Source organism: Oncorhynchus gorbuscha, linkage group LG11 (genome assembly GCF_021184085.1).
Source record: "Oncorhynchus gorbuscha isolate QuinsamMale2020 ecotype Even-year linkage group LG11, OgorEven_v1.0, whole genome shotgun sequence".
Classification (NCBI taxonomy): Eukaryota; Metazoa; Chordata; class Actinopteri; order Salmoniformes; family Salmonidae; genus Oncorhynchus; species Oncorhynchus gorbuscha.
Genome location: NC_060183.1, coordinates 75,239,507 through 75,383,685, shown reverse-complemented (window position 1 = coordinate 75,383,685; position 144,179 = coordinate 75,239,507). Strand labels below are relative to the sequence as shown.

Below are 144,179 nucleotides of genomic sequence, written 5' to 3'. Positions count from 1 at the left end.
CTACATCAATCTCTACCGACCAATGATTACATCAATCTCCACAACCCAATCTCTATTGACCAATAACCACATTAATCTCTATCTACATACTGTATAATACTAGCATCTTAAGAAAAACCTGAGGTTATGCAATTCAAGTTCTCTTCCCACCCATACCTCCTTCTGTCCGATCCACCATCCTGGACGACGTTAGGTGCCCTCGTCCCCTCATCTTCTTCATCGCTGGTCAGGGTGATGCCCATGCTGGGGACGGTGGCTGCCTTGGGCACAGATTTGGGCACAGACTGGCACAGCTCATCTGGGGCAAAATCGTCCTGGAACCCTGACACCATGGGGTTCCCCCCTCGGCCCTCACCGTCACTGTAAAACATGGACAGAGAGAGACGTGGTAAGTTCTGATGTCCCGATGTAAGAATAACCAACACATGAGCAATATGATGGGCCAAGCACCACAAAAAAATACTTTAAATGATTATAATTTGTGTCTGAGTAATGATACCCCATTAAGCAACACCTGCTGGAAAAGTCACACAGTTTTAAATGCATTTCCAAAAGCAGGACTTTGAAGCTACTCTTGTTTAGTCTGATGTTCTAACCATTTAAAAAAAAGAAAAGTTGTATTAATGTTGTTTGTGACACCTGTAGAATTGTTCTTTAAAAACCTTCTGTTAGAATTATGTTAAGAAATGTAGCACATGAGCTGGATAACATGTAAGCTTATAACATGGTTAACGTCTGTAACGTTGCTAACGTTGCTCAGTATTTCAGCTGCGCTTGGACAAAAGGTTCAACTACAGGTTCCCCACTACTATCGTTTTACTTACAGTTAATGAAATGAACAGTGACTGAATCACAACATTATTGCATTATCTGTTCATATATTATGACATCATCCAGTTATAGCCTACTGGGATGTTATGGAAAAGTCATTACATTAACAATAACTTATTTTGCCATTATCTACACACTTACTTGATAATCTGATGCTCCATTCAAATCTTAACCAGAATGACAGTTCAAAAAGTCAGCCCTGAAGACTGATTCAGTGAAAGAGAGTTGTTTATTATTAGCACTAAGCTATCGTGTGTGTGTGTGTGTGTGTGTGTGTGTGTGTGTGTGTGTGTGTGTGTGTGTGTGTGTGTGTGTGTGTGTGTGTGTGTGTGTGTCTCACATCCACACTCCACTTCTCCTTTTAACTTCATCATTTTAAGTTAATCTTCTAACATCAAAGCACTTCAAGCCTCATTTCTCATTTTCCAAAATAGCAAACGGCCCCCGTAGGACAATTCTCTCCTTCAAATTCAAGCTCAAGTTGATTCCCTTCATTATACAACACAGGAAAAATCATTACTCTCTTCACATTTCTATAACGTAAGACTGTATTAAGGGGATATCCGCAGTTTAGATGTACATTAACAAATCACTTTTCCCGACAAAAGCTAAGGGATGGGGCTAGAGAAATGTAACCACACTCAACTTCACAGAAAGAGCTATGCATGCAAGAACTGACCATCAAAATGATCATTTTAACCATGTATTGAAACTATAGTGTTTGTTTACATTTACTTTGTTTACAACCATTGGAGGAAAACAAGCTTACATTTAGGGTTCTGATGGAAAGTGATGAGGCATTCATAAGGTAATATTCTTCAAGAATGAATAGATACAGATAACAATTTATGTCCAAAAATGGACGTAGCAACTGCAGATCGCCCCTTTAAGTCTTATCCAATAAAATAAAGTGCCTTCTCTCTCACCCCTCCCTCTTTCTCTCTCCAGCAAATGAGTGATGAATGACCTAGATTCTGAGCAGAGGAGACCTGATGGAACCAAAAACCTCACCCCTCACCCCTAATTGGTTAAAAATCACTTGACACAAATATTATCGTCCTCTATCTTTTTTCACATATGTTGATGCTGGGTTGGTGCTAGAGATGATGAACATGTTTGAAATGCCCCTTTAAGATAGAGCTGAAATACATTCACCTCCACTATATTGAAGAACATATTGACTATGGGTGTCTGAACTGCACAGCAACGGTAGATCTTCTTCACTAAACAATGATCATTAGAAACGTGTTCTAGTACACAGGGAGAGTTTGATCTTCTTCCAGTTGCTCTCCAGGTGGAGGGTTGGCCAGCCTATCAAAGTAGTCCAAATATTGAAAAAGTCCTTATTTCCACACTTACTTATATACCTATCCAAAGCCACAAGCCTGGACATGGGTCATAGAAGATCATGGAGATGATTAGGGAGTGAGGACCTACCTGTCACTGTCCATGTTGCCTGCTCTTCCAGCTTTCTCCTTGGCTTTGGCAGCAGGCCCCTCCTCCGGGAAGCCACGGGCCGTGCCCACATCGGGAACAAAGTCATCCACATTCCGCACCTTCTCGTCTGTGCCATCTGAGGAGAGAAGAGTGGGAGAGGAAGGATGAACATTTTTATTTATTTTAGCCTTTATTTAACTAGGCAAGTCAGCTAAGAAAAAAAATCATAATTCATACTGTCTCTAGCTGCCCGTCTCTAGCTGCTGCCTCCTGCTGCTGCTACATTATTTCAAGCATGTAATTTTCAATGAATATACCAAAATGCAAATCAAAAAGATCCTCCTCTATCTCAAAGGATTTCAGGCCAGTTAATGTGTATGACTGTTGATTCAATCACATTATGCCGAAGTGATCACTTCTGAAATGGCTTCCTCTTACCCATGGTAGGCATTACTCATTAGTAGACTGATTGCTATTTTGAGTTTATAGACATTAACCAGGTTACACTCCAACCTTTTTATGTGAGAGAAGTACACGACAGTTTTCAAATGTCGACAAAATAAATTACGCTAGACATGGTGGGATGTTCTTGTGTCAGTGATCTGAACTGTGCCAGAAATGATCAATTCCTCTCCCACTAATATCACTATTTTGTCTATAATAATCTCATCAAGTAGGTCGGCTACTGCCACATTCACATGCTATCGGAGTTATCTGAAGCTCCTAGTACCCAGTTGGAAATGTCACTTTAATGATCCTCCAAGTCGTAATTACAAGTGGGAAACTAAGAGAAAATGTTGTTGCCCGAGTTGTGACGTTTCACCACTGACCTTTTCAACTAAAAGTTTGAAACAAGTAAATGTTTTATAATTACAACCTTAACAATATGGATAATGTAGATATTCAAACAATATTGTCAATGTTAAGCAAGCTAACTAACTTTATTACAAGCAATGTTTGCAAGCTTATCAAGCTAGGTAAAATCTTACTGGTTGAAGAATTGTTCCGACTTCAAAATCACTTGAACACAAATCATGCCAGAATGACCACTTCCTAGGTGCCAGTTCCCCATTTCCCATGCGCACGTGAGGCCAGCATATACCCGCACTGTATCTGTGAAGAGCACATGCCAATACCAGGGAGGGCACATTCGCTATATAACACAACACATTTGTGACAAAACCATCATTAGAGTTGAAAATGCAATGGAAACCACTTTTGACTTAATACAAAAATGTTATTTGTTACATGGGAATTTAAAAGTTATTTTTATGTGCACTACGTCATCACGCACAGCCGCTTATACGCAATAAGAAATATCTCTGGTAGGAAAATGCTCAAATAGTTTTTAAGTGGATTTTAGAATATTCACATTAAAATCTGTAACCAATTGGATGGAAACCTAGCTAGATGATGGAAACCTAGCTAGATGATGGAAACCTAGCTTGATGATGGAAACCTAGCTTGATGATGGAAACCTAGCTTGATGATGGAAACCTAGCTTGATGATGGAAACCTAGCTTGATGATGGAAACCTAGCTTGATGATGGAAACCTAGCTTGATGATGGAAACCTAGCTTGATGATGGAAACCTAGCTAGATGATGGAAACCTAGCTTGATGATGGAAACCTAGCTTGATGATGGAAACTTAGCTAATGATGGAAACTTAGCTAATGATGGAAACCTAGCTTGATGATGGAAACCTAGCTAGATGATGGAAACCTAGCTAGATGATGGAAACCTTGGCCAAAAGTCCTCCCCTTCTCCGTATTCAGCCTATGATATAAACCTTAGCTCTCTCAGCCCCAGCCAACCTTCACAGCCAAACCAAGCTGTAGCACTATTACATGCCACAGACTGACTCCGGCCTCTCAAAGCACATGACAGACGCTCACTACTCACACATTTCGACATGTACCTTGTTGTCCAGCTGTCTTAATTAATAATTGACTGAATTTGAAGCATTTAGATAAGCATTTCAGATCAAATCGCCTGGCCTTGTTTGTTAATATACCTCCACAAACAGTTAAAAGAAAGCTCCACAAATAAAGCTCGATGCATTTGAAGTGAAACATCCATCCAACCTAATTTGACCTACATAATGGAATGTACACTGAACAAAAAATATATAAAACACAACATGTAAAGTGTTGGTCCCATGTTTCATGAGCTGAAATAAAAGATACCAGAAATGTTGTATTGGCACAACAACAATTTTACAAGTTTACATCCCTGTTAGTACGCATTTCTCCTTTGCCAAGATAATCCACCTGACAGGTGTGGCATATCAAGAAGCTGATTAAACAACATTATCATTACACAGGTGCAACTTGTGCTGGGGGCAATAAAAGGCCACTCTAAAATGTGTAGTTTTGTCACACAACACAATACTACAGATGTCTCAAGTTTTTAAGGGATGATTGGCATAATGACTACAGGAATGTCCACCAGAGCTGTTGCCAGAGAATTTAATGTTAATTTCTCTACCATAAGCCAGAATTTGGCAGTACGTCCAACCGGCTTCACAACCTGCAGGATCATCTGAGACCAACCAGGTTTTCACAACCAAAGAATTTCTGTACAAACTGTCAGAAAACGTCTCAGGGAAGCTCATCTGCGTGCTCGTCGTTCTCACCACGGTCTTGACTTGACTACAGTTTGGCATCGTAACCAACTTCAGTGGGGAAATGCTCACCTTTGATGGCTACTGGTACGCTGGACAAGTATGTTCTTCACGGATGAATCCCGTTTTCAACTGTACCAGGTAGATAGCATGTATGGCGTCGTGTGGGTGAGCAGTTTGCTGATGTGAACATTGTGAACAGAGTACAGCATGGTGGTGGTGGGGTTATGGTATGGGCAGGCATAAGCTACAGACAACGAAGACAATTGCATTTTATCAATGGCAATTTGAAAGACCCTGAGGTCCATTGTCGTGCTATTCATTTGCCGCCATCAGCTCATGTTTCGGCATGATAATGCACAGCCCCATGTCACAACGATCTGTACACAATTCCTGGAAGCTGAAAATGTCCCAGTTCTTCCATGGCCTGCATACTCACCAGACATTTCACCCATTGAGCATATTTGGGATGCTCTGGATCGACAGCGGTTTCCAGTTTTAGGATAACACTCCACAGACCACAATCAACAGCCTGATCAGCTCTATGTGAAGATGTCGCACTACATGAGGCAAATGGTGGTCACACCAGACACACCAGATAACCGCCATGACTGGTTTTCTGATTCATACCTTTTTTTTAAAGGTATCTGTGACCATCAGATGCAGATCTGTATTCCCAGTCATGTGAAATCAATAGATTAGGGCCTAATTTATTTATTTTAATTGGCTGATTTCCTTATATGAACTGTAACTCTGGAAAATCTTTGAAATTGTTGCATGTTGCGTTTATATCATTATTCAGAGTGGTTCCAACACTCACCGACGGGAGTCTCAGAGGTGGCTGATCCAAAGAGGCGCGACATGAAGCCTCTCTTCTGGGCAGGGGGCCTGGGTGACACTGGGTGACTGGGGGGTCGGGACAGGTGTGGTTCCCCCATGGTGGAGCCCCTGAGGGGTTGGGGGCAGCGGCTGGGGGCCGGGGGCTGCTGTGGGTAACCTGGACCCCTAGGGAGTGCAGTGTTCTGGAGAGGGGGACAGGGGTTAAGGTTAGGGTTGGTGTAGGAGGGGGGACCCTGAACTGACCTGGGGACAGGGTTGGAGATAGTTAGGGGCTGGGGTGGGAGAGGGGGTTGCTGGGGTGTGCAGGGGCTGGGACAGGCCCCAGGAGTAGAGGGCCCGCTCTGCGGCACGATGGGGGACTGGGAGCCTGAGGAGGGGCTCTGGCCATTGGAAGGGCCCCCCGGGGAGCTGAAGCCAGCTTTGTTTCTGGCTTCCATCATCTCCAGGAAACTGGAGAGGTCAAAACAGCAGATTTGATCATGAATAATAACATATCCTTTCAATCAACATTTTGTTTACAAAGTATTTACAAGGAAATATACAGTGCTTTTAATGATCATAATAACCTTTATAATGCTCTTATACATTTGCAGTTGCTGATCGCGAGAAACAGATGGGTTATTGGCATCTGTGTTTGTCTGTGTGTTCAACGTCTTTCTCTATTCCTCTCTCTCTCTGTGTGTGTGTGCGTGTGTGTGTAAGCCTGCCTGCATGTTAGCAAATACGTACATGCCATAGTTCTGGTCTTCAGTCTCCTGCTGAACATTGAGCTCCTCCAGTGTAGTGTCTATGTCCAGCTGGTTGGTCTCCAGTTGTCTCAGCAGGGTCTCCCTCTGCAGAGAAAGAGAACGAGATAGAGGCAAGTCTATCAGTCAAGGCTAGCTGTGGACAGTTAATCAATAGAAAACAAAATGGCACCAACAATAACCAGCCAATCCAAATTAGCAATGCTCAACCATTTACCACAGACACCACAAAAACAACAGTTTAGCAGAGGTGGCCAACTCTCCTACCTGGTCTGCAGGTTTTTGATCCAGCCCTGCTAGAGCACACCTGAAGAAACTAAATAAATATTGGTTTTAATTGCATGAGGCCTGAAGAAGGTTTATGTGCATGTACTGTTGACTTTATTATCCTACAAAGCACAACATAATGATGCAAATATAATATAATTATAGTCATTAAGTTGGCCCAGGGATTTGATAAAATGCAGCAAGCTGATGTGACACGTCTTCCTCTATTTCTGCTTCTGGACGCATCAACTAGATCTCCTGAGTTTTCCACTAGCACCTACTTTATCCACTTAAATTAAAGGTGCACTATGCAGATATCGCTCCGCCATTTCCCGGTTGCTAAAATTCTACTACTTCACCTAATTTCTGTGTTAGTTCCCTCACTAACTTTAAACATCAGCTATCTGAGCAGCTTACCGATCGCTACAGCTGTACATAGCCCATCTGTAAATAGCCCAACCAATCTACCTACCTCATCCCCATTTTGTTTTTATTTAATTTTCTGCTCTTTTGCACACCAGCATTTCTACTTGCACATAACCATCTGCCCATCCATCACTCCAGTGTTAATTTGCTATGTTGTAATTACTTCGCTACTATGGCCTATTTATTGCCTTACCTCCTCATGCCGTTTGCACACACTGTATATACACTTTATTTTTTTCCCTATTGTGTTATTGACTGTACGCTTGCTTATTCCACGTGTAACTCTGTGTTGTTGTTTGTGCCACATTGCTTTGCTTTATCTTGACCAGGTCACAGTTGTAAATGAGAACTTGTTCTCAACTAGCTTAACTGGATAAATAAAAGGTGAAAAAAAAATATTTAAAAAATAAAGAAGTTATATATATATATATATATATCCCACCACACGCGCAGCAACAGTGCCTGGAGTGGTGTGTGCAATGTGAGTGAAGTGCTGAAAGATTCATTTTTAGAAGCACACAAGCATAGAAGTTGGTCTAATTTATCCAAAAGTCTACGAAAGTGTGACTTTGTCCTCATGTTTCTTGGCTATTTACATCGTTCTGTTCACACACACTAGGTTGTTGTTAATTTGAGTTCTCAACTGCTACTAGTAAAGGGATGTCACAGAATCTCATCTCTCAGACAAACATGGGAATCCTACCTCTACCACGGTAAACGCCCGCCCCTTAAAAATGTTTTCTCACCCAAGTGACTGAAATATTTTAGAATACATTGTATTTTATTGAGCATTGAAAACCCCCCCAAAAACATTTAATTCATTAACTTTTAATAATTTCTTATCACAAAAACACTCTTCCTCAAATACTTTCATTATGCGCCTACATTTCTTTGTGCTCCTTCTAAAATCCACTTAGTCATATTTTTGTTTCCCGGGACATTCATCTAATTTCTTTTGCGTGTTTCATATAGCAGCCACATTTCATTGTGGCAAGAACAAACACCATTGTGTCAATTCAATCTTGCAGTAAACATGTAAATAAGACTTTAATCTCAAGACAGGTTAAATGTTCAAACATGTTTAATATTATTTTACTTAGAAAATAATCCTGATCATATAAGCCTAGACATTATGCAAAACCACTAACAATACACTGAATTCATCCATTTTCATACATATTAATTGTAAAGTCATGTCCTTCTACATAATACCACAACTACTTTTTCCAATTTGGAAGGTATATTCATTTAGCTGTGTATTTCTGAGGGAATCAAGGCATCAGAATGTACAAGAAACAACCAAAATGTAGGTCGTTCAGTAAAAGTTTCCGAACCCAAGAGGACAAGCCCAGGGAGGCCTGGCTGGCTACATTTTATATTAAGGCTGGCTACTCCAGGTACTTGTGGAAAACACTAAAAGGCTTCCATGTGAGCAAAACCTCAAACCACTGCCGTGGGACATGGCACGTATCAGGGATGTGTTGTTATGTGGGAAATGAAGCAGAGGCACTCAAGCTCTTAAGAGTTTCCATCCAGAAGGGTTTCACATGCCGACGCCTGAGCTAGGCCTATATCTGTAGTTAGCAGTCAAGGGTTTCACATGCCGACGCCTGAGCTAGGCCTATATCTGTAGTTAGCAGTCAAGGGTTTCACATGCCGACGCCTGAGCTAGGCCTATATCTGTAGTTAGCAGCCAAGGGTTTCACATGCCGACGCCTGAGCTAGGCCTATATCTGTAGTTAGCAGCCAAGGGTTTCACATGCCGACGCCTGAGCTAGGCCTATATCTGTAGTTAGCAGCCAAGGGTTTCACATGCCGACGCCTGAGCTATTTGACCTATTTAACAACTGTGAAATCTCCTCTTCTGATGTATACACGAGATCTGTTGTATGCCAATGTCACATTCTAGGGTCCTCATTTGTCATACATCATCATAAATATTGGAACAACATTTTATTTCCATGCTAAATCTGGTTCTTCCGGTAACGATAAGATGTAGCGTTGTTCTACGTTAGTATAGGCAATTATCTGAGTTTTTCAAAAGTCACGAGGCAACTTTTCCCTTCCACCCTCTTTTCCATTCATCCTCCACTCCTCCCTTTTCTCTCTGATCCCCTCCTCCCTCATCCTCCAATCCTCGCTTCTCTCTCTGATCTCCTCCTCCCTCATCCTCCACTCCAGTCTCTAATTTGCTTCCACCTCCCTCTGAACTTACGGAGAAATAGATCTGTGAAGAAGGGAGGCGAGAAGCCATACAACCCTGCACTGAAACATTCATGAGATTCAGCCCAGGTGTTCAACCATACATTTCAGAAAGAACAAGAAAGGGGAGAAAGCTAAAGACGTCAGGTAATCAGGAAAAGTTGGTCCATATCTATACTAAATTGTACCTTCCTGTACTATACTTATGCTAAACATTTTATTCTATTCTACTGAGCTGTTAACTTCATGATCGTATTCTTATATTATTTCTTGTTGTTGCATTGTCGAGAAGGAACCTGCAAGTGAGCATTTCATTGGACAGTGTATAACGTATGTATCTTGTACATACGACTAATTAAACCTGAATGTTCATTTTCAGCCAAATTTCAAACGACAGAAGAGAAGAGGATACAGGACTCCGTGCCCAGTGTCATTTTCGCCTTGAATAATGTAACACCACTGAATGAACAATGACTCTGTAAATTTTTAACACCAACCGTGGACAGGCCAGTGTTCGTAAGAGTAAAGTTACAGTGTTGAACATTATAGCGAGCCAGGGTGTGCTGCATATTTATACCCTACTCTCAAGACATCGATGCACAACACCGAAGCCATGTCTAAAATAGTCTGATCATCTCTGACACGTACTGGGGTGGTAGTTCATCATTCACTTAAAAAGAGTATTGGCTTCTCTTTCCCTGTGTTACTCATTGATGAAGTAATCATGAATAGAAAGAGGGCTCATGGTTAGAGGGGATGCCATATATAACCAATTGGGCCTTGATGGTGGACATTTTGTTTTGACTAAACTGCATCTGAAGGAAGCTCGAGGTAGAAGTTGCAGGTCTAAGATTAGACAACCCTTCCCTTCACCTATCCGTAAACCATTAAAACCTCTACAGGATTGGTGGGTCCCCCTCGGGACGGTTGAGCTAATGTAGGCTAATGCGATTAGCATGAGGTTGTAAGTAACCCAGGACATAGACATATCTGATATTGGCAGAAAGATTAACAAGAATTTAAGATAACTGCACTGTTCAATTTACAGTAGCTATTACAGTGAATGAATACCATGCTATTGTTTGAGGAGAGTGCACAGTTATGAACTTGAAGTTATTAATAAACCAATTAGGCACATTTGGGCACTCTTGACACAAATTTTTGAACAGAAATGCAATGGTTCATTGGATCAGTCTAAGACTTTGCACATACACTGCTGCCATCTATGGCCAAAATCAAAATTGCACCTAGGCTGGAATAATAGATTATGGCCTTTCTCTTCCATTTAAAAGATGATGGTACAAAAAACACATGTTTTTTTCTTTGTATTATCTTTTACCATGCCCTAACAACTGAGCCAAACGGGACAGTCTGACCCGGTATCAGTAATTAGGGGCAACTCGTATATACGCAGCTCAAAGGACCAATCTAGGAGAAAAAGGGGGCCTTTTCCACATATTCCATAGGAATGTTGAAGAAGCAGCCATTTTATTTGGACTGACCTGCAGCTGTAAGAAGGGGATATTGAAGAAGCAGCCATTTTATTTGGACTGACCTGCCGCTGTAAGAAGGGGATATTGAAGAAGCAGCCATTTTATTTGGACTGACCTGCAGCTGTAAGAAGGGGATATTGAAGAAGCAGCCATTTTATTTGGACTGACCTGCAGCTGTAAGAAGGGGATATTGAAGAAGCAGCCATTTTATTTGGACTGACCTGCAGCTGTAAGAAGGGGATATTGAAGAAGCAGCCATTTTATTTGGACTGACCTGCAGCTGTAAGAAGGGGATATTGAAGAAGCAGCCATTTTATTTGGACTGACCTGCAGCTGTAAGAAGGGGATATTGAAGAAGCAGCCATTTTATTTGGACTGACCTGCAGCTGTAAGAAGGGGATATTGAAGAAGCGATGCAGGTACTTGAGGCCAAAGCCATTCTTCATGGAAGATTCAGCGTAGTGGATGTAAGAAGAACCTGGAGGCCTGAAAACACAAAGCAAGTAGAGGACATATCAGGACCAGTGGTGTAGTGGATGGTAAACAAAAGTAACGCAGTTCACCCACCTTTTGCAGAAAAATGCATTGAAAGTATTGGGAGCCAGTATAGCCACGTATTTTCTCACCACTACATCACTGATCAGGAATGTGTTTCATGAAATCTATTGACAAAGACTAACAAAGCTAGAGATTTCAATGTGATTAGTTCAGGGGTTACAACGCAACACTCCCTTAAATGTGGCCCTTCGAGACAGATATTTCTGCATGTGAAGGACTAGGTGAGTGGTGTAGCACTCTGTAATAGATAGAGGGTAGAGAGTTTTGCACACTTTTACCATTGGAGAAGAAGACACTGAAGTGATACACTCCTGCAAAGCATTGACCATCATAACTCCTTGAGAGTAACAGAATGAGTGCCTGCAGGGTGTGTGTCACCTGAGTGGGTTGATTCACTGTTGTGGTCATCCTGTCTGGGTTGCCCCTTGGGTTGTGCCGTGGCGGAGATCATTGTGGGCTATACTCAGCCTTGTCTCAGGATGGTAAGTTGGTGGTTGAAGATATCCCTCTAGTGGTGTGGGGGCTGTGCTTTGGCAAAGTGGGTGGGGTTATATCCTTCCTGTTTGGCCCTGTCCGGGGGTGTCCTCGGATGGGGCTACAGTGTCTCCTGTCCCCTCCTGTCTCAGCCTCCAGTATTTATGCTGCAGTAGTTTGTGTCGGGGGGCTAGGGTCAGTTTGTTATATCTGGAGTACTTCTCCTGTCCTATTCAGTGTCCTGTGTGAATCTAAGTGTGCGTTCTCTAATTCTCTCCTTCTTTATTTCTCTCTCTCGGAGGACCTGAGCCCTAGGACCATGCCCCAGGACTACCTGACATGATTACTCCTTGTTGTCCCCAGTCCACCTGGCCATGCTGCTGCTACAGTTTCAACTGACCTGAGCCCTAGGACCATGCCCCAGGACTACCTGACATGATGACTCCTTGCTGTCCCCAGTCCACCTGGCCATGCTGCTGCTCCAGTTTCAACTGTTCTGCCTTACTATTATTCGACCATGCTGGTCATTTCTGAACATTTGAACATCTTGACCATGTTCTGTTATAATCTCCACCCGGCACAGCCAGAAGAGGACTGGCCACCCCACATAGCCTGGTTCCTCTCTAGGTTTCTTCCTAGGTTTTGGCCTTTCTAGGGAGTTTTTCCTAGCCACCGTGCTTCTACACCTGCATTGCTTGCTGTTTGGGGTTTTAGGCTGGGTTTCTGTACAGCACTTTGAGATATCAGCTGATGTAAGAAGGACTATATAAATCAATTTGATTTGAATGAGTCAACTGAATGTACGCCGCGCCAGTTGTGACAACCCCTACCTGTTGAGGTGACAGAGGAACTCTCGGGTGTCGTCGGGCAGGATGACCCGGTGTTCGCCCATGTCCCTCTGGTTGCCCAACACACAGACAGGCACGTGGGTAGGCACTTTGGGCAGCTCCCGCACGATGTAGTCAAATGTCCTGTGAAATAGACCCATGACTTGAGCGCAAAATATAAGCTAGAGGGAAGAATGAAAGGGTATTGTAGTAGGTTAATTGTTAATAAATATACAAATTAAAGAGGGATTCAAAAACACTCCCGACTTGAGATTTATAAAAATGCATAGGAAGAGGGTGGTTGTGTCTCAATAATAATGTAATAATGTACTGTACTGTCAATCTTGTGTGGTTCTTCAATATGCAGATTATACTAGTAAAGCTGGGATATCGAGAGATGCAAAGCTGGGAACCTTTTATTTATCTTATCAAGAGCAACAGAAAATAAATTAGTGAACTGAAATACAATATCTTGTCAAACCACTAACTGCACTGTTGGAGCTAGAAACACAAGCATTTTGCTACACCCGCAATAACATCTGCTAAACACGTGTATGTGACAAATAAAATGTGATTTGATTTGATAGCTAGCTGAACAACAATTTCTAAAATAAGCCTTGGTTTAAGTCATTCACAAAGAGTCAACTAGAGGTGGGTTATCAAGTTCTGGCTCTTCAAACAGACATTAATAATCAGAGATTCTTTTTTTTCCAGTTCTGTGCACATCTTTGTGACCTGGGTCAGATAGTCCCAGATATAATTGATTTCTTGACTGTCTAGTTGCCCTATAGCCCAAGTCACTTTACATGATGTGTGTTGGGGACAGGGAAGGAGAAACAGAAAGAAAGCCAGACAGGGAGTGATCTATGAAAAAAGAAAGAGGACAGGAGAGAGATAAAGAGAAAGACAGAGAGGCTCACCATTGTTTGGTGATGTCGAACATCATGATGACTCCATTGCAGTTCTTGTACACGTCCAGGAACTCTGCATCCAGAGCCATCTCAGTCTCATTCTAGTAACGCAACAGAGGAGAAAACCATTCTCCATTAGGCCTTCATTCATTCATATTCAGAGCTATGTACAGCGCATTCGGAAAGTATTCAGACCCCTTGACTTTTTCCACATTTTGTTAAGTTACAGCCATATTCAAAAATGATATCTACACACAATACCTCATAATGAAAAGAAAAAACAGGTTTTCCAAAATGTTGAACATTTATTTAAAAACAAAAATGAAATATCACGTTTACCTAAGTATTCAGACCCTTTACTCAGTACTTTTTTGAAGCACCTTTGCCAGCGACACCAGCCTCAAGTCTTCTTGGGTATGACGCTACAAGCTTGGCACACCTGTACTTGGGGAGTTTCTCCCATTCTTCTCTGCAGATTCTCTCAAACTCTGTCAGGTTGGATGGGGAGCGTCGCTGCACAGTTATTTTCAGGTCTCTCCAGAGATGTTAGATCGGGTTCAAGTTCGGGCTCTGGCTGGGACACTGAAGGACATTCAGAGACTTGTCCCGAAGCCACTCCAGCGTTGTCTTGGCTATGTGCTTAGGGTTGTTGTCCTATTGGAAGGTGAACCTTCGCCCCAGTCTGAGGTCCTGAGCGCTCTGGAGCAGGTTTTCATCAAGGATCTCTCTGTACTTTGCTCTGTTCATCTTTCCCTCGATCCTGACAAGTCTCCCAGTTCCTGCTGCTGAAAACATCCCTACAGCATAATGCTGCCACCACCATGCTTCACTGTATGCCACCACCAGGGCTTCACCGTAGGGATGGTGCCAGGTTTCCTCCAGACATGACACTTGGTATTCAGGCCAAGAGTTCAATCTTGGTTTCATCAGACCAGAGGCTCTTGTTTCTCATGGTCAGAGTCCTTTAGGTGCCTTTTGGCAAACTCCAAGCGGGCTGTCATGTGCCTTTTACTGAGGAGTGGCTTCCGTCTGGCCACTCTACCATAAAGTCCTGATTGGTGGAGTGCTGCAGCAATGGTTGTCCTTCTGGATGGTTCTCCCACCTCCACAGATGAACTCTAGAGCTCTGTCAGTGTGACCATCAGGTTCTTGGTCACCTCCCTGACCAAGGCCCTTCTCCCCCTTTTGCGCAGTTTGGCTGGGCGGCCAGGTCTAGGAGGTCTTGGTGGTTCCAAACTCCTTCCATTTAAGAATGATGGAGGCCACTGTGTTCTTTAGGACCTTCAATGCTGTAGACCTTTGGTACCCTTCCCCATACACGTGCCTTGACACAATCCTGTCTCAGAGCTCTACGGACAATTCACTCAACATCATAGCTTGGTTTTTGCTCTGACATGCACTGTCAACTGTGTGAACTTATATAGACAGGTGTGTGCCTTTCCGAATCATGTCCAATCAATTGAATTTATTACAGGAGGACTCCAATCAAATTGTAGAAACAACTGGAAATAGGTGTATCCTCGAAACAGGATGCACCAGAGCTTAATTTCGAGTCTCATAGGAAAGGGTCTGAATACTTCTGTAAATAAGGTATTACTAAAAACTTGATTGATGAGGAAAAACATTAATTTAATAACTTTTAGAATAAGGCTGTAACATAATAAAATGTGGAAAAAGTTGTGAATACTTTCCAAATGCACTGTGTGTGTGTACATATATATCAATAAATAAAGGCCTATATATTAATTATGAAATATAATTTATATCCAACTCATTTACATGGAAGGTTGATACTAAAATGGTTATATAAAAACCATTCTCCAACCAACAGAATCTTGAAGTCCTTTCTTGTCATTGCAATTACTAAAATATGTCATATAGCTAATTATAAACTGTGTGGTTTGAGCCTTGAATGCTGATTGGCTGACAGCCGTGGTATATCACAAGTATTCATTCATTTCTACTGCTCTACTTACGTTGGTAACAAGTTTATAATAGCAATATGGCACCTTGGGGGTTTGTGATATGTGGCCAATATACCACAGCTAAGGGCTGTATCCAGGCACTCTACATTGCGTCGTGCTTAAGAACAGCCCTTATCCGTGCTATAATTGGACATATTACACAGTTGACATGGCTAAGGAGACTTCAAGCTCTGTTATTTTTTAAATATTTTTATTTTACCTTTATTTAACCAGGCAAGTCAGTTAAGAACCAATTCTTATTTTCAATGACGGCCTAGGAACAGTGGGTTAACTGCCTGTTCAGGGGCAGAACGACAGATTTGTACTTTGTCAGCTCGGGGGTTTGAACTTGCAACTTTCCGGTTACTAGTCCCTCGCTCTAAACACTAGGCTACCCTGACGCCCCAAATGAGCGCTGTTCAAAGCAGAGGGATTCTCTTTTGGTTGTATTTTAAAAGAAATGGTAAGAAATGAAGGTAATTTGTTATTGATGATTAACAATCATATGGCACTTACCTCCAGGGGTTCATTCTCCGTTTTCAGCATTTCTCCTCGCTTCTTGCCTTTCCCTGCAGTTGTTGGGAAAACAGGAGATTACAATTAGCGAGGCAGAAAAGCAATTAAGGAAAGGCACTTACCGTGGTTTCACACAGAGGACGTATAGCATACCAAAATGCATAAGAGGAAAGACAACACACACTTGAAGTAGCAGTGGGTAACTATGCTAAAATATGTAGGCTTATGTGCAAATCAATTCCATGTGTCTAACATATTGATCATTTATCAATATGGGTATTTACTCAACCGCAACACATATAGGCAAGCAAGTTATATTTTTCTCCAGGTTTATTGTGATCCAGAGAAACTTAAAATAGTTTCTTAATGTTTTTCATTCAGCTGACATTCTGTTTGGCAGAAAGAGGCTGTCCCACCCGAATCATAAAGTCTATTTATAGTGTGTTGTGTTTCTGTATTTGTATGATGACTTCACGAAATGAATGTCCATGTAACTGGGCAATAAAGTATATCGTATTGTATCGTATTTATAATCAAGATGATAGAAAAGCAGGTCACGGTTTCAAAATGGCACCTAACATATTCAGTTCTCCACGGTGTTCACTACCTGTCATTTAAGGAGGAGAAATGTCAAAACCAAGGCATTCATCTACCTGCAGCGCTATTTCAATAGAATTATTATGCACGCTATTCCATCAACAGTCTACATTAAAGGTAAACTTAGCAACATGACATCATACACAGCGGGGTGTCTTCCTGATTACATTTATCAACAACCACATCATTTAAATCTGCCAAGTCTTTTCTCTTCAATTGATGCCCTCCGTTGAGACAATAGAGGCAGTAATCTTGGCAGATTTGGTTGTTGTTCATTTCTGTAAGCAGGAAGTTGCCCTGCTATGTACAGTGATATTGTCATATCTCTTGGTCTAACTTTAATGTTACCACAACTATTCTGCCACATAGGCCCGTATAATCCCAACCCTTCAGAGTCCCTTTCATGGTGCAGTCATCTTCATTTAGGCTACTTATCACCAAACCACTCAAGTTTATTTATTTTTTACAATAGAACAAAACCATTGACCATGGCTACAACATGGCCACACAGCACTCCATGTAAAGCCCATAATATGTTTCCAGAAAGCACAGCACACAGGACAAGATGTCAAAGTCAGTGCAAAGGCTGATTCCTACTTGAGATACACAAGTGCAAGTAAATAAATCACACATTGATATCAATAACAGATTGACATAAATGGGAGATTTCCACAGACGTGGAAGTTTTGTTGTAGATCTCAGGTTAGGACTCAGTCCTAGCTGCACAGGCAGTCTAGACTAGTTCACAATACCACAGGCTAGGCTACCTCTCACCTAAGCCCTCAGGAGGAGGTTTTTGGCCTACAGAGGTGACAGGAAGTAGAAAATGCATGAGAAAACACCAACATGAATGGCAAAAATAAAATCAGGAAATGTTTTTTAGTTAGTTGAAATGACTGATTAATCAAGACAGACAGACAGACAGACAGACAGACAGACAGACAGACAGACAGACAGACAGACAGACAGACAGACAGACAGACAGACAGACAGACAGACAGACAGACAGACAGACAGACAGACAGACAGACAGACAGACAGACAGACAGACAGACAGACAGACAGACAGACAGACAGACAGACAGACAGACAGACAGACAGACAGACAGACAGACAGACAGACAGACAGACAGACAGACAGACAGACAGACAGACAGACAGACAGACAGACAGACAGACAGACAGACAGACAGACAGACAGACAGACAGACAGACAGACAGACAGACAGACAGACAGACAGACAGACAGACAGACAGACAGACAGACAGACAGACAGACAGACAGACAGACAGACAGACAGACAGACAGACAGACAGACAGACAGACAGACAGACAGACAGACAGACAGACAGACAGACAGACAGACAGACAGACAGACAGACAGACAGACAGTATTTGACAGACAGATTGACAGACAGACAGACAGACAGACAGACAGACAGACAGACAGACAGACAGACAGACAGACAGACAGACAGACAGACAGACAAAACAGACAGATTGACAGACAGACAGACAGACAGTTTTTTAGAACAAATGCAATACCTACATTATGTCAGTGTATTTGTAACAGATTGACTGTCAACTAACATTCCATGGAATTCATTGGGAACAAAACTACAGATTGTACACAGTCTTTTTAAATGAATACCTCATTTTGTTGAACGTGTGTTTTACATTCAACAGGAACACTGAAGTAAGCTTTCTTTAAAGAATTGGTTGGCCAAACGTAAACACACTTCTGCAGAGACGCAATGCTGGTAGAGGCTTTTGTTTTAACCAAACAATGCAGTAACACCAGATTGAATTAATCTTAAATGAAAATACTCTTTGGCTGGAACAAAAGCCTGCACCCATTCCTATCTACCGCAGATGATATTGGTCACTTTTGCTTTACAGCAAATCACATTGAGCAACACTGTAGGCTCACCTTTGTCCACCACGTCCCAAACTTCCACCTTGACAACGTCGTCTGTCGCTAAGAGGGAAAAAACACAATCTGCAATCACTAAAATGCCTTTGATAATAAGAAAACTGTAACAAGTCAGACAATTCTGAATCAACAGTTTGGGAACATTTGACTACAGCTTTCAACATTCCTATGGTTAAAAACTGAAGGTTTGTTTAATCCTTCGATGTTGTTTAAAAGTCACATCTCAGTACATAGGTCTATACTACGATGCTATTCTCTCTGTGGAAGCGCTTTTGAAAGGCTTGGGCAGTTGTTTTCTCCATACAATACACACGATAGCTAATAGACTTGACGCCATGTACAAATAACATTATAGTATATGCCATTTAGCAGGCGCTTTTATTCAAAGCAACTTACAGTCATGTGTGCATACATTTGTCATATGGGTGATGCCAGGAGTCGAACTCACTGTCCTGACGTGGCAAGAGCCACGCTCCACCAACTGAGCTACAGAGGACCACTAGTGTGTGGCTCTCACACAAACACACGGCATCTTACTTTTATAGTTCCAGTGGATGCTGGAGACCTGGATTTCTTGTGTGGGGATGTACTCTTCCAGAAACTTCTTCCCCTGTAGTCGGTGCCATAGGGCACTCTTTCCCGTGTTCCGATCTCCACGGATGATGATCTTCACTAAACGACACAGAGAAAGAGGGGGAAAGCAGGGAGACATTTTTGTGATATTATTTAAGACCCTCATGGAGAGAATGCAACAATAACAGAAATGAAGGAAGTGCTTGAACTCTTCCTGAGGAAATGAGGCTTAGGTACGCAAACTGGAGTATGCTAACTGGAACTCTATCACTCCTATTGATTTGAGCAGACAATGCTAATGCTGTAGCTAAATAAACAAACCCAAATGTTGGGTGGCTAACTCTCCAGGTCCAAACACTACATTCTAGGTAGGCCTCTTCATAAAATTTTGTTGATTTGTATTTTGGGTGAACTAATCTTTTAATGTGAAACAGCCTGTGTGCCAGTATGTTTCTGCTTTAGTAGTCAGATAAGACAACATTGTTGAGTGCAGAAACAGTCAACTTACGTAAAACATAATATTATTTCCAAATGAATAGCTGCAGGCATCCTGCTGCAGGTATGGAACATGTCAATGTTACTGACATTCAAAAGATAAGGCCTAAACAAACAATACGTGTTTCGACCCCATAGAAAAATAGACCATTGGGTAAGGTGATCAGATAGCCATGATTCATTTTTAATTATCTTCTCTAATGTAGTCCTACAACACTGTACTAACAGAGCTCTGTGTGAGCACAGAGTATGAAAAAGTCAAACGGTTTATAAAATTAGCTAACATGAAGTCATATGAGGACATAGCAAGCTTCTTTTTTTTTTTTTTTCAAGTGTTTTCTTTTTCTCCTATTTATGCATTGGCCATAAAGACGAGTGTAGAACAAGTCAACAACATTATTTGGTTATGAATTAACAGAATATGAACAGAATATGAAAGTGAGATTTCCACTGGACAATTACTTTAAGACAACATCCCGGGCTTCAGGTGTTCTTGATATCACTTTCAAGAGCTGAATTACTTACTGTTATACTGTACTCCCTTGGCAAACCTTCTCTGTAGGCTCTGGTTCATTGACTGCAAACCAGCTGGAATGCTTTTGTTTCCTAGCTGGCCAGGCTCGGTGCCCACCAGCTTCTTAAGAGCCGAAAACATTTTGTCGGTCCTCTTTGGGAACTCTGGATTGATACAAGAAGTTGTCCTTTAGTGTGTTTGTGTGTGTGAGAGAGAGAAAGAGTCAGTATCCTGCAGACACACACCGAAACATCAAGTGATTATTTTATACGTCCGTCAAAAATTGACAGGTAAACCAGAGTCATGATTTATGGTCTGGGATGTCTTCATTTTGCTTTCCAGTTCAGTAAATCGAGGACAGTTTGGAGGCCTCCTTGACAAGAAGCACCTGTTCTGTCAAGCAATGTGATACTTTGTCAAACAGTCTTCAGTGATTGAGGCAGTTGGTTGCATTCTAATAATAATGTTCAATGGAATCCATCAAGTAGATATCTGCAAAAGAGAGACAGAAAATTGAATAACATTCATGGATTTTTTAAACTTCACCCACATGTTCATACAGGGAGAAATAAAGCAGTACCTGGTACCTGCCATATCAGATGGTTTAATGAATCAAATCCATGTTGTTTACAGAGTACCACAGTATGAGTCACAATACCCATAGAACCTGGAGGTCAAACAGGGAAATGGTTCCAATTGTTTTTCCACCATTCATTTTTCCCATAAGAGATTATAGAAACACTTGAAATAAGGGCTGTGTTTTGTGTAGGCTACTCAGGTGTGACATTTTGATAACTGTGTCAATGTCTCTAGGACAAGGAGACTTATCAATATGTACGCCTGTATTTACCCCCCAAAAACGAAATGCTAAATGTGGCTATCTTAAAGAATTACAAATGCCATGATCTGAAAGAGACTGATGAATTGAGGCAAAGGTAAGAATCTCTGGATTAACTATCTAATGTTAGCTAAATGTAGTAATTAATAAATTGGCTAACTGTATTTAAAATGGACAATTCTGTGAACTGTCTTGTGCAAGTTTTAAAATGAAACAATACCTTTTAGCAAAGATGTCAGCTAGAAATGACTTGCAGTGATTTGTAGTTTTGCATGAGGTCTACTTTGATGCTAATTAACATTTTCGAATCTGAGAGTGAATAGGGCAGAATATATTGATACGTCACCTTGTCCGAGAGAGATTCGCATGGTTATCAAAATATCACGCCAGTGTAAACCTACATGAAACACAGCCCTTTTTTTTAAAGTGTTTCTAAAATACCCTGTGGGAAATATTTATGGTGGAAAAACAATTGGGACCCTTTCCCCGTTTGACAGTTAGATGTTATGGGTATTATGAGAACTCCACTGTGGAGCTCTTATACACGTCTTAGCCCATCTGAAGTTGTCAGGTAGCTAGAAGTGTTATGAATTCAGTAGAGCAGAATTAACTAATACTTTTAGAGGAATAACGACGTTTCTATTAATTCTTGCATTCGCTGACTCGTTTCATCCACGGGCTATACAGCGCTTATCATTCTGTGCAGCCTTTCTCACACGTGTCACATCAGAGCCTGAGCTGACATCTAGCCAGCTGTATAACGTTGTAAGCTAGTTAACTAGTTACCTAAACATGCAATAAAACATTCCACAAACAACCTGCCGAGTGCATACTACGACAGCCCGATTGACATTAGTGCATATCCTGGATTTTATCCACTGTCTTCTGCCCGTGTTAACTGCTACGTGTCAAGACTGCCCACGTTCATTGGTATTCAATTCTGCCGAGGCTAACATAGCTAACTAGCCCTAGCTATCCGTCACAACATAGCTGTCACATCCTCGTCTTCTCGACCTGTTTTATCATGAATTCGTTAAATTACCTGACAGTCAGCCACCGAACAAACCATCCCAGCCCAATGGTTTATGCAAGAAATCTGGGAATCATTCATTTGAAAGCAATAAGAACCATTTCCCTAGCTGGCTGCTATCCTTCATCATCCCGACGAGAACTGCAGAACATCGAGAAAAGGAGTTTTGGATAAACCTTTATTTCAGGCTCAATGGTGCCCCTAGTGGAGCCAATATATGGCGAGTACACACTGTACAGTACTAACACTTGTTGGCAGGCATGTCGTTTGTTTTGCATTATGTAACAAATGGACCATAATAGGCTACATGCACCTTTACACCCCTTAATGAATCATGTGAAATGGGAAGTGATGCGATTCAACATTTGCACACATGTGCCACACACCAATATAGTGCTTGTCAAATCAGATAAAATAAATAAACATCTTCCCAAAACAAAGGCATGATTTATTTGTACAAAGCACCCGGTACAGTATTAGAAAGCAGAGTTAAGTACTACAGTTAAGTGCCACAAACAAATTGCACACAACTAGGGTGGTTAGTTCTATGACCGCTTCAGCCAAATATAACATCTTTACAATAGAAAAATGGGAATATTAATTTTCCATTTCCAACCAACCCCTAAAGTCATAAAAAAAGATATATACTTGAACCGCATTCCACCACCATGACCCAAAACGCACCCGGTTGCCCCACTTGGCCAAGTCCAATTATTCTTCTGATTGTAAAAGTTGCTAGGACAGAAGTATAGCATTTTGGAGAATAAACTATGCAAAGTCCAAATGGTTAGTTAGTGTTTTAGTTTCCCTTGTAGATTCATCAAGGTTGACTGGGTCCGGGTTCCTTGTGTGCCCGCTTCACTCAAACTTGATTCCTTGAGCTAGAGGAAGATCCTTGCTGTAGTTGATAGTGCTGAAGGGGGAGAAGAACAGTTAGAATAGGAAAACTGTGTCAATCAAGTATCCACCAATTACATAGTTGTAATCGTTCCAACCCTTTATAAAAGGAGTATGATAACCCAAATATACTGACGGGAGACCCAGGTAAAACCATGGTTTATAGTGCGGTCAGTTTGGGGCTTATGCTTTAAAGAATTTACATGGCAGTGTTCCAACTGTGATAGAGGGTCTGCCATAAAGATGAGATGTGGAACAAACTGAAATATTCCTGTGGGGTGTGATCTGGCAGAGAGCATTTATTTTATTCACTCACCATGTGGACCTTCTCATGTACTGCTTCCAAGAGTCGCTGCCTGACTCCCGTCCACCTCCTGTGTGTTTCTCCCCACCTGGAAACAAACACACACGTCAGCAGTTAGCCAAACGCACACAGGGAAGCCCACAGACAGAAGGATAGACAGCCAACGTACCGAAGGCTCCTCCAATCTCAGCTCCGCTGGTAGGAATGTTGACGTTCACGATGCCGCAGTCCGATCCTTTAGGTCTAGAGGAAGAAAGCATCTTTCCAATGAATAGGCCTACCTCCACTTTCCAATGTCTACTACACCACTTAGACTAGATGCTATATTGCACTGTACACACAGCGTTGTGTACTGTGGTCCACCTGAGACCGTATTCTTGTTGTCCATCAAGTGGATCAAACCAGTTTTCAAGCTAAGACCCAGTCCTCAGCCACAACCCAAATCTCACTAACATTCAGGAACCACGTTGCCTCAGAAGTTCTTCTTCATACACAACACCCAGCTCTTACCCCAGCCAGCGGAAGACTCTGCCCATGTCCTTGGTGAAGATGCTGCTGGAGAGGCCCTGCTTGACCTCATTGTTCCAGGCAAACGCCTCCTCCTCAGTCTGAGTGGACAACAGATAAGAGTTAGCAGGGATTTGATCCCCCCCCGAATAACCAAGAATCAAAATGAGCCAGTAGCCACCTTCTCTGGTTTTCAACATTGCACAGGGTACAGCTTACCTGGTTGAACCAGACTAAGTGCAGTGTTACGCCTCCTTTAACCAGGCTCCTGAGACAGAAGGTAATGGATGCCCTACCTGGAACTTGAGGACATAGAGGATGGGGACGAATGTCTCTGTGTGAACGATGGGCGCATCGTGAGCCAGCCCTGTGATGATGGTGGGCTCCACGTAGTTTCCAGGACGATCCATCACCTGGCAACCAAAACAAACTCCGATATTCCCACTTTTCAGGTTTTATTTGACAGCTATTGCGTACATTAGCAGATAACGGTTTGTGGTCTTATTTACGGTTTCTACTGGTTTACAAATTGATCCATTGATATTTTGTGCTAGAGCTAAAAGCGTAAAGGATTGTGTAGTGCAAGTGTCATTTTTCAACTTAAGGTGTCCTCTTATAATGGCATATAAACAGGTTATTTAAACAAGTTTTTCTCCTTGAGATAAAGACTACATAACAGACTAGACTACATAACAGCCCACATCACACAGAGGTGCTCTATGTACACAGCAGGAGCACAGTACCTTTCCTCCACACACTACAGTGCCACCCTGTTTCTTAGCCTGTTCGATGGCTGCCAGGTACTGGTCCACAGCCTGCTTGGTGTGGAGCGGGCCGTACATAGTGCTCGCTGTAGGGGGAAAAGGGGGGTCTATATTAAAAACATGCACCATGCTATTCACACTTGTATTGTGGTCACATGTTCAGTCACCTTAGTATGGAAGTTGAACAGAATTTGCTGATCCATTTTACAGAAGCACTTACGGTCCCAGGGGTCTCCAATGCGGACTTGTTTGTAGGCTTTGGCTACCCTCTCCACCACTACGTCATGGATGCTTCCGTGCAGCATCTAAAACAAAGTCAGCAGTAACTTTAAGGACAAAGGGAGTGTAAAATAATTTGAACTGGGCCTTGGATTGTAGCTCAGAGTGTGACTGCTGCATGTGTGCGTTTCATTGGTCAGATATGAGCATAGTGGTCTATATGTTGCCGTCAACTTACCAGCCTCCTGGTGGTGGTGCAGCGCTGTCCAGCAGTTCCCACAGAAGCAAAGACGGCAGAAGGCACCACAAGGTTCAGATCAGCATCCTCAAACACTGAAGACACACATACTGTCAACTGAGAAACATAACCGTATATACACACTTCCCGAGAAATTAAATGGACAGGCTATTATTCTCAGTCGTAATTATCATACCATTCCGTGCTAGCTACTCTGAGGCAATTCATAATATGTCTGCTCATGCATGTATAACATCGCAGTATCATGACAATAATCAACAAGTGTCGTCACGCCCTTACCTATGATAGCGTTGTTCCCGCCAAGCTCCAGCAAATTACGACCTGTACAAAATTAACACTATTAAGTCACCTTTAAAAAATAAATCAAGCAATGCGTCCCAAATGTGGTCAAGTTTGGTTGAGAGGTGAAAAAGGTGCCGACTCACCAAACCTCTCCTGCACCAACATGGCCACCATCTTGCCCACGTGGGTGCTGCCAGTGAATGAGACCAGGTCGACGCGCTCGTCCTTCGACATTGCTGTGCTGTGGGGTCGAAAGGGAAAGACTAGTGTAAGAAATATGTTGGACACTCCCTCTTGCCTACATCCAATAAAATCATTTTGTATTTCTAGGGAGTAGTGTACCAGGAGAAAGGACAGAAGACAGTCACTAGGGGAGGGGACTCACCCGATGTCAGCGCCACCGCATGTCATGGAGCAGATGGCACCTGGCAGGTTGTTTTGCTCCAACACCTCAGCCACGATTCTGTTGGAACACGCACGGACACAACTGAGCACAATCCAACTAAATCCTACACATCTGTGTGTTGCTGAAAAATGGTTTGGTGGTCTAATTGAGCGTCGTCTATTTTGGAGTATGAGCAAATGTAGTCTACATTCTCTCTTCAACGTGACAGTAACTAAAATAAGAGAATTTGCATTAACTCTTCAATCTCTGATAAAATACCCCAAAACACCTACCTGGTTACAGCTACACTGGTTAGAGGGGTGGTGGGAGCTCCTTTCCTAGAGGAAAATCAACAAACATTTCAGAACTGGAATAGGAGCTGTGGACATTGCCATAATGTGAACCTGATTCCCTTCAAACAGGTTTGAGTCCTTATAGCTTAGACTTTGTCCCCTTGCAGAAATTATTTGCGACATGGTGTAAACATTAAAAGACATCACTAAAATGAAACTGGCAGAGAAAGACTGATACACACTATAATTTCAATGACGTAGAACAGTTAACAGTGTGAACCTATAGGCGCTCACCAGAGGCAGACGTTGCCACAGATGAGTGCAATGGCGTTGTTCCAGCCGTAGACGGCCACAGGGAAGTTGAAGGCTGTGATGATGCCCACCAGACCGACAGGGTTCCACATCTCAATCAGCGCGTGGCCCGGTCCTAAAGAGACATCACATTACTTCAAATTGACAAAATTGTATTTATCACCACCATTTCCTACCCCAAGATTCTCTAACATCCAACTACGGTCCTGGAAAAGTATTGGGTGTCCAGGCTTGTCCTTCAGTCTTTTTAAATGTTTTACATTTATTTAACTAGGCAAGTCAGTTAAGAACAAATTCTTAAATTCTTCTTACTGCCTGAAATCCTTCTGAACTGCCTGTTCAGGGGCAGAACGACAGATTTGTACCTTGTCAGCTCCGGGGTTTGAACTTGCAACCTTCCGGTTACTAGTCCAATGCTCTAACCACTAGGCTACCCTGCCACCCGTGGGCCTGTATCCACAAAGCATCTCAGAGTGCAGATCTAGGGTCAGTTTAGCCTTTTTAGATTATAATGAATAAGACTACAGGGACAGATGCTAGATATGTGGCCCTGTTCACAAGTTCGTGGTGAGCAACTGATGAGCAGGATCAGGTGTGTTCGAGCAGAAATGGTGCAAAAAGCCTGCACACTTTTCTTAAACCAACATCCACCCTTCGGTAAATAAGACAATATTTAATGGATTGTTAACTGCAGACTTACTCTCAGAGGGGAGAACTGGACCGCCGATCATGCGAGACAAGCCAACAGCGTAGTCACAGACGTCAACGTATTCCTGCACCTCGCCTACTCCCTCAACATAGATCTTTCCCATCTCCAGGGACACCTACAAACAGAAAACAGTTTCCCTTTTGAGCACTGTTCCATTTTGAGTACTGCATCCCTTATTAGCATGGCTCTGTCCTCTCCCCTGAAACACCAAAAGAGACAAGCTCTAGCGTGGTAGTGTCAAAGTCTACAGAGCTGCTATGAATCTCATCATCGTAGTTATGTTGCCCTTTTACTGTGTGATTGCAGCCAAGACTACAGCGGTCACATTTGTGATAGGTCTTACCAAACTGCCCAGGACTTTGATCTTTTTCCTCAGTGCGTCACCAATCTGACGCACAATCTCTCCTCTTTTAGGGGCCGGAATCTAGATTTTTAACGAGAAAATGTGATTTTTAGTGTTGGCGTGTTCAAAAGGTGAAATGAAATGAGCAATTAAGACACATTCTTGGTTAAGCTACCATACTTACATCTGCCCACACCTTCCAGGCATCCCTCGATTTCTGCACAGTTTCTTCATATTCTGCCATGGTTGCCTAAACAAAGGAAACAGTATCCAGTAACTTCACTACATTAACGTTTTGCATTGGGGTCAGTAAGGCTCCTTTAAGAGAGACTTTAAAAAATTAAGTATATGGAGTAACTTCGAATCCAGGTCAGAGGCGGCAGGGTAGCCTAGTGGTTAGAGCATTGGACTAGTAACCGAAAGGTTGCAAGTTCAAATCCCAGAGCTGACAAGGTACAAAATCTGTCGTTCTGCCCTTGAACAGGCAGTTAACCCACTGTTCCTAGGCCGTCATTGAAAATAAGAATTTGTTCTTAACCGACTTGCCTAGTTAAATAAAGGTAAAATAAATAAAAAGATGATTAATATTGGACTTTTGATCTTTAGGGAAGCATTATGAATATAAACCTGGTTTGGCTCGAACAAGTAACAACTGACGCCTTGAAGACAAGGCCATTCAGAAGCTTTTGGAAAATGAGATGGTCGGCCATTTTAAACAAACAATGTTGACATTTGGGTGACCAGAATTGAACAGAAAACCACAATTGGGGCCATGCACAATTTCTATGTTAAATTGCAAAAATGGTAGCAGTGGTTTATATTTTTAGAAATGGTGACAGTGGTATACTCTGATAGAACTGTAAGACCTTATTGACATTACCTGGCGTACTCTGGCGATGGGCTCATTGTTGGCAGGGCAATATGAGGTTATGACCTTGAAGAAAGAACACCGATTAGAACACCCCACCACAGGAGCAGGGAAATTATTACTGTATACAGTTCACAGCCTTTGAATTGGATACTTCATTGCTATCTAAAGCCACTGAGATAGCAGTGCACTTTTCAACACACACTGTCCCCTACTTATACTTGACATTATGTAGCTTACTCTTTATATGTTAGTCTATAAAGAATACAGTAAAAGGGAATGTGTCGATGGGTTATACCATGATACTGCCTGACAATTGCATTGGGGTTTAGTGAGTAAATTACTAAGTTTTCAGTACAATTGAATAAAATTCAACCTTTATCATATCTGGCCGATAGGTATCATATCTGGCCGATAGGTATCATATCTGGCCGATAGGTATCATATCTGGCCGATAGGTATCATATCTGGCCGATAGGTATCATATCTGGCCGATAGGTGTCACTGTAGGGTAAGACATGTGCAGTGCGCAAAAATATATATAAACGATAAAAGAAAACTGTAGGAAGTTCAGTTTACATTTACAGTGACTTCATAACTGCCTCGTTAAGTAATGTATGTCTGTAAGTGTCATGTAATAGTTTGACAGCTGTAAATCTGTCGCACGGCTTTTTGTTACCCGTAGAGACCATGTGCTAGCTAGATAACGTTATGCTAGCCAGCTAGACCGTGTCAAGTAGGTTCCTGTTGTCTCAAGAAACTCGACGACGTGTTTAGGTAGCAAAGTAAACCAGCTACTTAGCTTATTGCTAACCAAGTACAGTGGAGCCATTCGCTGAAACATAGCTACTGAAATTGGTTGAATTTGATTACTAACGCTACATTGTATAACCTATCAAATTTGTCAATGAATTAAGAAACTCAAAAGTCAAAGCAACAAACTATTCGGACAAGTTTGCGTAACATTTTGATCAGTCTCAATTGTCAAACTTGGGCTTTTAGCTTAACGTACTAAGCAAAGTCCACTATGTGGCCTCGTTAGCTTGCCGATAATGTCTGGATTTATATTTAGAATTCAGGACCCACATAACGTGTAGCTAGCAAATCCCCTTGCATGTTTTACCTCTCCTTTGCCTCCCCAGTTCCCGTTGTAAACACCGTCATTATCCTCACTCAGGCCTAATTCTTTCAACCAGGCATATTTTGGCTGGTTTATCAGAAGTGTAGACATGGCTGCTGATTGTTGGTAGCTGATAGTGAAAAGTTTCTTTCGAAGGGCCCAGTGCCGTACAATGGTTAATGTGAAGCAGCGCTGCATGGTTGGATATCCGGTGCAATAAACGGCCTGCTCCACCAGTTCCACTTGGGCCTCGTGACATTCGCCAGTGATTGGTCCACGCGCGGCACCTCCTTCAGACATATTCTGTTAGTACTATCCGGGATCCTTGGGGCGTTCCTACTCTAAACCTCTAATCTTACCCTAACCCAGTAGTGTAAAGTACTTAAGTAAAACATACTTCAAAGTACTACGTTTTTGAGAGGTTTTACTATCGTACTTCACTTTACTATTTATATGTTTGACAACGTTTAGTTTTACTTCACTACATTCCTAAAGAAAATAATGACATTGTCACACTATACATTTTCCCTGACACCCAAAAGTAGTCATGACATTTTGAATGCTTAGCAGGACAGGAAAATGGTCCAATTCATGCACTTATCAAGAGGTCATCCCTACCGCCTCTGATTTGACTGACTCACTAAACACAAATGCTTCATTTGTAAATGATGTCTGAGTGTTGGAGCATGACCCTAGCTATCCGTGAATAAATAACAAACAAGAAAATATTTGCATCTGGTTTGCTTAGTACAAGACATTTTAAATGATTACTACTTGTACTTTTAATACTTAAGTATATTTAAATCCAAATACTTTTAGACTTTTACTCAAGTATTATTTTACTGGGTGACTTTCACTTTCAGTTGAGTAAGTTTTCTATTAAGGGATCTATACTTTAATTTGACTAAAGTATGACAATTGGGTACTTTTTCCACCACCCCCCTTACCTTAACCATTTCAACTTCAATGGGGGGAAGGATGTCCCTAGGACTCTAGACTGCAAGGACCCCCCTCCCTCCCTATTCATGACACAAACTGTTCACACCCCCCTTCTTGGTGGAGAGAATTTAGCTTACATGCTGCAATTCTACATATTTTGTCATGGGTTGCAAAGAAAATGTTGACCTTTTGAAGCAAATTGTCTTGCAATTCTAAACATGTTCCTATGTCTAATGGCCGTGACTCATATCTCTCTCACTAACTTTAAGCATCAGCTGTCAGAGCAGCTTACCAACCACTGTACCTGCACACAGCCAATCTGTAAATAGCCCACCCTACTACCTCATCCCCATATTGTTATTTATCCTGTTGCACTTTTGCACCCCAGTATCTCTACTTGCACATCATCTGCACATCTATCACTCCAGTGTTAATGCTAAATTGTAATTATTTCACCTCTAGGGCCTATTTATTACCTTACCTCCCTACTCTTCTACATGTGCACACACTGTACATAGATCTTTCTATTGTGTTATTGACTGTACGTTTGTTTATGTGTAACTCTGTGTTGTTTTTGTCTCACTGTTTTGCTTTATCTTGGCCAGGTCGCAGTTGTAAATGAGAACTTGTCGCAGTTGTAAATGAGAACCTGTCCCAGACCTATTATTTGACCATGCTGGTCATTTATGAACATTTGAACATCTTGGCCATGTGCTGTTATAATCTCCACCCGGCACAGCCAGAAGAGGACTGGCCACCCCTCATAGGGCAGCAGGGGAACCTAGTGGTTAGAGCGTTGGACTAGTAACTGGAAGGTTGCAAGTTCAAATCCCCGAGCTGACAAGGTACAAATCTGTTGTTCTGCCCCTGAACAGGCAGTTAAAACACTGTTCCTAGGCCGTCATAGAAAATAAGGATTTGTTCTTTAACTGACTTGTCTAGTTAAATAAAGGTTAAAAAATAGCCTGGTATCTTCCTAGGTTTGGGAGTTTTTCCAAGCCAAAGTGCTTCATCACCTGTTTGGGGTTTTAGGCTAGGTTTCTGTACAGCACTTTGAGATATCAGCTGATGTATGAAGGGCTATATAAAATACATTTTATTTGAATTTGATTTGATTTACAAACTAAGCACGTGTGTTTAGTGAGTCCGCCAGGCAGTAGGGATGACCAGGGATATTCTCAAGATAAGTGCGTGAATTTGACCATTTTCCTGTCATGCTAAGCATTCAATTGTAATGACTACTTTTGGGTGTCAGGGAAAATGTATGGAGTAAGAAGTACATTTTCTTTCGGAATGTAGTGAAGTAAAAGTAAAAGTAGTCAAAAATATAAATAGTAAAGTACAGATACCCCCCCAAAACTACTTAAATAGTACTTTAAAGTATTTTTACATAAGTACTTTACACCACTGCAAACACTGATCCCAATGATTTAGGTAGCCTAGAAAACAATGGTCCCCTCTGGTATGTTCTGTTAAGAACTGTCTGGGACTCGTTGTTGTTTTCCTGTTTACTACTCAAAGATATTTGACTTATTAAATCAAAGATGAATTTAACTGCAATACACTAGTCTCAAATATATTAGCATAACTAGGCTACATAGAACCATGGCGGACCAATTGTAAAATAAGATACTTTTCTTCACGTCCCAGTGCAACATGCCTAGATCTACCCACAGGGGTGTGGTTTACGGTAGCGGTCTTTGAAATAATCGCTCGTATCACCATATTCCAACGCGGGATCAAGTTATCTCACCATACCAAGACAAGGAGCATTTTAGTTATCAGTTTATTCCAAGTAATAATTTAACACTGCAACAATTGATAGGACAAGTAGTGTAAATCTAATACAGTCATCAATGCAGGACCCACTCATTTCATTCATACTGACAAACTAGAAATGCCATATTATCCCTGTCAATAGTTGGAGTAGGATGATTGCAGAGCACCCTGCCTCAGACTCAGGATGTTTATTTTCTAGCCCACAAACTACATTCCTTTTCTCTGATGATTTATTTGATTCATTCATGTCTCTCACTTTTGTCTCACATGATCTATTCAGCTCTCCTGTGTCCCACTCCCTGAGATCAACCAAGTGCTATTCACCAGGCATGGGCTGATTCACTAAACTGTGAGGAGAATTATCCTACTGCAATTTGAACTAGCCCTGCCATCCCTCATTAGACATTGGGACCACATATGCATTTGCCTGTTCTCTTTTCTTTGTGGATTCTGTCTTGCATTTTACATTTGAAGAACACCAACTACAGATACACACATGCTTGAGCATCTCAAAGACTACATTAAATATAGAATCAGTTTGACGAGGTGAAAAACATATTATTTTACTGTTGTAACATGCAGTGGGGAGAATTCTATTGTCCCTGTCTGGAACCCAGGCTTTTGCCAAAGATGGTAGTTCTCATCTTTGGACCACACATGCTTTAGATTGCATTTCGCTGAGGCACTTGTCTCTCTCTACATCGTTCAGCTACATTGGTTACCAGAGTGGGATCCTTTTGACACGCCTATGGGGCCTGGGCACACAAATGTTCCTAGAGAGAATACTGGGGCATGCGTTGATGACACTTCTACAGTCTCTATCGGAGGCCCAGGCTTTTGGCATATAGATGGTAAATATTTAGCTAGTACTGTGAAAATGCGTGCACCATGAATTCTTGAATTAATCTGCAATTAATTGGAATTTAATTTACTGAAACAATCTCATCTGAATACATTCAAATCTGTTTCTTTGAAGTTAGTGACAAAGTAACTAATGATGACACGACTGTGTGATCACGATCTCTGCAGCCGATCTGAGAAAAACCTTTAAACAGGTCAACATTCACAAGGCAGCAGGGCCAGACGGATTACCAGGAAGTGTACTCCGAGCATGCGCTGACCAATGGGCAAGTGTCTTTACTGACATTTTCAACCTCTCCCTGTCTGAGTCTGTAATACCAACATGTTTCAAGCAGACCACCATAGTCCCTGTGCCCAAGAACACTAAGGTAACCTGCCTAAATGACTACCGACCTGCAGCACTCACGTCTGTAGCCATGAAATGCTTTGAAAAGCTGGTCATGGCCCACATCAACACCATCATCCCAGATACCCTAGACCCACTCCAATTTGCATATCGCACCAACAGATCCACAGATGGCGCAATCTCTATTGCACTCCACACTGACCTTTCACACCTGGACAAAAGGAACACCTATGTGAGAATGCTATTCATTGACTACAGCTCAGTGTTCAACACCATAGTGCCCTCAAAGCTCATCACGAAGCTAAAGACCCTAGGACTAAGCACCTCCCTCTGCAACTGGATTCTGGACTTTCTTATGGACCACCCCCAGGTGGTAAGGGTAGGTAACAACACATCCGCCACTCTGATCCTCAACACGGGGGCCCCTCAGGGGTGTGTGCTCAGTCCCTTCCTGTACTCCCTGTTCACTCATGACTGCACGGCCAGGCACGACTCCAACACCATCATAAAGTTTGCTGATGACACAACAGTGGTAGGCCTGATCACCGACAACGATGAGGCAGCCTATAGAGAGGAGGTCAGAGACCTGACCGTGTGGTGCAAGGACAATAATCTCTCCCTCAACGTGATCAAGACAAAGGAGATGATTGTGGACTAAAGGAGAAGGAGGACCAAGCACGCCCCCATTCTCATCGACAGGGCTGTAGTGGAGCAGGTTGAGAGCTTCAAGTTCCTTGGCGTCCACATCACCAACAAATTAACATGGTCCAAGCACACCAAGACAGTCGTGAAGAGGGCACGACAAAACCTATTCCCCCACAGGAGACTGAAAATATTTATCATGGGTCCTCAGATCCTCAAAAGGTTTAACAGCTGCACCATCGAAAACATCCTGACGGGTTGCATCTCTGCCTGGTATGGCAACTGCTCGGCCTCCAACCGCAAGGCACTACAGGGGGTAGTGCATACAGCCCAGTACATCACTGGGGCCAAGCTTCCTGCCATCCAGGAAGCTTGGCCCCAGGGGCGGTGTCAAAGGAAGGCTGTAAAAATTGTCAAAGACTCCAGCAACCCTAGTCATAGACTGTTCTCTCTGCTCCCGCAAGTCTTGGTCCAAGAGGCTCCTAAATAGCTTCTACCCCCAAGCCGTAAGACTCCTGAACAGCTAATCAAATGGGTACCCAGACTATTTGCATTGCCCCCTCAATGGAACGCTGCTGCTACTCTCAGTTATTATCTATGCATAGTCACTTTAATAACTCTACCTACATGTACATATTACCTCAACATGTTGTCCCCGCACACTGTACCGGAGCCCCGCTATTGTTATTTACTGCTGCTCTTTAATCATTTGTTATTCTTATCTTATCTTATTTTTTCCTTAAAACTGCATTGTTAGTTACGGGCTTGTAAGTAAGTATTTCACTGTAAGGTCTACACCTGTTGTATTCTGCGCATGTGACAAATAACATTTGACCTGAAGCGTGCTGGGCCCATAACCCAGAGGTCGACGGATCGAAACCGTTCGAAGGATAACTATTTTTCAATTTTCATTTGTATAGTAACATACCAGCAGACTGTAGTTAAATAAATACCTACAATCTATATTTACACGGGCATTGTTCATGTCTTGCTTTTGAATCACAAACTATAACAATTTAAATATAATTTATCAAGAGGGAAAAAGTTGTGACGTAGATGTGGGTACTTTTATTTACTTCCAAGTCAGACTGGAGAAATGGCGGGTGTTAACAGAGATACAATGGATGATTTGGAGGATGGAGAGATTTCTGGATCAAACTCTGATTCGGAAATGGGAACCACAGTTGACGTTAAACCCCAGGTAAGAAAACAATGAAATTAGACGTTCTTAAACATTAACAATATGGATTGTTTGATTCTGCAAACGTGGGAATGGAAGCAAACGTTAGCTAAAGCTAACTAGCTACGTTCGCGACGCTAGCTTTGCAACGTAGCTACAGCACAAATTGAAGAACAGTCTTTAGTTACAGTTTGCTAGAGGAGCACGTTGTCCACAAAGATTGCTATATATTTTTTGCAAGTTTCAGTGGTCCCAGTGCATCGAAAGCGTGTGCTACATTTAGCTAGCTAGCTTGCGTTGCTATGGTGTGGCCACTCAAGCTAATTTATGCTGCTGCATTTCATCTAAAGACTCCTTTTTTTAAATTTAACTAGGCAATGACTAAACTAATGACTAATCTCGGTTATCTAGAAGTACAATTATTGCGAAAGTGTCACTTCACATGAATCTGTCCACGATAGATTAACGGTTACATGTCAACTACTGGTAATGAGAGGAGCCTACTACTTTGGTATTAAAACCTGTACAATTTTATGTAAAAATGTAAATACCCAAAAGTAAACAGGGCCATAAACAATACCTAGTTATACTGCCAGAAATATTAAAAGCGCACCTTTCTGGTATGAATAGCTATAAATTCCCCCCCAAAGTGGGGGGAATAAGGTTTGAAATGCTTTCTAAATATAGTTTAGACATCTATTTAGAAAGGACTTACTATAATATTTCACCTTTCTTATAACTGTAAAATACAAATTTAGCACTATTTCATATACCTTACAACAGCGCATTTTCTGCCCAGTGTCCTCTGAGCGAAGCAGAGACGCCATTCAAATGCCTGCTGACTCATTATACCATCGGCTTTAAGCACCGATTCATCCCTGTTTGACGAAGGGAAAGTGGTCTTGTGTCAATTCTACAAAATTATTTGGTATTTTTCATGTTGAGAGCTCTAAATCCATCTGAGAATATCACAGTAAGATTAAACTGATTTTGCTGCAATCTCTTTTTTAAATGTTTTTTTTTTTTTTTCACCTTTATTTAACCAGGTAGGCTAGTTGAGAACAAGTTCTCATTTGCAACTGCGACCTGGCCAAGATAAAGCATAGCAGTGTGAACAGACAACACAGAGTTACACATGGAGTAAACAATTAACAAGTCAATAACACAGTAGAAAAAAGGGGGAGTCTATATACAATGTGTGCAAAAGGCATGAGGTAGGCGAATAATTACAATTTTGCAGATTAGCACTGGAGTGATAAATGATCAGATGGTCATGTACAGGTAGAGATATTGGTGTGCAAAAGAGCAGAAAAGTAAATAAATAAAAACAGTATGGGAATGAGGTAGGTGAAAATGGGTGGGCTATTTACCAATAGACTATGTACAGCTGCAGCGATCGGTTAGCTGCTCAGATAGCTAATGTTTGAAGTTGGTGAGGGAGATAAAAGTCTCCAACTTCAGCAATTTTTTTTTTTTTTTGCAGTTCGTTCCAGTCACAGGCAGCAGAGTACTGGAACCAAAGGCTGCCAAATGAGGTGTTGGCTTTAGGGATGATCAGTGAGATATACCTGCTGGAGCGCGTGCTACGGATGGGTGTTGCCATCGTGACCAGTGAACTGAGATAAGGCAGAGCTTTACTTAGCATGGACTTGTAGATGACCTGGAGCCAGTGGGTCTGGCGACGAATATGTAGCGAGGGCCAGCCGACTAGAGCATACAAGTCGCAGTGGTGGGTGGTATAAGGTGTTTTAGTAACAAAACGGATGGCACTGTGATAGACTGCATCCAGTTTGCTGAGTAGAGTGTTGGAAGCCATTTTGTAGATGACATCGCCGAAGTCGAGGATCGGTAGGATAGTCAGTTTTACTAGGGTAAGCTTGGCGGCGTGAGTGAAGGAGGCTTTTTGCGGAATAGAAAGCCGACTCTTGATTTGATTTTCGATTGGAGATGTTTGATATGAGTCTGGAAGGAGAGTTTGCAGTCCAGGGTCTCCTGTTTCATATCCAATATTGTAAGCGGAGCTGCGAGTATCACAGGCGAAGGAAATCGATCCTTTGTCTGGATAGGCCAGAAAATGTGACATGTCACTCCTTATGCAAGTGAAGTGTCAGATTTTACATACTGCATGTGAAGTGGGACCAAGAGAGCATCCACGGAGTGCACAACAATTTATTTTGCGCCATTCACAGAGCGCCCTGTATACACACACACACACACACACACACACACACACACACACACACACACACACACACACACACACACACACACACACACACACACACACACACACACACACACACACACACACACACACACACACACACGTAGGTGGGAATCAGTCCAGAACCGCTCAAAGTCAGGCGTACCAGACTTTTTAAATGGCCTTGAATAATTACATCTGAAAATGATCTGACAGTCTTCTCTTCTCTTACCAACTAGATGCCTGCAGCAGCTCCTGTTTTCAGTGGCCAGTCTTTCCAGAGTAGGGCCCTTCCACAGACAGCCACGTCAGCCACAAGCTACCGTAGCACCATGAGAACTGCGGACTCCAGCGATAGCGAACCAGACTCGGATGAGGACGCAGCGGTGTGGAGGCGGAAGCGGCAGAAGTGCTCCAACGCTCCCCAACCTGCCCCGGTCCCCACTCCCCACTTCGGAGCCCCCCAGGCTAACCAAGGCGGCCGCAAAGTCAACAACATCTGGGGCTCTGTGGTTCAGGAGCAGACCCAGCAGGCAGTGGAAGCTGAGCTGGATTTCCTTGGTGTGGATGGTGCCATTAGCATGGCCAGCAGGCAGGTGGAGACCTACAACTACGTCCTGGCCCGCAAGCTCATGGAGAAGGAGAGGGAGGAACAGGAGCCGGGTGAGGTAGCCATGTTGGACACTCAGCTGGACGAGTACATGAAGCGTGGCGGGCCGGCCGCCGAAGAGAATGGAGGTGGCCATTTTAAGAGGAAGCGATCGGCCAAAGAGCGGCTGGGCCCCAGGGCTGAGATGGACATCGAGGGTCGGTATGAGATCACAGAGGAAGACCCAGACGACAGGGTGATTGAAGAGATAGCCTACAGGTGAGCTGGTTGGTTGGAATGTCTTGGCTATTTCATATTTGGCCATATGAAATGTTTGGCTTGCCATGCGGGCTAAATAAAATGTCATTATTTTCTTCTTTCCACAGTGTCAACAATATCACACAGTCGTACAATAACCTCATACTAACTTGCGGATCCATTTTCTCCCCTCAAGGCTACAAGAGCCCAAAAAGGAATTGATTGAGCGAATTGTGAGAGTCATTGGGAAGAAGAAAGCAATAGAACTGCTTGGAGAGACCGCCACACTTGAGGAAACTGGTGGTGTGTACATTATGGTATGCATCTGTTCTTGTTTCAGTTTATGTGAGATAGATACAGCTGAGTTAATTGACAACTCCTGTTATATGATATCCATAATGTCCCAATTCTCATCGCAATGAATCATCACTTGTGTAACCGCATGGCTTTCTAAAACATATTTGAATTGGTACCCCTATGCTAGATTGTTCTGTAACCATTTGTTAAGTCTGTGTGAAATGATTTGATATGTTCACCTCACTGTAGGATGGCAGCAGGCGACGGACTCCTGGAGGGGTGTATCTCAACTTGCTGAAGAACACTCCCAGTATCTCTAGTGAGCACCTTAAGGTACGACACTTTTGACACTGTAAAATCAAGTGGCTTTTCGTGCACTTCTCTAATCCTGTCCACTGAATCAGTGTTGGCCTATCTTTTTTTTTCTAGGAAATATTTTACGACGAAACCCAGAAGGAGTATAAGGGCAAGAAGTCAGCGCAGAAGCGAAGGCGACACGTGGTTGCCAAGAAGATGAAGCAGGCCATCAACACACTGAACCTGCAGGAACACGACGAAGTCTCCAGAGAAACGTTCGCAAGCGACACCAACGAGGCCTTGGAGTCTCTCGGGGTGGTTGCCGAAGAGGAGTGCCAACAGGAACCGGAACCAGAACCTGCCATGGGCACTGAGGACACACCCGTAGTCTACAATGCTGCCGACCTGGAGGTCTTTTGATCCAAAATGGCTGCCCAGTGTCTGAACTTATGCACGTCCCAATGAGGATGTCCCATGAGGCTGTGGCATCCACTGTGACAGGTGGACGCTGCTCAGATACAAAATGGTGAATGCACTGTAAGTTACTGTCCACTACAGCGCTATGTAATACTAGACCTTCATCCTCATGTTTGTCTAACAGATTAAGTTGTCTTCTTTATCAATCAGTTGAAGACCAACACTTGCATCAGGATTTGTTAGCATTAGTAACGTGCTTACAGAGCAACTAGTTAGTAACCACAGATACCACCTGACTGATAATTTCAACAGAATGTTTTTCTCCATAAATGGATACCAACCCCTCATATATTTGCATCCTGGAAAGCATAAGATTTAGTATGGCTTTTTTTTTTACTAATGCTCTTTGTCCACAATGTCAAATGTAAAGTAAAAATATGGCATGTAAGGCAAGAAATGTGGCACCACTCCAAAGGAATGGCACAATCAGTATGCCAGCTACAGTACTTGCTATCTACTGTATATGTTTATAGGGAGTATTTGTTTGTGAGCTAGTTGGATTGAACAGGATCTGAGTGTTTGTCATGTACAGGGGAACTGCACTAAGACCAATCCTTAGAAGTAAGATCAAATCCGTTTTGAGATTTTTCTTTATATAAAATTTGTTTGTTCGACCCTTTTAAAAGAAAACATTTGATCACATGCCAGTGATTTTGAGTGTTGTGAAAAATGCATGCATCTTCAGAGGACCCATGGTCTGTTTTTAATTTGTTTATGTTGAGATGGGTTCGGATTATTTTGCGTTGTGAGATAAAGCACTAAATTGTTCCAGTTTCCTAACCCATTGCTGCCCCCCTCCGTCTCTGGACAAGACATCTCGGAAAAATACATTTCCTGTGTTTTAACACATTCCTTACATAAAATATTATTAAACTCATTCATTGTCCACCCTTTGCTTTAATACAATATGATGTAATCAATTGTATTTTGATTTGTCTTATTTCTTCACATCTGAATGGGTAGTGTACACGATTCAGGCTGATGTGTGTTTTCTTGCCCTGTGGTGGTCATTGATTGGCCAGTAACATATGTGGGATGGGAAATTATGCTTTCTTTTCTTTTTTTTTGTCCCCTACTTTTCATACTAATGTGAATTTATCATGATTGCGGGGGGGGGGGGTTCACAGTAATCATGTAAACACTCCTCAGCCATTCAAGAGACTTCGTCATACATTTTAATTGACACGCCGAAATTGGTAACAAGAGTTCTTATGAGGCATCATTTTCGTCATTGTCAAACGCCTTTGTCAGCTTTTTGAATCAGAATAAAAGCCCTTTGCTGTGGTGCAGGGACTCTCTACACAGTACTAGAGGGCTCAGATTCCCATGTTGTCATGGCGACAAGCATGTTGGCAGTTTCTCATTCAAATTGACATACTAAAGTTTATTTTCGGGCAATATTATAACTGGGCTATACAAATAGCTTTTCTTCATGAGAGCACAGTGCAATGTTGACCTGCACTCAGTCAAAACAGCAGCTGTTTCAAATAATTTCTGGGTAACAATTACCTTACTATGATTGTTTTTTAATTAAACATTGTCAAAAAGAAACAAAGCTTCTAAGCAAAGAGCAATTTTTCAAGCAAGAATTTTGCTAGGAATGTCTGGGAGTGGTCTGAGTGGGGAGGGGAAAACTAGCTGTTATTGGCAGAGAGGTTTGGAACTCTCTTATTGGTCTATTAACTAGTATACAGCCTGGTGATGTCACCAAAATTCCCACCAAAACAGGCAGAACTTTCCGGTGGCTTTTTCAAACAGCTCTTACACTAACAGGCCATTAGCACATTATTATTCCAACCTCATAGTGTCGAAATATATATAAAACACAAGAACGTTTTTGACTGCACTGGGCCTTTTAAGAATATTAATAACTGCAGCTGAGTCATAGAATGAGGAAAGATAGGAAGTTAAGATATAGTCACTGTGTGGGTAGATGTTGAGATGTTAGCCACAGGATTTAACAGCATAACAAGTCCTAGTCCTTATAGCAAGTTAATGGAGATACTCCATTGTAAGTGCATCTTAGTCCAGAACTACGCATTTTCGGGATACCGTCCCTAAATGTTATTTCTAGAATTCACCTTCAGGATGCTTGTTACCATTTTTCCTGCACACAGGTCTATACGAGACTATAAAATAAAATCTGTACAATTCAGTAGATTACTTCCTAAAACATAACAAACAACATGAACAGCATTGGTCTGAAGTCATGTCTTGAGGGTATACTGAAGTGTTCTTCCTACGAAGGAGCTGGGAAATCCTCTTGTCCCATCTGGCCCGTAGGGGAACCGGATGACCCCGGGGGGCAGGGAATCACCCATTAGGACCCTCTTAATACCCAGACGACCCTGCTTACTGCTGCTGCTGTCATCCAGGGAGGAGGTTTGCACCGCAGCCAGTTTACGCCTCTGGAACCAGAGACTGCTGCTATCGGCCGGGTTCTCGTAGTTACGTCGACTGAGATCCGGGCTGGTGTCGGGGCTCCTCCACATCTCGGAGGCCAGGAGCGGAGAGACCCGCGGAAGGGTGGGCAGAGGTGCCCGGAGGACCCTGGGGCTGTGGTAGGGGCTAGAGCGAGGGCTGTCCCAGGGGCTCCTGCATAACTGGCCTGAGGAGAACCTAGGCATGTGCATCGGAGAGGCCATCTCGGATTCGCTGGACGAACTCCACGCAGAAGAGTCTTCCCCTTGGAACTGGAGCTGCTCCAAGCAGCGGTTGGTGATTGATACACCTTTACCGGCACCTCTGTTCTCAACGCAGCCTCCCAACTTATGCCCTGCTTTCTTTTTCGATGTCATCCCGATCAGGACGACTCTCACAAAGTCCTCGGACTGGGACAGCTGGTGGTAGGCTCTACCTGCGCCTTCCAAGTCCTCATACTCTACCAGAACACTTTCCTGGGAGCACAGCTCAGGGTACCTGTTGGCGAACCTCTGGACTTCCTGTGGGAGCTCCTTCCCCGGCCGGAACACCCTCACTGTGCAGATGCTTCCAAAGGGCTCCAGGAGAGTGATGGCCATTTCCATAGTGCTCCTCTGGGGTGCAGGGACGTCTTCATCACCACCATTACCACTCGACGTCAGCTCAGCAGAGATGTTCCACATAAACAGAAGTCTGCTGGGCACCTGAACCAAGAGGGACTCTGGTATTGGGTCTTTGCGACGGACCTTGTTGCCCTCCTTGTTGACTTCTAGTTTGGAGGAGTAATTTAGGGCGTAGGCTGTGACTCGCCAATCTTTGGTCAGGGGCTTCATCTAATAGAACATGGATGTAAATGTCAAGTTAATATCTCAATGCCTTGATATAAAAATGTGTTATAACAAAATTGAAGTCAACATATTTAAAACATGATTTTTTTTTTCAATTGCATTAGTTTGAATATTAGGGAAAATAAAAGTATCTCACCTTTTTAAAAGATGTCAGCAGCTTTATGTTCACATAACCCATTTTGTTTTTTTTCACATGTTTTAAAAGGAATGCATCTTTTGCTAGATTTTCATCGGAAAGATAGTGTTCAATTTGGGTCACCATCTTCTGTGTAAGATCAGCAGCTGGAGGTGACCAATCATCCAACTCCATGTCTTTATCATTTTCCTTGTAAAATCTAAGAGAAATCATGTAAAAAACAATATTTAAAAAATTATCTTTCAGACCACAATTACCATATTGTATGATAACAGTATTTAAATGCATAATTTCCTATATTTTGTTAAATTAAAACCACATTCTGGAATCTGTTTACCAAGACTCAAATAACCATAACACCATGGAGTATTGGTTATTCTGGGCATATGACAGCTATACAACGAATAGGATCATAAGGCATAGGCCTATATTCTTTAAGAGTCAATGTCATTCATTGATATCCCAGATTGTGCATTCAATTTAAGCCATTCAATGACCAGACATCCCTTTTAATTTCTCAACTTGTAGGCAAATTAAAACAACATAAATTCATAGATAATATGACTTGCCTGTCTTCAATTATGGGGCTCTCCATTTCTGCTCTTCGTCCCTGGTCCTCCTGAACATTAGACTTTTCTTCTTGCTTTCGAAAAGCTTCTCTGACGAGATAAGTTCAATTTCCCCAACTACAATCTACTTGCAGATACAGGTGTTCATGTCCTCCCCATGACCATTGCGAGCCAATTTATAGTCTCGAGCCGCACCGGTCAAGTGGAGACTGCGGGGGCTGTCATCACGAAGCAGCTCTCGAGTTTGTGTGGTCTCATAATAGGCTACACTTTTCAATTGTCTGACGAGCCATTCAAAATAACTCTTAACAGGATATCACCAAAAAAGGATATTGCTTCCGTCTGACGTTATTGCAACAATTCAAACCTTTCCCAAGGAGGCACAAAGTTATACCAGACAAATGATCTCAGGAACGGCCATAGATGGGTATAATAACAGCCATGAAATGTAACGGTATGTTATCATTTTCAGCAGCTCCATATGTACCAAAATGTATTTGAGGGTTGGTCCACTCTCTTCAGATTTTGAGATCATTGCTTCAATTTGGCAACCGGTATTTATGTTGTTGTTTTTGCTTTCTGGCATCACCTTGATATACACATATAATTAGGCCTATGGTATTATACAGTACTGTAAATATTTGTTTTTTTTTTACATAAAAGCAAAAGAGAGTAAAGAAAAACGTTTCAACTGAATGACAATGCCATAAGCAACATTGTTGTTGTACATGTAGGAATTTTATTATCCTTTCCATACAGACATTATCCCACACCATATATAAATAGTCAGTGCTATCTGGGGTCCTTGGGACATCCATACCCTAAACTCTTACCCTAACTTTAATCCCTACCTTAACCTTAACCATAGCCCTTACCTGAACCTAACCTTAACCCTACACTTTACCATATAAAATGTCAACTTCAATGGGATAGGGATGTCCCAAGGATCCCAGATAGCACAGACCATATATAAATAACTACATAATGTGCTGATACTTATTATATAAAGCTTTATTAATATAAAATACCATACAGCACTATTGGAACAAGAATAACACCCTAAGCCATTTCTAGTATCCTTGTGTTTTTTGCTATCATTGTTATGATTATTTCATAATCACTTTTCACTTATTCATTGTCTTGAGTTAGCCTGTTAACTAAACCTGTTAACTCAACCTTGAGTTAATTCAACTCTTCATTATGCACTTGTCCTTCGTTTACTGTTGACCTGCAGCTGGAAAACATGACAGTATCTGATGTCCAGCAGGGGGACTCAAACCTCTGTCCTTCATATCTCTCTCTCCATCCATGTGTAGCAAAATGAAACACATATGTTTATTAACAGTTTACAACCTGGTTATTTTTACATTTTATTTAACCTTTATTTAACTAGGCAAGTCAGTTAAGAACAAATTCTTATTTACAATGACGGCCTTCCCTGGCCAAACCCTAGCGACGCTGGGCCTATTGTGCTCTTCCCGATGGGACTCCCAATCACGGCCAGATGTGATACAGCCCAAGATCTAACCAGGGTCTGTAGTGACGCCTCTAGCACTGAGATGCAGTGCCTTAGAACGCTGCGCCACTCAGGAGCCCTATAATTTTTTTAAACAAACATGACGCCACAAAAATACATCAGCCTAACATCATTGCAAACAGTTCAATTAAAATTTTCAAAAAGAAACGAAAAGAGCAATTTCTCAAGTAAGAATTTTGCTCGGACTGTCTGGGAGTGGTCTGAGTGGGGAAGGGAAAACTGAAAATTAGCTGTTATTTGCATAGAGCTTTGGAAGTCTCTTTATTGGTCTATTAACTAATTTACCACCTGTTGATGTCACCAGGCAGGCCAAAACTCCAACCCACCAAAACCGACTGAAATTCAGAAGTAATCTGTCCTCCAGCCCCTCTGAAGAGGACAAACAGAAGAATTACAGGTTCTGGGGTCTCCTCCTAACAGTTTGTTCACAGTAAATTACAGCACAGGCGGCACAAGCTTGCTATAATGGTGGGTTTAGTAGAACACACTGGCTTATCTACAAATCACCAACTCTAAACTGCAAGCCGACAGAACAGAGGTCTCTGTCCTGCAGCCAGCAAGGACTTTGTCAGACATGCTTAGTTGGCAAGTTGGAGCTTTGATACCATCGAAGCTATGGTCAGATTTTTAGGAAGTTCAAAATTAATTGTTGTTTCTCAGTAGTTACATACAGTACATGCACTTAAATAAGTTACTTCATAAACTTAAGAGGCATTAAGCTTACAGATGTTTACAGACGCAAACTTTGCAAGTATAAAAGTTTTATAGTTGTTATAAACACTGAACAAAAATATAAAAGCAACATGCAACAATTTCAAAAGATTTTACTGAGTTACAGTTCATATAAGGAAATCAGTCAATTGAAATAAAAAAATTAGGCCCTAATCTATGGATTGATGACTAGGAATACAGATATACAGTGGGGCAAAAAAGTATTTAGTCAGTCACCAATTGTGCAAGTTCTCCCACTTAAAAATATGAGAGAGGCCTGTAATTTTCATCATAGGTACACTTCAACTATGACAGACAAAATGAAAAAGAAAATCCAGAAAATCACATTGTAGGATTTAGGTGTGCTTTGGCAAAGTGGGTGGGGTTATATCCTTCCTGTTTGGCCCTGTCCGGGGGTGTCATCGCATGGGGCTACAGTGTCTCCTGACCCCTCTTGTCTCAGCCTCCAGTATTTATGCTGTGGGCGAGGGTCAGTTTGTTATATCTGGAGTACTTCTCCTGTCCTATCCAGTGTCTTGTGTGAATTTAAGTATGCTCTCTCTAATTCTCTCTTTCTCTCTTTCTTTCTCTCTCTCGGAGGACCTGAGCCCTAGGACCATGCCTCAGGACTACCTGACATGATGACTCCTTGCTGTCCCCAGTCCACCTGGCCATGCTGCTGCTCCAGTTTCAACTGTTCTGCCTGTGATTATTATTATTTGACCATGCTGGTCATTTATGAACATTTGAACATCTTGGCCATGTTCTGTTATAATCTCCACCCGGCACAGTCAGAAGAGGACTGGCCACTGGCCAGATCCTCTTGGATCTGCAAACAAATAGAGGTAGGCCAAATTGTCATTATAGAGGTAGGCCAAATTGTCATTATAGAGTTAGGCCTAATTGTCATTATAGAGGTAGGCCTAATTGTCATTATAGAGGTAGGCCTAATTGTCATTATAGAGGTAGGCCTAATTGTCATTATAGAGGTAGGCTTAATTGTCATTATAGAGGTAGGCCTAATTGTCATTATAGAGGTAGGCCTAATTGTCATTATAGAGGTAGGCCTAATTGTCATTATAGAGGTAGGCCTAATTGTCATTGTAGAGGTAGGCCTAATTGTCATTGTAGAGGTAGGCCTAATTGTCATTATAGAGGTAGGCCTAATTGTCATTATAGATTTAGGCCTAATTGTTATTATAGAGGTAGGCCTAATTGTTATTATAGAGGTAGGCCTAATTGTCATTATAGAGGTAGGCCTAATTGTCATTATAGAGGTAGGCCTAATTGTCATTATAGAGGTAGGCCTAATTGTCATTATAGATTTAGGCCTAATTGTCATTATAGAGGTAGGCCTAATTGTCATTATAGAGGTAGGCCTAATTGTCATTATAGAGGTAGGCCTAATTGTCATTATAGAGGTAGGCCTAATTGTCATTATAGAGGTAGGCCTAATTGTCATTATAGAGGTAGGCCTAATTGTCATTATAGAGGTAGGCCTAATTGTCATTATAGAGGTAGGCCTAATTGTCATTATAGAGGTAGGCCTAATTGTCATTATAGAGGTAGGCCTAATTGTCATTATAGAGGTAGGCCTAATTGTCATTATAGAGGTAGGCCTAATTGTCATTATAGAGGTAGGCCTAATTGTCATTATTAGGCCTAATTGTCATTATAGAGGTAGGCCTAATTGTCATTATAGAGGTAGGCCTAATTGTCATTATAGAGGTAGGCCTAATTGTCATTATAGAGGTAGGCCTAATTGTCATTATAGAGGTAGGCCTAATTGTCAATATAGAGGTAGGCCGAATTGTCAGTCAAATGTAAGATGGCGACTACAGTGGATAGAAGCTGTTTTATGAGCTCCTGACCAATTTGTGTTTCTTTAGTTTTTTTTTACAGTTATCTAAAATAAATATATACATAATGTCTCTGCCATTGATCTAAAATGGTTTCTGGACATCAGAACAGCGATCACTAACCTCGATTTAGAAGAAAATGTCTACTTCAACGAGTAGGCAGCTCAGGACGTTCTGCTTACTCCGGACTAGGCCCGAATCCAGGGACTTGAAAGAGGAAGTGGGGGTGAAAGAGAGACAGGTGAGGCAGCAACCTGACAAGACTACGTCCTCGAGCAAATAGACCGTCATTGCCCTCAGTTCTATTGGTCAACGTTCAGTCACTGGAGAACAAACTGGATGAGCTCAGACTATCCTATCAAAAGGACCTGAAAAACTGTAATATCCTATATTTATCAGAGTCGAGACTGAACGAGGACATGGATATATAACTCGTTGTTTTTTTATGCACTGTCAAGACCGGACAGCACACTCGGGTAAGATAAAGGGAGGAGGGGTGTGTCTCTTTGTTAACTGGTGTGTGATCTTTAGTTTTTGCACGTCTGAGTTAGAATAACTCATGATAAGCTGCAGACCAAACTATTTACCAAAATAGTTTTAATCTATATTTTTTGTAGATATCTATTTGCCACCACAAACCGATGATGGCACTAAGACCGCACTCAACCAGCTGCATAGGACCGTAAGCAAACAAGAAAATTCACATTCAAATCAAATTGTAATTGTCAAATATGATGAATACAACAGGTGTAGAAATTCTTACTCACAAGCCCTTAAACCAATAATGCAGCTTTAAGAAAAATAAGAGTTAAGAAAATATTTACTAAATAAACTTAAGTATAAAAAGTAACACAATAAAATAAAAATAACTAGGCTATATACAGGGGGTATCAGAACCAAGTTAATGTGCAGGGATACAGGTCAGTTGAGGTAATTGAGGTAATATGTACATGTAGGTAGGAGTAAGGTGACTATGGATAGATAATAAACAATGAGTAGCAGCAGCTTAAAAAGAGGGAGGGGGGGAGGGGTTGATGCAAATAATCCGTGGAGCCATTTGATGAACTGTTCAGCAGTCTTAAGGTTTGGGGGTAGAAGCTGTTAAGGAGCCTCTTGGACCTACAGTCAAATCAGATCAAATTTGATTTGTCACAATCACATGGTTAGCAGATGTTAATGCAAGTGTAGCGAAATGCTTATGCTTCTAGTTCCGACAGTGCAGTCATATCTAACAAGTAATCTAACAATTCCCCAACAACTACCTAATACACACAGATCTAAAGGGGGAATGAGAATATGTACATGTAAGTATATGGATGAGCGATGGCTGAGCGGCATAGGCAAGGTGCAATAGATGGTATAAATGTCATGCCCTGACCTGAGATATCTCTGTTTTCTTTATATTTTGGTTAGGTCAGGGTGTGACTAGGGTGGGTACGCTAGTTTTGTATTGTCTAGGGTTTTTGTATTGTCTAGGGTTTTTGTATTGTCTAGGGTTTTTGTATGTCTAGAGTTTTGTAGGTCTAGGGTTTTTTGTAATTCTATGTTGGCCTGATATGGTTCCCAATCAGAGACAGCTGTTTATCGTTGTCTCTGATTGGGGATCATATTTAGGTAGCCATTTCCCTTTGGTGTTTGTGGGATCTTGTCTATGTGTAGTTGCCTGACAGCACTCGTTTGTAAAGAGCCATGTTTCGTTTTGTTATTTTGTTAGGTGTTCATTCCTTAAGTAAATAAGAATGTACGGATACCACGCTGTGCCTTGGTCTCATCTTTATTACAAATGTGAGAATAAAATACAATATATACATGTAATATGAGTAATGTAAGATATGTAAACATTGTTAAAGTGGCATTATTGAGTGGCATTTATAAAGTGACTAGTGATCCATTTATTATAGTGGCCAGTGACTGGGTCTCAATGTAGGCAGCAGCCTCTCTGAGTTAGTGATGGCTGTTTAGCAGTCAACCTGTTTTTCAGTCTCTCATCCCAGCTTTGATGCATCTGTACTGACCTCGCCTTCTGGATGGTAGCGATGTGAACGGGCAGTGGCTCGGGTGGTTGATGTCCATGATGATCTTTTTGGCCGTCCTCTGACATTGGGTGCTGTAGGTGTCATGGAGAGTGAACAGGAAGTACAGGAGCACGCACCCTTGTGTGGCCCCAGTCTTGAGGGCCAGTGAAGTGGAGATGTTGTTTTCTACTGTCACCACCTGGGGGCGGTCCATCAGAAAGTCCAGGACCCAACTGCACAGGGTGGGGTTGAGACCCAGGGCCTCCAGCTTGATGATGAGCTTGGAGGGTACTATGGTGTTGAATGCTGAGCTGTAGTCAATGAACAGCATTCTTTCATAGGTAATCCTTTTGTCCAGGTGGGATAGGGCAGTGTGCAGTGTGATGGTTATTGTCACGAATCCCGCTTCCTGAGTCTGTGTTTGCCTGTGTTTTTGTCCTGGAGTGTGTTTCTGGTGTCCTGGAACGCACCCTGTCTGGTTGCCGGGCGAATTAGCTTGTTGGGAGATCGATGTTCACCCGCACCTGTATCCCATCAGTAATCTGCACACCTGTCCTGATCATCACCTCTCCCCTTCAAAAGCTCTGACCTGACATCCATTCCCTGCTGGCTCGTTAGCCATGAACAGTATGTTGTGCCATAGTATCAGCCTCAAGTTGGATAGAATTTGTTTTGTTGTTTTTTACGTATTGCTTGCCTTAAACTTACCTCCGTTTGTTCTGTCTTCAGTTACTCACCTGGATCATTTACCCCATTCCCGCCTGGTCGTCGGAGGATTCCGCTACCCCATTGGATCCACCTATTTACTCCCATCAACTCACCACCGCTGCCCGCTACGCCACCTGGATATATCTACCCATTCACATTCACTTGTAAATAAATACTCACCTTCTTCCTACTCTCCTTGTCCTGGTCTGCTTCTGGGTTCGATTTTGAAAGAACGTGACAGTTATTGTGTCGTCTGTGGACCTGTTGGGGCGGTATGCAAACTGAAGTAAGGTGGAGGTGATAGGATCTTTGTCTAGCCTCTCAAAGCACTTCATGATGACCGAAGTGAGTGCTACAGAGTGTTAATAATTTAGTCCAGTTATCTTTGCCTTCTTGGGTACATGAACAATGGTAGCCATCTTGAAGCATGTGGTGACAACAGACTAGGATAGAAAGCGAATGAATATGTCCGTAAACACACCAGCCAGCTGGTCTGTGCATGCTCTGAGGACGCGGTTAGGGATTCCGTTTGGGCCAGCAGCCTTGCGAGGGTTAACACGTTTAAATGTTTTACTTACATCAGTCAAGGAGAAGGAGAGTGGCTGGTTTTCTTTTTGTTGTCTGTGATTTCCTGTAGACCCTGCCGCATATGTCTCGTGTCTGAGCCGTTGAATTGCGATTCCACCTTGTCCCTGTACTGGCATTTCGCTTGTTTGATTTCCTTGCGGAGTAAATAACCACTGTGTATATTAGTCATATTCCCAGACCTCTTTCCATGGTTAAATGGGGTGGGTTGTGTTAAATGCGGTGGATGCGCGAATGCCGCCATCCATCCACGGTTTCTGGTTAGTGTAGGTTTTAATAGTCACAGTGAGTACAACATCTCCAATGCACGTCTTTATAAATATACTCCTCAAGTCAGCGTATAGGTAGATGTTGTTCTCTGAGGCTGCCCGGAAAATATTCCAGTCAGTGTGATCAAAACAATCTTGAAGCATGGCTTCTGATTGGTCGAACCAGCGTTGAATGGTTCTCGTCACTGGTACATCCTGTTTGAGTTTCTGCTGATAAGATGGTAGAAGCAAGATGGTGTCGTGGTCAGATTTGCCTAGGGGAGGGCTTTGTGTGCATTGCGGAAGTTAGAGTAGCAGTGGTCGAGGGTATTGCCCATGTGCGTAGCGCAATCAATATGCTGGTAGAATTTAGCCTTGTTCACAGATTTGCTTTGTTAAAATTCCCAGCTACAATAAATGCAGCCTCAGGATGGTTTCCAGTTTGCATATAGTCCAGTGAAGTTCTTTGATGGCCGTCTTAGTGTCTGCTTGAGGGGGAATGTACACAGCTGTGACTATAACTGACGAGAATACTCTTGGTACTGTAGGTAAAATGGCTGGCATTTGATTGAAAGGAATTCTAGGTCAGGTGAGCAGAAGGACTTGAGTTCCTGTATGTTATTATTATGATTACACCATGAGTCGTTAATCATGAAGCATACACCCGCGATGCATGGAGAAACCCAGTGGCTGAACCGATTCCAACAACATATCCCGAGAGAGCCATGTTTCCATGAAACAGACCCTTGCTCAAATTTAATTGACCTTCTTGTCAAGAGACTGGACATTGGCTAGTAGTGTACTCGGGAGTGGTGGGCGATGTGCACGTCTACGGAGCCTGACCAGGTGGCCGCTTCGTCTGCCCCTTCTGCGGCGCCGTTGTTTTGGGTCGACTACTGGAATTAGATCCATTGTCCTGGGTGGTGGTCTGAACAGAGGATCCTCTTCGGGAAAGTTGTATTCCTGGTCATAATGTTGGTAAGTTGATGTTGCTCTTACATCCAATAGTTCTTCCCGGCAGTATGTAATAAGACTTAAGATTTCCTGGGGTAACAAAGTCAGAAATAATACATTAAAAAACTAAATACTGCGTAGTTTCCTAAGAACTCGAAGCGAGGTGACCATCTCTGTCGGAGCCATCATCAATGTAGACTTGGTGCTCCAGTACTGCCTGCCATGCAGTACCAGAGAGATCAGTCTAGGAGGCATATTTTTTATTTATTAAAGGGATTACGTTACCAGCAAAAAATATTGCAATCTGATTGCAGATACTTTTGAAAAACTTGATGATTACTTTGATGATTATTTTTAAATTGAGAAAGGATGTATAAGGACCGACGCCGGAGATGAGAAGCAGGTACAGGGAGTCAACATTTAATAAGGAACAGGCGTAAAACAAGACAGGCACAGAGTCGGCACACGGGCAACACAATGACATTCGATAAGCAATTCAGCCGCGGGGAACAGAGATGGGGAACTGACAAATATAGGGGAGGTAATAAACAGCAGATTGATTCCAGGTGAGTCCAATAATACGCTGATGGGCATGACGGGGAAAGGCAGGTGTGCGTACTGATGGTGGCAAGAATGTGTAATGCTGGGGAGCTTGCACCTTCGAGTGCCAGGGAGATGGAGTGGGAGTGACAGTACCCTCCCTCTAGGGGCGCCACCCGGCATTCCCCTGGGCGAGCCTGATGGGCCGGCCGAGGCACGGGTACTGGACAAGCCAGCTGGGCGTGAAATCCCAAAGAACCGGCAGAGGCGTGAGAGCCTGGCAAGCCGGCTGTGGCATAGGTGCCCGACGATCCGGCTGAGGCCTGTCAATCTTGCTGAGGCGTGGGAGTCCCGTTGATCCGGAGGAGGTGTAGCAGCCTGATGAGCCGGCCGGGCGTAAAATCCTGATGATCTAGCTGAAGACTGACATGGGATGGGCTCCTCCGAGCCAACCAGGGCAAAAAACCTCTCAAGCCAGCTAGAGCTTGACAGCCTGACGAGCTGGTTTAGGCACCCCCTGTTCCATCTGTGGCGGCCCCGAACCCGACATGGTGCTTCATTTGGTAGCTGCTGCATTCTGTAAGACCGACTCCGGAGATGAGAAGCAGGTACAGGGAGTCAACATTTAATAAGGAACAGACAGGAAACAAGACACGCACAGCGTCGGCACACAAATATAGGGGAGATAATAAACAGGAGATTGAGTCCAGGTGAGTCCATTAATACTCTGATGCGCGTGACGGGGAAAGGCAGGTGTGCGTACTGATGGTGGCAGGAGTGCGTAATGCTGGGGAGAAGGAGTGAGTCGTGTCTTTGGCTATGCCGGATTAAGTGATATGACATGCTATTCTATAAAATAAATGTAACATCAGTAGGGTAGAGAGAGGAAAAAGGTGGGAAGAGGTATTTATGACTGTCATAAACCTACCCCCAGGCCAACGTCATGACAAGTGGGAGCAGGCGTTGCAGGATGTTTCCTGAAAAAAATCTTTGACACTTTTCTGTTTTCTCAATGACATTCAAATCAGCATTGAAAAAAGGTGCACGTTTAAGTTTGTTCCACCTGAACGAGTCTAACCACAAGCCAAACACCACTATGATGACACACCACGTGTTTGCTAGATCGTGGGCAAAGAGCAGGAATAGGCTTTTGTAGGCTACAGTCCAAGCTATGTCTTCCAATGGTGTGGCTGCTATTGTCATCCAAAGATGATCCAACTTGAATAAACACTTGGAGGTAAGGATGACAGCAGTGGTGTAAACGATGGCGATGCGGATATCACTTATTATTGATATCTACATAGCGCATTGATGTGAATCACACTGCTGCTCAATCATCACGCTGCTGCTCTCTCATTTAGCTATTTGCGCCTTATGGATGTTGGTTGTTGTGGATGGCTGTTAACAAATCTAAAAATGTATTTGAACACAATAATGGTTGAATTCAAGAAGTTTAAACTGCCTGTCAATCAATGTTTTTTAAACTAGTGGAAAGAGAGTGAAAAATGCACTCTTGCAACTGCTGCATAGTGCGGATCCCAGCCTATGGAATAAAAGTGGGGCTTTTATTGCTCAATCAAATTCCTGGTGATAATTATTTTTAATCCATAGGCCTAATGGACACATGCTCAAACTCACACACTTTTGATAGACATAAAGGGGCCATCTGTAGTTGCTACATCAATTTTTGGACCTATAAATTATATATATATATCCATTTATTGGAGAATGTAGTTTATAAATGCCTCATGTGCTTAGTTCAACTGTCACACTCCATGAGCACCCAAAATATGAACTTGTCTTTCTCCAATGTTTGTAAATGTGAACTGACACTGTATAGCCTCAAAGCACAGTTAAAACATACATTTTGACATCATGGATGGTCAGTCCTTGCATCCATAGCCCTGTCTATTAATCTGAGAGTGGTTACATTTTTACAGGCCCATGCCTCAGCTTTGTACCAAAACAGAGGCGGGGTGGCTGTTTTGTTATAGTTTCATCTGTGGATTTTCAATTTAAACATCTGCATATTATCAAGATATCATAGTGTTACCAACAAAATGGTAAACAATAGGCCTATAGCAAATGCAGCATATGGCATTCATTTTTCACATGTAAATAGCACTTTTCAGTAGTGGTCAAAGCATGCCGTTCCATGAGTGCAGCATTTATTTTTCAACTTGAATCAATGAACCCAATCAGTCCTCCATGACAACAAAATAATAAACAACGGAGTAGGGTAGTAGTTTTGGGGTTATGTTCAGGTTATCACGACACAAGTCGAGACCCAGGAGGCTGATGGTTGGAGTCTTATAATATTTATTAATCCAATATGGTAAGGCAAGAGAATGGTTATGGACAGGAAAAAGGGTTAAAAACCAGTTCAGAGTCCAAAAGATACCGAAGGGCAGGCAGAATCAAGGTCAGGGCAGGCAGAATGATCAGACAGGCGAGAAAGTTGTCCAGCGTCAGGCAGGAAGTCAGGAAGACTGTCAGGAAGACTATCAAAAAGAGAATAGCAAAAAGAGAATAGCAAAAGGAGAACAGGGGAAAACCACGCTGGTTGACTTGACTAACATACAAGACGAACTGGCTCAGAGAGACTGGAAACACAGGGATAAATACACTGGGGAAAATAAGCGACACCTGGAGGGGGTGGAGACAATCACAGGAACAGGTGAAACAGATCAGGGTGTGACACAAGTAAAACAATTTGGCTAATCTGTACTTTCATATTTCCAAGTCCTATTCTTGAAGATCAAAGGGTATAACATTTATTGGAATGACTGGAATTCAGATAGACTTTGGATTTTAATGTAAAGATATAATTTAATCTTATTATTATATGTAGTAGAAAGCTGATGGGTTAGAAGAAGCCTACATAACCAACCCATAAAATAAAATGTAACATCCATATATATAACATCCAGATGTCGTTCAATTGGTAACATACATTTTTGTCTTCTTCTAATGCCTCTTAATTAAGGGGAAAGTAATCTAAAAGTAACGGAATGTAATTAGATTACATTACTGAGTTTGGGTAATTCAAAAGTGACATTACAGATTACAGTTTTGGACAGGTAACTTGTAACTGTAACTGATTACATTTAGAAAGTAACCTACCCAACCCTGCCTTTACTCCACACACAGAAATGCACACAAAGCCCTCGCTCATCCTCCTTTTAGCAAATCAAACCACTATCCTTCTGCTTCCTCCTTACAAGCAAAAACTCAAACAGGAAGTACCAGAGACACGCTAAATTCTGAAGTGGTCCAATGAAGTGGATGATAAGATACAGGACTGTTTCGCTAGCACAGACTGCAACATCCGATAGCATTCACTGGTTAAAAAGTTTACATTTCAGGGGATGTCTTTACATGACACATTTTTGATATTCTACAGAATATAGACCATTTCCAATGAATATTTTGAGTTTTGTGGATATGCACCATATCCTGACAAATTCTGAATCTGTATGTGTCTTTTTAACATTTGATATAGGGATGACTCCGAATATCACACGTCGACATTTCCTATGGCCGGATCATTCAATATCTTGAAGTATGTGACATGCTATTTTCATGTTGACAAATACTGACAGTAGGCCTACATAGTATGTTTTCTCAGCATATACAATGCACATGCTCTTGACTGAGGACCATATCAGGATTATTATATGCATTTTGATATGCTTATTAAGGACACATTTTTTTATGCTAATTTGAATTTTGAGGATATGGCTCAATAATTTGACGGATATTTAATGAGTATCATTCTTTCAGACACTAGCTATAATTTTTGTATTCCCTCATGGATAAACACGCTCCAACCATAAGATAAAACCACAGTAACTTGTAGCCTAGCAACAAGAATCACATCTACTGTGGAGTTCAAACTGTAATTTTTACATTTTGGCGCCACAAATGAGTGTGTCAACGACGTGTGCTCGAACTGACGACTGGGGAAACAAAGAAGTGAGAAGCTGTTCAGAAAATACCACAAAGACGTTCACGCTAAAGTGAATAGCTAATTTGAGATGTTTTATTTATCTTAGTAACTAGAATCAAAAACTTTAGCTAATTTGGCCAGCAAACAGTAGGGATTAGCTAACTAATAACAAAATTGCCTTCCCATAAGGAATTTTGTTTCACCCCCTATCAAGGCGACAGCTAACGTTTTAATGCATTTAGGCATATTTTGTATTACTAGTTAATATTAGATAGCCAGTTAACTAACTTAGCTAGATAACTAGCGTTAGCTTGTTCCAGTTAGTTTTCTCATTATGAATGAAGCAGGTAAAGTAGCTCCCTTGTGGTAATATTTGAAATGACATTATTTTTGTGCAATATTGGCACAATTTGTATGAATGTATGTATGCATTTACAGTTTGGAGTGGATCACAGACCAACACTACCACCACATTGGGTCTGGACTGTGAGGGACCGCTGCTGATTTTTTATTTATTTAACCAGGCAAGTCAGTTAAGAACAAATTCTTATTTTTAATGACGGCCTAGGAACAGTGGGTTTAACTGCCTGTTCATGGGCAGAATTTGCACCTTGTCAGCTCGGGGATTTGAACTTGCAACCTTCCGGTTACTAGCCCAACGCTCTAACCACTAGGATACCCTGCCACCCAATCTGCATCCATCGTCCATCACAAATAGGGCAAGCAGGAGGATTTAGGGTGTGAATAAAACACGTTTTTTAGCAATGATTGGCCTACGTTTGCATCTTTACAGAAAACATGTGTTGTGATTGGAGTTCTAGATTTCCTATGCTGCATCTTTTAAACAGAAGTAGCAGAGATGTGCTTTGGAAATAGCAACTTGGATTAAAGATGACGATGTTTGCCTTTCTGTGCCTTGTATAGCCTACTACTGAATGTGGTGAAAATGTATGCTCAGATATATCACCTTCATGTGAAGAAGCACTATGATTTTCGGTGCTTGAAAAGGTAAAATTATTTGGGCAGTGGACATTTCATGAGTCAGATTTAGCCTATTTTCTATCATACATATGAGGATGAATATTACATATCATGTTAGGATATTTATTGAAATTATACATAAAAAATGGATACATAAATGATCAGGTAACTACAGATATGATACATTTCTGAAAATATGTGGATTTGTTCATGCCTAAACATAAACAGGCAAAATGCCAATACAGGACAAATATGGAATCTTACTACCCCGGCTCTGACGCCCGTGGCAAAGCTTGCAAACTATCACGGATTACAAAGGGACACCCAGCCACGAGCTGCCCATCGGTGCAAGCCTGCCAGACGAGATAAATGCCTTCTATGCTTGCTTAGAGGCAAACAACACTGAACCATGCATAAGAGCACAAGCTGTTTGGGGCGACTGTGTGATCTCGCTCTCCAGAGCTAATGCGAATAAGATCTATAAACAGGTTAACATTCACAAGGCCGCAAGGCAAGATGGAATACCAAGACTCGTACTCAGAGCATGCGCTGACCAGCTGACAAGTGCCTTTACTAACATTTTCAACCTATCCCGCCCGGTCTGTAATATAAACTTGTTTCAAGCAGACCACCATAGTCTCCCCTACCCAAGAACGCTGAGGTAACCTGCCCTAAATGACTATCGCCCCATAGCACTCACATCCATAGCCAAGAAATGCTTTGAAAGACTGGTCATGGCTCACATCAACACCATCATCCCAGACACTCTGGATCCACTCTAATTTGCATGCTGCCCCAACAGATCCACAGATGACGCAATCTCTATTGCACTCCACACTGCCCTCACACACCTGGACGAAAGGAATACCTATGTAAGAATGCTGTTCATTGACTACAGCTCACAATTCAACACCCCTCCAAGCTCATCAACAAGCTCAGGACCCTCAGGGGTGTGTAATTAATCCTCTAATGTAATCCCTGTTCATCCTAGACTGTGTGGCCGCGCATGACTCCAACACCATCACCAAGTTTGCTGACAACACAATGGTGGTAGGACTGATCGCCAATGATGATGAGGCAGCCTACAGAAAACGGAGGGGCGAGCACACCCCCATCCACATCGATTGAGCTGTAGTGGAGCAGGTCGAAAGCTTCAAGTTCCTGTGTCCACATCACTAAGGAATTAACATGGTCCACACACACCCACACAGTTGTGAAGAGGGCATGACAGCGTCTCTTCCCCTGAGGAGGCTGATAAAATTTGTCATGGTCCCTCAAATTCTCAAAAAGGTCTACAGCTGCACCATTGAGAGCATCTTGACTGGCTGCATCACCGCTTGGTATAGCAACTGCAAGGCACCCGACCTCAATGCGCTACAGAGGGTGGTGAGTACGGCCCAGTACATCCCTGGAGCTGAGCTCCCTGACATCCAGGAACTCTATACCAAGCGGTGTCAGAGGAAGGTCTTAAAATAATTCTAAGACTCCAGCCACCCAAGTCATAGACTGTTCTCTCTGCTACCACACGGGAAGCGGTAGAGTATACCAAGTCTGGAACCAACAGGGCCTTGAACAGCTTCTTCCCCCAAGCTGTAAGACTGCTAAATAGCTATTCAAATTGCTTACCTGCATTGACCCTTTTTTGTACTAACTCTCTTGCATGGACTCTATGCACACACACTAGACTCTACCCACAAACTCACACATACTTACACTGACACTCCAACACACACACACACACACACAAAATACACATGTCCACACACATATAACATGCGCACACATGCATACGGACCCCGCACACACACTCACAAAAACTTTTACACTCCCCACATGCACTGCTGTTACTGCTATTATATATCTTGTTGCCTAGTCACTTTACCCCTACCTATATGTCTATAGCCCTGCACATCGACTCAGTACTGGAAAACCCCGTATATAGCCATGTTATGTTTTACTCATTCCTTGTTTCACTATTTCTATTTAAAAATATATATATATTACTCTGTATTGTTGGAAAAGGACCCATAAGTAAGCATTTCACTGTTAGTCTAAACCTGTTTTTTACAAAGCATGTGACAAAATAGCATTTGATTGATTGATGACTTGAATCTGTTTAGGAGAGATAGGCATCACAAGGAGAGGTGAAGGTCAGCCTGTAAAAGGAAAGTAAGTTGCATTACATCGTGTCAAATAATGTGCTCACACCTCCAACTGGTGTCCGTCAAAAGAGGGTGTCTGCAAAGTCCATCTTGGCCCCTCTGACCAAAACCTTTTAGAGGCCTGTCAGGATTTGCTTTATAAAATGCTATCATCATCAAATATATTTGTTCATACATTTATCTTTTAATTTTATTTTGTAATCAAGCTTTTGTTTGTTATCGAATGTTATGTCATAACTGTAATCTTATTATTTTAAAATGTTTATCAGGGAGTCATACTGAGACCAATGTGTCTTTTACAGATGAGACCTGAATAACATAAATGACAGAAAATACATCAAAATATAAATACAAGCAGAAAGAATAAAATGAAAAGAAAGTTACAATTATGATAATAAGAAATAAACACCATGCAACTTTAACAAACCCCCCAAAATACAGGCAGCTTCTGTACAAAGGTCATATACTGTGAGATGCATGTATTGATTCATTACCATATTGTCAGAGTACAGTAGACATACAGCAGACGTGCCAGGAAATACAAGCCTGAGGCAGTGAACAGGGTTGACTGTAGACAAAATAAAGTGTCAATGTGTCCCACAACTGTACAGTACTACACCTACAGTACATGTTCTGTACTACCCCATATTAGACACAGATCAATAGATTTATAGATTTTAAAAAATATATTGTGATGTTTTGTGGATTGTATGAATGATCTATTCACTCACTGGCATATTTAAAATAACACCAATGACAGAGTTACTACTTTGATTAGGCTACTTGAGAGCAATGACAAGCCTATAAACTTCTGTGTAATATCTTGGAAACCCAGAGAAAAGATCTCTTGACTAGTATGTTATTTATCACATGCCCTGTTAAGCCTTGTTGTTACAGTAGTTGGTGGCACCTTAATTGGGGAGGGCAGGCTTGTGGTAATGGCTAGTGCGGAATTATTCGAATTGTATCAAATACTGTCATTCCATACGCTCCTTTACAGCCATTATTATGAGCTGTCCTCCCTCAGCAGCCTCCACTGCTTGTTGCTGTCTGTCGGTGCTGTGAAGTTGACCATCTGGCAGGAGCTCTTGTGGTAGCCTAGTGACAGGTGTGATGGGGGGCTTATATACTTTTACATGGGCCTACATGCCTTCACAGTTTACAACACTACACTGAGCTTACCAACTCTGTTAATTAAATATTTCAAATCTTTCATATGAGGCAAGAGGTTATAGCTTAAATGGTCATCATCAAAACATACATTTTGTGTGTGTTATGGTGCCTACACTAAAAGTGTCACAATGGACTACAAATTAAATATTTAATAATATGGATATCTAATTAAACGCAAAGTAAATCCATTAAAAAAATCCATATTAGGCCATATATATATTTAAGAAACCTCTGTATTTTATATATACAGAGGTTATATATATACATATATGTTGCATAAAACACAGAGGTTTCTCATACTGACCACGTGTGGTTATTTTGGCGCAACATTGGATACATTGTGGGAGGCAACCGTCCGCCTAGGGAGTACACGATGCGCAGCATGAAAACGCATTCCATCTATTTTGAATTTTGTCTCGAATGCTAAAGTTGAAAGGACATATTGCGTTGCATGTTACCATTGGTTGGTTGAGGTCACGTTAGTTTTACATATTCATGAGCGGCCATATTCGTCAAGCCTGCTTTCTTTTGGTTGAGACAAAGTAAGATACTTGCATGAGCTTTGCGGCTTTCTTATATTTCTAACCCCATTCCACCGCCTGCCTGCTTTATTTTGCCTTACGTGAGCTACTTTTGGTTTACTTCCTTCTGTTGTAAATTGATGTATTTTGTAACCTTTTTTGTTGTTGCTTAGGTTAGCGGATAAGCGACCTGTATTTCATGTCCTACAGCTTTGCCAAATTTAGTCTGCCGTGGTCAATTTTCCCAACGTTTAAAATATATATTTTGTCGTTTTTAAACCGTATTTAATTGAATGTATATTTCTCTATTTGATTCAGCATTTTTGCTTCATAATGGCAACCGCAACTTCAACTCCGGCCGGCCAAAGAATAAGCACCCGCTCGACCGCCGGTAGCACTCCATTGAGCCCCACGAGGATATCCAGGTTGCAGGAGAAAGAAGACCTCTGCAATTTGAACGACCGTCTAGCCATTTATATCGACAAAGTCCGGAGTCTAGAGTCCGAGAACAGCGTTCTTCACCTGCAGATTTCTGAGAAGGAAGATGTAAGAACCCGGGAGCTTACTGGTTTGAAATCACTGTATGAAACCGAGCTCGCTGACGCTAGAAGATCTCTCGATGACACCGCCAAAGAACGCGCGAGGTTGCAGATTGAATTGGGAAAGATCAAATCCGACCATGAGCAGTTATTGCAGAAGTAAGTAACTTATTTTATTTACGAGAACATTTGTTGAAATTAGGCCTATGTGAAAATTCGCCGATTTGTCGCCGAAGTGTTGCACATTTGAACACTTAAAACAGTGAATTGCAACATTGGAGCCAAGTGGTTGCAACATCAGACCGATAACCTAGGTAAAGTTGTTTCAAATGTATCCAATATCTTTACTGTTCACGAATGGTCTACCCAAGAGAATGTGAACAAGTAGCCTACGTTGAAAACACACAGTTGGTTTGTTCCCTTTTATAACTAGTTTTAGTAGAACACTAATGTATACAAACAGTAACTTTTATTCGTTTTTGTTTTTCTATCGAGTCAGTTTTGTTTTCCGTATAAATTCAAGCATGGGTGTTACTCTGTCTTTTCCAAGTGCCACACCTTTTTGATAGGAATTAAGGTAGGCGCCCCTCCCCCATCCTAACGGTTGAATGGATCTCATAGCGTCATTGTCTCAATCTTGAAATCTGAGCCATTCCAAGCGACCACTGCCCAGTCAAAATACAACTGGAGTGTATACAAACTCATTGTTTGTCATTTGGTTTCTATCGAAAAGTAACACGATACAATATAAACTCTTATGACAGAATTTCTATAGTATCCTACTAAAGTGGACTGTAACTCCAAAATCATGACTTTTCAAATCAAATTTTGTCACATGTGCTGACTACAACAGGTGTAGACCTTACAAGGAAATGCTTAAGTACAAGCCCTTATCTCACTTGGCATTTGAGCCCTTGGTGCTGTAAATGCTTTTGGGCTTGGTCACTTCACTTTCTACTTTTCTCTCTACTAACTTCCTGCCTATAAAGTTGTAAGCTGTAAAAAATGCAGGGAATTTTGTGGTTCTCCCGAGGTATAGATGGCCCAGAGCTATTTGAGTCTGGGAGAGGATTCAGAAGTAGTCATTCCCACAACAATTATTCATAGTCATCGAAGGAAGAGATGAGCCAATGATTATGATGAATGTTGTAGGAATTTACAACATGTGAACTGTACACTATCCTTATCCCCACCCTCTGGCTGCATGTAGATGCTGTAAGTCAATGGTACGAGAGGCAGGTAGAAGTCACTTGACAAGTCTGAATGACTGTTTATGCTTGATTGCCACGGACTTGTTTTGGTGTTTAGGGCTAACAAAGTAGCATGTACATGTGACTTTAAAATCAGTACAACAAATTTCTACCGGCTGGTTACAGTTAGTATATTAGAGGCTTTGACTCGTTTGGGTAATATCCACACATTTACAGTCCTTGAGTTTGTCTAAGAATAAAAACAACCAGTACATTAATATCAATTGAAAGTATAGGGAAATGCTGATTTCGCCCATCTCAGAGTTCACAGTAGACCCTTTCTGTGTTTGCAAACATTGTCGCATGAGGGAGGCAGATCAAGGAGTTCTTAAAACACCAGCAAAATTAGCCTCTCTTTACATGTTGTTTACGAGTGCATTTCACGCTACTTTTGGATTTTAATGCTGTACGGTTTAATGTTTTGTCATCGCAAATTATTATACTTTAAAAAACACTTCAACCAGTAAAATAGCTCTGTCTAACTTTTGCTACAGACTATATATTTATGTGTTAGCATTCGAGCTAACAAATGCTGCATCCAAAATAGTTACTTTGCAAAGATCACAACCAAATATAATCTTAGTGACTGAAGCAAGAATCAAAACATCGTAAGTGTATGAGAATCGCAAAAAGTTATTTTTAGAAGTAATAAAAATGTAAATCTAGGCTATGTTGAATGGGAACAGATGGCGACGGTTATTTTACTGCTATCGAGAGTTTGCGCGCATATCTGCGTGATGTCTGTGTGTCAACTGGAAAGGGGTCTATAATCCGCAAACCAATTCCTGACATGTCTTGCCTCTTATTTCCTCTACTAATGCCTTATCCAATTATTTGCTAATTTGCATACTCTATTGCCATATAAAAATGCCTTTTTTTTGGGCAGAACTAGACTGGGGTCAGTTTGGAAGACTGACCAGATGGGCAATTTGAATATTCAGAAGTAATTAAGCTTTGTGTACTATTCCTGATCATGTGATTATACAGTCACGTGGCAGGTTTTGTTAGCCTATAAGAGGTAATTTGAACAGCAATAAACTTCACACACAATACTATTCCATATAGATTTGTATTGGGGAGTGTTAACACACATTACTTCCTGATCAGCAGTCTACTGTTGACAACATGCATTTACAGTACACATTGTAATGCGATGTCCGCTCTGTGAGACGCCTAAGACTGCACTACAGGGAGACAGGACGGACAGCTGATCGTCCTCGCAGTGGCAGACCACGTGTAACAACACAGGATCGGTACGTCCAAAGATCACACCTGCAGGACAGTGTCACAGCATCATTGGACTGAGCTTGTCATTGCAGGAAATCTCAACACTGCGTTACAGGGAAGACCTTTTCCTCCCTCATGTGGTACCCTTCCTGCAGGCTCATCCTGATGTGACCCTCTATCATGACAATGCCACCAGCCATACTGCTCGTTCTGTGCATGATTTCCTGCAAGTTGGGAATGTCAGAGTTCTGCCATGGCCAGTGAAGAGCCCGGATCTCAATCCCATTGAGCACGCCTGGGAACTGTTGGAACGGAGGGTGAGGGCTAGGGCCATCCATTCCCCCCAGAATTGTCTGGGATCTGCAGGTGCGTTGGTGGAAGATTGGGGTATCATCTCACAGCAAGAACGGGCAAATTTGGTAAAGTCCATGAGGAGGAGATGCACTGCAGCACTTAATGCAGCTGGTGGCCACACCAGATACTGACTTACTTTTTTGATTTTGAACCCCCCTTTGTTCGGCACCTATTATTCCCTTTCTGTTTGTCACATGTCTGTGGAACTTGTTCAGTTTGTATTGGAGGTCAACCGGTTCATCGGAATGGCCGATTTAATTAGGGCTGATTTTCAAGATTTCATAACAATCGGAAATCAGTTTTTTTGAGCACCGATTTGGCCCATTTGATTTATTTTTAATATATATTTAACACCTTTATTTAACTAGGCAAGTAAGTTAACACATTTTTATTTTTAATGACAGCCTAGGAACGGTGGGTTAACTGCGTCGTTCAGGGGCAGAACGACAGATTTTCACCTTGTCAGCTTGGGGGACCCAATCTTGCAGCCTTACAGTTAACTAGTCCAACGCTATAACGACTTGCCTCTCTCTTGTTGCACTCCACAAGGAGACTGTTACGCGAATGCAGTAAGTCAAGGTAAGTTGCTAGCTAGCATTAAACTTATCTTATAAAAAAACAATCAATCATAATCACTAGTTAACTAATTAACTACACATGGTTGATGATATTACTACATATTATCTAGTGTCCTGCGTTGCATATAATCTTACTGAGCATACAAGTATCTAAGTATCTGACTGGGCGGTGGTAGGCAGAAGCAGGCGCGTAAACATTCATTCAAACAGCACTTTCGTGCGTTTTGCCAGCAGGTCTTCGTTGTGTGTCAAGCATCACGCTGTTTATGACTTCAAGCCTATCAACTCCCGAGAGGAGGCTGGTGTAACCGATGTGAAATGGCTAGCTAGTTAGCGCGCGCTAATAGCGTTTCAAACGTCACTCGCTCTGAGCCTTGAAGTGGTTGTTTCCCTTGCTCTGCATGGGTAAACGCTGCTTCGAAGGTGGCTGTGGTTTTTCTTGTTCGAGCCCAGGTAGGGTCGAGGAGAGGGGCGGAAGTTATACTGTTACACTGGCAATACTAAAGTGCCTATAAGAACATCCAATAGTCAAAGGTTAATGAAATACAAATGGTATAGAGAGAAATAGTCCTATAATTCCTATAATAAGTACAACCTAAAACTTCTTACCTCGGAATATTGAAGACTCATGTTAAAAGGAACCACCAGCTTTCATATGTTCTCATGTTCTTAACAAGGAACTGAAACGTTAGCTTTCTTACATGGCACTTTTACTTTCTTCTCCAACACTTTGTTTTTCATTATTTAAACCAAATTGAGAATGTTTCATTGTTTATTTGAGGCTAAATTTATTTTATTGATGTATTATATTAAGTTAAAATAAGTGTTCATTCAGTATTGTTGTAATCGTCATTATTACAAATAAATGTAACAAAAACAAAATTGGTCATATTAATCGGTCTTTTTGGGTCCCCCAATAATCGGTATCGGTGTTGAGAAATCGTAATCGGTCGACCTCTAGCTAAAGCTGTGCTCTGTAAAAATGATGGCGGCCATATGTTGTCATTTTGTAATCTAGACTAACGTTACAACATTACTCCTTCCACTATGAAGATTTTAATGCGTTGTCGCTGAAGATGAAGTAGCAGGCAGTTGCACTGAAGTGTGTGCAAACACATGGTTTACTGGTTCCTCAGAACATCTGCCTCGTGGCTTTGCACAGCTATGCATATTTGCCCTCAAGACTTTGGGACGTAGCGATTTAAGAAATGCATTTCTACTCGTGATTTGCAAAGGGAACATTCCACAACTCCTCCCTTCACACACAACTTGGAAATGTATCACATTTTTCTACAGCCTATGATAATAATTTTGTTTCTCCCTCTTGGCAAAGTATGGCGACAAACACGTGACATCTTTTAATTGAACTAGGAAGTGTTGTTGGAAGCCATTTTGATTGACTGAAGCATCAAGCAGACTCTACACCTGTTGGAAGATTACATTGAACAACAGATGCCCATTTGCCAGTAATCCTGCTGCAGCATGTGCCATTGACTCCAGTCTCCAACGGTCTCTTTCCAGCCCAGTACTCTCTAGATAACCTGAGTGTGGACTTGACCTACCCCTCTCATTTTATGTTAAGTTGACAAACTTCTATCAAATAGTCCACATCTTGGGGAAATCAAGCTAGACTAGTTGAAAGTTAACCTTGCTCGAAATAGTGTTTTACTAAACTTTTGGACTACCCTTAAAAAAAGATTGCACTATGCAGAAAGTACTGTCTAAAATATATATTTTTTTACTGCATTAATTTTGCAGTATAACTGCAGTTCAACTATAGCACACTGCAGTTATTCTGTCATTACTGTGTCCAAAATACCACAGTTAACTGCTGTGCAGTTTCAAAACGGCAATATTTTTTGGGGTACTGTACTCATGTCGTAGTATGGAATGTTAATGGAGACATTTCTGCTCAGCCCAATCAATGCATGCATGAAAGTCCTCTGATACTAGTCATATTCGACCAGTTCTGAAACGGGGCCTGTCGGATGTTTTGCTACTACAATGAATTCTTCTCTCCAGTACTCTGGGTAGTTTCAGTGCATGGCATGTGTGGGTTGGAGGTTGTGTGCTGTGGTGGCAGGACATATTGGATATAAAATGGCTTTTCAACCCTCGGCAAAGAGTGACATGGCAGCTGCAAGATGTCTGTGTTCGGTCTCCCTCATTGAACCAGTTGTTCAGCCCATTTCCTACAGAAAGTAGCCTTTTGTCCGGCTCTGCCAACCAAGCTAGCAGCTACTTTGCTTACATTTAAAACAGTAGTGCTTGGCCACCTTGTGTACTTTTCAATGTGTTGCATTTGTTGGGTTATGCATTTGTTGGTGGAATACTGAACAAAAATATCAATACAACATGTAAAGTGTTGGTTTCATACGCTGAAATAAGAGCCCAGAAATGTTCCGAAAGCAGAAAAAGCTTATTTCTCTCATTGTGTGTGCAAATTTGTTTAAATCCCTGTTTGTGAGCATTTATCCCTTTGCCAAGATAATCCATCCACCTGGCAGGTGTGGCATATTAACACTGATTTAAACTGCATGATCATTACACAGGTGCACCTTGTGCTGAGGACTATAAAGCCCTGTTTCCACTGGCACTTAAAATTCAGACCAAATTCGAGCTGGGTTGAGGGAACCTGGGCCAGTGCAGCCCAGTTTCACGACTAGTGCCAACTCTATTTAGAATTAGGTCTGGTGACACCATTACTATGCAACCACCAAGCTGATTACTGCTGGATGCTGACACAACGTTTATACAGCTCGTCTGAGCTTGTTGCCGTTGGCTACCACATGGACAAGCCATACTGCAGTAGTCAGACATGACACAAATTACCACCATAGTTGGATCCTTCCTTAATTTTTGCACTACACAAACTTATGAGAAGTCAACCCTCAAATGCAATTTATGTTAGCTAACATATCAGTTTAAATATGATAGCTAACGTGAGCTAACAGGAATTTTAATGGCCAGGTCATTGAAAGCTAGCTGTCATCTGGTTTCCTTGGTTAGCTCGCTAGCTAATGCCATGGCAAACAAGGTAGAAATGAAGCTATGTTTAGCTAATGATGACGTCAGAGCGTCCAACCTGCTTCATAACTGCAGACCACGTGTAACCACACCTGCCCAGGACCTCCACATCCGGCTTCTTCACCTGCGGGATCGTCTGAGACCATCCACCTGGACGGCTGACAACTGGATTTGCACAACCAAAGAATTTCTTCAAACTGTCTCAGGGAAGCTCGTTGTCTTGACCTGACTGCAGTTCAGCGTTGTAACTGACTTCAGTGGGAAAATGCTGACCTTTGATGGCCACTGGCATGCTGGAGAATCATGCACGTTGTGGATGAATCACAGTTTCAACTGTACAGGGCAGTTGGCATTGTGTGGTCGAGCGGTTTGCTCATGTCAACGTTGTGAACAGAGTGCCCTATGGTGGCGGTGGGGTTATGGTATGGACAGGCAGAAACTGTGGACCACAAACACAATTGCGTTTTATCGATAGCAATTTGAATGCACAGGGATACCGTGATGAGATCCTGAGGCCCATTGTCGTGCTATTCATTCACCGCCATCTCATGTTTCAGCGTAATGCTCTGCCCCGTGTTGCAAGGATCTGTACACAATTCTTGGAAGCTGAAAATGACCCAGTTCATTCATGGCCTGTATATTCACCAGACATGCCACCCCTTGGGATGCTCTGTATCAATGTGTACGACAGCGTGTTCCAGGTCCCGCCAATATACAGAATTCGCACAACCATTGAATAGGAGTGGGACAACATTACACAGGCTGCAATCAACAGCCTGATTAACTCTATGCAAAGATGTCGAGCTGCATGAGGCAAATGGTCACACCAGATACTGACTGGTTTTCTGATCAACGCACCTACTTTAAAAAAAATCTGTGATCAACAGATGCATATCCATAGATTAGGGCAGAATGGAATTATTTCAAGGGACTGGTTTCCTTATTCAAATTCAATAAATTGTATTTATAAAGCCCTTGTTACATCAGCCGATGTCAAAGTGCTATACAGAAAACCAGCCTAAAACCCCAAACGGCAATCAATGCAGATTTGGAAGCATGGTGGCTAGGAACTAACTTTTTCTTGTGTATTTTATTTTTGTAAAGCAAGATAGAAAATCACGCCCTAGTGCAGGTACTGGGAAAAACAATGAAGCAAGCACTCATTAACTATAGAATAAAGTAAGCCTGTCACTACGTAGTAACATGATATTGTTGGTCTTTGTCTGCAAGAAGCAGCTTTGTTCTTCTGTAATGCATTTCGTCTACCTAGAGAATTCTTCTGTAACATGAAAGCCTGTGTCGGATAAGACATTTTCCCCCCTGCATTCAGCTGTGTGTGAAATACCAGACATTCCCCCTGTATTCCACACAGTGTGCTCTACCTACGCATACCTCATGCCCCAAAGTCGAGTGTGAGACAGGAAATGCCAGCGCTCGGCAGGAATGCTTCCCTCCCACTGACGTATACACACCACGCCTCCCTTTAAAAAAAAAAATCTTAATTTCAAACACACCTGGCATCTGCAAAGCTTTATACCTACATCATGTGATGTTTGTAAAATCCTCAGTGGCTACTGGTGAAATAACTCCACCCCTTTTCCCCATGAACTCTGTTTCTGAAGCACCATTACACGTATTTACTGCATGTTTGAATCATCCTATGATCCTAGTCGGTACTAGGGTTAAATATTTTCCTGTTATTTTACAAATCTTCCGTCCTGAGAGTAACTCACTTTTCTCCCGCTTTTTATTTGGCCTTTATTTAACTAGGCAAGTCAGTTAATTTGTTCTTATTTTTTACAAACCCAGACGACGCTAGGCCAATTGTGTGCCGCCCTATGGGACTCCCAATCATGGCCAGTTGTGATACAACCTGGATTCGAACCAGGGTGTCTGTAGTGACGGCTCTAGCACTGCGACGCAGTGCCTTAGACCACTGTGCCACTCGGGAGCCCCAACTCGGGTAACCCGGTATTTCCTGCCAAAAACCGGCACTGTCGTTCAAAAGCATTATTAAAGTACACTACATAAAGTATGTGGACAAACCTTCAAATGTGTGTTGGCTATTTCAGCCACACTTGTTGCTGTCAGGTGTATAAAATCAATCTCCATTGACATTGGCAGTAGAATGGCCCGTACTGAAGTGCTCAGTGACTTTCAACGTGTCACTGTCATAGGATGTCACCTTTCCAACAAGTCAGTCAAACCCTGAGCTTTGATTCACCGTGCAGAGGCCGTGGAGAAGCCAAATTTAGACATCACGTATCATTTAACAGTTCCATTTCACGCTGTTCATAGAAATGGGAGTGGCTTTGGGCAGTAAATCTCGGTAACCGGGTTCCCGCCATTCAACCCCAGTCAGTACACAGCGTGAACTCCGCAGTATTGTATATGGAGGGCACCGCCCAGAGGACTGCTATGTTGGTCTCATCTGGAGCCTTCATACTTAGCGGTCTAGATATGAGCCTCAACAAATAGCCAATAGAATAACCTCATCCTGTTTCCCTTTCTGCTACTCAGAGCAGTCAGTTGTGTGCACAGGAACTCCAGATTGAATGTGGAGTTTGATATTAATCTCAAACCAAATATGGCCTGTTGCACTTGAATTATGGCATGAGAAATAGCAGATTTTCTTTCAGTGAAATCACAGGATACGTTATGAGATGCTGTTTACGTTTGACTGTTTATGTAGCCTGGGTAAATACGACTAAAATCTACGCTCATTATTACCGTTGTCGGCTTTAACCAGGCTAGTTTAAACGGTTAGTTCACCCAAATGTCCAATTTACTGTGACTTTATGGTTTGCCAGTAAGCTATCCTTAGATCCAATGGACTTTTGCAACCCTACTGTTTATGCTATTTCAAGACAACAGGCCTCTTGTCTTGGTATTTGAATACCAAGAGAAATGGTGATCTGATGACATCACAACACTCGCCATCTTAACTAACCACCCCTGCAAGGCTATGGTATGCAACGTTGCTGATATGTTTCACGTGTTACTCAAAGGCACCTTTATGACTATATGACAATGGACTTCAGTCATTGAAATCCCCTCTTGGTGTTTTAAAACACACACACTACCTTCATGGCTGGGCCGTACTCAATGCTGCTGTGCCTCCACTTTTGCCTGCAGCTTTGCCAAGAAGGAGTCTGATGCGGCTGGCGCCCTGGCCCGGCTCAGGGACATGGAGACCCAGCTGAACTCGAAGGAAGCGATGTTGGCCACCACACTGTCAGAGAAGAGGGCCCTGGAAGCCAGTCTGGCTGACCTGCAGGGAACTGTCCAGGAGGTAAACGACCCAACGATGATGATAACGATACTTTTAATTTGTAACAGGCTTTCCTCAAAGTCATGGCAGTATGGATCAATCAGACAGATAAGTTACTGTTTACGTTGTCTAACCTTTTTCCTATCGTCAAGATTGTGATTTGTCATGGCAGCTGTTGGTCAGCCTATTGATGACTAGCTGCACTGAAATTGCCATGCTTAAATGTAATCATCTTTATACAATTTGTTTTCAAAATGATGACATTGAATAGTTCAATTGTTGCTTGAGTGAAACTTACTGTTGATGAAGCCAACTATCGTGTGTGTTTATTTATATATTTATTTTGTGTGTATATATAAACAGCACTTGTTGTAATAAATTCACCTGGAAGATGAGTTGAAACAGATCTCACAGCTGCTGAGCACATTTAGATAGATAAGGTCTCCATCCAAATGTCTGAGATTTTGCATCACTAACCAGAAGGGGGCAATCTATCTTAATTACATTGTTAAGAGGCTATAGGAGGATGGGATCAGTGTAATGGCTGGAATGGAATTATGGAATGGAGTCAAACACATCGAACATATAGAAACCAAGTTTTATTCCAGCCATGAGCCCATCCTTTTATAGCTCTTGCGCACACACGTACCCAGTCTTGTTCTTTCCTAAACCTTACCAGTATATCGGATTTTAACTTTGCTGAATTGGAGATCTTCTTTGCCATTTACGATCTGCAACATTTTGACAATTTAACTCCACTGTCTTTTCATAGTCCACAACCACTTCAAAACATCCAGTAGATTAGAACTCATTCACGTATTAACCCTCTTGTTCTTCTACAGTTGGATTCTGGCCTGATCTTTGCCAAGAAGCAGCTGGGAGAGGAGACTCTGCTTCGCATCGACCTGGAGAACCGTTACCAGAGCCTGTCTGAGGAGCTGGAGTTCCGCAAGAACATGTTCGAGGAGGTCAGATAATTGTCCAACACCTCCATTAGTTATAGCTGTAGACATGTTCACATTCATTCATTTAGTTATAGCACAGCTCTCTTTTAGTGGGAATGTTTGGTGCAGCAAAGGCAAATCTCACAGTATACACAACAGCAGGTTGATGACGTGGACAGTTTTCAGTATAAAGACTGCTTAACCAGGGTAACTAAGGGGAAAGGGGACCTACACTACCGTTCAAAAGTTTGGTGTCACATAGATTTTTTATTTTTTATTGTCCATTTTTAAAATAACATGAAATTAATCAAAAACAGTATAGACAATGTTGTAAATTACTATTATAGCTGGAAACGGACAATTTTTAATGGAATATCCACATCGGCGTACAGAGGCTTATCAGCAACCATCACTCCTGTGTTCCAATGGCACGTTGTGTTAGCTAATCCAAGTTTATAATTTTAAAAGGCTAATTAATCATTAGGAAACCCTTTTGCAATTATGTTAGCACAGCTGAAAACTGTTCTGATTAAAGAATAAATAAAACTGGCCTTTAGACTAGTTTGAGTATCTGGAGCATCAGCATTTGTGGGTTTGATTACAGGCTCAAAATGGTCAGAAACAAAACTTTCTTCTGTAACTCGAGATATGAAGGCTATTTCACGCGAGTAATTGCCAAGAAAGTGAAGATCTGGTACAACGCTGCGTACTACTCCCTTCACAGAACAGCGCAAACCGTTGCTAACCAGAATAGAAAGTGGGAGAAACAGACAAGTCCTCAACTGGCAGCTTCATTAAATAGTACCCACAACACCAGTCTCAGCGTCAACAGTGAAGAGGTGACTCCGGGGTGCTGGCCTTCTAGGCAGAATTGCAAAGAAAAAGCCATACTTGACTGGCCAATCAAAATACAAGATTAAGATGGGCAAAATAACTGATGCTGGATAGAGCACGATTGGAATTGGCCTTTTAAAATCATAAACTTGGATAAGCTAACACAACGTATCATTGGAACACAGGAGTGATGGTACGCCTATGTAGATATTCCATAAAAAATCAGCCGTTTCCAGCTATAATAGTCATTTACAACATTGTCTATGGACAGATGTATCTAAGTTTTAGGTGTTTGGATCACAAAGAACATTTGTGAGATGCAGAAAAGATGCTGGAGGAGTGCTTGACGCAGTCTGGCAAACATGGTGGAGGCAATGTGATGGTATGGGGGTGCTTTGGTGGTGGTAAAGTGGGAGATTTTTACAGGATCAAAGCAATCTTGAAGGAAGGCGATCACTCTATTTTGCAACGCCATACCATACCCTGTGGATGGCACTTAATTGGAGCCAATTTCCTCCTACAACAGGACAATGACCCAAAGCACAGCTCTAAACTATGCAAGAACTATTTAGGGAAGAAGCAGTCAGCTTGTATTCTGTCTATATTGGAGTGGCCAGCACAGTCACTGCATCTCAACCCTATTGAGCTGTTGTGGGAGCAGCTTGACCGTATGGTACGTAAGAATTGCCCATCAAGCAAATCCAATTTGTGGGAGGTGCTTCAGGAAGCATGGGGTGAAATCTCTTCAGATTATCTCAACAAATTGACAACTAGAATGCCAAAGGTCTGCAAGGCTGTAATTGCTGCAAATGGAGGATTCTTTGATGAAAGCAAAGTTTGAAGGACAATTATTTCAATTAAAAATCATTATTTATAACGTTGTCAAAGTCTTGACTTTCCTATTCATTTTGCAACTAATTTCATCTATGTTTTCATGGAAAACAAGTGACCCCCAGACTTTTGAACGGTAGTGTATCTTATGTGAATCAGGTATAGAAGTATAGTATACAGGGCTTGACAACACTTGTCCTAGACAAGTAAAAATATATATAGACTGACAAGAAGAGTATATATTTGAGTTGTCCAAATGTGATTTGGTTTACTTGTCCAATGTCAAACAATTACTCTGATAAGACTTGGCTCTGTGTCCTCTGGACGCAACAGTTGAGTATGCGATGTTGAGTACGGCACAATGTTATGGTAAAACAAGCCACCCCACACGTGGTCAGTCTCAACATGCCTGTAGCGTTATATTGCTAAGCAGACCCTTCAGAGTGCCATATGGTCATACACCTTTCCCTGAATGTGTGTGTACTACCTTGAACCAGAGCCATGTATTTAGAGTTGGGCTAACTTTTAGAATATGGTTCTAATTATAGACATTGTTACAAACAAAATGATTGTGAAAAGGAGATCCTGACCATGGCTGTGTTTGTTGGCGCATTTCTTGGGCGGCTCCTTTATTTTAACTAGGCAAGTCAGTTAAAAACAAATTCTTACTTACAATGACGGCCAAACCCTCCCCTAACCCGAACGACGCTGGGCCAATTGTGTGCCGCCCTATGGAACTCCCGATCATGGCCGGTTGTGATACAGCCCGGGATCGAACCTGGCTCTGTAGTGACGCCTCTAGCACTGATGGTGCCTTAGAGCGCTGCGCCATTCAGGTTCCCTTTGGATTGTTCCTTGTTGCTTCCTCTGAGATGCAGAGGCTGAGATCTAAAAAATGTTGTCTTCTCCTTTTCATGAATGTGCGTTTGTTAGGTACCGTTCAGGCAACGCTAGCTCATTTTAAAGTCTTATGTCTTCGTCTGAGTCTGTTTTTAGTGTATGGGCTCTTCTGTCCCAATTCCCCTACTAAATAGCTAGTACTTCCTTTGAAAAGGGTCCCTCCTTCTGAGGAATGGAGGAACCCACAGCAGGGCAGACACGTCGCTACAATGACCCCTACCCCCCCCCGTCTGTGTTGTAGGAGATCAAGGAGACAAGGAGTAGACACGAGACTCGTCTGGTGGAGGTGGACTCTGGCCGGGCTGTGGAGTACGAGTTCAAGCTGGCCCAGGCCCTGACTGAGATGAGGGGGCAGCACGACGAGCAGGTCAAACTGTACAAGGACGAGATGGAGAACACTTACGTGGCCAAGGTGAGACAAACACAACATCCAAGATCCTTGATGCAGATTGGAGGGCCCATTGTTTGGTCATATACCAAGGCTTTTAGGAGATTCTGTTCCTGACTTGCTGTGGTATTGACCATAAATTTAACCTCATTTCAGTGGGTCTCGCCATGCTAGGGTGACCTATTGGGAACATTACATGTAAATCTGTGTCAAACTTACTAGTTGTTGGATACCAGTAAAGTCACGTCATCAAGCGCAGCGTTACACAGCAAATCTAAAAAGACCCATTTCTGGTGTTGCACTTCCTCTCTGGCTGGTCAGGAAGCCCTCTCTGTGACGTTCACTTCCTCTTTGTGAGGCGTTGCACTATCCATCCTTCCGTATGTGTGAAATTAACATTGTTTGTACCCACACAACCCATTTTAACTCTGCTCTGTCCTCCTGTGTACCCTGGGGGCAGCTGGAGAACGTGCGCCTGTCGTCGGAGATGAACAGCTCGTCGGCCAGCATGGCCCGTGAGGAGCTCCGGGAGTCGTGCCTGCGTGTGGAGAGCCTAGCCTCCCAGCTGGCCAGCATGCAGAAAGAGGTGAGACCTCATTAATGAAAATGTATTGGAAAGGTGTTTTTACACGATTTGAGGTGATGGTTGTACCATTATTACTATCTACTGACAATGGTTACGATGCTATCCAGTTACTTTTTAAAGAAGTTGATGGTTTGGACTACACATTTAGACTTGAGCCTGATACTTAAACTAGCCAGAATGCAAAAAGGGGTGAGAGATGATATGGAGGATACAGGAGTAATGTTACACAGGAATAACAATGTTGAGGTGAAATGAGGTACTACCTGAACACATAATGTGTCTAACTTGTGTGTCCCACTGAACACAACCCTAACCTGTAAAATATCTCTCTAGACCCGTGGATGGCAGGACCGGATCCACGAGCTGGAGTCAGCCCTGGCCCAGGAGAGGGACACCAGCCGCAGGATGCTGGGGGAGAAGGAGCGGGAGATTGCGGAGATCCGGGCCAAAATGCAGATGCAGCTGGACGAGTATGAGCAGCTGCTGGATGTCAAATTGGCCTTGGACATGGAGATCAATGCCTACAGGAAGCTACTGGAGGGAGAGGAGGAGAGGTGAGGGTGAAGAGACTCATACAGAGATCAATGCCTATAGGAAACTACTGGAGGGAGAGGTGAGGGTGAAGAGAGACGCATACAGAGATCAATGCCTACAGGAAACTACTGGAGGGAGAGGAGGAGAGGTGAGGGTGAAGAGAGACGCATACAGAGATCAATGCCTACAGGAAGCTACTGGAGGGAGAGGTGAGGGTGAAGAGAGATGCAACCGAGATCAATGCCTACAGGAAACTACTGGAGGGAGGAGAGTGACTCATGCAACAGTCACACTTATGCACACAAAATTCTGCATGAATGCGGATGTAAAAATTGACTTTAGGGTGAGCACACTTTAGGGTGGTGGGGAAACCAAAACATAATTCAGATACAATCAGTGTCATCTTCTCTTTGGAGTGGAGCGCTTCAATGTTTGGCTCCTCTCTCCTGTTCTGGGTCAGGTCCCAGGCTGATGTCGTGTTGAGTTTAAAAGTTATGTAGGTAGTGTTCCATCCAACTGGCCAGACATGTACACATCGATGTAGATTCTTCATGCAGGAGAAATGTTAACTTCCCGGCTTGTCGTTGAGCTGTTACCGAGAATATAATGGTGTTAATTTGATGAATCTCTCATACCCAATCTCTCTCTCCCTTCACTAGACTGAAGCTGTCCCCCAGCCCGTCGTCCCGTGTCACCGTCTCCCGTGCCCAGTCCAGCTCTCGCAGCGTACGTACCGCCCGGGGAAAGAGAAAGCGTGTGGATGTGGAAGAGCAGGAGGCCAGCAGCTCCGTCTCCATCGCCCACTCCGCCTCCACCACCGGCCCAGTGTGCATTGATGAGCTCGACACTGACGGGAAGTTCATTCGCCTGCACAACACCGCCAATGAGGTGAGGGTGGCAGAAGAGTGGGACGCGCACTGTGCTATCTAATGTTCTCGCGTACATTTGAATGTGTTTGCATTTGTTCTCAAACATTGGTGTGCGCTCAGACACATGTTTGCTTTTGTTTGACAGCAGAACTTCACCGGTAATGTAACTTTTTAACTAGGCGAGTCAAATTGTTATTTAATAATGAAGGCTGTGTTCCAGATTGTCTATAAACCATTTGTGCGTCTGCTTGCAACATCCTATCACTGATATTTGAAACGCTTGTCCAGGTGTGAGATGGTGCATGACTGCTTTGCAGATTGTCTGTAATGCTGTCTGGAACACAGCCATAGTGTTGAGCATGTGTTGTGCAGACATGACAAGGTGCTCAACTGCATCTGAGCCTAGCAACTCCAACTCGTTGCACGGACCCCATTTCTTTCTCCAGCATTTCTGGTGGCCCCTCCTCCCTCCCCAAATCTAATCTCACAACCTTAAAATTAAGAGAACCAGTATACATTTTACATTTTTTTTTCGAATTATATTTTCTGAAACATAATTTACTTCCACTGCAATTCCCCCAACCCTGACTGCAAATACTACAGCTTAAACCACATCCTGTGGTATTATCACTTAAACTATACGCACAGAGTTAATCAAATTCGTGGCCAGGGCTCCCTTGAAAAAGAGATTAATGTCAGTGGTACTGTAAATAAAGGGTACATATAGTTATTATAATGAACTCGTGTTTACTTGTGTCCTCTTCCCCAGAACCAGGCCATGGTGGGCTATGAGCTGACCAGGACCATCGGAGAAGTTTCTGCCACCTACAAGTTTACTCCCAAATATGTCTTGAAGGCAGGCCAGAAAGTCACGGTAAGACTGCATTTTCTGCTAGTTAATACACAGGAAAGTAGATATTAAATATGTTGCTTCACTGTGGCATGACACTGTAGAGCAGAGTTAGATTTATCAATGGTGAGGAGGAACAACAAGCAGATATTTGATAATGGCTGTATGGGCAGATTTCCTGGACATAGATTAAACCTAGCCCTGGACTAAAGAGCACTTTCTATGGAGAATATCCATTTTAGAATTGTAGCCTGTTTAGTTACTTTACATCACATTCCCATAACCTTGAAACCTGTGTTTTCTCTCTGTCCCAGGTGTGGGCGTCCAATGCGGGTGTGGCCTCCAACCCCCCCACAGACTTGGTGTGGAAGAGCCAGGCGTCCTGGGGAACAGGGGAAGATGTCCAGGTGCTGCTGCTCAACCCTCAGGGAGAGGTACAGAACCTTTAATCCACTTTATGTAGCATTTATACAAGTTTTATAAAGGATTTATGGAGGGCTGATTTATTGTTAAGTTGTCTCTTTAACTTCTTGACGCTACCCATTCCGGGATAATTGTAATCAACAACTGCTGAATTTCATAGTGCCACATTCAAATAATATTACTACAAATATTTATATTCATATAATCAATATAGCAAAAAACACAGTTTAGCCTTTTGTTAATCCACCCGTCGTGTCAGATTTAGAAAATATGCTTTACAGCGAAAGCAATCCAAGCGTTTAAGTTTATCGATCGCCCGACAAAACCTTATGTACACCTAGCATCAAGTAGCTTGGTCACGAATCAGAAAAGCAATCAAATTAATCATTTACCTTTGATTTTCGGATGTTTTCACTCACGAGACTCCCAGTTACACAAATGTTCCTTTTGTGTATTCTATCCTAATCTATCAATTATATGCATATTCTAGCATCTGGTCCTGAGAAATAGGCCATTTACTTTGGAAACGTTATTTTTCCAAACATAAAAATAGTGCCCCCTAGCTTCAAGATGTTAAGGTGGGCCCCATATGATATTTCTGTCTTTGGCCCTGTCTATAAACAACCCCTAGTCTACTGTAATCGTTTTTTTTCCAGCAGGTGGTGCCCTGTTCCACCTTTTTACTGCTGCTGTCAGAGCAATATTCTAATCAGCTTTCCTTAGTCCCCTGGATCCAATGTTATGGAGCGTAACGCACCTACCCTCCGTAGGGTGGCGTTCCGTAGGGTGGCGTTCCGTAGGGTGGTGTTCCGTAGGGCGCACTGTAGATTATTTTTTTATTTTTTATTTACGGAATCAAATATTTTTTGCTGTACAAGTTCCTGTAGTCCCTCGTTTCAGTTCATTTTCTTCTGTTCGGTGCCTAATGAACACAACCTTGGTTTCTTCCTGTTTCCAGGAGGTAGCCAGGAGGAGCACCTCGTACAAGACAGCCATGGAGGAAGATGATGATGAGGATGACGAGGGAGTGGAGGTCATTGAGGAAGATCTCTTCCACCAGCAGGTAAATGGACTTTATGGATAACCATAGTTATTTTCAGCAATTAAATATTTCTTTTGGATTAGAATTGAGTAATTATGGACTGAAAGAAAATCACTGCGAGGAGAAAGCCCATGCAACACTGTCTTGCAAAAATCACCATGTTTGATAGTTGTTTTAGACTGACCGAGAATATACTGTGGTATTGGCATCCAACTTTTTTCAACAAAATATTTTTTTGTTGATATTGTGTAGATCGACTGAAATGTGGTTGTTTTGTGGCTTTCCAGGGAGACCCACGTGCCACCAAGAGGGGTTGCTCCATAATGTGATCTTACCAGTACACCCCCACCCCTTCACACCCCCCTCTCTCAACCAGTCTCAGCTGCCAACCGAACTACCACAGAACTATTTTGTATCTTTTTAGTGTATTATAAGAACCGTGTGAATTTCTATTCTGCTCTTTTTAGTTTGGAATTCCTCATATCTCAAGATTGTAAAACTGTTTTTCTTTTCTTCCCTACATTTTTTTATGTGTAATCCTAAAATGAACCATCACTACTTGCATTTTTCTGAACCAAATAATGTTTTCTAGTCCCAGTAGTTTCTTTTGTAGAGTATTACTTTGGACAGCTCTGTGCAGGAGAGGCAGGCAGAATGAATCTGTACCTCGAGGTGCTGTGACTTTGTTTTGTTTTTAAATCTGATTTTCGATAAATATAACATTTTAATGGCCTCTTTTATAGAAGGTAATTTTATTAGTGTTTTTTTTCTCTCGCTCAGATACTAGTTAGACAGCCAGGTTGTTGCATACTTCAGAATGTAGTTAATGTTTATGTGAAACTAGAAAGAATAAAGCTTTCCAATTTGAAAGAAGCACGCAGCTTTTTGAATTGGTCCTCCATTCGTGTACTTATGGATGACAGCTTTTGGTATTGCAGGTATTGGCAAAGTTTGTCTGAATGTTACACACTACACCACAAGGTGTCAGTGTTCCATTAGCTAAGTTTCCATCCAATAGTTGAGATTTTCACATGAATATTCTGAAGTCAGCATAGAAAAAATGTGGCAATTTTCCCAACAGGCGTGTTTCCATCAAACTGACTTGCTGCGGATAAAAGGCTGTGCGTGACGATGTAGTGTTTCCTGTATCGAACAACAAAAAAACCATGCATTTCCATAGCATTCAACTCTAAAGATTGTTTTATTTCCTTGGTAGTAGGCTACATCGCGTGACTGAAGTTTTCTGCGACGTGATGGTTTTTATACAAATATTTGCTCATAAAAGCATTTCAACCGCAATTATCACAATTTCACTGACAAAATATCTCACCTTGCCTAGTTTATTTTGTTGTTGACATTGGGACGTTTTACTGACACATTTGCTGTTTCCTTAAGGCCTGTCGTAACTTTTTTTTTTCATCCGGTCATTCATCTGCATGGAATGGTTGGATGGAAACCTGGTTACTGAGAAGAATTTCCTGTCTGCTATATTCTTCATATATTTGACTCAATATTCTACAGCCAAGACTTGTTTTACAAGACAATGCTGTATACTACCAGTTGACTCTGTGGGAAAATTGTTTTCATTTTATTTAATTATATCACATCAGCTTTGATGCAGAAATGGCTAACTCGAGCCTGCTGTCTTGGTCAGATTTTCTTCCAGGAGCCCCTTTTGAAAAAAAGAAACCACTAATTGCTGGATCCATGTCTGGTACAGGTTTAATGTCCCTATAATAGCTTGGCGTTAGCTTAATGTGTCAAGGGTTAGTATTTTCTGTATTAACAAACTTAGCCAGCAGCCAAGTAATAGTTAAAGATGGCTGTTTTGGCATTATTCCTCAAACCAATGGGTCTGTGATCATGATTGTACTCTAACAAATGTCAATTGAAGATTTATCAATTTTGAATTTAGCATGACTGTGTATACTCATGTTAACTTATGAATCTGAATGCAAAAATGCGTTTTTATGCTGTACTAGACATACCTTTTCAGAAACTCCGATTACCTTGCCAATATTTCTTAAGTCATTTGGGCGTCGGTCATATGCATACATTTAAAATTTTAGACGACCAATTTTTTATTTTATTTGCTCCATCAGATTTGTGGTCATATGCATGCGTTTGACTTTCTGTAACCTTCACATTTAATGAAAAAATAAACTATTGATTTTGTTGTATTTCCATTAGACAGGAATATTGTATAACTTTTAAAAAATCTTTGCCCATATTCGAAGTGTATCGTATAGGATTACATGTTTAATCAGTCATCTTGAGCCTACATCGGCACTCCTCCTTTGAGATGCTTTGTGAATAAAGGGGCCCTGATCTGTTTGATGGTTATTCTGAAGCAATTGGGTCATGGCTAGAAAGATTCTGCTTTTGTCAAATTAAAGTCCTATTTGACATTTCGTAGCAGGTTAGAACATACGCAGCAAGTTAGGATGATTTAATGTAGTGGGTTAGGAGAATTAGGGAAAGGGTTAGCGTTGGCTCAAATGCAAACAAACATTTGTCAAGCTGGATCCCATCTAGCCAAGATCAAGCAACTGGGGTGCATTTAACTAGGATGCAAACGGTAGACATGGAGGGATCAAACAGAACTTTTCCATTCAAACTAGTTTTTGTTCCAAAACATTGTCAGTTGCAAAATGTTTGTCTAGATTCTGCACTGATGAATACACCCCTATCTAGTGTATCTAGCCTTTTTGTTTTTCACAACCATTCTTTTTTTGACTCCATGTGCTCTTTATTTCTCTTTTGAATAGAGAACAGTATCCTATCCTTATGGCTTGGCACTTGAAATTGTATTCAATAATGCTTTATGAAAGTCAAGTAATACTTGCATGTTCAAATCGGAGTATGCGTTAGGGTTACCAATCTGACACTATCTGGAAGGATGGTTGTGAGCTGATTCAGTTAATCACTTTAAAGGAAATGTAACATTTAGAACAGCTCTGGAGTCCTTTAAGTCCATATTTTTATTGGAAACAGCTGATAAATTAACTGTAGAGAGAATACATTTGATCAAACTGCCACCCCGACACACACAAACATAACGGAAGTTTATTCCACTTCACCAACAAGCTCAAAGTGAAGCCTGAAATTTAATTAAATGAAGATGCTGGAGAGTTAAATAAGTGCACCATGTACTCAATGATTAAAAAAAAAAACAATACTTTGATAGTTTAATACATCTGGTATAACAAGAAGTTCTCTAGACAGAAAATGTAAGTGTTTTTGGCCCTTCTAATCAACCTGAATAGTCTTGGCTAGGCTATACAACCATTTCTAGGAAGAGAACTATCACAAAATACTTTACAAGGCAGTGACTACAAAATCCTTGAACAAAAGAAAATCATTAACACAATGACATGACCACTCATGAGTCAAAGATGGGATGTCTAACAAACACAGCTATTTGTAAGTGAAGTGAATGACTAACATATACCACAGTTAACCAGTTCTCAACTGAGACCAACCAATATTGTATTTTTCACACAACTACTTTGTAGCCGAAATATAAATTAATTCAAAATGTCCCTTTTGTTATGTTAAGGTCAACCTCAATGTACTTCAACTGTTAATGGTGTTCTTATCTAAGGGGAGGACTTGCAAAGAAAGACTGAGCAGCTAGTATAGGCCTACATCAACCTATACCCCGTTTAACACTCCACAAAGCATGTCTTAAGTTGGATCGTGTTCAGCAGGGCACACCGTAGTGAAACGTTTGAAATACTTTTGAAACAGAATGAAAAATGAGTAGTCCCCCGGTGCACAATGAACATGACCTTGGTTTGAGGCACAGAGACCCATACATGTAAAGGTAAGAGTTTAATACTATGTAAAATACTGAAGTAGTTGAAGTACTTATTTACACTCTGGGCTTTGATTTGTTTATTGGTGGAATGTGACTAATATAGTAATGCTATACACAGGTTTATGTTGGTATGTTATATGAACCAGATAATGTTTTCTGCACTTCACAGGAATCACCAATCACAGCATATGGTCACAGTGGCGAACTTTTCCTGGCTGTCCTTCAGTCCAAATGCTTTATGACCAACTACGCACTCCACCACTTCTATATCACCAAATGTACCTGTCCATCCCTGTATGACATTTTGGTGGCAGTGGTGGGATGTAATGCTGCATTTTGAGTCCAGAATGAATGCTTCACCGAAGAGAAGGTCTCTGTTGTACAGTAACTCTACCGCCTTAGTAAATGTGTGTTTAAACCATTCCTAGGTGCCTATTAATGACATTTGGTGGCAATTCCACTCATGTGGGCACTTCAAAGTTCAGCACTGGAGGGCACCAGAAGCAAATACTGTTCTGGCCCCTATGGAACTATCCCCATTCTTCCTCAGTGTTTCTCCTTCGTGGCTATTGAAGAAAGGGCTGCTCAGACAATAGTCTCTTTGGATGGCCATTTTTCACGAGATGGACCTTGTGAAGAGGGCGGAGCAGACTGTTCACCATGTGACCTGGGGAGGAGAAGCACCACCCTCTGATTGGTCTGCCGCCATTCATTGTACAGCCGACAGTGATACCTGAGCGACACCTGTGGTAGAGAGGTAAGTTCAGGTTTAAATACTGTATATACTCTACCCATTACTGTAATGTTTTATGCAAGCCCAAACAAGTGGAAGAGGAAGATGTTGGGGCAGCAGATAGCCTACTGGTTGGTCCAGTAACCGAAAGGTTGTTGAATCTAATCCCCGAGCTGACAAGGTAAAAATCTGTCGCTCTGCCCCTGAACAAGGCAGTTAACCTACTGTTCCCCGGTAGGCTGTCATTGTAAATAATAATTTGTTCTTAACAGACTTACTAGTTAAATAATGGTTAAATGTTTAAAAACATTTTTTTTTAAAGCCCCTAGACCAGAGATGGGTAGCTGGCAGGCTGCATGCGACCGCCCCTTTTGAAGGCCCTCTGATCAATCCATTTAAAAAAAAATGCAGTCTCAATTTACTAAGTTAGAATAGTACAGTACACAAGGTGAAATTTGGTTGTGCATCAGCAGTTTATTTTATGTCAGTCACTGATAGTCACTCAATTAGCCAATGTCAGCTAACTTTCAGATTGGTAAATTAGTCTAGCAGCCAGCTATCTGGGGGGTAGGAAGACCAGCAAGCAACTGAAGCCCCTCATGATAAATTCAGATTTTTTTAATCCTCACCCCCAAAGTTGCCCATCCCTGCACTAGACACTGGTCTGACGTTGGTTTTGTGTTGAGTAATGTCTAGAATTGGGACAGGGTAAACTTATCCTAGATCTGTGTCTAACAGCATCTTTTACCATGAGCAAACCAAGTGGCTGACTAAAAGTGCTAAATTCCCAGGGTTGCATTCCTATTTCCTGCATAACACCCTGAAAAGAGGATCCTACAGTATACACAATAGGAATGGAGAATCCAGAGAGCCAACTAATGTTTATACTTGTTAGATTGTTTTTTACCAGTCAAATGGCTTGTATGTGTACTCCTTATGAGGCGTATGTGTACTCCGTATGAGGCATTTGTGAATAATGCGATGTATCTGTGCAAGGGTTTTGCGTCACAGACACATCCAAGGGAAAACGGGAACGAATTTGCGCAAAAGGCACAAGAAACGCCCAAAATTAGTCTGACCTCTGCTGAGATGTACTGGCTGTCACCCTCCACCACTCACCAGGGTCCAGAAGAGGTAGATGGTGAAGAGGGCCACGGTGAGAGCGATGAGGCCCACGGCCTCCAGGCGGCTGGAAAAGTGCAGGTGGTCCACGGCCCCCCGCAGACACAGCCACCCGGAGATTGTGGCCAGAGGCGTGATGAGCAGGAAGCACACCATGTCGCCGAACAGCGTCCGTTTTTCCTGGCGCAGGCCCGGGTTACGCACCCACTAGAGACGGAGAGAGGAGAGAAAATGTCACGTTTGCTGACAACCGAAACATCAATCAATGGGCGAGTCAATGCCACATTTTCATTTGTGCCGAAATCAAAATTAAATAAAGTTCAACAGGCTATGTTGTGAAATAGGCTTGATGAAGTCTTTATAGACGGGTTGGCTGACAACGTCATGAAAATGATGCGCGTGCATCGACACTAAATGTGTAATGTGATAGGTATTTTAACTTTGATATTTTTTAACACACCAAAAAAGCATTTGATTGATTGATTAATAAAATATTTTGTCACTTGTCTTTCTCAAATGAAGGGGGTGATGACGCAATCTTTGCGAGAGGGAGGGAATCTGATTTCATTGTTCCTCAGCTCGCGACTCAACACTTAATTCAGGATAAATGGAGTTAGCCTACACAGGAGGATTCATTGCCATATAAATGTACCTGGCTAAAATATGAGCCACTTTCTTGGTATTGGTTATCCCGAGTTGAACTCAATTGACCAAAGTTACCTCGCTAATTCCTCAAACCAGGTATGTACTGTAGTATAGGGCTCTGGTAACCACCCTTGGGTTCTCAAGGTTTTGTGACAGTAAATTATATATTTGCTCAGCTAACACCAGTGTATTGTTTTATGGTCTTCCAGCTAACAGGAACAGTGTATTGTTTTATGGTCTTCCAGCTAACAGGAACAGTGTATTGTTTTATGGTCTTCCAGCTAACAGGAACAGTGTATTGTTTTATGGTCTTCCAGCTAACAGGAACAGTGTATTGTTTTATGGTCTTCCAGCTAACAGGAACAGTGTATTGTTTTATGGTCTTCCAGCTAACAGGAACAGTGTATTGTTTTATGGTCTTCCAGCTAACAGGAACAGTGTATTGTTTTATGGTCTTCCAGCTAACAGGAACAGTGTATTGTTTTATGGTCTTCCAGCTAACACCAGTGTATTGTTTTATGGTCTTCCAGCTAACAGGAACAGTGTATTGGTTTATGGTCTTCCAGCTAACAGGAACAGTGTATTGTTTTATGGTCTTCCAGCTAACAGGAACAGTGTATTGTTTTATGGTCTTCCAGCTAACACCAGTGTATTGTTTTATGGTCTTCCAGCTAACAGGAACAGTGTATTGTTTTATGGTCTTCCAGCTAACACCAGTGTATTGTTTTATGGTCTTCCAGCTAACACCAGTGTATTGTTTTATGGTCTTCCAGCTAACAGGAACAGTGTATTGTTTTATGGTCTTCCAGCTAACAGGAACAGTGTATTGTTTTATGGTCTTCCAGCTAACACCAGTGTATTGTTTTATGGTCTTCCAGCTAACAGGAACAGTGTATTGTTTTATGGTCTTCCAGCTAACAGGAACAGTGTATTGTTTTATGGTCTTCCAGCTAACAGGAACAGTGTATTGTTTTATGGTCTTCCAGCTAACAGGAACAGTGTATTGTTTTATGGTCTTCCAGCTAACAGGAACAGTGTATTGCTAGCAGAAAATTGCTAACTGAGTTTGATAGCAATATGTTGAGAGATAGGAGAGTATAACTGGATTTACTCTAAAACAGGATGCCAGTCAGGTCTTCTGGGACTGGGCTAGGTTGGGCTAGAGCCAACCAAATGATGCCTTGCTGATTTAGCGATGCCATTTTCTCCCTCATACAACCTCTATTCCAAAGCAACATGCGCTTTGCTTTGATACACAGCGAGCTTGGATTGCCAACTACCCAACAATATATTTGGTTTCAGTATATTAAAGATGCACTCTAGGATCTTAAGCACAACAAATTGGTAACCTATAGTTCAACATTTGTATGATTTTCAGGGCGTAACATATCATACGAAATAAACATATTGCACAATTTGATGACATAGTACACAAAAACCAGGGAACACTTTTGGCTCGTGAGCATCATTTTCAAAACTACTGGATGAAATTAGACAAAAGTTCCAGAGTTCGTCTTTAACTAAAGCCAATTCTTCAAATATTTGGAAAGTAGACTTCTCCTGAACATAACAAGAAATTCAATCGCAAACCAACCCACAATGTCTGTGGTTTGTCAATATTAAAAGTCTATGGCTCCAAGAATATAAAATAAAAATCCTGGTGCATCCTCAAAACCTCATGGAACAAAGCTCTCTTTATGATCCAGACGATGAGGTACGATATATAGATGATATATTATATTCATGAGGAATCAGACCTGGGTTCAAATACGATTTTAAATATTTTCAGTTACTTCAGCTGTGCTTGATTGAGCTCACCTAGCACAGTCGAACCAAGAGAACTGTCCCAAAATCGCAAATCCCACCAATTCGGCACACCAGACAGGATTAAGAAAACAATCAATGTATTTGAACGTTTTGGAATAGTTGTTGAACCCAGGTCTTATGAGAAACGCTACCATGGTATGCATGGTACGGGTGTAATTGCCACCAAACAACCACTTTGCACCACCGCTATCCAATTATATTTTATATATGGAGGCAGTGTCCTGATGCAGAAAGAATGGAGGAGATGCTAGGGGGTAATAACATGTTAGCTAGAGGTTATTGTGGAGACGAGGACACTATAACACACACACACACACACATTATTATTGTGGTCGGATTCATTCCACAAAAATATGGGGTGAAATCTTCTTCAAATAAAAGGGTAAATGAGGGGTAAAGAAACTCATAAATACAACTGATATTAGCAGTGAGCTTACTTATTACCACGAGAACCAAAACTCATTTGTAGTTGATTTATTCATTCACTTGCAGTATTAATTTACAGAGCACAGATGACTAGGTGTTTTTGCTGTGTTGACAATTATTTTGTGATTTAAGAGCTTTTGGGAAACTCACCCCTGAAAGACTTTTAACTGTTACATTGCTAATAAGACACACAGTAACATCAGTGTGATGATATAACCCACAGTAACATGGAGGATTGGTTGACAACTAGTGTACCTGCTGAGAATGTAGAGGATGTGGTGTGTGTGAAGTGTCATGGAATGTTTACCAGAAGCCCAAAGTGTCTTCAACCCCCTTCACTTCATATTCCACCTGTGCATATAGACCAAACTTCACACCACAGCTTATAACTATAAATGACAGATTTACTAGACTGTGTTCTTCCTAAAAGATAGCAAGAGCCAAGAAAATCCTTTGGCATGTTGTTTTGATGTAACATGAAAATAACATGGAAAAACAGGACAGGTCCTAGGCCTGCTTTTAAGCCCAGCGCGGACAAATATATATGTGTTTGTTGGGATTATGTGGACAGATGGAGACAGAAGGGCCATGCACAGCGAGAAGGGCCATGCACCGTATGGGTAGCATGTGATTATGACAATGGTTTATTTATATGCTGCATTTTGTGTGTGCATGTGTGTATTTATGTGTCTGTATACTGTACCTCCATCAGTGGCCGGTTCTTCCTCTGTACAGTGAACTGGTAGTGGCAGAGCTCACAGGCGCTGGTGCCAGAGGCAGAGAGCCAGTGCTCCAGGCAGCTCCGGTGGATGGTACCCAGGGTCCCTGCACACTCACAGGGGGAGAGCAGCTCCTCCTGACCCCCTCCGTCATGACAGATCCGACACATGGGCCGCTCAGGCAGAGGGCTTCGGCGATATGGAACGAGGTGAGGAAAAGAGGAACAGAAAGAAATTGTCTTTAGATACGCTGATGTTTTCACAGGCTGGTGTTTTCTGTTCCCCTTGAAGCTTGGGACCGCAGGTGGAAAAATGTGCCGTTCCACCCTTGAGCAAGGAAATTAACCCCCAACACAACTGCTCCCCGTGCGCTGATGACGTGGACGTCGATTAAGGCAGCACCCCGCACCTCTCTGATTTAGAGGGGTTGGGTTAAATGCAGAAGACACAGCTGAATGCATTCAGTTGTGCAACTGACTAGGTATTCCCCTTCCCCCTTTCTGAGAACAATAACAGCTGACTAGGGATCCTACTTCCCCCTTTCTGAGAATAATAACAACTGACTAGGGATCCTACTTCCCCCTTTCTGAGAACAATAACATCTGACTAAGTATTTGGGCAGGTAGCCTAGTGGTTAGAGCATTGTGCCAGTAACCGGAAGGTTGCTGGATTGAATCCCCAAGCTGACAAGGTAAAAATCTGTCTTTCTTCCCCTGAGCAAGGCAGTTATCCCACGGTTCCCCGGGCGCTGAAGACATGGATGTCGATTAAGGCAGCCCCCGCACCTCTCTGATTCAGAGATTAGGTTAAATGCGGAAGACACATTTCAGTTGAAGGCATTCAGTTCGACAACTGACTAGGTATCCACCCTTCCCCCTTTCTGAGAACAATAACAACTAAGATTGGACATCACAATTCACTGACTAGAGGTTTTCAAAAATATCAGGTCAATATTTGAGTGGATAGAAAACTAGCTGGTTAAATAACAAAACCCTGGGAGGGAGTTGGTGTAATTTGACGCTGTCACACATTGTTAGAATACCCTGTCTATTCTGTCTCTGTACTATGCATACATACAGTACATCTCTTAGATTACAGACTCAAATCAAACATTTTCTGGATTAAAACAACATATGCAAGGAGGATTATTACTTTCATTTACTATATGGACTGTAATCTATGATTCACCAATCTCCTATATGGCATCTAATCCTCTAATCTGGATGATGATTATGTTGGGTTGTTGATCGCCTTGATTTCATCAGGAAACTAAGCCGATGTCTTTGACGGAATGAATGAGCCCCTCACTCAACAAACCTCCGCTTGAACATAAACACTCGTCGCTGCCAATAACTAACACAACAGAATGAACATCATCTTGTCAGACAAGTGAATTAATAATATGATTTTGCTAGAACACAAAAACTTTGGAGTCGTCGTCAGTTTGAAGCAATAAAAGCCTTTAAACCTAATCTGGAAATTGTTTTTCATGTTGATCATCAACAGAACAAACATGACGACAACGTCACTGGATACGAAAACAACTAATAAACATCTATGGCGATAATGTTTGTTGATTTAGTTTATATTAGACATATATGACAAAAATACACATTTATAACCTGGTCCCAGATCTGTTTGTGTTGTCTTGCCAATGGCCAGACATAGAGTTGGAAAGACGGTACAAGTAGACCTTGGACTCGGATAGCACATACTCTTCAATCAGTATTTATTGTAAAGTGACTGTTCCACTGGATGTCTTAAGGTGAATGCACCAATTTGTAAGTCACTCTGGATAAGAGCGTCTGCTAAATTACTTAAATGTAAATGTAAATGTATTTATTAAATAGTAGATTGTAGCTACCATGGCAATTTATTCTGTAATATTTATTCTGTAATAGGTAGCAAATTAAGTTGATCCCAATTCTATAATGTATGCTACCAGCTCTACTGTATGCCAATCTATGCTAACTGCCGCTTTGCTACTATGCTATCTATCTCTAAGCTAAGCTACCCTATGCTAGCTAGCTCTATGCCACAGGCTGATTATTAAGAGGGCTTTGGGGGGGCTAACAGTTGTGACCCAGTCTGCATGACTGCAGCTGTTGCCGCTAAAGCCCCCCTTTGTCTCCCATAGTGTGTGTGAGTGACAGAGTCCCGTCAGGCGTACATGTTAATCAAGGTGCTAAATTTAGACTCTGCACCATCCGGCCAGAACAGGACATTTGTTGTGTTTCAAATGTACAGACATTTACCCCACAGGGCCAGTTAGTGTGATTGGTATGTAAGTTATGTAGCTGTCTGAAGCCATAGTTACTCATCTATAGGATCTATATAGTCCTCTTTCACAGCACAGAGAACAAGAAGGACATCCCAGACAGATAGAGGGGGGGGGGGGGGGGTCCTTTTGAGAGGCACTTGATTTGTTACCATTCAGAAATCGTGTTTGGTTATATTTGGGTATATATTTAAAACTAGCTTCACTTTACCTCTGACCCCCACCAACCCCTCCCCTCCACACTCGTACAAAACTCTATTCTATCCATGTTTGGCAGGTCCATACCTCTGTTTGGCGTACGCTCCCACGATAGTTGACAGCAGCTGCCCATCCTTGGCAGACACTTGCATGTAGTACTGCGGCTCTCCGTTGGCCGGACTGCTCTGCTCTTCCATTGCTTTTCCTGGGAGGTCAGGCTCTGTCGGGTAGTCCAGGCTACCCATTGGATCAAAGTCCCTGTCGCTCAAGCAACTCCCTGTGTGGGCAGAGTCAGAACGCTCTGGCAGCACCTCCGGCAACAGAGTGCAGCGACTGGTCGTCATGGCAGCAGACGGTTATCTTTCATTGGCGTCTGGCTTGGTTACTGAGCATCATCTGTCTGGAGTAGAGGAAGGGAGAGATACAGGGATATTGACAAGGGTTTCAAGCATTTCGCTACACCTGCAATAACATGTGCTAAATATGTGTGTGACCAATAAAAAATGTGATTTGCTGAATAGGCCTATCTGCCTTTGTTAAAAGCTATATTTTGTGGTGTAGTAATTACAAAGATATGAAATTAGTGAAGTTCACCTGAGAACATTCAGTCAACTATGGTCCATAGTCAAGTAGAATCCTTTCCATTTCCTGTGTTACATCAATATTGTTAGACATGCCAGTCAATGTTTGACCTACTGTAATATGCAGGGCCTCCCTACCATGTTTCTGTTAGAATTATACTAAAGGTCATCTCTCTTGAGGTGCTGGAGATCTATAGGTTATTAGTATAAAACCACTCTCAAATGACGGAGACTTTACTAACCTGTATAGATCTCCTTGCTTCCCTGTGACAGAGGATAGATAAACTATACAGAATAATTAATAGTTGTCTGTACAACCTAAGTTTCTTTACCACTCCAAACAGAGTAACACTAACCTAACATACCACACTCAAAATAAACAAAAGGCAGTGTCTTAATATATTCTACGTTTTTGATTGAATGTATTGAGAGATAGATGTTTGTGATCTGTCAATGTTTTCTCTTAATGCTTACTCGCTTAAAAATGTACAAATCCCTCTGGCTTGTGTTGATATTTACCACAAAAATGAACATGCGAACAGACAGCGATCACATTCCAACTGCCACAGACTAAACACAGATGTCTGACTATTCAGTGCGCCGGCATTAACCGTGTCCTAGTTCAGCTATTCCAGACCGCACCGAACAACTAGGGAAAGTGAAAACAGACAGAGGGTGGCTGCGACAACAACTAAACAATGATGTCAACACAAAACTAATTCGCATCAATGCGGCTGAGGTCATATGTCTGGTGTTCAGGTAAACATTCTGTCAACGCAGCAGATTGAAGGCCACACTGACAACAATACACAGTGTTGCAGGCTAAAGATGTGGTTGGTTGAACAATGATTAAATATAACTCACCATATTTGTAGCTAACTAAGCATACAACGTAACCACACTAAACACATCCATATGATAGCATGTAAATTAACCGACATTAAACAAGACACATTGTAAACATTTGAAGCTACCTATATATGCAACCGAACCCTATTGAAATGCATCCGTATGCCAGCATAGCAATTAATCAACATTAAACAAGACACGTAAATAACACAAGGGTTTTAACTGTAAACTAGCAGCGAACGATAAACAATGGCATCTTTATATCCGTATACAGCTGAGACAGTAGAGCCCTTCAGCTGGTTTTCGCTAAAGAGCTTTAGAGAATACGTAATATTACTAGACACGTTGTTAACACGTCCACAGAGGACGTTCCTTTCAGATAATGATCTTTTGCCCTGGAACCACGCACTATAATTCTGGCACTCCCTATTACAGTACAAAGAAATGTGAATGACATGCTATTGGATACAGATAGAGCTTTCAGTATTGTACATTCAACCATGCCAATGAACTCTTCCTGACTAGGACCAGTGAGACAACAGGATAGTGACTTTTTAAATTCTTCACAATGCCTATCAGATTACACAATGCAACCGTTTGTGAGTGGGTGTAAAAATCTAAATGATGGAGAAGTGGTAGGGACGAGACCTGGGTTCAAATACTATTTGAAATCTTTCAAATACTTTGAGTGTTTGCTGTAGGATGCCTGAAGTGTCAAGTGGGTGGGGTTTTCACTTTCTGGACTTTTCCAATGGTTCCATTGTGCTAGGCAAGTTCAATCAAGAACAGCTAAAGTATTTGAAATGATTTAGAATAGTATTTGGTCCAGACATACGATAGGGAAGGGCAAGAACACAGTTGTTTCACATTGTGCTTGGATACAGAGGAAGCAGAGCCTCCTTGGCACTCTGTGGGTGGTGTTGCGTATTTGTTCAACTGTCAGTGAAAAATGTCAAACCACTTCCTGTTGCGTCATTCATTCAACCTGGTGTGCAGACAACCCATGGAAACATAGGCCTACTGTAGACCCTTATAGATGCTTTAAGTGGGTGTGGAGATAGATAGTGGTTGTGAGATGTACTGTAAATACGCCTAAGTTGCAAACCTGCAACTAAGGTTGCAAATGCAAAAAACAAAACTTCATTGACTGATTTGTTTTGCACACACACACCTTGAATGGTAACTTGCTCCACCCCGGTGTGCCCCTCACTCCACCTTTTTGGGTAGCCATTTTCCTGGTCAGGACCAATGTGCTTTGAAAAGTTGTAGTTTGGCACTGGGTGACCTCACATGTTGTTGTTGACCTCACATGTTGTTGTTGACCTCATCGTCGAGGCATAGGAGCGAGGCAACCCATGCCAGGGTGGACTACAGCAGCTCTCGTTAATGCCATAAACTACATTTCAAAGCCACGGCGCAGCAACAGAATGTTTCCCCTGTGAGAACCTGTGATCTCCAACCATGTCACAAGGTTTGACCAATTGAGGCAAGAGACTAACTATGACCGTAGCAGGAGACAATAGTAATGACTAGTCAGACCTCCAAAACAGGAACATTAATCATTGTTGGTCGACTTTCAGGAACACTTTACACATGGTACTTTCTATAGATTTTTGTCATTCTTTGTAAATCAGTCACTCAATGTAAAACTATTTGACTCAAGTACCCATGGTGGAGAAAAGGATGTAAACATATTCTGAGTCATGCTTTTGGGAAAGACCGTCAAAGTGCATTAGAAAAAGTTTTTTTTTAAATGGACTCTCCTGTCTTAAACCTGTACACCAGAATAAAATTAGACAAGGACAGTGATACACAGTGAACGTTAAGGACATCTGCATGTGAGAATATCCTATAAATTGTGAATGATGACCCATGTCGACATGCTGTATGTTTTGAAATACTGCAAATAACTACTCAGAGAGCTGTTAAGCACTGGGTGTGGACATCACAGTTTAAAATTAACTGACATAGCTAAGCTAACTTCTAAATATTAGACCATGCTAACTCGCTTATTGCGATGACAGCTTTGAATCTGACTGAACTAAGTCTTCAAAAACAAGAGCATGAAATGCAATTCTTGTCAGTGAATAGGACCTAGTCACACAGTGAAAGCACTGTTGTGCCTAGATAAGCCTGAGTGTTGTTGATAAGCGAGGTGGAGATTCCTCTGAAGTTTCATTTATCCCTTACTGCCTCCTAGACCCGCACTCACTCACCTACTCTACTTAATCCTATGGAGACACTGGCTTTGTGCCAGTATCCACACTAACACACAGGCTAGCATTAGAATGCATGGCAAATACATTGGTTCATTCTAAGTAGTGTTCTAGTGTGGGTATGGGAACAGTCATGGGTCTCATACATAGTGTGGATACTGGGAACAGTCATGGGGCTTATACATAGTGTGGATACTTGGAACAGTCATGGGGCTTATACATAGTGTGGATACTGGGAACAGTCATGGGCCTTATACATAGTGTGGATACTGGGAACAGTCATGGGCCTCATACATAGTGTGGATACTGGGAACAATCATGGGCCTTATACATAGTGTGGATACTGGGAACAGTCATGGGGCTTATACATAGTGTGGATACTTGGAACAGTCATGGGGCTTATACATAGTGTGGATACTGGGAACAGTCATGGGCCTCATACATAGTGTAGATACTGGGACATAGTCATAGGCTTATTCAGGAGCATTCAATGTTACAGAATGTTGTAGAAAATGTATTGTGTAGAACATACATGCCCCTCTCAACTAGAATAAAGAGCTATGTTTCTGCTATGTTTTTTACAAGTTGCAGCCCACAGAATAAGCCACTCCAGGTCTGCATATCACCCTGCAAAGAGGCCCAGAGTCTAGTGTGTCGTGGTCTTTCAGTTCATATCGGCTATCCTCCCTATTCACTACAATATTTGGAGGCTCTGGAACGATGAGATAAAGTGATAAACGAGGTTATACTGTAAGCCTTTCCCAGTCAATCCCACTATGACATAGTGTTGCTGTCTCTATCTCCCATTAAATGACTTGTCAGTGTGCTACAGTATGTGTTACAGTGTGTTAAATGAGTTTTGGGCTGGTTCCAGTGGACGAGAGCGGCATCAAATGATAAAGCTGTTCAGTGGACAGGATACCACTCCTGTCCTGCATTCAAGTCACAGCTGTGGCTCTGTGTGTAACAGTTGGCAGCCACTTCTGCTGCCGAAGCCTTCGGAATAGGCACTTAACTCTCATCAGTGATTTACTCACAAGCTGTGGTCAAGCCTAGCCTGGTTAAACTGGACTGAACGCTCACGTCAGTCTGCTTCAACCAGGCTAGATCAAGCCTCGATAGGGTGAAGTATTTAACAATGAAAGAATGTGGCTTATGGTCAAGTGTATAACGTTTTGTTGGGTTGATTCACACTGTTTTGTCTAGGCCTTTGGTCAGTCAAGTCCCTCAGTTGTAAGAAACAGTAGTCGAAGTGTATACGTTGTCACAGAGTTGGTGACAACCAATATCCAACACCTTCAAGTTAAATGTTACTTATTCAATGAAACAGTGTCTTATGTCCATATCAATAGAATAGATCTCTATTGTTAATATTGTTTATAGGTTTGACCAATAACATAGTTAAAGTGCGTCATAACACTGTGGTATGTATTTTATTGAGGAACCATTGTGCAAAGGCCTATTAACTTGGTTCCCATCTTTCAGAGGTCAATCTCTCTGCAGCAACAAAGTATCGGCTAAATTTACCCCGTGTTTGGTCTTTCTAGTCGCCGATCCTTTTAAGATAAAGGACAGAGAGGAAAGACTGTGTTTTTATCCAAATGTGACTCACAGTTATCGGATTGGCTTGAATTCTTCCAGTAAAATGTTGTGTAACTAGGAATTCCCAAATTTTGCCATCACAATGGATAAACAATGGCTTTATTCCATGCAGATTTCCTCAGCCCTCCCCAAAAACAAATCATTCAGTGGGCTACATGTGAATCATCTCTCAACTGAAACAGAGTATAGTGTAGCACGATAGCATTCTAAGATAGCTAGTCCTGACCGTTTATTTATATTTTTTATGTAGCCTTTATTTAACTAGGCAAGTCAGTTAGCCAGAACTGTCAGTAAGAGTGTCCATGATTGAGTCTATGAATGAAGAGATTGAGATAAAACTGTCCAGTTTGAGTGTTTGTTGCAGCTCGTTCCAGTTGCTAGCGGCAGCGAACTGAAAAGAGGAGCTACCCAGGGATGTGTGTGCTTTGGAGACCTTTAACAGAATGTGACTGGCAGGATGGGTGTTGTATGTGGAGGATGAGGGCTGCAGTAGATGTCTCATAGGGGGTGAGTGAGTTACAGTACTTGTGAATCAGTCCTCAACTGAAACAGAGTATAGTGTAGCATGATGGCATTCTAAGCCTGACCCAAATCACACACTTAGAGTACTTGTGAATCAGCCCCCAACTGAAACAGTAAACTGAGTAGAGGATAGGATAGCACGATAGCATTCCACGCTAGCTAGCCATGCTGTTTGGCTTCAACTTGAGGTCTCTCCCCCTCTCGCATTTTCTGAGCTCTAGCACTGTGGGAAAGGGACCAGAGAGACTTAAATATAGCTTGTTTGACAGACTGCTTTCCACCACCCCGCTGACCACAGCCGGTAACCTCTAGCCAGTCTTAATTCCATCCTTAAGGACGCAGAGCCGTAGACCCCCCACCCCCCTCCTCTTCCTTCCCTTCTCAGTGTCCTTTGGGACAAAGTGTGGTTAATTTAAACAGCTAGAGGAAGGGGCACATAGGAAGTGGGCCAGTTTGGTGAGAACTAGCTCTGCAAAATACTGCACTTCTGGGTTCTCCCTAAGCTTGCATGACCGCATACATAACCCCCCCCACACACACACACACACACACACACACACACACACACACACACACACACACACACACACACACACACACACACACACACACACACACACACACACACACACACACACACACACACACACACACACACACACAATAGTTGTGGTGTCTTAAATCTTTCCAAATGTCTCATCTTTAAGACTAATTGGCTAATAATACTGTCTTTGACAACTGCATTTAAACACCTTTCTGGTTTTGGTAGTAAAAGGTTTAAAACAATAACTGATAAAGTGTACTGATGCCAAACACAATGTATTAAGGTGGTTTCCGTAGGTGGTGGTAATTTTTTTAGACCTCAAGAGATGTGTAGGAGGCTCATTTTTTTCAATTTGTTTATTCATTTTCACTCAGCCAAGTGAAACGCACCACAAAGGCTTTTCACATTAGACCAAAAATAATTTTTCAAAGACAGTGGACATGCATTGGCCAGTGCCAAACCACACACATGAGAACTTCCAACTCTTGTTTAGCCTGTTTGTTTTTAAACACAATTTAGCTTTTTAGTTTTACTCACACCTTTCAACAGTGTGCCAGTAGACAAATTCATTTTCCAAACATCTCTACACACATGGTTAACATTTTTTGTGTTTGAGCATTTAACTCATTTTTTTGAGAATATCACATTTCAAATGCCTGTGAGCATCCACTGACTCTAGCCCAGCACAATTATCTAGACTGTTCCCACACAACTACACTACAGCATTCCTCTTCAACTAGTGTTTGACCATAACATAGCTGCATACTTTTCTGAGATAAAACCCCATAGCGACTCGTTTATGGTTAATCTACCGCAATAAGGAAGTTAATGGATATAAATAGCCAATGTGGGACTGAGTACAAAGGGGCTTTGACTGTGTGTGCCAGGGTCAGTGCCCACCCAGCTCTGCGAGTGCTGCCAACTGACCATTGTGGCATGGCAGGAAAAGGACTCCATGCTGCCTTTTGCATGGCATGCTGCCCCGGGGCACAAATTAGAGCAAAAAATCTGCTCTTTTGTTTTTCAGATGCCCTTTTAACTCCCAACTTCTCAACAGAAATCCCACATGTATAAATAGGCTACAGTATATCTCTTCGGTTATAGTGGGAAAGGGCTAGACGGGGCTAGCGTTTAATACAGAACTGCTCAAAGTATGGCTTAAACTGTGGCCTAGCTAACCTCCTAAAACAAGAATTGGCATCCTATATTTTACCACAACTTGAGCAAAACCACTGTATCTAGAGAGGCATGGCTGCTGTGTAGTATCTGTATTTGCATTTGTATTTATTATGGATCCCCATTAGTTCCTACCAAGGCAGCAGCTATTCTTCCCGGGGTCCAGCTAAATCAACTGCCTTATACAATTTTAAAAACATTACAATACAGTCACAACATATTTCACCACAGACTACTCCACTACCACATCTCTTCAAATACAAAATCCATGTGTACATGTGTGTATAGTGTGGGCTTCCGAGTGGCGCAGCTGTCTAAGACACTGCATCTCAGTGATAGAGGGATCAAGACAGACCCTGGTTCGACAACCAGCCTTGATTGGGAACCCCATAAGCTGGCGCACAATTGGCCCATTGTTGTCTGGGTTTGGCCGGGGTAGGCCATCATTGTAAATAATAATTTGTTCTTAACTGACTTGCCTAGTTAAATAAAACATGTAATTGTGTGGATGCCAGTTTTTGTTGTTTCGCAGTTTCCCCTGTTCCATAAGGTGTATTACTCTCTGTTTTTTAAAATCTAATTTTACTGCTTACATCAGTTACTTGATGTGGAATATAATATTTGTTAGTGCTGTTAGAGTCGCACTTTATTATGGACATACTTCTCCCCAATATGTTTTGACCATGACAGTTTACAATCCAGGGTTACTTGCTCAATCTCCACATTATTTATTACAAGATTTAGTTGAGGTTTAGTGAATGATTTGTCCCAAATACAACGTATTTAGTTTTAGAAATATTGAGGACCAATTTATTCCTTGCCACCCATTCTAATATAATAATAATATAATAATATATGCCATTTAGCAGACGCTTTTATCCAAAGCGACTTACAGTCATGTGTGCATACATTCTACGTATGGGTGGTCCCAGGAATCGAACCCACTACCCTGGCGTTACAAGCGCCATGCTCTACCAACTGAGCTACAGAAGGACATCACTGAGCTACAGAAGGACATCTGAAACAAACTGCAGCTCTTTGTTAAGTGTTGCAGTCGGTGTAGTAGCTGACGTGTATAGTGTTGAGTCCTCCGCATACATAGACACAATGGCTTTACGCAAAGCCAATGGCATGTCGTTTTCATAAAGATTGAAAAGAGTAAGGGGCCTAGATTGCTGCCCTGTGGAATTCCTAATTCGACCTGGATTATGTTGGAGAGGCTTCCATTAAAGAACACCCTCTGTGTTCTGTTAGACAGGTAACTCTATCTACAATATAGCAGGGGGTGTAAAGCCATAACACATGTTTTTCCAGCAGCAGACTATGATCGATAATGTCAAAAGCCGCACTGAAGTCTAACAAAATAAGATTATGGGGGCTGTTATCATCAATTTCTCTCAGCCAATCATCAGTCATTTGTGTAAGTGCTGTGCTTGTTGAATGTCCTTCCCTATAAGAGTGCTGAAAGTCTGTTGTCAATTTGTTTACTGTAAAATAGCATTGTATCTGGTCAAACACCAGGCTGATTGGTCTGCTATTTGAGCCAGTAAAGGGGGCATTAATATTCTTAGGTGGTGGAATTAATTTTGCTTCTCTCCAGGCTTAAATTAGTAGGCTTAAATTGAAAATATGTCAAATAGGAGTGGCAATATTGTCCGCTGTTATCCTAATTTTCCATCCAAGATGTCAGACCCCAGTGGCTTGTCAGACAATAATAATTGCTTCACCTCTTCCATACTCCCTTCACATAACTCAAAATTACAATGCTTGTCTTTCATAATTTGGTCAGATATACTTGGATGTGTAGTGTCAGTGTTTGTTGCTGGCATGTCATGCCTAAGTTTGCTAATGAATGATCATTAAAGTAGTTGGCAATATCAGTCAATTTTGTGATGAATGAGCCATATGATTCAAAGTTTGCATTTTTCCCCAAAATGTCATTGAAGGTGCTCCAAAGCTTTACTATCATTCTTTATGTCATTTATCTTTGTTACATAGTGTAGTTTATTTTGATTTAGTTTAGTCACATGACTTCTCAATTTGCAATATGTTTGCCAATCGGTTGTGCAGCCAGACTTATTTACCATTCCTCATCACTCTCAACCATACACTTTTTTAATTCCTCACCAATCCACAGGGATTTAACCGTTTTTTATAGTCATGTTCTTAATGGGTGCATGCTTATCAGTAACTGGAATAAGGAATTGAATAAATGTGTCTAGTGCAGCTTCTTTTTGCTCCTCATTACACACCACGGACCGACAAATATTATTTACATCAACATAGGAATCACCACAAAACTTATTGTATGACCTCTTATACATTATATTAGACCCAGCCTCTGGAGCTTTGGTTTTCCTAGATATGGCTACTATATTGTGATCACTACATCCGATGGATCTGGATATTGCTTTCAAGCATATTTCTGCAGCCTTAGTAAAGATGTGATCAATACGTGTTGATGATTTTATTCCTGTGCTGTTTGTAACTACCCTGGTGGGTTGATTGACAACCTGAACCAGGTTGCAGGCACTGGTTACAGTTTGAAACTATTTTTTTTTTGATTGGGCAGCTTGATGAAAGCCTGTCAATATTTAAATCACCCAGAAAATATACCTCTCTGTTGATATCAAATACATATACTGACTGTTATCACTTGGTCTATAGCAGCTTCCCACCAGAATGGTCTTTAGGTGAGGCAGATGAACCTGTAGTCATATTACTTCAACAGTATTTAACATGAGATCCTCTCTAATCTTTACAGGAATGTGGTTCTGAATATAAAACAGCTACACCTCCACCACTGGCATTTCTGTATTTTCTGTAAATGTTATAACCATGTATTGCTACCACTGTATCATCTAAGGTATTATCTAAATGGGTTTCAGAGATAGTCAGAATATGAATGTCATCTGTTACTAGAACATTATCTGTGTTTAGGCCCTGGCTGACACATATAATCTATGAGTTGACATACATACCATTGGCATGAAGGCCTGATTGTCTGTGATGGCTTTTCTAACTGCCAGTGATGTCACTGTGCTTTGTGCAATTAATAGAAGGCGTCGAACTGTCGTGGCTCTGAACAGACAAGGGGAGGGGAAACCAATGCGGATATGGATTCAGCCCATAGGGGTAGTGCCTTTAACTCGGAGGGATTACCCCTGTCAATCAGAGGATATTACTGTATCACCACAGAATTACTTAATGTAATAATAACTTGTATTTCGCATCATTGTCAGTTTAATGTGAAACTGCAGGGGATTAGTTTGGCAGTGTGCCAGCTGTCAAGTAGTAGATCAAGTCTGAGATAAACAACATCAACATGTCATGATTTGTTTACTCTTCTGGGCCAATCAGAGGAGTGACGAGGAGTGACAAGCTATCCCATTGCATAGCAACAAGCTCTTTGGCAAAATAGGGATTTTGAATGATCAGTTAAATCTAATGGAAACCTAGAGATACTACTTGACCAAAACCGCTGTACAGATGTTTTCAGGGGTAAAAAACAACATTGGCCTTGTGCTGGAAGGGTGCCCATTTAGATGGATTCAAATAACTACTACTACTACTACTGACTATCTATTTGAACACACCCACCACACACACACGTAAATTCAAACACACACTGAGAATACTATTTTGGTTCATCTGGGAAATAGAGCCATATCCAATTCTCCACTATTCTTCACCATTTTATCCCTCCACCTTACCAAGGCACGTACAGATGTACAATAGCTATAACACACTAAGGAAACTGACACTTCAGAGAAACCTTGGGAGTGATTGTCCTCTGCACAGTCTCCACTTCAGATGGGTACTTTTCCCTTTTCATGATGGCTGACAGCCATTGAGAATTGGCACAATGCCTGCTACAACAGTGGATTGTGAGACCTGGTAGCCACAGCACTGACCAATCGATATTTTCACAGTACACACATTGTAGGACACTATAACACTATGCCGTCCTCCCACATACTGCACTGTAAATCTACTTTGTTGCTCCCTGGGGCTGTGTTCTGTGAGCATGGTTGGTGTCAATGCCATTGCTAGTCGGTCAATTCAGGAAGTTAATTGAAATTCATTTTTTCCATGAAGGAAAATTATAATTTTTGTTGACTAAATGAATTTGATTACAATTGACCTCCGCACTGTCTGTGAGTGACCCCTTGCCTCAATCTAACATTCTATTTGACATCTTATTTCCTTGTTGTTACTATATAGTTTTCCAAACATAGGAAAGGCATCTAATATCAGCCTTTATTTTACACCCCAGCCTATTAGAACCTGACTGTTCTCTGTTACATGACAACTTCTGTTGTTGTGATCCCCCAGGATGCTTTGCATCATTGTTGTCTATGAGGCTCAGGCAGACAACAGAATAGTATTAATCCATCTAACATATTTATAGCCACAACGATATCCGTTCACCATGTGTTTCACACAAATTCTAGTCTAACCTTTAGTGTAATTCACATTTGAATCCAAATGATACACCACAGAGATCATTAGTAATGCTAAACTCTCCACATACAGCACAGTGCAATGTGAATATTGGTATTACACAGCCAAATGAGCATTTCACCAAAACCGTTCAAGCTATTTTTTAGTCTATACTTTCCAGCAAGAGATTAAATTGGCCTCTACAATCAGACGTTCATAACCACAAATTCATATTTAGTTAGAAATGCTGTATAAATGAACATATTTTCTGTGTGTTGTATGTTTGGGAGTATTTTGATGACATGATAAGCTGAACAACTAAACAAAGCAATGCCAAACAATACTTTTTTTTTTAAAGGGCCAAAGTACACTCATGACACACTGCAGGGACTGGATTCCTTAAAGCAGTACCATGCTGCATACGTTTTCTGTGAAACATAATGAATCTTTCAGTCTAGTGCCCTTATGGCACGGACCAATGACTATATTGTTTGACCCTCTCGACAAAATATCACCTATCTATTGCGTTATGAATAACCAGATAGACACAGACATATGTGCTTCTCCTAATAACTCCAGTAGAAACTTCAGTATTAGTTATGATATATAGGTAGCTGCCAAAACAATGGAAACTTTTGAGTAAATGAGGGATAGATACAAAGTATATTGAAAGCAGGTGCTTCCACACAGGTGTGGTTCTTGAGTTAATTAAGCAATAACATACCATAATGCTTAGGGTCATGTATAAAAATGCTGGGCAGACTATTACTTTGGCTACCATGGCTAAGCCCCCCGCAGGATGACAATGCCCCCATCCACAGGGCACGAGTGGTCACTGAATGGTTTTATGAGCATGAAAACCATATGCCGATGTCCCAGTTAAAAGATCTCAGCCCAATTGAACACTTATGGGAGATTCTAGAGTGGCGGCTCTGAGACAGCACTTTCCACCACCATCAACAACAAAACACCAAATTATGGAATTTATTGTGGAACAATGGTGTCGCGTCCCTCCAATAGAATTCCAGACAGCTGTTCTAGCTTGTTTTGGCACCACCGCCGTATTAACACCAAGTTGGTGTTTCCGTTATTTTGGCAGTTACTTGTAGCTAACTATCCATAGTGTGTGTGCGGTCTGTGCACTCAACGTGAAATTGAAAAGGGTAATTTGACCGTTTTGCTGTAATAGACACACTTTTTAAAAGAGTGTGTTAAAGTTTAAAATAAAATGTATTTTTAATTAAAAATATAATATTGTCATGTTTTTCAGTCTGTATGTCATCATTGGCTTGGCTGTCCAATTGAAGAAGCCTACACGAGTCAACAATAATGCAACAGCTGAACGCAATGACAACTGTACGAGAAATGCTCTGACTAATTAACTAACGTTCTGGAGCAAATGTGCCCTCGGTCTCATGACAGCATTTTTGGGATTATCACAGGCAAGTCCCAAAGAGAGAGCTGCCAAGAAGACTCAAAGAACAGATACCGTTTTCAGAAAATTGAATGCACTGTACATGTTAGATAAATGAAAGTAGCCTCGCAATTTATCAGACCATTTACAAAAATCACACGCTTTCACGGTGACTATTGACATTGTTCATAAAGACAAGTAATAACATACACAGTACACGTATCCAAAACGCTCTGTTGTCAAAACACTGTTAGATTGTAACACTGTAACTAACATTAGCTTTATGCATTGTGAACCCCATTGCATTGTTTTGACAGCAGGGTGTGTGGGTGTATTGAGCCAGACACAAAACGAAATGTTAATTTTGTTAACTCATGTGCCACACCTTACATTTTACCATTTGTACTTACTAATATCTAAACTATACATACCTTCATTGTGAGATCCCAAGTCTTCAAATTATGATTATACACACTGCGACGCAGGATGATCAAATAATCGTTTGGTTTAATGTCAGTGATCCACGCCAACTTCCCCCCCGTCAGCTGGTAAATCAAGCCGTCTAGCCAGTCAGACATACAATAACGGTCTCCCCCATCCAATCAGATTATTGCAGTAACAAAACTTGCCACCAATGGGAGGGTCCTTGGCGGAATGATGATCTCGGATACCGTGGCGCATCCTGGTGGTCTATCCAGGAACTTTCACTTTCTAATCAATTACCGGTACATGGTTATTATTCATCCAATGTAAGACGGCTGTCTTTTTGATATTTAAAATGTATTGACAAAAGATAATCATCACCATAAGCATGCATTTCACGTAAGAAAATTATAGGCCTATATTTATTTCAGTCAAATAAAAAATTGCCGACAGCTGAAGTCGGAAGTTTACATACACTTAGGTTGGAGTCATTAAAACTCGTTTTTCAGCCACCACACATTTCTAGTTAAAAACAAACTATAGATTTGGCAAGTCGGTTAGGATATCTACCTTGTGCATGACACAAGTAATTTTTCCAACAATTGTTTACAGACAGATTATTTAACTTATAAATTCCCTGTATGACAATTCCAGTGGGTCAGAAGTTTACATACACTAAGTTGACTGTGCATTTAAACAGTTTGGAAAATATTAAAAAATGTCATGGCTTTAGAAGCTTCTGATATGCTAATTGACATAATTTGAGTCAATTGGAGGTGTGCCTGTGGATGTATGTCAAGGCCTACCTTCAAACTCAATGCCTCTTTGCTTGACATGGGAAAATCAAAAGAAATCAGCCAAAACCTCAGAGAGAAAAATTGTAGACCTCCAAAAGTCTAGTTCATCCTTGGGAGCTATTTCCAAAAGTCTGAAGGTACCACGTTCATCTGTACAAACAATAGTATGCAAGTATAAACACCATGGGACCATGCAGCCGTCATACTGCCCAGGAAGGAGATGCATTCTGTCTCCTAGAGATGAACGTAATTTGGTGTGAAGATGCTGGAGGAAACAGGTACAGAAATATCTATATCCACACTAAAACAAGTCCTATATCGACATAACCTGAAAGGCCACTCAGCAAGGAAGAAGCCACTGCTCCAAAACCGCCATAAAAAAAGTCAGACTACGGTTTGCAACTGCACATGGGGACAAAGATCATACTTTTTGGAGAAATGTCCTCTGGTCTTATGAAACAAAATAGAACTGTTTGGCCATAATGACCATTGTTATGTTTGGAGGAAAAAGGTGGAGGCTTGCAAGCTGAGGAACACCATCCCAACTGTGAAGCACGGGGTGGCAGCATCATGTTGTGGGGCTGCTTTACTGCAGGAGGGACTGGTGCACGTCACAAAATAGATAGCATCATGAAGGAGGAAAATTATGTGGATATATTGAGCAACATCTCAAGACATCAGTCAGGAAGTTAAAGCTTGGTCGCAAATGGGTTTTTCAAATGGACAATGACCCCAAGCATACTTCCAAAGTTGTGGCAAAATGGCTTAAGGACAACAAAGTCAACGTATTGGAGTGACCATCACAAAGCCCTGACCTCAATCCCATAGAAAATGTGTGGACAGAATTGAAAAAGCGTGTGCGAGCAAGGAGGCCCTACAAACCTGATTCAGTTTCACCAGCTCTGTCAGGAGGAATGGGCCAAAATGTACCCAACTTATTGTGGGACGCTTGTGGAAGGCTACCCGAAACGTTTGACCCAAGTTAAACAATTTAAAGGCAATGCTACAAAATACTAATTGAGTGTATGTAAACTTCTGACCCACTGAGAATGTGATGAAAGAAATAAAAGCTGAAATAAATCATTCTCTCAACTATTATTCTGACATTTCACATTCTTTAAATAAAGTGGTGATCCTAACTGACTTAAAATAGGGAATTCTTACTAGGATTAAATGTCAGGAATTGTGAAAAACTGAGTTTAAATGTATTTGGCTAAGGTGTATGTAAACTTCCGACTTCAACTGTACATATAATTGTTATTTAACTAGGCAAGTCAGTTAGGAACAAATTCTTATTTTAAATGACGGCCTACCCCAGCCAAACCAGGATGATGCTGGGCCACTCGGGAGCAAGTAGGCCTTAACTGTATATTTAAAGATGGAATGCTTAGTTCCTACTTTCATTTTTGGACCTATAAAATAATGATATATATATACATTAATTTTTGAAGAATATAACTTATAAATGCCTCATGAGCTTTGTTCAACAGTCACACTCCATGAGAACCCAAAATAGAAGCTTAGTTTACTCCCAATAATTGTAAACAATGTAAATGCAAACAAACACTGAATAGCCCAAAAAAAATGGTTAAAACTATCATTTTAATATCATGCATGGTTTGACCTTGCATCCATATCTCTGTCCATGAATTTGAGCGTGGTTATAGTGCCCATCCCTCAGCTCTTTACCAAAACACAGGTGGGGTGACCTGGATTCTAGCTTTAAGAAGGCTACTCTATTGCAAAGTCATTTTATTGTTGTTCTTCATCCACTTCAGCCAACCGTTTCTCCAGGAGTGAAGTGCTAACTCTGTGCATCATTAGAAACTGTCCATTCAGATGGAAGACTGGGATGTCGTATTTGTATCTGTCCCACCAAATTTTGTTCTCCGGCAGTGTGATATCTACCTGCAGAAAAATATACTGTAAATAACAGAAATAAGAGAAGACATTCATTAGTAAATTGACCTTTTCATAATACACTGTGTATACCAAACATTAGACACATCTTCCGAATATGGAGTTGCACCGCCCCCTTTTTGCCCTCAGAACAGCCTCAATTCGTCGGGGCCTGGACTCTCCAATGTGTCCAGCGTTCCACAGAGAAGCTGGCACATGGTAACTACTATGCTTCCCACAGTTGCGTCAAGTTGGCTGGATGTCCTTTGGGTGGTGGACCATTCTCGCTATACACAGGAAACTGTTGAGCGTAAAAAGCCCAGCAGTGTTGCCGTTCTTGACACAAACCAGGGCACATGGTACATACTACCATACCCCGTTCAAAGGAACTTCAATCTTTTGTCTTGCCCATTCACACATACACAATCCATGTCTCAAAGCGTACAAATCCTTCTTTAACCTGTCTACTGCCTTTCATGTACACTGATTTAAGTGGATTTAACAAGTGACATCAATAAGGGATCATTGCTTTCACCTGGAATAACCTGGTCAGTCTATGTCATGGAAAGAGCAGGTGTTCTTAATGTTTTGTACACTCAGTGCATTCGGAAAGTATTCAGACCACTTTACTTTTTACACATTTTGGTACGTTACAGCCTTACTCTAAAATTGATTAAATTGTTTTCTTTCCTTTTCAATCTACACACAATACCCCATAATGACAAAGCAAAAAAAGGTATTTTGAAATGTTTGAAAATGTTTGTTTTTTTTAATTCCCAAAATATCACATTTAAATAGGTATTCAGACCCTATACTCAGTACTTTGTTGAAGTACCTTTGGCAGCAATTACAGCATCGAGTCTTCTTGGGTATGACGCTACAAGCTTGGCACACCTGTATTTGGGGAGTTTCTCCCATTCTTCTCTGCAGATCCTCTCAAGCTCTGTCAGGTTGGATTGGGAGCATCGCTGCACAGCTATTTTCAGGTCTCTCCAGAGAAGTTCGATCGGGTTCAAGTCCGGGCTCTGGCTGGGCCACTCAAGGACATTCAGATACTTGTCCCAAAGCCACTCCTGCATTGTCTTGGCTGTTTGCTTAGGGTCATTGCCCTGTTGGAAGGTGAACCTTCACCCCAGTCTGAGGTCCTTAGCGCTCTGGAGCAGGTTTTCATCAAGGATCTCTCTGTACTTTGATCCATTTATCTTTCCCTCGATCCTGACTAATGTCCCAGTTCCTTGCTGCTGAAAAACATCCCTCACCATAGGGATGGTGCCAGGTTTCCTCCAGACGTTCCGCTTGGCATTTAGGCCAAAGAGTTCAATCTTGGTTTCATCAGACCCGATAATCTTGTTTCTTATGGTCTGGGAGTCCTTCTTCAGATGACCTTTGGCAAACTCCAAGCAGGCTGTCATGTGCCTTTTACTGAGGCGTGGCTTCCGTCTGGCCACTCTACCATAAAGGCCTGAATGGTGGAGTGCTGCAGAGATGGTTGTCCTTCTGTAAGGTTCTCACATTTCCACAGAGGAACTCTTGAGTTCTGTCAAAGTGACCATTGGGTTCTTGGTCACCTCCCTGACCAAGGCCCTTCTCCCCCGATTGATTGGTTGGGCAGGGCAGCCAGCTCTAGGAAGAGTCTTGGTGGTTCCAAACTTCTTCCATTTAAGAATGATGTCGGCCACTGTGTTCTTGGGGACCTTCAATGCTGCAGCAATGTGCCTCGACACAATCCTGTCTCGACTCTCTAAGGACAATTCCCTCGACCTCATAGCTTGGTTTTTGCATTGACATGCACTGTCAACTGTGGGACCTTATATAGACAGGTGTATGCCTTTCGAAATCATGTCCAATCAATTTAATTTACCACAGGTGGAATCCAACCAAGTTGTAGAAACATCTCAAGGATGATCAATGGAAACAGGATGCACCTGAGCTTAATTTCAAGTCTCATAGCAAAGGATTTGAATACTTATGGATATGTACTTTGTCATTATGGGGTATTGTGTATAGATTGATGAGGGGGGAAAAACAATTTAATCCATTTTTGAAACAGGCTGTAATGTAATAAAATGTGGAAAAAGTCAAGGTGCCATTTAGCAGACACTTATCCAATTGTTCAGCAAACATTTAAGGTGCATTTTTCTGAGAAACATAACCTCACCCTGTGTTTGTATGGTTCAAGGACTTCTTTTGCTTCATCACACAATGGGCATGGATCCTGGAAAATTGTTAAATACATATATCAGTAGTGCTAACTAATGCATTCGTCACTTTGCCTATAAAAAGCACACAGAAAAATGTGTCAAGCAAAACCACTAATATGAACATTATTAATTAAAAATATGAATATTATCTGATTTAATTTACATTACTCGACAATTCACATTACCTTGGTAAAAAGCGTTAAAGTAGGTAAGTACTTTTGGGAGAAGAGTCTTCTAAGCAGATGAGCAGAACTCTTTGTCCTGTGGAGAGTCCTCGGCAAGACCAAATGCATTGTCTGTCTGCAAAGTAGACAATTACTGCATCAGACATGTAGGCTTGGCACTACTTTATATGCTCTCTGTTACCTGGAGTTGCATGACAAATGGTCCAGGTACACAAGTACAATGCCCACTACAGTAAATGGTGACCCCAACGTGATAGAGCATGGCGCTTGTAACGCCAGGGTAGTGGGTTCGATCCCCGGGACCACCCATACGTAGAATGTATGCACACATGACTGTAAGTCGCTTTGGATAAAAGCGTCTGCTAAATGGCATATATTATTATTATTATTATATATCATTAGGAAATTGTGGATTATTTTGATAACTTTGGAAGTTCGGTAAACGGCGATTGGATACTTAGGAGTATTCTTGATTACTCGGAATGTCCGGTTCAGGTGGTATCCTTCATATTTGCATCCGTGGGTCCGTAGGAAGTTTAGATGATTTATTCCATTAGATTCCCTGATATATAATGAATACACATCCTATGTAATGAATAAGGTGCCAGCTACAGACCTTTTTAAGTTGAGGGAATCTCGTATTCTTGAGTTAGCTCAAATGCGGATCAAGAAAAATAATAATGGTCTTAACATTAATTAGACAAGTGATGAAATACTTGTCTTAGGCTGCTAATGAAAGGTCTCTTTGACCGGAATGTTACATGTTTATTAATGTTCTCTCTGCACTGTGTGCTGGAGCACCCATTCTAGTTTTCACTTTTCCCAACCTGTGACCTGTGCGTCTTTTTTTTCTACTCACTTATTTCTGAGTGAAAGTGTGTTGTCTGTCCAGAGCTGAAGGTTGGTGAGCTGCATCTTAACCTGATGGAAGAAAATTAGCTATGGTCCAGCATTGAATGCCTTGTAATGCTTGTTAATGCTTTATAACTTAAGCTTGATGTCTTGTATGTAATCCCTTCATTTTCCAAAGTAATTAAATACACTTGTATTTAGGATTCCATTCTCAGACATTTATTGATTGCTTATTAGTGTAACTCAAATATATTGTTCTTCCATATTGCTAAATCATCTTTATGGAGTCAGATAAACATTTTAATTGGCTAATTGCTTAGTCTTATTACTAGTCACATGTGAGGTATTTATACTATCATATATACTGTATATACACATGTCAAAAATATTAGGGCTACAGACATTCAGATAATTCTTGTATTTCAAAAGCATATCGATTGCTATAATGACCTCTCTTTGCATTGTGAAGGGTGACCAGAGTATTAAGGCAGCTATATTTCCTCTCAAATTTCTCCACATAAAACACTGGGTAAATCTGTCAGAAATCAACTAATTTTTAAAAACTGTAGCGCCGATTGCGTAGGATGTCGCTCTCCTGTTTGGCTGCAAAGTGTATTTTTAGCGTAGACCCGTGCCTTGAGGTAGTAAATAAACCTACCGCTGTATCTATGTTTATGTTTCTCTATGAAATGTTTTTATCCAGTATAAAAATGTACGCACGTCAAAAGCCTGGCAGTATTTGAGTTATTTGTGTAAAAGAGTAGAGTTATGAAATATCTCACCTATGAGAGGACAACCAGGCGTGACAAAGAGGAAAAAGGAACGCAAATGTAGGTGATACCTATTGGTTGACTGTGATTTTACTTCCTGTTCAAGGGAGTGCCACTATTGGACAATTTTCTGTCCATCAAATAAAGTTAAACCTACACGCGGCATTATTGTGGAAACGTGTACAATCAGCGGTTACAAAGTATCCATTCATAAAATGACAAATGACAGTCAGATAGATGGGTGCCCATTTGTTAAATAGTAGCAAGTGTTTAGCCTTTTGTATATGACAAAACTTAATTTGCAGTGCATTTCTTTTCCAATCAATATTGATAATGGACATAATTTGGAAATGGGTATTACTTGCATTATATAGTATTAACAAATAATACTATTTTACAGTGATGACCTATATCCTAGATATTCATATGGTATGTAAACCCCCTCAAAACAATCCTGGTATTGAAAATATGTCAGCTGAAGGCTCACTGTCTGCACTGAAATATATAATAATAATAACAAAGACCTTTTGAATGTTGACAACTAAGCGAAGTCAAGCCCCATCATTTGACACTCACACAAACACGCTTTTACCTTACTACACATGTACTACATTTAGTAAAAATGTCAAAGAGTCAGTAGCTTAATAACACCTCATTTATTTATTTATATTTTTTATTTCACTTTATTTAACAAGGTAGGCTAGTTGAGAACAAGTTCTCATTTGCAACTGCGACCTGGCCAAGATAAAGCATAGCATAATGTAAGTTATTATGTAACCAGACCAGTCTTTATGCAGTTATTTTGGGATTGGATGATCAAGGTGTGCCACACTGAATCCAACCTCAGCGTAAATACAACAATCTGAAACAAATAACCAATGATTTGGTGCGGCTAATCCACTAGTATGGAAAACCTGACTCTAGGCAACAGTGACCAGTCAGGTTGGGTTTTCGAGACTACTAATGCACAGCATGGAGTTTGTTTGGCTGCTGAGAGCATGCAGCCACTGCCAGTGTCATGGAGGACAAGACAGCGCGGCTCTCAAACTGTGTGAGCGAGGGATTTAGCTCTCCAAAGCCTGCTGCTTTTAAAGGAGTAGAGTAATATAACACAATGTATATTGATCTGATGAAACATTTTAAACCTTTCCACCTTCATCATCACCTGTATCCATTATGTTACTAGGACAACAGACTAGGACAGTTGTCATTTGATTGTGCCTTTACAGATTACACATGTAGCCATAGACTATTCATTCGTGCAATATGGAATAATTCTCATCAATGACTAATTTACACCCAGGTGTGCATGGACAGTCATTTCAAATGTTATGAACATGTATCGTGAGGCGAGAGGCAGACATATTTTTTTTTTTACTTAAAGTTGACATAATATATGTCCACAACTGCAGAACTTATGTCCGTCTTTTAGCAGTATGAGGTTTGGTTGTGTCTCCTGTAGGCCTCTTTGCCAAACATAATATTTAGGCTGCTAATGAATGTCTTAGGCTGCTAATGAATGTCTTAGGCTGCTAATGAATGTCTTAGGCTGCTAATGCATGTCTTAGGATGCTAATGCATGTCTTAGGCTGCTAATGAATGTCTTAGGCTGCTAATGCATGTCTTAGGATGCTAATGCATGTCTTAGGCTGCTAATGCATGTCTTAGGATGCTAATGCATGTCTTAGGCTGCTAATGAATGTCTTAGGCTGCTAATGAATGTCTTAGGCTGCTAATGCATGTCTTAGGCTGCTAATGAATGTCTTAGGCTGCTAATGCATGTCTTAGGATGCTAATGCATGTCTTAGGCTGCTAATGCATGTCTTAGGATGCTAATGCATGTCTTAGGCTGCTAATGCATGTCTTAGGCTGCTAATGAATGTCTTAGGCTGCTAATGCATGTCTTAGGCTGCTAATGAATGTCTTAGGCTGCTAATGCATGTCTTAGGATGCTAATGCATGTCTTAGGCTGCTAATGCATGTCTTAGGATGCTAATGCATGTCTTAGGCTGCTAATGAATGTCTTAGGCTGCTAATGAATGTCTTAGGCTGCTAATGCATGTCTTAGGATGCTAATGCATGTCTTAGGCTGCTAATGAATGTCTTAGGCTGCTAATGAATGTCTTAGGCTGCTAATGAATGTCTTAGGCTGCTAATGAATGTCTTAGGCTGCTAATGAATGTCTTAGGCTGCTAATGAATGTCTTAGGCTGCTAATGAATGTCTTAGGCTGCTAATGAATGTCTTAGGCTGCTAATGCATGTCTTAGGCTGCTAATGAAAGGTCTCTTTGACCGGAACATTACATGTTTATTAATGTTCTCTCTGCACTGTGTGCAGGAGCACCCATTCTAGTTTTCACTTTTCCCAACCTGACACTTCAGGTGTGCACATTTTTTATTTTGATTCTCTTATTTGAGAGTGAAAGTGTGTTGTCTATCCAGAGCTGAAGGTTTGAGAGCAGCTTCTTAACCAGATGGAAGAATAAGATGAGCTATGGTCCAGCAGAGAGAAAATGCCACTACACAGGATGTGAAAATTCAGTGCTGTCTATTCTGTAAGGCTCTGTGCTAAACTGTACTACCATCTATAGGATTTTAAAAGCAACAGCACATGAAACTCAATATCATGAATGCAAGATTATAAATGTGACATATTTTCAATTTATGTTTCATGGCAGGCTTTAAATCGGAAAGGACTCAATGCATTTCTCAAGGACATGAGGTAGCTTAACGGTTCAGGGTTCACACAAGTCCCTCTATATTTCACACTGTAGGTGGAAGACCTACACACATTCTTGGATGCCGTCTGACACTGGGCAAGCAACCTATACTGTGAGGATGCCTTCAAGGACCTAGTCATACACTTTGAGGAGATGGGCAACCACTCTGTCCTCTGCTCTCTCTTGTAGATCATAATTAGACAAATATAATATAGGAGCCTACTTGTTATGGGAGAACACTGGAAAAACATTGAAATAAAATTCTCTGAAGTATAGTGTCACAATTTATATTTCTCACATTCTCACAAATGCACATGGTTTGTAATGTTGATTTCAGTGTATCTGGTTGAAGATGTTGGTAATGGAGATAACTGTTCTCTGTCTTGTCCTCTCTGTCCATGTCACGTGGCATTAGAACTGCTTGAGGCCAATACAGCAGATTGTCATGTTGCCTCGTGAGCCACCCGTATCGGTTGACAGTGAAGACACGTCATGTAAGTTACTGCTTCAGTGAAACAGACAGACACAGAGAGAGAATGGTCCAAATACACTACTTTGGACCATGCTACTATTGAATGTCTTGGCAAAGGTCTCTTTGAATGTACTAATGTGCTGGAGTATTACAAAATGAATTATCCTGGGTCGTGTTCAGTAAGACACACCGTAGACAAACTGTAAACGAACAAAACATATTTCTTCATTGGACAAGCCCCCCAAAATATAATTTGATGCATAGTGAACATGACCCTCCTTAAACAGTATCCAGAAACAGCCTACCTCACTGAATGTGGCCACAATTCACTATAGATGGGGTCTGCGCATCAACACTGTTACATTATGGGAAATGTAGTCTAATCTTAGCCCAATGAAGAGGAGCCTATTAATTAGTATGAAAGTTCCTCCCTCTTGCTGTTTTAACTTTGCTAAAAGATGGCTATTTTCTCTGTATACTGTGTTGCTTAGGGTGTCGATCATTCTTCCAGGCACGTCAACAGAATGTCAAGCAGAGGACAGATAAATGTTTTCCAGCAGACAAAACACACTTCAGGATGAAACGACGTTGGTGGAAGAATCTGTGATCGTCGCTTTGCTTCACGCAACGAATGACTGTGGAGATGAATGGGAGCTACTATGAACCAGCTCCTTAGGAGAAACTACAAGAAGGGAAAGAATTTGTCCCATAATTTGGCACTATTATGATCATTGGTTCTGTTTGTTTTACAAATACACTGTTTGGAACTGTTGACACTAAAATACAGGCCAAATAAAGACCACCTGCTCCACAGAAATTCATACTATCTTGTGTGAGCCTTATAGATATTAGGAAGTTCAGTCATTCGATTTGGGGCCTTGGTCCTTGACACACACATTGTGCATTGGTACCATATAACATACAGAGACATATACCCAGAAATGGATTCTCATCTCTCCCTCTCCCTCCTCCTCATCTTCTCCAGACTCTCAGGTAAGGGTAACATGTTTCTATGAAGTGCTGAAGTTGATGTCAGGTACTGGGACTGGACACATGCTGAAACTCTGAAGACAGGAGCAGTAGCTTGTCTTATCAATAACACTTCCTGTATTATGTGTGTTAGAGTCCAGATGGAATGTCATTTTTCTGTTGTGAGAATTCGGTTGGATTTCAATCTAATGTGTTTTCTGTTCTGTCTACAGTTACTTATCGTGTGTCTGGACAGACAAGAGACTCCACCACCATCCCATGTCACTATGTTCAGAAATACAAAACCCATGTGAAATACCTGTGTAAAGGAGATCATTTGTATAGTTGCTCCCCTGTTGTACCTGCTGACCCTCCCAAGAGCATAGATAAGTCCTCAATCTCTGATGACATCAACCAGCAAACAATCACTGTGACCATGACTGATCTGGAGCCAGAGGAATCTGTACGTTACTGGTGTGTTGTGGAGATCAATGGTGGACAAAATGTCTAGATAGAAAGGTTCTACCTATCTGTCACTCCTGGTAAGATCGCTGCAACTCATCCAAATGATTACATGACTGGTGTTCTGGTTTCATTTACTGCTATCACTACTATTGATCAAGTTGACATGAGGAAAGTTGGTCAAGTTGGTATATGTCTACTTTCTGTTCTCTATACATTATGATATTTGTTACAAAAAAATACTTCATCACTCAAGACCTAATTTTTATTTTACTAGGCAAGTCAATTAAGAACAAATTCTTATTTTCAATGACAGCCTTGAAACAGTGGGTTAACTGCCTGTTCAGGGGCAGAACAACAGACTTATACCTTGTCAGCTTGGGGATTTCGATTACTAGTCCAACGCTCTAACCACAAGGCTACCCTGCCACTCTGTGTTCAGGTACTCCAGAACACTATGTGGACCAACAGGAGGTGACTGGAGTTGAAGGAAGGAGTGTCACTGTAAATTGTTACAGTAGCTACACTGGAAATAGGAAGTGGTGGTGCAGGATTGGTGGCAGTGGGTCCTGTGTGGAGAGGAATTCAGCGGCTCTTGATGGTACATCAGTGACCCTACAGCAGACCACTGATGCCCCCAGAAGAAATGTCTTAATGGTGACTAAGGGTGGACTGAAGATTGAGAACACTGGCTGGTACAGGTATGGAGTTGGAGCCCTTATGATGCCTGTTCACATCACTGTCAGACAACAAACCACCACACAAAGTACCTCCACTATGACCAGTGAGTAGAGAACAATCAGATACTGTAGAATTAAGTATTAACCTGGTGTATCCTGGCTTGCTGGCTGATCATCTAAAACAAATTGGATTGCTGTTCTGCCTTATTATTATACGACCATGCTGGTCATTTATGAACATTTTAACATCTTGGCCATGTTCTGTTATAATCTCCACCCAGCACAGCCAGAAGAGGACTGGCCACCCCACATAGCCTGGTTCCTCTCTAGGTTTCTTCCTAGGTTTTGGGCTTTTTAGGGAGTTTTTCCTAGCTACCGTGCTTCTACACCTGCATTGCTTGCTGTTTGGGGTTTTAGGCTGGGTTTCTGTACAGCACTTTGACATATCAGCTGATGTACGAAGGGCTATATAAATACATTTGATTTGATTTGATGATTGTAACATGATTCAAAGCTTTTGGGAATACTAAGTCAAAATTTCCAAGTTGGTGTAAATGAAATAAACTGGACAATAAACTGGACAAAAGATTAAACTGGACAAATACATCCACAATGTATTGTTACAGTTCAGTCTACCCTGTGTCTCTCTGGTGCACCAGTCATAATACCATTGTTGTTTTTACCTCACAGCAACCCAAGCTCCAACCACTGAACAATCCTCTTTCTCTCCAACTGCTGAGCCTGTTCAGACTGACAACACAGTCCAAGGACCTGAGGGGAGCAAGGAGAAGGACACCATGAGGTAATTATCACTCATTCAGCTGTATTTCATACTTACTCTTCCAAATGGATGGCGATATGAAGAAAGATAACATTTTCTGTTTTTCACACTAAGGTTTACAGCACAAAAACACCCTCCTTAAACATTTTCACACAGAGTATAGGCCAAGGCAGTGTTGTCATAGAGACATTCACCATCACAGAGACATAGACAGTTACCACTTCTTCCCACCTCTGTGGTTTGTATTTCTGCCACATTAAAAGGTAATGCATGTTAAAAGTGATATGAGAAATCTTTACTAGTTCTAAGCTAAAAGACCCACAGAGATCATATATGAAAATAATAGGGATTGTGTATGTAATTCTATGATTACACATAGGCTTACATTTTTTAAATAATTTATAGAGTAGCTCTATTTGTCCTGTGGGGTACAGCAGGTCAGCCACCAGGGGGAGACTCGTCGAGGCCCGGTGACAGACGGAGTATACATCACGAGGCGATGGCTCCATCTGCTCCATGTGCCAGGTCTCGATGGGCTATCCAGACTGGACTAATTGGTGCTGAACTATTATTTTAATAAACACCTTTGAAACTGAGCTAATCCTACTCTGTCCGTGTCTGATCTGTGTAAATGTTTTGACCCAACCCCTGGTCTGGCACAGTCCTCAACATGCATTTTTCCACAATTTTGAATGTCTAAAGAATCCACATGTTCTTCTGAAATATGAACACAGAAATACTGGACATTTTAACTCTTATTACGAGGGCGATTTGACAGTATAACAATCGTGGTCTTCAATTGGACTTGCATTTTACTGGTCTCAGTCTTGCCCCGGTCTCTGACTCCTCGTCACGCTCCAGTATCGGTCTTGACTTGGTGGCAATGTCTCCTGTGTGGAGAGGACATTTACAACAGACCACTGATGTCACCAGAAGAAAAGTCTTAATGTTGACTAATAGTGGACTGAAGATGAAGATCAATGTTTTTCACTCTAGAGTTTAGGGCACAAAAACACCCTCCTTAAACCTTTTCACACAGAGTACAGGCACTTCCTCAGACTCTGTTATAGAAACATTTACCATCATGGAGACCGGTACAATTACCACTTTCTCATATCTCTGAGGTTGTAGAAGTAGCAGCATTCTATTATTGGATGGACACTTTTCACATAAAAGGTGTGAATATTTCCATTTTGTCCATTTTGGCATCACAAAAATATAATAAAAAATATGTATTTATCTGTGATCTTTTATGGACTGTAATTCACAGTAAACATTCTCTTTCACTATCAGTTCCATAGATCTAAAAGTCCTACTGATTCCTCTGGGCAGGTTGGTGGTGGTGATAGTTGGTGTCCTAGTCACATGGAAGTTGTCTATACTACCACTTTCAATGATCCACATTCATTAAATACCTTGAGCGGTCAATCTCATCACTGCCACTGCAAACCTTTAAATGCCTCTAGAAATAGGAAGTCTTCCCTTTTCAATTCCCCTTAAAAAAGGCATTGTCTTGCAGAAATGTACAGAGGAAAATGTTCTAAATGTTTTAATTCTTCTACAGATGGGGGCGAAACATTATTCTACATGCCAAACATTGGTAATGCAGTACTTTTCGTCCTGTGCAACATCATTGCTGTGGTAATGTCCGGGGCAAACAGACTCCACGGTGAAACTAAAGATGAGTAGAAACCAGACACTGGTGGAATCTGTCCCTGGTGAGACCAAGGGACAGATTTACATTGTTTGTGTGCGTTTGCAAGCACTATACATGATTGAACTGTTAATGATTATGCATGAATTAAAAAAATATATTTAAAAATGATTAATTAACTCTTTAACACCCAAAATGTGGAAATCAACATATGTTCACCTCCTACTAAAGGGTGGAGAACCAGATGTGAATAACTATTGCCCTATTTCCAAGCTCCCTATCATGGTCAAAGTCTTTGAATCCCTAGTGAACTCTCAGCTAAATCAAGTCCTGCTTGAAAACAACATGTGTGGGGTTCAGTCTGGCTTTAGTTGCAGCAAACTGTTGCTAGCCAGACTCAATAACATTGGTCTCAGTGGCTGTCAATTGGTTAGAAAGTATCTCATAGACAGAACACAATACATCTATGCTGAGAATTACAAGTCTAGCCTCCTTGAGATTTTTAGAGGTGTACCCCCAGGCTCCATTTTAGCTCCATTAAAAAAGGTGTCATCTTACAAATACCTAGGTATATGGTTGGACAAGAAACTGTATTACAAAGTTCAGATTGATAATCTTATGAAGAAGCTTAAACTGAAATATATATTTATTTTAATTCGCTACAAGGCTTGTTCAAGCCAATTTTCTTTCATTGATTGTGGTGACTTAATGTACACACATTATTAAGCCTCATTTGTGCAACAAAGTCTGGACTCTATCATGCATCCTTGTGCTTTGTTACAAATGCCAAGTCGCTCATCCACCATTGCACCTTGTATCAAATGGTGGGCTTGACCTTGCATTAAATGCGCAGAGAGCTACATTTGAGTGTTCATATACAAATCCCTTCTGGGTAAACTCCCCCACTACCTCTATAGCCTGTCCTCCTTCACCACTAACAGTTACCAGACACGGTCCCCAGGGCCATTACCGAGATTGGCAAGACTGTTTGGCAAGACTGCCATTTTCTATTGTGCACCTGAGACATGGTCTTCAAAGCATATTTCACCCCTCAGTGAGTTTACAACTGACAAACTCTATTCAGGAGGAGGATTATAAATATTTCATGCAGACTGTTTTTCCTTAGTCCTTGATTTGAGGTTACATATTGCTATTGGCCAAGTAAATGTACTTTTTTTATTGTTCATTATTTTTGTCATATGTACATTTTTGTAAATACAACCTCTGGATCCAGTCTTCATCACCTAAACTGTAAAATATATATTTAAGCAATAAGGCCCGAGGGGTTGTGGTATATGGCCAATATACAATGGCTAAGGGATTTTCTTAGGCACGTGCAACGCAGAAGGCCTGGATACAGCCCTTGGCCTTGGTTTATTGGCCATATACCACAAATCCCAGAGGTGCCTAATTGCTATTATAAACTGGTTACAAACATAATAAGAACAGTAAAAATACATGTTTTGTCATACCTGTGGTATGTGTTGTGATATACCATGACTGTCAGCCAATCAGCATTCAGGGCTCGAACCACCCAGTTTAAAAATATTTCTTGCACCTGAACTTCTGACTCCGTCTCAACTTTTGCTGCTGAACACCAACTAAAAAGGCTGCTGGGTAATTAACAGTATACGTGATTTTATTTGATATAAGATATACAAATGTGCTAATTACATAAGTAATAATTGTAGTGCCTTAGAACCTTATGTTACAAATAGTTGATATAATGTAATAGTTTCTATCTGCCACTGAGGGGGGCATAGACACTCAAACAGAAGCAGGAAGAGAGTTAAAGACAGCTATAACTATTAGGAAGTTCAGTCATTCTCTTTGGTTCCTTGGTCCTTGACACACACATTGTGCATTGGTACCATATAACAAAAGGAGACACATACCCAGAAATGGTTTCTCATCTCTCCCTCTCCATCCTCCTCCTCATCTTCTCCAGACTCTCAGGTAAGGGTAACAAGTTATTTAGGGGGACATTATGTGGCAAGTGGCAGTTTGGTATGCACAGCTTGTCCCATGAATTAAACATAACATTGAGGATTAGCTGATAACTACAAAACAAACATTCTGGATAATATAGAGAACCTTCAACTATTTATTGATAAACACAGAAGCCCAAAATGATGACTAAAGCGTAGTCACTTACATTTGCTTACATTTGAATACAATCACATATTTCTCACTATTATGCGTGTTAATATTTGGAACATTTTTCCAAAATTGAAATCACTTAGAGCTGATTTGCTGGTCTTTTTACAATATTTTATGTACAACAATAAATGTTTTTAAAAATGTAATTGTTTTTGCTCAGAAGATTTTGGGGACAAATAAAGTCATCGCCAGTTGTGGAACTCTGCTGTAGATTGTCAGAACTGCATGTGCTGTATTGCTATCTTGCCCTGGCTGTGTTAATTATACGTTAATGTATCACACTACACAGAATACGTAAGACAAATATTTACTAGCAGTCATTAGCGGCTGTTAAAATGCATTTTCCTTCTTCTTTCTTGCTTTTTACGGAACTACATGAAATATGTCTCTCTGCTGATAGGAATATAATAGGATATAATTAGAACTACATGAATATAATAGGATATAATAATAAGAACTACATGAAATACTGATAGGAATATAATAGGATATAATAAGAAATATGTCTCTGATAGGAATATAATGTGAACTACATGAAATAGGAATAGGAATATAATAGGATATAATAAGAACTACATGAAATATGTCTCTGTGCTGATAGGAATATAATAGGACATAATAAGAACTACATGAAATATGTCTCTGTGCTGATAGGAATATAATAGGACATAATAAGAACTACATGAAATATGTCTCTGTGCTGATAGGCAGCGTGCAGGAAATCGACATTAAGAACTGTTCTTGCGATATTCTAGTGTATTTACACAACATGTAAAGTGAATTCCCTCCCATGTTTCATGAGCTAAAATGAAAGATGCCACAAATTGTGAAATCCATAGACTTGGATTTATTTCAAATAACTGATTTCCTTATATGAACTGTAATTCAGTACAATCTTTGAAATTGTTGCATATTGCATTTATATTTTTGTTCAGTGTATTTTATTTATGTTGTTTGTAATTTAAAAAAAATATTGTATTTTATGAACAATTGCATATGCCTTTGCTATGATTTTCTTAATATGAACATGAATCTAAAATATTGTGCAGTTATTACTATTTTGTATTATTATTATCTATTATTATTATTATTGGTTATATATTATTTCATTATATTTTCTATCTCCTTTTTACCTTTTTTATTTGTATTTATTATGGATGCCAAGGCAGCAGCTTATATTTGTGGGGTCCGGCAAAATGAAGGCAATTTTAAAAACATTACAATACATTCATATCAGATTTCAGTGTGTGTCCTCAGGGCCCTACACACCACATATCAGATTTCAGTGTGTGCCCTCAGGGCCCTACACACCACATATCAGATTTCAGTGTGTGCCCTCAGGGCCCTACACACCACATATCAGATTTCAGTGTGTGCCCTCAGGGCCCTACACACCACATATCAGATTTCAGTGTGTGCCCTCAGGGCCCTACACACCACATATCAGATTTCAGTGTGTGCCCTCAGGGCCCTACACACCACATATCAGATTTCAGTGTGTGCCCTCAGGGCCCTACACACCACATATCAGATTTCAGTGTGTGCCCTCAGGGCCCTACACACCACATATCAGATTTCAGTGTGTGCCCTCAGGGCCCTACACACCACATATCAGATTTCAGTGTGTGCCCTCAGGGCCCTACACACCACATATCAGATTTCAGTGTGTGCCCTCAGGGCCCTACACACCACATATCAGATTTCAGTGTGTGCCCTCAGGGCCCTACACACCACATATCAGATTTCAGTGTGTGCCCTCAGGGCCCTACACACCACATATCAGATTTCAGTGTGTGCCCTCAGGGCCCTACACACCACATATCAGATTTCAGTGTGTGCCCTCAGGGCCCTACACACCACATATCAGATTTCAGTGTGTGCCCTCAGGGCCCTACACACCACATATCAGATTTCAGTGTGTGCCCTCAGGGCCCTACACACCACATATCTAAGCGTGTGCCCTCCACTACCACATATCTACAACACAAAATGAATGTGTACGTTTGCATATGTAATCATGTGTGTGTATGCATGTGTCTGTGTCTATGTTTGTGTCGCTTCACAGTCCCTGCAGTTCCAGAAGGTGTATTTGTATCTGTTTTTCAAATATAATTTTACTGCTGGTATGAGTTACTTTATGTGGAATTGAGTTCCATGTAGTCATGGCACTATGTAGTCCTGTGCTCCTCCCGTAGTCTGTTCTGGACTTGGGGACTGTGAAAATACCTCTGGTGACATGTATTGTGGGGTATGCATGGGTGTCCGAGCTGTGTGGTAGTCGTTTAAACAGACATCTCGGTGCTTTCAACATGTCAATACCTCTAACAAATACAAGTAGTGCTGAAGTCAATCTGTCCTCTACTTTGAGCCAGGAGAGATTAACATGTATATTATTAATGTTAGCTCTCTGTGTACATCCAAGGGCCAGGAGAGATTAACATGTATATTATTAATGTTAGCTCTCTGTGTACATCCAAGGGCCAGGAGAGATTAACATGTATATTATTAATGTTAGCTCTCTGTGTACATCCAAGGGCCAGGAGAGATTAACATGTATATTATTAATGTTAGGTCTCTGTGTACATCCAAGGGCCAGCTGTGATGTCCTGTTCTGAGCCTATTTCAATTTTTCTAAGTCCCTCTTTGTGTCACCTGACCACACGACTGAACAGTAGTCTAGGTACGACAAAACTAAAGCCTGTAGGACCTGCCTTGTTAATATGTTTTGACCATGACAGTTTACAATCCACGGTTACTCCAAGCAATTTAGTCTGCCCAAATTGCTCAATTTCCACATTATTTATTACAAGATTCGTTGAGGTTTAGGGTTTAGTGAAAGTCCCAAATACAATGCTTTTAGTTTTAATAATATTTAGGACTAACTTATTCCTTACTACCCATTCTGAAACTAACTACAGCTCTTTGTTAAGTGTAGCAGTCATTTCAGTCGCTGTAGTAGCTGACGTGTATAGTGTTGAGTCATCTGCATACATAGACGCAATGGCTTTACTCATATCCAGCATTATGTCATTAGAAAAGATTGAAAAAAGTAAGGGGCCTATACTGCTGCCCTGGGAAATTCCTGATTCTACCTGGATTATGTTGGAGAGGCTTCCATTAAAGAACACCCTCTGTCTTCTGTTAGACAGGTAACTCTACCTTCAAACTCAGTGCCTATTGCTTCATATGGGAAAATCAAAATAAATCAGTCAAGACCTCAGAAATAAAATTGAAGGCCTCCACAAGTGTGGTTCATCCTTGGGAACAATTTCCAAATGCCTTAAGGTACCACGTTCATCTGTACAAACAATAGTATGCAAGTATAAACACCATGGGACCATGCAGCCATCATACCGCTCAGGAAGGAGACATGTTCTGTCTCCTAGAGATGAACGTACTTTGGTGCGAAAAGTGCAAATTAATCCCTGAACAACAGCAAAGGACCCTGTGAAGATGCTGGAGGAAACAGGTACAAAAGCTATATCCACAGTAAAACAAGTCCTATATCGACATAACCTGAAAGGCCGCTCAACAAGGAAGAAGCCACTGCTCCAAAACCTCCATATAAAAGCCAGAGTTACACCGGCTCTGTCAGGAGGAATGGGCCAGAATTCATCCAACTTATTGTGGGAAACTTGTGGAAGGCTACCCAAAACATTTGACCCAAGTTAAACAATTTAAAGGCAAGCTACCAAATATTAATTGAGTGTATGTAAACTTCTGACCCACGGGGAATGTGATGAAATAAATAAAAGCTTAAATAAATCATTCTCTCTGCTACTATTCTGACATTTCACATTCTTAAAATAAAGTGGTGATCCTAAATGACCTAAGACAGGGAATTTTTACTAGAATTAAATGTCAAGAATTGTGAAACCGAGTTTAAATGTATTCGGCTCAGGTGTATGTAAACTTCTGACTTCAACTGTTGTTTCTGCCCTCTGAGGAGGGGGGGGGGCTGGATGTGCCAACAATATTTTTTTTAATGAAAGGGTAGCATGTTTCTATGAAGTGCTGAAGTTGAGGTAAGGGACTGAGACTGGACACATGCTGAAACTCTGAAGACAGGAGCAGTAGCTTGTCTTATCAATAACACTTCCTGTATTATGTGTGTTAGAGTCCAGATGGAATTAAATTTTTCTGCTGTGAGATTCTGAATTCTAATCTGTGTTTTCTGTTGCGTCTTCAGGTGCTTATCGTGTGTCTGTGAAGACAGGAGACTCCATCACCATCCCATGTCCCTATGATCATTATTATATCAAACTTTTTAAATACTTATGTAAAGGAGATCATTTTGATAGTTGCTCCCATGTTGTACACGCTAAACCTCCTAAGGGCACAGCTAAGGCCTCAGTCTTTGATGACATCAACCAGCTAACCATGACCGTGACCATGACTGATCTGGAGCCAGAGGACTCTGGACGTTACTATTGTGCTGTGGGGGTCAATGGTGGACCAGATGTCAGGGCAGAATGGTTCCACCTATCTGTCATACCAGGTAAGATCCCTGCAACTCTTCCATATGATTGGTGTTCTGGTTTCATTTACTGGTATCACTATTATTGTTCAAGTTGAAATGAGGACTGTTGGCATAAGTCTACTTTCTGTTCTCTATCCATCATATCATCATTATGATATTTGTGGTCAGTTGTTACAAAAAACACTTGATCACTCAGGACCTTCTTTGGTGTCTGTACCTCTGTGTTCAGGTACTCCAGAACTCTATGTGGACCAACAGGAGGTGACTGGAGTTGAAGGAGGGAGTGTCATTGTAAATTGTTACTATAGTAACACTGGAAATAGGAAGGGGTGGTGCAGGATTGGTGGCAATGGGTCCTGTGTGGGGGTGGATTCTGGGACAATAAACGGAACATCAGTGACTCTACAGCAGACCACTGATGCCACCAGAAGAAATGTCTTAATGGTGACTAAGGGTGGACTGAAGATGGAGAACACTGGCTGGTACAGGTGTGGAGTGGGAGACCTTATAATGCCTGTTCACATCACTGTCAGACAACAAACCACCACACAAAGTACCACCACTATGACCAGTGAGTAGAGAACAATCAGATACTGTAGAATTAAGTATTAACCTGGTGTATCCTGGCTTGTCATCTGAAACAAATTGGATTGCAACCTGATTGAAAACTTTTCGATGTACTTATTGGTGCTAAGTTAAAATCCACATATTGGGGTAAATTAAATAAGCTGGACAAGGTCATAGCTTAGCCACTGTCTTGTTACAGTTCAGTCTACCCTGTGTCTCTCTGGTACACCAGTCATAATGACATTGTTGTTTTCACCTCACAGCAACCCAAGCTCCAACCACTGAACAATCCTCTTTCTCTCCAACTGCTGAGCCTGTTCAGACTGACAACACAGTCCAAGGACCTGAGGGGGGCAAGGAGAAGGACACCATGAGGTAATTATCACTCAGACAGCTGTATTTCACACTTACTCTTCCAAATGGATGACAATAGAAATATGCAGTAAGTTAACATGTTCTGTTTTTCATACTAGATTTTAGGGCACAAGGCCAAGACTGTTATAGGCATATACCACTTCCTCCCACCTCTGGTTTGTAGAAGTAGCAGCCTTCTATTCTTGTATGGCCAAGTTTCACACATAAAAGGTGTGAAGAGCTGAACAAATGTTTCCATTTTGTCATAGCAGGAGAAATATATATTATAAAACAATCTCTGTTTTATGGACTGTACAATAAACACAGTATCACTATCAGTTCCATAGATCTAAATGTCCTACTGATTCCTCTGGGCATGTTGGTGGTGGTGATATCTGGTGTTCTAGTCACATGGAAGATGTGGAGAAAGTATAGTAAGTATTCATTCTATAATAACTGTAATGAAAAAGTAATGTTTGATTCTGGAGATTTCAGGAGACAAATCTTTTCCTTGACGACAACTGTTAGCCTATGTTATAAACAATGAATCTTGACATATGAGACTAAAACGTATAACTCTTCTATGGTGAATTTATTCAGTATTGTTCTAGTGTATCTCAGGTCTCTAATACGGCATCTTTCTTTATTCCAGAGGACAATAAGGCCTTGGACCAGACAACAAACACCTCAGTGGTAGGCTACACTCATGTTCCTCACATCTGTCTCAAGGCCTTGTGGGTAACCCACTGTCTGTGAAAAATGCAGGACATGGCCATGGACAGGACATGAACATCAGATGGACTTAAATCACAAATGAGCTCTTCAGCTATAGCTTCATGTCCATTTTAACTGTACAATCTATAACCGTTAACTCTATATTTACAGTCAAAAATATCAAGAACTGTAGAGACGGTGTGATTTGAGTTTTTCAAAGTAGATTGCAGTGTTGAGCTAATATTCTGATCTGTAGCGAGCAGCAGTTAGCGAGCAGTTAAGGTGTTGTGATTTCCTGTTTGGCTTTGCAGACACAGTAGGCCTAAGTTGCTTCACTGTGCTGTTCCTATTTGACCTGACTGATACTGTGCTGTTCCTATTTGACCTGACTGATACCGTGCTCTTCCTATTTAACCTGACTGATACCGTGCTGTTCCTATTTGACCTGACTGATACTGTGCTCTTCCTATTTGACCTGACTGATACTGTGCTGTTCCTATTTGACCTGACTGATACTGTGCTGTTCCTATTTGACCTGACTGATACCCTGCTCTTCCTATTTGACCTGACTGATACTGTGCTGTTCCTATTTGACCTAACTGATACCGTGCTCTTCCTATTTGACCTGACTGATACTGTGCTGTTCCTATTTGACCTGACTGATACTGTGCTGTTCCTATTTGACCTGACTGATACTGTGCTGTTCCTATTTGACCTGACTGATACCCTGCTCTTCCTATTTGACCTGACTGATACTGTGCTGTTCCTATTTGACCTGACTGATACTGTGCTGTTCCTATTTGACCTGACTGATACTGTGCTGTTCCTATTTGACCTGACTGATACCCTGCTCTTCCTATTTGACCTGACTGATACTGTGCTGTTCCTATTTGACCTGACTGATACTGTGCTGTTCCTATTTGACCTGACTGATACTGTGCTGTTCCTATTTGACCTGACTGATACCCTGCTGTTCCTATTTGACCTGACTGATACCCTGCTCTTCCTATTTGACCTGACTGATACTGTGCTGTTCCTATTTGACCTGACTGATACCCTGCTCTTCCTATTTGACCTGACTGATACTGTGCTCTTTCTATTTGACCTGACTGATACCGTGCTCTTCCTATTTGACCTGACTGATACCCTGCTCTTCCTATTTGACCTGACTGATACTGTGCTGTTCCTATTTGACCTGACTGATACTGTGCTCTTCCTATTTGACCTGACTGATACCCTGCTCTTCCTATTTGACCTGACTGATACCCTGCTCTTCCTATTTGACCTGACTGATACCCTGCTCTTCCTATTTGACCTGACTGATACTGTGCTCTTCCTATTTGACCTGACTGATACTGTGCTCTTCCTATTTGACCTGACTGATACTGTGCTGTTCCTAATTAACCTGACTGATACCGTGCTCTTTCTATTTGACCTGACTGATACTGTGCTCTTTCTATTTGACCTGACTGATACCCTGCTCTTTCTATTTGACCTGACTGATACCCTGCTCTTCCTATTTGACCTGACTGATACTGTGCTGTTCCTATTTGACCTGACTGATACTGTGCTGTTCCTATTCCTGTGTATATCAATGATGTTGCTCTTGCTGCGGGCGATTCCCTGATCCACCTCTACGCAGACGACACCATTCTATATACTTTCGGCCCGTCATTGGACACTGTGCTATCTAACCTCCAAACGAGCTTCAATGCCATACAGCACTCCTTCCGTGGCCTCCAACTGCTCTTAAATGCGAGTAAAACCAAATGCATGCTTTTCAACCGATCGCTGCCTGCACCCGCATGCCCGACTAGCATCACCACCCTGGATGGTTCCGACCTTGAATATGTGGACATCTATAAGTACCTAGGTGTCTGGCTAGACTGCAAACTCTCCTTCCAGACCCACATCAAACATCTCCAATCGAAAATCAAATCAAGAGTCGGCTTTCTATTCCGCAACAAATCCTCCTTCACTCACGCTGCCAAGCTTACCCTAGTTAAACTGACTATCCTACCGATCCTCGACTTCGGCGATGTCATCTACAAAATGGCTTCCAACACTCTACTCAGCAAACTGGATGCAGTCTATCACAGTGCCATCCGTTTTGTCACTAAAGCACCTTATACCACCCACCACTGCGACTTGTATGCTCTAGTCGGCTGGCCCTCACTACATATTCGTCGCCAGACCCACTGGCTCCAGGTCATCTACAAGTTCATGCTAGGTAAAGCTCCGCCTTATCTCAGTTCACTGGTCACGATGGCAACACCCATCCGTAGCACGCGCTCCAGCAGGTGTATCTCACTGATCATCCCTAAAGCCAACACATCATTTGGCCGCCTTTCGTTCCAGTACTCTGCTGCCTGTGACTGGAACGAATTGCAAAAATCGCTGAAGTTGGAGACTTTTATCTCCCTCACCAACTTCAAACATCAGCTATCCGAGCAGCTAACCGATCGCTGCAGCTATACATAGTCTATAGGAAAATAGCCCACCCATTTTCACCTACCTCATTCCCATACTGTTTTTTATACTGTTTTTATTTATTTATTTTTCTGCTCTTTTGCACACCAATATCTCTACCTGTACATGACCTGATCATTTATCACTCCAGTGTTAATCTGCAAAACTGTATTATTCGCCTACCTCCTCATGCCTTTTGCACACATTGTATATAGACTGCCCATTTTTTTTTCTACTGTGTTATTGACTTGTTAATTGTTTATTCCATGTGTAACTCTGTGTTGTCTGTTCACACTGCTATGCTTTTATCTTGGCCAGGTCGCAGTTGCAAATGAGAACTTGTTCTCAACTAGCCTACCTGGTTAAATAAAGGTGAAATAAAAAAAATAAAAATTTTTTGACCTGACTGATACTGTGCTCTTCCTATTTCACCTGACTGATACTGTGCTGTTCCTATTTGACCTGACTGATACTGTGCTCTTCCTATTTGACCTGACTGACACAGTGCTGTTTGAGAGTAAGAAAGGTCATATCTCAATGTTGTTAAAACAAATACATGCTTTATATTGTGGATTATGTAAATGTACAAAGTTATCTCATACATGTAGACTGATACGTTTTTATCATCAACCCCCTTTGTTTTTACCATCAACTGTCAGGACCCATTTCATGTCGATGATGATGGTGATGTGACATACAGCACTGTTGTCCCCAAGAGGAGGAACCAGCTAAATGTACAGACCAAGGTAAGGCTGCTATTCTGATCATAGTTCTCTCTACCTCCGCATGGCAAGCGGTACCAGAGCACCAAGTCTCGGACCAAAAGGCTTCTCAAATCTTTCACCCCCAAGCCATAAGACTCCTGAACAGGTAATCAAATGGCTACCCGGACTATCTGCATTGTGTTTGTGCCCCCCCCCCCAAACCCCTCTTACGCTGCTGTTACTCTGTTTATCATATCTGCACAGTCACTTTAACCATATCTACATGTACATACTACCTCAATTAGAGCAACAAACTGGTGTTTTCTATAGCCTCACTACTGTTATTTTTCACTGTCTATTTACTGTTTTATTTCTTTACTTATCTATTCACCTAATACCTATTATTTTTACTTATAAATTGCAGTGTTGGTTATGGCCTGTAAGCATTTCACTAAGGTCTGCACCTGTTGTATTCGGCGCACGTGACAAATAAACTTTGATTTGATGTTGATAAACTGAACAAGATTATAAATGCCTTATTTACAGTTCATATAAGGAAATTAAATTAATTGACCCTAATCTATAGATTTCACATGACTGGGAATTCAGAGATGCATAACATTTTTTAAAAAAGGGGTGGGGTGTGGATCAGAACCAGTTAATATCTGGTTTGACCACCCTTTTCCTCTTGCAGCACTACATCTCCTTCACAGAGTTGATCAGACTGTTGATTGTGGAACGATGTCCCACAAGGAACTTAATATTGGTGGGAACTAGAACTCGCTGTTGTACAGCATCCCAAACTAGTTCAATGCGTGACATGTCTGAGTATACAGGACATGGAAAATCTAGGACATTTTTAGCCTCTAGGAAATGTGTACAGATCCTTGCGACATGGGGTTGTGCATTAACATGCTGAAACATGAGGTGACGGATGAATGGCATGACAATGGGACTCAGGATCGCGTTGTATCTCTGTACATTCAAATTGCCATCGATAAAATGCAATTGCGTTCGATGTCCGTAGCTTATGCATGCCCGTACCATAAACCCACCGCCACCATGGGGCACTCTGTTCACAACTTTGACATCAGCAAATCGCACGCCGCCATGCACATGGTCTGCGGTTGTGAGGCCGGTTGAACGCCCTGCGAAATTATTTAAAATGTAATTGGAAGCGGCTTATAGTAGAGAAATGAACATTCAAGTATATGACAAGAGCTCTGGTGGACATTCCTGCAGTCAGCATGCCAATTGCACGCTCCCTCAAAATATGAGACATCTGTGGCCATTGTGTTGTGACACAACTGCACATTTTAGAGGAACCTTTTATCATTCCCAGCACAATGTGTACTGAACTTTTTGTTCGTAAGAAACATTTCTGGGATCTTTTTATATTAGCTCATGAAACATGGGACCAACACTTTAAATGTTACAATTTAATCTCCACTGAAGAAAAATATAAATGCATCTGTCTTGTACTGTCAGCTATGTGGCAGACCGGGGGGGTAATAGATGAAGTCACATCAGGTTTATTGTCCGATAAGAGAAACATCAGGAAACAAACAACAGTCTGACATAAATAGCACCACCCACCTGCCCATAGGAGGAAGACACATGGAACTGTTTATAATTGTTATGCAGGTGAATGAGGACCCAAAAGCGACTTGGCGAAAACAGAGTCTTTAATCCAGTAAAGGAAATATGCAATACTCCTAGACAAATCGGAGCGGTAAATAAAGCATAAAAAACAATTCCACTCGTAATGACGAGAACAGACTGGAGACTCGATCATAAACTGTAGGTTGCCTCGGGAAGGCACTTGACCGTAGCAGACTCAGACACCTGCTCACCACGCAGCATCTGAGGGAAACACGACACGACAGGGCGATACAAAGACACAGCACGGTGAACAATATACAAGGATCCGACAGGACAGAAACGGAAAACAAGGGGAGAAATAGGGACTCTAATCAGGGGAAAAGATAGGGAACAGGAGTGGAAAGACTAAATGATTGATTAGGGGAATAGGAACAGCTGGGAGCAGGAACGGAACGATAGAGAGAAGAGAGAGAGGGAGGGAGAGAGAAAAAGGGAACGAACCTAAAAAGACCAGCAGGGGGAAAACGAACAGAAGGAAAAGCAAAATGACAAGACAATATAAGACAAAACATGACAGTACCCCCCCACTCACCGAGCGCCTCCTGGCGCACTCGAGGAGGAATCCTGGCGGCAACGGAGGAAATCATCAATCAGTGAACGGTCCAGCACGTCCCGAGACGGGACCCAACTCCTCTCCTCAGGACCGTAACCCTCCCAATCCACTAAGTATTGGTGACCCCGTCCCCGAGAACGCATGTCCATGATCCTACGTACCTTGTAAATAGGTGCGCTCTCGACAAGGACGGGAGGGGGGGAGGGAAGACGAACGGGGGTGCGAAGAAAGGGCTTGACACAGGAGACATGGAAGACAGGATGGACGCGACGAAGATGTCGCGGAAGAAGCAGTCGCACAGCGACAGAATTGACGACCTGGGAGACACGGAACGGACCAATGAACCGCGGAGTCAACTTACGAGAAGCTGTCGTAAGAGGAAGGTTGCGAGTGGAAAGCCACACTCTCTGGCCGCAACAATACCTTGGACTCTTAATCCTACGTTTATTGGCGGCTCTCACAGTCTGTGCCCTGTAACGGCAAAGTGCAGACCTCACCCTCCTCCAGGTGCGCTCACAACGTTGGACAAACGCTTGAGCGGAGGGAACGCTGGACTCGGCAAGCTGGGATGAGAACAGAGGAGGCTGGTAATCCAGACTACTCTGAAACGGAGATAACCCGGTAGCAGACGAAGGAAGCGAGTTGTGAGCGTATTCTGCCCAGGGGAGCTGTTCTGCCCAAGACGCAGGGTTTCTGAAAGAAAGGCTGCGTAGTATGCGACCAATCGTCTGATTGGCCCTCTCTGCTTGACCGTTAGACTGGGGATGAAACCCGGAAGAGAGACTGACGGACGCACCAATCAAATGACAGAACTCCCTCAAACTGTGACGTGAATTGCGGGCCTCTGTCTGAAACGGCGTCTAACGGGAGGCCATGAATTCTGAACACATTCTCGATGATGATTTGTGCCGTCTCCTTAGCGGAAGGAAGTTTAGCGAGGGGAATGAAATGTGCCGCCTTAGAGAACCTATCGACAACCGTAAGAATCACAGTCTTCCCCGCAGACAAAGGCAGACCGGTAATGAAGTCTAGGGCGATGTGAGACCATGGTCGAGAAGGAATGGGAAGCGGTCTGAGACGACCGGCAGGAGGAGAGTTACCTGACTTAGTCTGCGCGCAGTCCGAACAAGCAGCCACGAAACGGCGCGTGTCACGCTCCTGAGTCGGCCACCAAAAGCGCTGGCGAATAGAAGCAAGAGTGCCTCGAACGCCGGGATGACCAGCTAACTTGGCAGAGTGAGTCCACTGAAGAACAGCCAGACGAGTAGAAACAGGAACGAAAAGAAGGTTACTAGGACAAGCGCGCGGCGACGCAGTGTGCGTGAGTGCTTGCTTAACCTGTCTTTCAATTCCCCAGACTGTCAACCCGACAACACGCCCATAAGGAAGAATCCCCTCGGGATCAGTAGAAGCCACAGAAGAACTAAAAAGACGGGATAAGGCATCAGGCTTGGTGTTCTTGCTACCCGGACGGTAAGAAATCACAAACTCGAAACGAGCGAAAAACAACGCCCAACGAGCTTGACGAGCATTAAGTCGTTTGGCAGAACGGATGTACTCAAGGTTCTTATGGTCTGTCCAAACGACAAAAGGAACGGTCGCCCCCTCCAACCACTGTCGCCATTCACCTAGGGCTAAGCGGATGGCGAGCAGTTCGCGGTTACCCACATCATAGTTGCGTTCAGATGGCGACAGGCGATGAGAAAAATAAGCGCAAGGATGAACCTTATCGTCAGACTGGAAGCGCTGGGATAGAATGGCTCCCACGCCTACCTCTGAAGCGTCAACCTCGACAATGAATTGTCTAGTGACGTCAGGAGTAACGAGGATAGGAGCGGACGTAAAACGTTCTTTTAGAAGATCAAAAGCTCCCTGGGCGGAACCGGACCACTTAAAACACGTCTTGACAGAAGTAAGAGCTGTGAGAGGGGCAGCAACTTGACCGAAATTACGAATGAAACGCCGATAGAAATTAGCGAAACCTAGAAAGCGCTGCAACTCGACACGTGACCTTGGAACGGGCCACTCACTGACAGCTTGGACCTTAGCGGAATCCATCTGAATGCCTTCAGTGGAAATAACGGAACCGAGAAAAGTAACGGAGGAGACATGAAAAGAGCACTTCTCAGCCTTCACGTAGAGACAATTCTCTAAAAGGCGCTGGAGAACACGTCGAACGTGCTGAACATGAATCTCGAGTGACGGTGAAAAAATCAGGATATCGTCAAGGTAGACAAAAACAAAGATGTTCAGCATGTCTCTCAGAACATCATTAACTAATGCCTGAAAAACAGCTGGCGCATTGGCGAGACCAAACGGCAGAACCCGGTACTCAAAATGCCCTAACGGAGTGTTAAACGCCGTTTTCCACTCGTCCCCCTCTCTGATGCGCACGAGATGGTAAGCGTTACGAAGGTCCAACTTAGTAAAGCACCTGGCTCCCTGCAGAATCTCGAAGGCTGATGACATAAGGGGAAGCGGATAACGATTCTTAACCGTTATGTCATTCAGCCCTCGATAATCCACGCAGGGGCGCAGAGTACCGTCCTTTTTCTTAACAAAAAAAAAACCCCGCCCCGGCCGGAGAGGAAGAAGGCACTATGGTACCGGCGTCAAGAGACACAGACAAATAATCCTCGAGAGCCTTACGTTCGGGAGCCGACAGAGAGTATAGTCTACCCCGAGGAGGAGTGGTCCCCGGAAGGAGATCAATACTACAATCATACGACCGGTGAGGAGGAAGGGAGTTGGCTCGGGACCGACTGAAGACCGTGCGCAGATCATGATATTCCTCCGGCACTCCTGTCAAATCGCCAGGTTCCTCCTGAGAAGTGGGGACAGAAGAAACGGGAGGGATGGCAGACATTAAACACTTCACATGACAAGAAACGTTCCAGGATAGGATAGAATTACTAGACCAATTAATAGAAGGATTATGACATACTAGCCAGGGATGACCCAAAACAACAGGTGTAAAAGGTGAACGAAAAATCAAAAAGAAATAGTCTCACTGTGGTTACCAGATACTGTGAGGGTTAAAGGTAGTGTCTCAAATCTGATACTGGGAAGATGACTACCATCTAAGGCGAACATGGGCGTAGGCTTGTCTAACTCTCTGAAAGGAATGTCATGTTTCCGAGCCCATGCTTCGTCCATGAAACAACCCTCAGCCCCAGAGTCTATCAAGGCACTGCATGTAGCACCCGAACCGGTCCAGCGTAGATGGACCGACATAGTAGTACAGGATCTAGATGGAGAGACCTGAGTAGTAGCGCTCACCAGTAGCCCTCCACTTACTGATGAGCTCTGGCTTTTACTGGACATGAATTGACAAAATGTCCAGCAAGTCCGCAATAGAGGCACAGGCGGTTGGTGATCCTCCGTTCCCTCTCCTTAGTCGAGATGCGAATACCTCCCAGCTGCATGGGCTCAGTCTCTGAGCCAGAGGAGGGAGATGGTTGCGATGCGGAGCAGGGAAACACCGTTGACGCGAGCTCTCTTCCACGAGCTTGGTGACGAAGATCTACCCGTCATTCTATGCGGATGGCGAGAGCAATCAAAGAGTCCACACTGGAAGGAACCTCCCGGGAGAGAATCTCATCTTTAACCACTGCGTGGAGTCCCTCCAGAAAACGAGCGAGCAGCGCCGGCTCGTTCCAGTCACTAGAGGCAGCAAGAGTGCGAAACTCTATAGAGTAATCCGTTATGGATCGATCACCTTGGCATAGGGAAGCCAGGGCCCAAGAAGCCTCCCTACCAAAAACTGAATGGTCAAAAACCTGAATCATCTCCTCTTTAAAGTTCTGGTAATTGTTTGAACAATCAGCCCTTGCCTCCCAGATAGCTGTGCCCCACTCTCGAGCCCGGCCAGTAAGGAGTGATATGACGTAAGCAACCCGAGCTCTCTCTCTAGAGTATGTGTTGGGTTGGAGAGAGAACACAATATCACACTGGGTGAGAAAGGAGCGGCACTCCGTGGGCTGCCCGGAGTAACAAGGTGGGTTATTAACCCTAGGTTCCGGAGGCTCGGCAGACCAGGAAGTAACAGGTGGCACGAGACGAAGACTCTGGAACTGTCCAGAGAGGTCGGAAACCTGAGCGGCCAGGTTCTCCACGGCATGACGAGCAGCAGACAATTCCTGCTCGTGTCTGCCGAGCATGGCTCCTTGGATCTCGACGGCAGTGTTACGAGCGTCTGTAGTCGCTGGGTCCATTCTTTGGTCGGATCCTTCTGTTATGCAGGTGAATGAGGACCCAAAAGCGACTTGGCGAAAACAGAGTCTTTAATCCAGTAAAGGAAATATGCAATACTCCTAGACAAATCGGAGCGGTAAATAAAGCATAAAAAACAATTCCACTCGTAATGACGAGAACAGACTGGAGACTCGATCATAAACTGTAGGTTGCCTCGGGAAGGCACTTGACCGTAGCAGACTCAGACACCTGCTCACCACGCAGCATCTGAGGGAAACACGACACGACAGGGCGATACAAAGACACAGCACGGTGAACAATATACAAGGATCCGACAGGACAGAAACGGAAAACAAGGGGAGAAATAGGGACTCTAATCAGGGGAAAAGATAGGGAACAGGAGTGGAAAGACTAAATGATTGATTAGGGGAATAGGAACAGCTGGGAGCAGGAACGGAACGATAGAGAGAAGAGAGAGAGGGAGGGAGAGAGAAAAAAGGGAACGAACCTAAAAAGACCAGCAGGGGGAAAACGAACAGAAGGAAAAGCAAAATGACAAGACAATATAAGACAAAACATGACAATAATTGTGATGGTCCCTGGGATGTGTTAGAGGAAATTGTAGTTAAGATGATTAATTATGTATACATTATTGATTAGAACCATTTATTCTAATACTATTATGTTATGATATGAAAAGTAAAAGTTATTGGTTAAGCTGTTACTGAAAATGTAAGCAGAACTAATTGATTGTCTGTGCCTCTTGGGAAGGTTAAGGGGAAGAAAAAGCTTTTCAGACAAGATAAGAATGTTTGGATTATGTTCCATTGGTAGGAGAAAAGTATATCTTCTAGACAGGTTGTAATGTCTGGTTTATGAGGGGAGTAGAAAGCATCTCCGGACCTAAACAAAAAACAATGGGGCTATCGTGGGAAACTGATGATGTCATTTTGTGTTTATAACCTGTGGAAATCTGTGTATGTAGTTAGTACTCTCTGGAATTAAACGCTCTTTACCTGGCTTTTAAGACTGGTCTCGATCTACTTCATGCATAATTAATGAACTTACAATTCATTAATGAATTAGAAATGAGTGCGAATTGGTTTTGGCAATTAAAGCATAAAGGAATTTAGAATTCCTCTATCAGGATGAAACTCCTCCTGAAGCCTGCAGTGAGATGTTTAATAGTCTGATATCTCTGACCTGATGGAGAAGATCAAAGCAGTGGTGGAGTTGGTGGACTGAAGATCATGTGGTGGGCTTTATGCTGGATAGCTCCTTCATTAAGGAACCGTTTTGCAGTGTAGAGTCCAAGCAGTTTAGATGCCGTGTCATGGATCCTTAATAGTTTATTGTGGTGTGAAACTGTGAGCATGTGGTAGCGGACACGTTGCTGGGACGTCTGTTATTTCAGTGGTGTGTTGATCAAAGGTGAGCTTGTGGTCTAACGTAATTCTGAGGTATTTAAATGAAGGAACCATTTCAACAGCCTCTCCTCTGAGGACAGGGTCACAGGTGGGGTTTTTGGGAAAGTCTATGGTTATTTATTTTGTTTAGGAGAAATTGAGATTACTTGTGAAGGGTTTTGTGGTCCATGCTTTGTCAGTCATTGGTGTTCAGGTCTTATACACTGAAAATGTGTTATGCAGTAAACAGTGTTAATGTCTTAATGTATCTCATCCCCATTTCAGCTATTCTGCAACAAATGGTTAGTGTTTTCAAGCTGTAGCCTACACTCCATCACATTGTCCTTCACCTCTCGGCCTGTGTCCCTCCTCTCTTCTAGGGACAACCATATGACGTGGTCTACAGCTCACTAGTCCTTCACCCCACAGGTCAGTGTTGATTTATCTTCTCTCTCATTTACCTACACAGATGATGCTAATCTCTTAACAAAGAAACAAACAGGCAAGACCATACATTACTACTGTATGTGTACAAAACATCACTCTTTAGTAACACACTTTTTATCCTCATCAAACAGAGGCTGACTACATTGTTATCATTATTTCTATAACATGCCTGTATTGTGCAACAAACTACTTTCTGTCCAGAGGGCAGGAACACAGCAGTGACTGACTGAGTGAAGATCTTGGTCCTAAAGAGCCCTTATCCTGGAAAGACAGACCATTCCCCCTCCTGTGTCACAATATGAGTCATGACCATCCTTCTGCCTCCAATATGCTACTGCCCACACCACCTAACCCACCTGTCTCCTTGTGTCCATAATCTACTGAAGACAGTCTACTGTGCTCGTTTTGATTAGCCCTTTTCAATGCCCTTTTCCCTTGTAACTAATCATGATAAAATGTGTATATTAAATGTACAAAATAAATAGCTGTTGCTGAATGCAAAATGGATTGATGTTCGTATTGGTATGTTAAAAGTAGGCTTGAACAAGTCCATAAAATATAATAGTTTCTATTTTTTATTGTATTTTTATTTCACCTTTATTTAACCAAGTAGGTCAGTTAAGAACAAGTTCTCAATTACAACATGCGACCTGGCCAAGATAAAGCATCGCAGTGCGACAACAGTTACACATAAACAAACGTACAGTCAATAACACAAAGAGAAATAGATCTCTGTATAGTGTGTAAATGTAGTAGAGTAGGGAGGTAGGCAATAAATAGGCCATAGAGGGAACATTTCAACTTAGCAGTAATACTGGAGTGATATATGTGCAAGTAGAGATACCTTACAAGAGGTAAGTAATAAGGGGATGAGGTAGTCTGGTGTGCTTTTTACAGATTGGCTGTGTACAGTGATTGGGAAAGATGCTCAGACAGCTGAAACTTGAAGTTAGAGGGAGATATAAGACTTCAAATTCAGAGATTTTTCAGTTTGTTCCTGTCATTGGCAGGAGAGAACTGTAAGAAAAAGCGGCAAAATGAAGTGTTGGCTTTGGGGATGAAAAGTGCAATATACCTGCTGGAACGCGTGCTATGGGTGGGTGTTACTATGGTGACCAGTGAGCTGAGACAAAGCTGGGCTTACCTAGCAAAGACTTATAGATGACTTGGAGCTAGTGGGTTTGGCCAAGGATATATCGTGAGGGCCAGCCAACGAGAGCATAGAGGTTGCTGTGGTGGGTAGTATACGGGGCTCTGGTGATTAAATGGATGGCACTGTGATAAATTACATCCAGTTTGCTGAGTAGAGTTTTGGGGGCTATTTTGTAAATGACATCGCCAAAGTCAAGAATCGGTAGGATAGTCAGTTTTACAAGGGTACGTTTGGCGACGTGAGTGAAGGAGGCTTTGTTGCGAAATAGGAAGCCGATTCTAGATTTTATTTTGGATTGGAGATGCTTAATGTCTGGAAGCGTAGAGTCTGGAAGGAGAGTTTAGTCTAACCAGACACCTAGGTATTTGTAGTTGTCCACATATTCTAGGTCGTACCGTCCAGAGTCGTGATGCAAGTCGGGCAGGCGGGTAGCAATCGGTTGAAGATCATGCACTTAGTTTTACTAGCATTTAAAAGCAGTTGGAGGCCATGGAAGGAGTGTTGTATGGCATTGAAGCTCATTTGGAGGTTTGTTAGCACAGTGTCCAAAGAAGGGCCAGATTTATACAGAATGGTGTCGTCTGCATAGAGGTGGATCAGAGAATCACCATCAGCAAGAGTGACATCATTGATATATACAGAGAAAAGAGTTGGCCCGAGAATTGAGCCCTGTGGCACCCCATAGTCTGCCAGAGGTCCGGACAACAGGCCCTCCAATTTGAAACACTGAACTCTATCTGAGAAGTAGTTGGTGAGGCAGTCATTTGAGAAACCAAGGCTATTGAGTCTGCCGATAAGAATGTGGTGATTGACAGAGTCGAAAGCCTTGGCCAGGTCGATGAAGATGGCTGCACCATCGATGGCGGTTATGATATCGTTTAGAACCTTGAGCGTGGCTGAGGTGCACCCATGACCTGCTCGGAAACCAGATTGCATAGTGGAGATGCTATGGTGGGATTCGAAATGGTTGGTGATCTGTTTATTAACTTGGCTTTCGATGATTTTAGAATGGCAGGGCAGGATGGATATAGGTCTACAACAGTTTGGGTCTAAGGTGTCTCCCCCTTTGAAGACAGGGATGACAGCGGCAGCATTCCAATTTTTGGGGATCTCAGATGATACAAAAGAGAGGTTGAATAGGCTAATTTCATAAAGAGAGGGTCCAGATTGTCTTGCCCAGTTGATTTGAAGGGATCCAGATTTTGCAGCTCTTTCAAAACATCAGCTGTTTGAATTTGGGTGAAGGAGAAGCGGGGGAGGTTTGGTCAAGTTGCTGCAGGCGGGGCTGAGGTGTTGGCCGGGGTAGGACTAGCCAGGTGGAAAGCATGGCCAGCCATTGAAAAATGCTTATTGAAATTATCAATTATCGTAGATATATCGGTGGTGACAATGTTTCCTATCCTCAGTGCAGTGGGCAGCTGGGAGAAGGTGCTCTTATTCTCCATGGACTTTACAGTGTCCCAAAACTTTTTGTAATTAGTGCAACAGGAAGCAAATTTCTGTTTGAAAAAGCTAGCCTTAGCTTCCCTAACTGACTGAGTATATTAGTTCCTGACTTCCCTGAAAAGTTGCATATTGCGGGGGCTAATTGATGCTATTGCAGAATGCCACAGGATGTTTTTGTGCTGGTCAAGGGCAGTCAAGTCTGGGGTGAACCAAAGGCTATATCTGTTCTTAGTTCTACATTTTTTGAATGGGGCATCCTTATTTAAGATGGAAAGGAAAGCACTTTTGAAGAGCAACCAGGCATCCTCTACTGACAGGATGAGGTCAATATCCTTCCAGTATACCCGGGCCAGGTCGGCTAGAAAGGCCTGCTCACAGGAGGGGTGGTCGTTTGACCACGGACTCATGACGCACGCAGGCAATGAGGCGGTGATCGCTGAGATCCTGGTTGAAAACAGCAGAGGTGTATTTAGAGGGCCAGTTGGTCAGGATGATATCTAAGACGGTGCCCATGGTTACGGATTTGAGGTTGTACCTGGTAGGTTCCTTGATAATTTGTGTGAGATTGAGGGCATCAAGTTTAGATTGTACGACGGCCGGGGTGTAAAGCATATCCCAGTTTATGTCACCTAATAGTATGAACTCTGAACATAGATAGGGGGCAATCAATCCACATATACGGTGTCCAGGGCACAGGTGGGGGCTGAAGGGGTCTATAACAAGCTGCAACGTTAAGAGACTTGTTTCTGTAAAGTTGGATTTTTAAAAGAAGAAGTTCGAATTGTTTGGGCACAGACCTGGACAGAATGACAGGACTCTGCAGGCTAACTCCGCCTCCTTTGGTAGTTCTATCTTGTCGGAAAATGTTATAGTTAGGGATGGAAATGTCAGGATTTTTGGTGGCCTTCCTAAGCCAGGATTCAGACACGGCTAGGACATTCGAGTTGGTGTGCTAAAGTGTGCTAAAGCCAAAGCAGTGAATAAAACAAACTTAGGGAGGAGGCTTCTAATTTTAACCTGCATGGAACCAATGCTTTTACGGTTACAGAAGTCAACAAATGAGAGCGCCTGGGGAATGGGAATGATGCAGGGGGCTGCAGGGCCTGGGTTAACCTCTACATAACCAGAGGAACAGAGGAGGAGTAGGATAAGAGTACAGCTAAATGCTTAAAGAACTGGTTGTCTAGTGCGTTCAGATCAGAGGGTATTGGGGGCAGGTTTCTGGGCACGGAAGGATAGATTCAAGGCATAATGTACATTTACATTTACATTTACATTTAAGTCATTTAGCAGACGCTCTTATCCAGAGCGACTTACAAATTGGTGCATTCACCTTATGACATCCAGTGGGACAGTCACTTAACAATAGTGCATCTAAAACTTAGGGGGGGTGGGGTGAGAGGGATTACTTAACCTATCCTAGGTATTCCTTAAAGAGGTGGGGTTTCAGGTGTCTCCGGAAGGTGGTGATTGACTCCGCTGTCCTGGCGTCGTGAGGGAGTTTGTTCCACCATTGGGGGGCCAGACAAGGGTATGGTAGGATGTGAGTACAGTGGAGGTAAGCCTAGGCATTGAGTGACGATGAGAGAGGTTTTGTCTCTAGAAGCACCATTTAAGCCAGGTGCGGTCACCAGATGTGTGGGGGGTGGAACAACAGGACTAGCTGAGGCATATTGAGCAGGGCTGGAGGCTCTACAGTGAAATAAAACACACGTTTCTAACCAAAACAGCAATAGACAAGACATTAGGGAGAGGCATGTGTGGCAGAGTAATCATATAGGCTCCAGTGAGTAGCTAGGCGTGCTGGAAGCACGGATATTCAGACAGCTAGCAGGCCGGGGCTAGCAGATGCGCCTCATGGGGACGTCGCAACGCCTGTTGAAACTGCCTCGGACGGTTACATCAACAGACCAGTCGTGATGGATCGGTGGGGCTCCGTGTCGGCAGCAACGTGTCCAGGCCAATTGGCAAAGAGGTCATTGAAGCCCAGGAATTCTTGATAGATCTATCTATCGAGCTGTGCAGGCTGGCAGGAATTGACCGGGCTGAAGCTAACAGATGTCCCAGTTAACGGTGATGGCCAACTAGCATTGGCTAACTGACTACTAGCTCGTAGCTGGCTAGCTTGAAGGGGGTTAAGATTCTAAAGTATAAAAAATAGCAGATCCATACTGCATTGGGTGAGGCGGGTTGCAGGAGAGTATGTTCATTCCGTAGATGGAAAAATGAGATAAAAAATAAATATATACGAAGAAAGAAACAATATATACAAGGGACGGGACAAGACAAGCAAAACATC

General features: G+C 42.0%; 8 protein-coding genes and 1 pseudogene across 14 annotated transcripts in view; 4 read left to right on the top strand and 5 right to left on the bottom strand.

The window, feature by feature from the left end:
• LOC123989470 (rab-like protein 6) overlaps positions 1-22,247 on the bottom strand; it is a 36,310-nt gene extending 14,063 nt beyond the window's left edge. Inside the window, exons 1-13 of one of the 4 annotated variants that reach the window (XM_046290508.1) lie at positions 22,110-22,247; positions 20,475-20,721; positions 20,241-20,393; positions 19,185-19,319; positions 18,645-18,692; positions 16,117-16,172; positions 13,646-13,737; positions 12,729-12,869; positions 11,247-11,352; positions 6,462-6,565; positions 5,713-6,182; positions 2,269-2,404; positions 157-360 (exon numbers count right to left, since the gene is read on the bottom strand). In XM_046290508.1, coding sequence (XP_046146464.1) covers positions 157-360; positions 2,269-2,404; positions 5,713-6,182; positions 6,462-6,565; positions 11,247-11,352; positions 12,729-12,869; positions 13,646-13,737; positions 16,117-16,172; positions 18,645-18,692; positions 19,185-19,319; positions 20,241-20,370 — 1,622 coding nt within the window. In that variant the 5' untranslated portion in view covers positions 20,371-20,393; positions 20,475-20,721; positions 22,110-22,247. Of the gene's footprint in view, positions 1-156; positions 361-2,268; positions 2,405-5,712; positions 6,183-6,461; positions 6,566-11,246; positions 11,353-12,728; positions 12,870-13,645; positions 13,738-16,116; positions 16,173-18,644; positions 18,693-19,184; positions 19,320-20,240; positions 20,722-20,809; positions 20,924-22,109 lie in introns of those variants that run through there. The other 3 variants (XM_046290511.1, XM_046290510.1, XM_046290509.1) reach the window with 3 other exon arrangements.
• An 11-nt stretch (positions 22,248-22,258) lies between these two features.
• On the bottom strand, positions 22,259-29,667 carry aldh7a1 (aldehyde dehydrogenase 7 family, member A1). The gene is made up of 18 exons (XM_046290512.1): positions 29,363-29,667; positions 28,252-28,305; positions 27,556-27,621; positions 27,372-27,452; positions 27,020-27,143; positions 26,302-26,434; positions 26,008-26,052; positions 25,715-25,792; positions 25,473-25,570; positions 25,327-25,368; positions 25,027-25,121; positions 24,790-24,874; positions 24,549-24,655; positions 24,102-24,218; positions 23,809-23,906; positions 23,468-23,541; positions 23,311-23,386; positions 22,259-23,010 (listed from the first exon to the last, which is right to left on the bottom strand). The coding sequence occupies exons 1-18, from the start codon at positions 29,657-29,659 to the stop codon at positions 22,956-22,958; spliced, it is 1,725 nt and encodes a 574-aa protein (XP_046146468.1). The 5' UTR covers positions 29,660-29,667; the 3' UTR covers positions 22,259-22,955.
• Positions 29,668-34,871: 5,204 nt separating this feature from the next.
• Positions 34,872-40,152, top strand: phax (phosphorylated adaptor for RNA export). Its single transcript, XM_046368322.1, has 5 exons — positions 34,872-35,127; positions 37,549-38,177; positions 38,353-38,473; positions 38,703-38,786; positions 38,883-40,152. Exons 1-5 carry the CDS (start codon positions 35,023-35,025, stop codon positions 39,168-39,170), a joined length of 1,227 nt encoding a protein of 408 aa, XP_046224278.1. The 5' UTR covers positions 34,872-35,022; the 3' UTR covers positions 39,171-40,152.
• A 1,282-nt stretch (positions 40,153-41,434) lies between these two features.
• Positions 41,435-42,481, bottom strand: LOC124047726 (la-related protein 6-like). The gene has a single exon (XM_046368030.1). The coding sequence runs from the start codon at positions 42,479-42,481 to the stop codon at positions 41,435-41,437; it is 1,047 nt and encodes a 348-aa protein (XP_046223986.1).
• Positions 42,482-61,016: 18,535 nt separating this feature from the next.
• On the top strand, positions 61,017-81,771 carry lmnb1 (lamin B1). 2 transcript variants are annotated; one of them, XM_046290507.1, is made up of 12 exons: positions 61,017-61,165; positions 61,463-61,842; positions 71,255-71,411; positions 72,233-72,358; positions 75,141-75,311; positions 75,748-75,873; positions 76,207-76,427; positions 77,067-77,295; positions 78,046-78,150; positions 78,441-78,560; positions 79,508-79,612; positions 79,879-81,771. In XM_046290507.1, exons 2-12 carry the CDS (start codon positions 61,478-61,480, stop codon positions 79,918-79,920), a joined length of 1,767 nt encoding a protein of 588 aa, XP_046146463.1. In that variant the 5' UTR covers positions 61,017-61,165; positions 61,463-61,477; the 3' UTR covers positions 79,921-81,771. The 2 variants fall into 2 exon arrangements, with proteins under 2 accessions (XP_046146463.1, XP_046146462.1); XM_046290506.1 differs by having other exon boundaries at positions 61,087-61,245.
• A 770-nt stretch (positions 81,772-82,541) lies between these two features.
• LOC123989467 (E3 ubiquitin-protein ligase MARCHF3-like) lies at positions 82,542-105,744 on the bottom strand. Of its 2 annotated transcripts, XM_046290505.1 has the most exons (6): positions 92,183-93,170; positions 91,954-92,007; positions 91,447-91,759; positions 88,868-89,072; positions 85,264-85,473; positions 82,542-84,155 (listed from the first exon to the last, which is right to left on the bottom strand). In XM_046290505.1, the coding sequence occupies exons 3-6, from the start codon at positions 91,701-91,703 to the stop codon at positions 83,997-83,999; spliced, it is 831 nt and encodes a 276-aa protein (XP_046146461.1). In that variant the 5' UTR covers positions 91,704-91,759; positions 91,954-92,007; positions 92,183-93,170; the 3' UTR covers positions 82,542-83,996. The 2 variants fall into 2 exon arrangements, with proteins under 2 accessions (XP_046146461.1, XP_046146460.1); XM_046290504.1 differs by lacking the exons at positions 91,954-92,007; positions 92,183-93,170 and adding an exon at positions 105,138-105,744.
• A 1,765-nt stretch (positions 105,745-107,509) lies between these two features.
• Positions 107,510-111,897, bottom strand: lg11h5orf63 (linkage group 11 C5orf63 homolog). 2 transcript variants are annotated; one of them, XM_046368320.1, is made up of 5 exons: positions 111,846-111,882; positions 111,071-111,132; positions 110,212-110,326; positions 109,984-110,040; positions 107,510-107,849 (listed from the first exon to the last, which is right to left on the bottom strand). In XM_046368320.1, exons 2-5 carry the CDS (start codon positions 111,124-111,126, stop codon positions 107,679-107,681), a joined length of 399 nt encoding a protein of 132 aa, XP_046224276.1. In that variant the 5' UTR covers positions 111,127-111,132; positions 111,846-111,882; the 3' UTR covers positions 107,510-107,678. The 2 variants fall into 2 exon arrangements, with proteins under 2 accessions (XP_046224276.1, XP_046224277.1); XM_046368321.1 differs by lacking the exon at positions 111,071-111,132 and having other exon boundaries at positions 111,846-111,897.
• Positions 111,898-115,966: 4,069 nt separating this feature from the next.
• Positions 115,967-117,942, top strand: LOC124047725 (annotated as a pseudogene).
• Positions 117,943-121,385: 3,443 nt separating this feature from the next.
• LOC124047963 (polymeric immunoglobulin receptor-like) lies at positions 121,386-139,784 on the top strand. Its single transcript, XM_046368319.1, has 9 exons — positions 121,386-121,527; positions 125,921-126,229; positions 126,441-126,782; positions 127,042-127,153; positions 127,472-127,566; positions 127,785-127,825; positions 130,975-131,061; positions 139,215-139,263; positions 139,483-139,784. The coding sequence occupies exons 1-9, from the start codon at positions 121,473-121,475 to the stop codon at positions 139,509-139,511; spliced, it is 1,119 nt and encodes a 372-aa protein (XP_046224275.1). The 5' UTR covers positions 121,386-121,472; the 3' UTR covers positions 139,512-139,784.
• Positions 139,785-144,179: the final 4,395 nt, after the last annotated feature.

Coding starts and splice junctions, on each gene's coding strand:
- aldh7a1 (XM_046290512.1), bottom strand. CDS start 29,659: ATGTCTGAAGGAGGTGCCGCGCGTGGACCAATCACTGGCGAATGTCAC. Junction 26,053..26,301: donor TGTGGCAACGTCTGCCTCTG/GTGAGCGCCTAT, acceptor ATTTTCCTCTAG/GAAAGGAGCTCCCACCACCC. Junction 24,875..25,026: donor GCACCACCACCAGGAGGCTG/GTAAGTTGACGG, acceptor ACTTTGTTTTAG/ATGCTGCACGGAAGCATCCA.
- phax (XM_046368322.1), top strand. CDS start 35,023: ATGGCGGGTGTTAACAGAGATACAATGGATGATTTGGAGGATGGAGAG. Junction 38,178..38,352: donor ATTGAAGAGATAGCCTACAG/GTGAGCTGGTTG, acceptor TCTCCCCTCAAG/GCTACAAGAGCCCAAAAAGG. Junction 38,474..38,702: donor CTGGTGGTGTGTACATTATG/GTATGCATCTGT, acceptor ACCTCACTGTAG/GATGGCAGCAGGCGACGGAC.
- LOC124047726 (XM_046368030.1), bottom strand. CDS start 42,481: ATGAAGCCCCTGACCAAAGATTGGCGAGTCACAGCCTACGCCCTAAAT.
- lmnb1 (XM_046290507.1), top strand. CDS start 61,478: ATGGCAACCGCAACTTCAACTCCGGCCGGCCAAAGAATAAGCACCCGC. Junction 71,412..72,232: donor TGCAGGGAACTGTCCAGGAG/GTAAACGACCCA, acceptor GTTCTTCTACAG/TTGGATTCTGGCCTGATCTT. Junction 77,296..78,045: donor TGCACAACACCGCCAATGAG/GTGAGGGTGGCA, acceptor CCTCTTCCCCAG/AACCAGGCCATGGTGGGCTA.
- LOC123989467 (XM_046290504.1), bottom strand. CDS start 91,703: ATGACGACCAGTCGCTGCACTCTGTTGCCGGAGGTGCTGCCAGAGCGT. Junction 85,474..88,867: donor AGAACCGGCCACTGATGGAG/GTACAGTATACA, acceptor CTCCGTCTCTAG/TGGGTGCGTAACCCGGGCCT. Junction 84,156..85,263: donor TCTACCTCTTCTGGACCCTG/GTGAGTGGTGGA, acceptor TCTCTACCACAG/GTGTCGCTCAGGTATCACTG.
- lg11h5orf63 (XM_046368320.1), bottom strand. CDS start 111,126: ATGCAGCTCACCAACCTTCAGCTCTGGACAGACAACACACTTTCACTC. Junction 110,327..111,070: donor ACACTTTCACTCAGAAATAA/GTGAGTAGAAAA, acceptor TCTACTTTGCAG/ACAGACAATGCATTTGGTCT. Junction 110,041..110,211: donor CTTTAACGCTTTTTACCAAG/GTAATGTGAATT, acceptor ACAATTTTCCAG/GATCCATGCCCATTGTGTGA.
- LOC124047963 (XM_046368319.1), top strand. CDS start 121,473: ATGGTTTCTCATCTCTCCCTCTCCATCCTCCTCCTCATCTTCTCCAGA. Junction 127,154..127,471: donor AAGGAGAAGGACACCATGAG/GTAATTATCACT, acceptor TATCACTATCAG/TTCCATAGATCTAAATGTCC. Junction 139,264..139,482: donor ACTAGTCCTTCACCCCACAG/GTCAGTGTTGAT, acceptor CTTTCTGTCCAG/AGGGCAGGAACACAGCAGTG.